At 38.5% G+C, this 144,179-nt stretch overlaps 3 protein-coding genes across 4 annotated transcripts; 2 read left to right on the forward strand and 1 right to left on the reverse strand.

Moving 5' to 3' along the window:
- Positions 1 to 2,558: 2,558 nt before the first annotated feature.
- On the forward strand, positions 2,559 to 46,696 carry LOC306872632 (dorsal-ventral patterning tolloid-like protein 1). Its single transcript, XM_079421282.1, has 22 exons — positions 2,559 to 2,769; positions 3,926 to 4,335; positions 16,202 to 16,312; positions 21,000 to 21,080; positions 25,814 to 25,984; positions 26,062 to 26,179; positions 29,013 to 29,191; positions 29,765 to 29,870; positions 29,973 to 30,097; positions 31,952 to 32,067; positions 32,248 to 32,350; positions 32,499 to 32,615; positions 33,011 to 33,156; positions 33,754 to 33,949; positions 34,047 to 34,172; positions 34,927 to 35,087; positions 35,214 to 35,394; positions 38,206 to 38,331; positions 41,116 to 41,243; positions 42,957 to 43,170; positions 43,568 to 43,818; positions 43,962 to 46,696. The coding sequence occupies exons 2-22, from the start codon at positions 4,158 to 4,160 to the stop codon at positions 44,094 to 44,096; spliced, it is 3,069 nt and encodes a 1,022-aa protein (XP_079277408.1). The 5' UTR covers positions 2,559 to 2,769; positions 3,926 to 4,157; the 3' UTR covers positions 44,097 to 46,696.
- Positions 46,697 to 57,657: 10,961 nt separating this feature from the next.
- LOC306873287 (testican-3-like) lies at positions 57,658 to 104,526 on the reverse strand (the record flags this gene model as incomplete). 2 transcript variants are annotated; one of them, XM_079422474.1, is made up of 11 exons in its annotated part: positions 57,658 to 59,431; positions 65,322 to 65,459; positions 67,569 to 67,631; positions 70,951 to 71,172; positions 71,307 to 71,420; positions 80,130 to 80,229; positions 80,406 to 80,511; positions 82,241 to 82,349; positions 87,515 to 87,554; positions 104,091 to 104,207; positions 104,292 to 104,526. In XM_079422474.1, 10 exons carry the CDS (start codon positions 104,205 to 104,207, stop codon positions 59,286 to 59,288), a joined length of 1,155 nt encoding a protein of 384 aa, XP_079278600.1. In that variant the 3' UTR covers positions 57,658 to 59,285. The 2 variants fall into 2 exon arrangements, with proteins under 2 accessions (XP_079278600.1, XP_079278599.1); XM_079422473.1 differs by lacking the exon at positions 104,292 to 104,526 and having other exon boundaries at positions 104,091 to 104,213.
- Positions 104,527 to 122,265: 17,739 nt separating this feature from the next.
- Positions 122,266 to 143,074, forward strand: LOC306872398 (2-hydroxyacylsphingosine 1-beta-galactosyltransferase-like). The gene is made up of 6 exons (XM_079420927.1): positions 122,266 to 122,561; positions 127,761 to 128,587; positions 132,604 to 132,746; positions 137,102 to 137,178; positions 138,790 to 139,009; positions 140,505 to 143,074. The coding sequence occupies exons 2-6, from the start codon at positions 127,763 to 127,765 to the stop codon at positions 140,863 to 140,865; spliced, it is 1,626 nt and encodes a 541-aa protein (XP_079277053.1). The 5' UTR covers positions 122,266 to 122,561; positions 127,761 to 127,762; the 3' UTR covers positions 140,866 to 143,074.
- The last annotated feature ends 1,105 nt before the right edge of the window (positions 143,075 to 144,179 follow it).

The following is a 144,179-nucleotide window of genomic DNA, read 5'->3' on the forward strand; positions in this document are numbered from 1 at the left end:
AAAATATTCACATATTGGAATGCTCATAGGATAGCCAGTCAGTGTGATCTCTTACACAACGGTTCTGATGCTGATACAACATACTTAATTGGCTGAAAAGCTGCCAACGGTGATCTGACTAGTTCCACTGGTGCAGAACACACAGCAAAATCTGGACCAACAGATGCCCATTGACAGCCTGACATTGGCTGACAGTTAACCATCAGTTTGGCCTGTCATGGCTTTTACATCTCTATGTTCTATGAAAACATGTTTGACATTTGTGCCAAAAGTTATGGTACATCACATTTATGGAAAAAAGTATTACAAATATAGAGACTTTATTCAAAAATGTATTTAAATTTGGGCCTTTATTACATTAAGAACCAAAAAGAACCAATATATTTGTTACTTCACATTGTAAGTCCATTCTAGGGCTCAGCCAGACTCAAAGTCAAGTCAAACTGCAGTCTATGTCAGTTATCTGGTAGCTCCATGCTAATCACCTCTTTATTTAATTCATTTTCTCACTTACACCTCCATCTCAATGAACAATAGCTGCTGAGGTTACTGTGGCTCAGATGTCATCCATTAAAGTCCTGGAATAGACCTCTAATTAGTGTTGGAGTACTGGCAGTGTAAGACCTGCACTGAGATTCCAGTAGACTAATTCAAACACTTTAGGTTTAAGAGCTCATAGCCTACTCTTCTACCAGTAGTATGTACAGGGAGCAGTGGAATCTTCAGATCAATTAATATACTCAATTTGCTGCACCTTACCTGGTCACATATGATATATAATAAGTGGTTTATTTAGACTAGTGAGGTGCGGTGATTTTTTAAGGACTCATGATAGTTATTTAAAAGTCTTTAAAAGAGTTGATCGCTCACTTTTAATTAGGTTATTAATTTCAATGGAAACTCTCATCAAATGCAGTGTTCAGCTTCTGGCATGCACTGGGCTGAAAAATGATTGAGTGTGATTATTAAATAACTACATTAAATGCATACTTTGTTTCACTTTTATTAGAGGGACAGCTCATAGACACAATGTTTATAGCAGAGGATATTTGTTAAAGCTAACATAATCTCACCCCCAAATATAATGTTGATTTAAAAGAAGATATTTTTTTTGTGGCCGATTTCAAATAATGAAGCCCACCTCAGCTGATGTTATAAGACGTTTTCAACATGTTTCACCATTTATAAGAACATTTTCAAGTTGGCCCTCACAAGCTAAACACACAGACATCTTTGTGGGGACTCTCCTTAGGCATAAGGTTTTTATACTGTACAAAATGTATTTTTATTGCCCTACACCTAAACAGAAAACATTGAGCATTTTTACATTCTCAAAAAAAAAAAAAAAAAAAAAAACATTCTGTATGATTTATAAGCTTGTTTACCCATGTGGGACCTCAAGTCCCCATGAGTTTGTGTGTATATTCAGGTTTAAGTCCCCACCGGGATATATAAACAGGTACACACACACACACACACACATGTTGGTTTTTGTGGTTTATGGGGACTCTCCATAGGCGTAATGGTTTTTATACTGTGTATCTATCTATCTATCTATCTATCTATCTATCTATCTATCTATCTATCTATCTATCTATCTTGATCTGTTGTGTGTGTATGTGTGTGTGTGTACAATATTGTTTTAAAAAAATAAATATCTTATCCTCTTCATTGTCTCACGATCCTACAGAAATGTAATATCCTAAATAAGAAACATTGATTTTCAGTGATATCAATGTCAAAATGTTATTTTTTAGGAAATTGTGATACAAATTTGGGCTAAGTAAAAAAGTACTTTTATTCATCAAGGACACATTGACTTGATCAAAAGTGACAGTAAAGACATTTATAATGTTACAAAAGATTTATTTTGAGCTTTCTGATCATCAAAGAATCTTGCAAAAATGCATCACGGTTTTCACACAAAATATTAAGCAGCAAAAACTGTTCTCAACATAATAAGAACCATTATTGATAATTGAGCACCTATAATAATTTAGCACCAAATCAGCAAGAATGATTTCTGAAGGATCATGTACCTGATAATTCAGCTTTGCCATCACTGGAATACATTAGGCTACATTTTAAATTGTAGTACAGTATATGTCACAATACTACTGTTTTGTAATCAAACAAAAGATACTATGAATAATGGAAAATAAATACATGAAAAATAAATAATATGTTCTATTGTTTGTTAAAATGTAGGCAAAACGTACTCACACACACAGCCTACTTTACTTAAAAGTATCTTCCCTGTTCCACCCAACCAAGGAGATTCCCCTCTTGACAAGACCATCTTTGCACTGAATTGCTTAGCCACTACCTCCTCCCTCTGACTTCTGTCAGGATGTTAGCGGCCATTCATGCATGCACATAAAGCACGTCTACAAACATTGTAGTGCTTTTGTCGTGGAGTGCATGAATGTGTGCATGAGTTTTGCAAAGTGAGACATAGCTTGATGGATTGATGGCGTGACGTCAACACACAGTTACCTTGCCGTGAGGGAGGGGGGGATTAATCTGTGTGTATGTGTGTGTCAGGAGAGAGAGAGAGAGGGAGAGACGCGTTAATCTCCAGGGAAATGGGCACGTTTGGAATAAACGGTACCAGTCAGCAAGCGCACTCCAATATTCCAGTGGCTGTGGAAGAAGTGTTTCCAGAGAGAGAGAGAGGGAGGGAGAGAGAGAGGGAATATGAGGGCAGTACTCAAGATGAGCCTGCGCTTTGAGGCTGTAAAACATTAGACCCTGAGGGCATTCTCTGAGGTAAGCTCCGTCTCTCTCGTATTTTAACGAGATTTGACGCCACGGTGTTAAACTACGGCGCGTCTATTCTTTATGTTTGTAAAGTAGCGCGCGATAAAGGTTCGAGTCTCCTCGCGCTTACTAAGTAGACGCGGCGCGCTCTGTTCTGTCAGATGTGACGGCTTCTCAGTAAACTCTCCTGAGGTAAATAGGCGTTAAAGGACCGGGCCCCGGGGTTATGGCCGGTAAATTGTATTAGTCAGGACCTGAGAGTGGATAAGCGAGCTCAAAGCTGCCTTCATGAAGTCCGTTCGGCGTTTTGACTGTCACTTCACTCAAGTCAGAGAAGTTTGTATATTTTGAGATGTGTTGAATGGAACAAATGTATAAATCAGCAATAGCCTGCTTTTTTCTAGTGTTTCTTAGCTTCCTTGTTCCAGCAGGCTGCAGCTATTTTGAGGTCCACACTGTCCAAATTAAAGCAGCCTCACGCAGCAAATTACACACCGAGAAACTGCTTTTAGTTCAGAGACGTGTGTGACAGAGAGAGAGAGAGAGAGAGAGAGAGAGAGAATGAGACAGACCTACTTTACGAGGGGAGTTAAACAGGTTTGTTAAATGTCACACCACAGCCGCTTTTACTGTCACCTCCTAATAAAGCAACTATTGCATTTATAACAGTTTTTAAATACGATCTCACCTACATGGAACTTGCGTTACATCCTGAAGTTTTGTATAGGCGACGGGGAAAACGGGATTATTGCTCAAATTTTAGCGAACGTGTGACTTTTACAGCTACCGGCTCGTTTTGGGTGAACTCGGTTGGTATTGTTATAGTAAATCATATAGTTTCCTGTCTTTATAATGCACGAAAGATGTATGTTTGTTGCTCTGAAAAAGTAAGTAGTTTGTGTTCATAGGAAAGTATGTCTATCTATCTATCTATCTATCTATCTATCTATCTATCTATCTATCTATCTATCTATCTATCTATCTATCTATCTATCTATCTATCGAGGATTTGAGCTTCTGTAAAACCCTGCTCTGAGTCATTTAAATATGTTAAACATCTTCATTTAAATATTAATTTAAATGTACATCAAGCCTCACCCCTGCCACCAGTGTCTTTACTTGTTTCGTTTAAAGACTGGCTTTCATTGCAGCTCTGCCTCTTTAGGAAATCTGACTGTGCAAGAGAAAAGAGAAGTGAGCTGGTATCTGCCGGTTAATATCGATGCATTGGCGTCCAGCTGAGATGCCGCGACGCTGACTGTCCTGCCCCGTCTGTAGAACCGGACCAATGATGATAATGAAGATGATGATGTCCACACTGCGCGTGTAGCGCTAAATCACCTCTACCGGACCCTTACGAGACACTCCACTCTAATCCGCGCTCATTCAAACTTCAGATGGACTGCCTTCACTCTGCACTGACCAGTAAAATGAATTGGATCACACTCCTGCTGGCCGGCTTGACTTTTTGGGGCAAAGTGTCCTTGCACAGCTGCTTAGATTATGATGACAGTTATGATTATTATGAAGAGGAGAAAACAGAAACGATAGACTACAAGGATCCCTGCAAAGCTGGTAAGGCGCTTTTGTGCGTTTTTTCTTGCTTTTGATCTGTAAACACTTTCTATGAGGTGATCAAAGGAGAAAACATAAACATCTAACACGGTGCTGTTATAGGCTAAACGTATGGAGGAGTGAGTTGTTGCGCTTTTTATCCCCAAACTTTGGTGCATTTTCTTTACGCGGAGACTCGCACGGGTCACGCATTGAGTCCTCTGGTGCGCGAGCATCAGCGACGCCTCTTTTTTATAATCTTTTTTTTTTTTTTGACGTAGAAATATCCCTTGCAAGCCTCGCACGACCCCTCCTCCCCCGCTGAAATGATCTAGCCCGCTTTAATTCGGTTTCTCCCGGGATGATCCCGCGGCTCGCGGGGCCACGTGCGCTCCGCTGTCATAAACCCGTGCTTTCCGCGCGCACGTTTGTCTTACCTGCACGATTTAAAGTGTAATTATTATATAAATCTAACGAAGTTGAAACTGAGTTCACTCCGTGCATGTGAACCACTATTTCATCTGCTGACAGCTGGCATGCAAAATTATTAACAAATGTTATTAATTAATATTACGTATAAGGAACAAGTAATTACAAATAATCCGTGGCTTTCATATACGTTTACATTGTGCATAATTGTATTTGTATTTTACGTTTAGGTAGTGTAATGATTATAGATGTAGTGGATTAGACATATATATAGACATTTTTTCATGTAATATGGGGGGTTAAACTGTAAAGATGACAGAAAAACTCAAGGGGCCATGTGTATATGTTTGCATATAGTCAGTTTTAGTTGTGGCATGTTTATGTGTTTGCATCTCTATGTTGACACATCTTCATACAGAAGGCCAATAATAAGATTTATTTTTCACTCGGTCCTCTTTTGGATGTGTAAGTAAACTCCACCTAAGGCAGAACAGATATTTAAATGCATCATCTGCTGTTACATTTTGAAAAATTGTTCTGTCCCTCCCTCTCTCGTATGCCAACACACAGATTTACTCACATAATCTCCCTCTCCACATTCTCTCTCTCGTTTTCCTTTGTGTATGTATCATGTTTACTCAGGAACTATAAATCTGAGCATTTGTTTCTCTGCTGCAATGTGTTGGCATTGTTTCCAGGCTTTCATGAGACAGATGTATGTACACATGCAGAGGGCATGCATACTGTACACACAAGCAATATGGATTACTGATGAGAATGGAAAAAAAACATTTAAGTGGCTTGTATGAGTGTTTTGTATGTGTGCAGTGTGCAAGTATGTTTGGATTAGTGTGTCTATGGTTGGGTGTATGCATGTAGGAGTATGACTGTTTGGCAGTTATAGGGAGGACCTCTGTTTTTCCAAACTGTGAAACATTTAGCCTAGAAATTTGACAGGCTTGTTGATAGCAGTACTACAGGGAAAGGGTGGACAACATCTTCACACAAACTTTAAGCACATGCATAAATAAATAGACATAGAAAATACTTTTAATCTTTATTACACACATTTCTGTCAGATATCTATCACATATTCCAAGGTGGCCCTAATTCATACTGTTAGTACTGGAAGTGTAAAACGCTAGTAAACAGCCTGTGCCATGTATATGAACATGTACCCAACTCCCTTATAAATACCAGTGTACACCCAAGATGATTGAATGTCCTATACTCAGGATTATATTTCAGATACGGTTAATCTGCCATCACACTAAACTTGCATGCAATTCATGTAATTCATAAACCACAACTTTATATGTAGTATGCTACAATGATATGCATTGGTGGAGTTTGCGTTACAATGCTTGAAGATCTTTGCATCATACCAGGTAAAATGCTGACTGTCCAAAAACTGTCCAGGTCATTGAGCGTGTTCGATCCAGTTCTCTGTAATGCTAACGTTAGCCACTCTCTTAGCTGATGGAGCATTTTACCGGCGCGTCTGCAGTGTAGCCTTGCATTAGCATATCTGCGCTGTGTTGATGTTTTAGCAGAAATAGCCATGCTAATTAAATGCAAGGTGTCAATGGGGGGAGCTGCTGTGCCTTTCATATGAATGGCCCTAAATTTAGTTTAATTGTTTACAGGCGTACAGTATTAAACCTAGCCTTAAAGGGATAGTTCACATTAATTACTCACCCTCACATCATCCCAAACCTGTAAGACCTTTGATGATCTTCGGAACACAAATTAAGATATTTTTGATAAAATCCGAGAGCTCTCTGACCCTCCCATAGACAGCAAGGGTCCTTCCTAACACGAACAAGGTCCAGAAACGTAGCAAAGGACATTGGTAAAACAGTCCATGGTCCAGTCCACCATTGTGGAGAATATCAAGACGCATGCCTCTGCTTCTGCATCATGTAAACAACGCATGGTGCCGCTGCTTACATTGAACACGAGCATTCGTTGTTTACGGATTCGGAAGCAGACGCATGTGTCGTGATATTCTCCACAATGGTGGCACACCACAGCATACAGAATGAGGAGGAGAAGAATTGTTGAATAAAGTCGTTATTTTTGTTTTCTTTGCACAAAAAGTATTCTTGTAGCTTCCTAATATTACGGTTGAACCCCTGATGTTACATGGACAATTTTACCGATGTCCTTGCTACATTTTTGGACCTTGATCGTGTTAGGACCCTATGGGAGGGTCACAGAGCTCTCGGATTTTATCAAAAATATCTTAATTTGTGTTCCGAAGATGAATGAAGGTCTTACGTGTTTGGAACGACATGAGGGTGAGTAATTAAGGACAGAATTTTTGGGTGAACTAACCCTTTAAGCATTTGACATAACACACACACACACACACACACATTGGGTTTTCATGTTTTTCTATAGACATAATGTTTTTATACTGTATAACCTGTATATTCTACCCTCTAACCCTGCCCCTTTTCCTAAACACAACCCTCACAGAAAACAAAAAATCTGATTTATGGTCCCCGCAATTTTACTTTTACCTGGACCACACAGCACATATTTTTGCTGAAATATCTGTTTCTCCTTTACACGTATTGTACACTAATTGTAATTACTAAACTCTAGACTTATCCATACTTTTAAAATACATATTTTGGCATTTGTGGATATATAGCAAGACATTATTGACTCCCTATATTAACTATATGTAAGGCTTTTGGTGTAGCAACTTGGTTTGGTTAAGTCTTGCAGTTGTTTTGTACATTTGTAGAAACTTCACCCCAAGGGTCGCAAAACCTGAAATGCGTGCACATTTACTTCTGTATGATCAAGGTGTACCACTTTCATGAGATCATATTAATGGTTTGTTTTGGTTGACATAGCAGAAGGCTATTAGCTCCATTAATGAGGTAAATGCATTGTTTAGGACTTCTGCTCTTGTTTACAGAAACCAAGCGCTCTATTGGTTTCAATGGGTCACTAAAGGGCTAGTTACATTATACAGTCATTAGGTGATGTTATCTGTTTCTGTTATCTTAAGACATTGTAAACCTAATGGCACTGTTGCTACAGAATAACCAATCTTTTCTGATTATGCAAATTTAGCCCACCCCTCCTTGTTTAGGCAAGAGAAACATAAACAAACCTGAGGGAGTTTACCGGGGGTGTATGCGGACACTTAGGGGCAAACACACAGAAAAGAAAGTTTTATACTTCTCTCAGAATAAGATTCAACATCTTTACTGGCATGATTGTCAGCATTTAGTGTTTACACAGTACTTGCAATAATGCAATATACAATATAGAAAATAAATGAAGCCACATAAAGAAAGTAATATAGGAAGTAAAGAGAAATCTAAAAGAAAAGGACAAGTTAAAAAAAGGACAGTAAAAATAGAATAAAACAACATAGAATATGTTAGTGGTGAATTAATGGTATATACATAAATTCACACCCACTAAATATAACACTATACTATTACTTTCTTCTTCCCCTTTGCATTGTTCATTCATAGCGTTTGCAGTTCCTGCCAGATACTTTCTGCACTTCATTCCTCACTCTTTCTTCATTGCCTAAACATTTTTTTCCATTAGTTTTATAGAGGGCAGTGGTTGATTTGATGAAATTGTAGTTTATAGTCCTCTAGTTTATAGTAGTCTGCGTCTAGTAAACAAGGACAGCTTAATGGCAGAGAAGTACTCCTAGAGATGCTGTCTTCGCACAAAGGGTCCAAAATTAACTTTTTGCTATGCATAACAATGGTGAGTAATTCATGAAAATTTAATGAACAAAGCCAATTTTACTTGTTTAAGTGTTAATTTTCCTATATATTACAGTGGCATGCAAAAGTTTGGGAACCCCTTGCAGAATCTGTGAAAATGTGAATAATTTTACCAAAATAAGAGAGATCATACAAAATGCATGTTATTTTTTATTTAGTACTGTCCTGAGTAAGATATTTTACATAAAAGATGTTTACATATATTCCACAAGATAAACAAACAGCTGAAATTATTAAAATAACCCCCTTCAAAAGTTTGGGAACCCTTGGTTCTTAATACTGTGTGTGGTTACCTGGATGATCTACGGCTGTGTTTTTGTTTTGTGATGGTTGTGTTTGAGTCCCTTGTTTGTTCTGAACAGTTAAACTGAGCATTGTTCTTCAGAAAAATCCTCCATGTCCTGCAGATTCCTCAGTTTTCCAGCATCTTTTGCATATTTGAACCCTTTCCAGCAGTAACTGTATGATTTTGAGATCCATCTTTTCACACTGAGGACGATTGAGGGACTCAAACACAACAATTAAAAAAGGTTCAAACATTCACTGATGCTCCAGAAGGAAACACGATGCCGGGGGTGAAAACTCAAATTTTTCTTATTTTGTAGAAATATATATTTTTTTCCATTTAGTACTGCCTTTCGGAAGCAACAGAAGCTACTTGCATGTTTCCTGGAAGACAAATTAAGTACAATTTACCTTGATCTTCAAATTCAAAAAGTTTTCACCCCCGGCTCGTAATGCATCGTGTTTCCTTCTGGAGCATCAGTGAATGTTTGAACCTTTTTTAATTGTTGTGTTTGAGTCCCTCAATCGTCCTCAGTGTGAAAAGGTGGATCTCAAAATCATACAGTCACTGCTGGAAAGGGTTCAAATATGCAAAAGATGCTGGAAAACTGAGGAATCTGCAGGACCTGGAGGATTTTTCTGAAGAACAATGCTCAGTTTAACTGTTCAGAACAAACAAGGGACTCATGAACAACCATCACAAAACAAAAACACAGTTGTAGATCATCCAGGTAACCACACACAGTATTAAGAACCAAGGGTTCCCAAACTTTTGAAGGGGGTTATTTTAATAATTTCAGCTGTTTGTTTATCTTGTGGACTATATGTAAACATATTTTATGTAAAATATCTTACTCAGGACAGTACTAAATAAAAAATAACATGCATTTTGTATGATCTCTCTTATTTTGGTAAAATTATTCACATTTTCACAGATTCTGCAAGGGGTTCCCAAACTTTTGCATGCCACTGTATTAATAAACAGCACCATTGTCAAGTCATTGCTTTACGTAAGATAAGCTAGTCTTACTCTCTTTGAGAAACTGGACCTGTCACAAAAATGTGAAGAGTACACATAATTTTATTCTGAATGTAATAGATTTGGGGGCTTAGTGCAAGGAGGAAAATAGGCATACTATATTTTTTAACTGAGGTAAAAGTTGTTAAAAGACAGACAAATTGCTACAGATTTTCTTATCTCTGCATAGGTACACATATACTATATAGCAAATCTCAACTGCTTTTATCATCACAAAATGACATGAAGATATAACAAACATTAACAACATATTTTCTGTAAAGCTGCTTTGAAACAATGAAACATTTGGAATGACACGATCAAGTCAGAATCATCATACCATTTTTACAAATCATCTTAAAATTACAGATCACTTAAAAAACAAACAAAAAAACCCTGTTTTAATTACTCACCAAAGTCATTTTTAGGCATATTTGGTGCTTAGCGTTCATTTTGGACACTGAACATAGACATTTTACTATTGGAACTGCTGGTCAGATTAATGTGCAGGAGGGTCTCATGTCAGTCTGACAGTAGTCTGGTCTTTTATTTCATCTTTGAGTTTGTGTAACTGTGTTTATGCTATATTATGTGTTGCAGCTGGGTGTCAATTTCACCTCTACATACGTGTCAGATTCATATCCATCTGTTTACATATTGCTTATGACCTTGTATGTGTGTGTATGTACAGTTGAAATGAATCTGTGTGGTTGATCATCTTGCTTCTGTTGTTTTTGGGAAAACAGAATGTGAATATTTGGCCGTGTGCTTATCTCATGCCATTAGAGTGCACTAAACACATTTCCATCTCTTTGTACGCTGATTTCCCTCACTGTGTGTGTATGTTCGCGTGTGTGTGACGAATATGGGAGCCCACTTCATTCAGGCACTTATCTCTTCCTGGTAGCCTGCATCCTGCCACTTAGCTTGAGAAGAATCTCTCTCCCACTCACACACACACACACACACACACACACACACACACATGCCTTCATTCATGCCTGGTACAAAAGAGGGTTTTTGTCATAAAACTGTGCACACAGCAAAACGGAGAGTGTGAGTGAGTGAAAAGGGAAAAAACTTTCACTTGCAATTGTATTGTTTGAGTGTCTGCAATGTGCATGTGTTGTATTCAAATACACAGAATGAAATTTTTCTTGAATGTAAAACACATGACATCAGCCTGTCTTCACAAGTCTAGACACACTCGCATTAAAATTCAAAGCTTTCAAGACCTCATCAGACGGCTGTTGGCTCTTTGACTGCACTTACTTAAACTTTTCTCTGAAGTCAGCTTGTCATAATCAGAGTAGTTGAGTTGTTGTATGTGTGTGAGATGGAGATGGTCAGTTTAATAAAAGAGGATTTTCCAGGAGCACTCTGGCCTGATAGCCAGCTTCCGAAAATTCCCAAAAATTCCAGCGTCAGCACTGTGCTCCGCCATGGACTGTTTGTTTTGGAGCAGGGAAACATGAGTCAGCGATCCGCACACTTCCTCCTAGAATGCATTTCGCTAATTAAACAATTACGGCTTTACACATCCTGACGTGTGAAAAGGTACTTTGATGATCCGACAATGGCACTGACTGAAGTCTTTCTGTCTGTCTCTCATGCACATTTGCTGAGAGTGTGATGACAGTGATTGCTGCTCTCTCTCAGACCAGTTTTAACATTTGTTTCGGACGATCCCAAGTAGTCAGTGATAAATACAGATTTAAATGGACTTCAAAACATTTTGTGATCCATCTACTGTATGTGACTATACGTATTTGTAGTGTAAACTCTTTATCTCGGACAACAGTGAAGCCAGTTTGACCTGTCAATCACCCATTGAGCTAAAACAAAGTTTGCCAATTGATCTTATGAAAGATAAATGACTGACAGCCCAAATAGCCAATCAAATCACCGCGTTTTTAAGTCTTGTTATTATCCACCATGTTGCCCATCCAACTTACTTAACTGTAAAAACTGTAAAATGTAATTCAGAGAGAGGCCAGTGAATGGAGTTTTGTTTGTTCCATTGACACTACTAAACTTGCAAATTTATAATAATGCATTTCTACATTTTAATGCATTTCTACATTTACACAAAGGAAAGCAATGACTAGGACTAGATGCAAAAGACTAAATGGAACTTGGCATCTTTAAATTAACCCCCTTTAAAGCACCATTGCTGCAGCAATATACATGCAAATGTAATGTCTTTGGCTGTTGCACTGCACACTGTTTTTGTATAAATATATATTTGGAAGCAAGTACGTGGACTTTTTGTGCTTTTTTGCAACTAATACACTTGCAGTAACACACTGATGTTGTGAGCGATGTACAGTATGCAGTTTCAAAATCAGAGACCCTTCCCTCCAATCACAAGTGGTCACAGGAGACACATTTGAGATGCATGTTACTACAAGGTGTAAACAGCAATGTGTCTCAGCTGACTACTTGTGATCTCATCACGGAATCACAGAGACAGATCTTAAAAGCAGGTGTAAATGGGCCCTTGATGCTCATAGTTTAGTCTGACTCTCTTGAGCAATGGGATACAAATGCATTTACAAAGAATTTTAATCTCAGGACCAATGGAAACCTTTTTAAAATATTGCTTTTTCAGTTGGCCAGGTGTCATGTGTAGGCACAGAAATGTTATTGCTCTGGTTATTGTTCTGATTGTCTGCTGTCCAAAAAACAAGACGTCAGATTTTAGCAGTGACAGGATGCAAGGTGACATCAAGCAGTTATTGGAATTGCGTTTGGATGCATATGTGTTTTTGTTTGAGTGTGTCTGTCCCTGATTCTTCCTGTGATCAAGCTTGCAGGAATGTTTTTTGGGCTGTCACCCAAAATGCTTTGCGTCATGTCTTTCTGAAATCTGGCGCAGATGTCTTTAGTTACGCGTGTCACTGACAAACAGAAACACCCCACTCATCCTTCAGCTCCCATGATACTCATTCATCAGACTCAGCTGCATGTTTCTGTGGGTTTAATGAGGAAGGGATTCTCGGTATTAAACTGATATCACAGTAATGAAGCGTCAACATATGGTCAGACTTTCTAAACCCGTAGTGTGTGTTGATCAGTGCCTCCCTCCAGAATTCTCCAAAACATCTGCTGTCTCTGTGTATATAAAAACAGTCTGTCAGTCAAACAGAAGGTCTACTAGAGAAGATGATCAGTGGTCATTCTTCATTCAAATATACAGTCTTCAGCTCTGTTCCAAAGCCTAATGAGCTGTCTTGCTATCACAGACAGTTGCTTTTTGAGGAGCCATCCACACAGAATAGGTTTTTGCATTTAAAAACTTACAACTGATCACAAAAATATTATGTGAAATAAAACATTTTTAATTCAACTGAATTATATTAATTAACAGTTCACTTGGATTGATAATTATGCTGCCTACCATTGTGTCAAGAGCACTGCTTATAATGCCTGAAAATGCTGTTTAGGGTAGGCAACTCACAAGGTTTTGGAACAGAGCTTTTATCAGAGAACCTAGATTCTGATGCGATTAACTGACTTTTTTATTACTTTGGTGAGATTTGCAATGCAAAATGTACTTCTCAAATGCTCTATGTACTTGCTGAGACAAGGTTACTCAAATTGAATGCACAGTTAGTTACAGAAATGCTCTCCTCCAACTCTTAAATCATTCAAAGGAAACAGTAATGACTTGGATGTTTCCAGGATAACCTGGAGAGTCTCATTTAGAACTGTAGTGTGACCCTCCAGGATAATCTCCTATTTTAATACACATTTTGATCTGCACCCAGATTAAAACACACCTCCTGCCGCGCTTCAATAACCTTGGAACTGAGATTATAATTTCACATTTGCCAAAACATTTTATTCCCCTCCAGATGACACATTCTGCAGAGGTCTCTATGTTCCCATCTGAGCAGATGTAAAGCTGTTAAACTATCATTTTAATTTCTCAATGAAAGAGACATCATACAATTAACAATCCCATGCCACTGTGATGGTCACATGTTAGACACAACATATCTGATTTCCCTCCTACAGTTCATAATCGATTCGTAAGTACAGCCTCTGCTCTGTGTTTATCGATCATCACAGCTGAAGTTATTGACTGGTGCTAAGTTAAGATGTGCAGTCAAAGACTCATTGATGTTAAGCAAATGATTGCTGAGGCATTACTGGGCTTCACTCCCAGACTTCACAAATCAATGTACAAATTCAACACAAAGCCTTTTCCTCTGCGGTCGAGTCTGAGCACTTTGTCTTGTTCATCTGGACACATATTTCAGTCTTGTCTCATTGTCAAGGCTGTTATGAAAAGTGCAGAGAGACCTCATGTCAGCTATTTAGTATAATATTATTTAGCCGAAACTGAAATATACATAGCAGTCTGTGGGCAAGATTTGCGTATTTAACGCTGATATGTAATCTCATGCCTTTTTAAGTATGTGGAAGAAACAATTTGAGACCACATCGTGATTTACTGTAAACATTTAAATTTGTAATTGCATCTTTAAATTATAAATATGCTTTTCTTGGAATTTTCTGTATAATTATAACAACTGTATAGGTTCCAGCAATTTTTGCACATTTTCTTTGTAAGTAAAATATAGCATTTGATGAAATAGGATTGCATTTAAATGTGTGAAAAATTTACTGTAAATCATATTTTTAAAATGTATTTAAAATCTAAAAATATTTAAAAAAATATGTATTCTAAATTATAATCTACACTGTAAAAAATGACTGTGAATCTAATGGTAAAATGCTGTAAAAAAATGCTACAGTAAAAACCTGTTAAATGGTTAAGGGTAAGTTCCCCTACTGTATACGATGAAAAACTGTAATGGATATTACATGTAATTTTATGGTAGTATACCGTTTTTGGAAGTGGAAAAAGAATGTATAATTTACAGTGAATAACCATAAATTGAAATTCCCAGAATTCCCTGCATTGCATTTCAGATTTGATGTTTTTTGTTGTTGTTGTTGTTGTTGTTGTTGAAATAACTGTTTCTTATTTTTTCTTATCAGTTTTGTACATTAGGGTTGTATGTTACATCTAATGTTGTTAAATTAATATTTATTGCATTATTTCAGTATCATGTGCTACCATGATCGTGTTTATTGTTTGTGGGAATGACACTGTACACCTTCTATATGTTAGTATTTAAAAGCTGCTTGTGATGGGCTCTGGTTCATCATGTGACTTCCTCATCACCACCTAAATTTGGTGGTTATCAGTGTATTACAAAGGTACAAAACAGATTTCAGTACTTCAATATGTTGCTATAGTAACATTATATCAGTTAATGAAATTACGGTATTAAAATGTCAATTTAATTTAAAACCGTAAAACCTAAAATGTTGCTGCTTTATTTTTTTACGGTAAAATTCTGGCAACCACAGCTGCCGTTTTTTTTACCGTGAATTTTTTTTTACAGTGTAAAATATCTAAAAAAAATGTTAAACAAAGTAATCTAAATATAACAATTAAAAATTTTAAATCCATTAAAAATAGACTTTTTGTGATGGGAAAGTGACATTTTTAATGCTCGGTTTGTTTTAGATTGTACCAGAGAGTCCCACTGATAAGTGGAGTGGGGTTAGATCATCGCTAATATTAGTCCTCTATGAAGGGTGTGATCCACAGGAGACTCCAGCTTTATATGAATGTGAAACAGATCACAATCACGGATTAAATCTGAACATTGTCAGAGGAGTTGATGGGGGAGGGAAGGATACTTGTATACACACGTGCGCATACACCCAAACAATGCATAAGAAACAATAGTGGTGGCCTAAAGCTCCAGTTCACTGGTACGTGTACATACACATAAACACACTCGCACACACATGCATGCACAAGGGCAGAGTTTATTCCAATATGGAACAATCAAGATAGTTTAAAGCATAATCTTCATTGTTTATTGTTTTATATCAAGGTTGAGGAGTGAATTCTCAGCCAAAAGTACTCGCACACACAAATGGCGTAGTTCCCAATATTATCTCTTTTCATGGCCATCTCTAAGACCTCCTTGGCTGGATTGGCATAATTTAATGATGTCATGACTGTAGCTGAACGTTACGTATGTTGGGACAAGTGCGATACGGACATTATGTGACCAGGGTTGGTAAGATTGCAACAGGATGTATATAAATGTTCCCTGACATCCGCTTATTAATTTGTAATCAGTATCTGAGGGTGTGAGAGCAAAGGGCAAGTTGACAACCTAAGATGTTTCCTCTCATGTTAACTTGTCAATCGATCGCATATCCAGCAAACCTTAAATTAGCATCAGTCAATAGCTCAGGCCACGCTGGTCTGCCAGCACGTAGACCATCAATCTATGGTGCTGCCAAAGATTGTGTGCTTGTGTCCTCTAATATCCTTCTCTGTTTCTTTTTTCAGCTGTATTTTGGGGAGATATTGCCTTGGATGAAGAGGACTTGAAAATGTTTCAGATTGATGGAACGATAGAGCTTTCACAGCAGTCACATGGGAGACAGGGACACACGTCGGGTAAGAAACACATTAGATATCACAGCGCTCCAGACTGCAGTTGTCGAAAATCATTGAAAATTGACCGATTTGCGAACAAATGACTCTTATGAAGTAGTACTTTTTAGGATTTGTGAAAGAGCCTCAAACTCACTTGTGATTTAGTTGTTTGAATCAGACTTACTTCGTCAGTAAATCGTCTGAGCGGCTACTAAGTGAACAGCTGACTGAGACTTAAATCTATATGCTTTTTAAATATTCTCAACAGAATTTTACGAACATATTATAGAGCATTGCTTCTGAACAGTCAGCTTTGTTTTGTATTTTGGCATCTAAAAAGTTATATGGCTGCTAAATGTTTAATGTTAGTTCTAGTCATTTGATCTGTTTTTTTCTGTCTAGAACCCTACATCAGACATTAGACATTATAAATCTGTCACATAATCTGGATTTAAAAAATGAAAGGTCCTTAGTTTAGTTTGAGGTTTTAATGCACATGTTTTTTCAGCTGAGTTCAGTAGCAGATGTGCAGCAGACGAGGTTAAAGCTGCAGTCAGCAGCTGCTGAGGGTTGAGGGTTGTTTCTGGTGCAGAACAACAACAATGACTCTTTCTACAGTAACGTTCAAGGTTTGAGCTTCTGCTTTACTCAGTCCTTGAAGCTGGCCATGTGCTTTTTTTCGTCCCGATGTCATGTTTGAAGTCAGACCTTCCTCCAGGCGTTAAATGCTCTGATCTAGCGCTGGCCTCTGTGCAGTTTCGACTGCAGGGTGTGACACAGAAACACACACACACACACAGTAGCCTCTGTGGATTTTGTATTTAAGATAATGTCTTGATCAGTCTGAGATGCTGAGTTGTCGTAACGATGGAATGAATGTCCATGATTGTGTTGTGAGCTGTGGATGATTTAAATTTATTAAAGTAGTATTGAAGTTGAAGAATGTGTGGGGATATTGGGAGTTTATAGCTTCAGGTGATTAGACTTGATAAATGCTCCTGACTCAACTCCACTGCACCATCAGCAAACAACTGTGTGTGTGTGTGTTTGCATAGCAAGGTCTTGTACTCCTTATGCAATGGGAAAAGTGCAGAAGCGTATGTGTGTGTGCAAATGTTTGTTTCTTTGTGAGTTAGAATAAACATTGTTAACAAAATCCTTCCTTGCTGATACCTAAACTGACCGAAGTCAAAATGTGCGTGCATGTGTCTTTCCCAGTCTCACATTGTTAAGGTAAATTCTCAGTGTCTAAAACAGGATACAATCACTGGTATGAGTAATGACTACTCACAGACTAGCAGCTAACTAAGAGAACTTTACCTTGTTGGGTAGCGGCATTGTCAGCAATATCACCTTTATCATTGTCTGAGTCCTTGGCAGCGTAAAGATAGAAGTGAGGCCAAAAAGACGATAAGGATTCAGCTTTGTGTTTCCGTTCTGACTGGGGTTGTTACAGCATGTGCCATCGGGGCAGAAGGGCAAACTGCATCAGGACCAGGAATAGCTGAACTGATGCATGTTCAAACCAGTCAGGACAGGTCTTTCATGGATATTTCCAGATTCATCGGGATGCTGTCATGGAGTCACACACTTGTATACCTGCCAGTGTTATGTGCATGAGATGAGTGTTTGTTCGCACATTAATCCCAAAGCTCAGACTTTTCCTGTGTCTTGGATTCAGAGTATTGTTTGTTCCTCACTTTCCTGTCCCCATCAAAGAAATTCCAGAGAAAGAGAGAGACAGAGTATATGCAAAAGTAAGATAGAAGAGGAACTGACATGTGTGAATAGAGATGTTCAGTGAGAACCCTGGGAGTGAAAGACAAGTGTAGGTGAGATGTTGGATGAGGGTAAAGAGGCTGGTGAATGGGGGCATGAGGAGAGGTGAGGACAGATAAAATAGGTGTGATAATGGCAGAGAGCTGGTGATGGAAATTTCTCGGCTCACTGACTGTGTTCTTGTAACTTTATAATGGCACCAGTTAAACTTGATTTAAGGGATAGTTCACTCGAGAATGAAAATTCTGACATTACCGTGTTGACCCAAATATAAGACGACCCCCCTTTTTCCAGATGTACCTTTTGGAAAAAGGCTGTGTGAAAACCAAATCATGTGTTTTACTGAGAATTAAAAATATATATATTTTCATAATTGCGTATTTTCCTATTTTAATTTTTGTTTTGAAAGTATGGTAAATGCTGGTAGAATGTACGAACAATCACATTTAAAAATATACACTTTTTGATATACCATAAAAATAACAGGTAGCCCATCTGAATTATATAACAGTTAGTCTATCCATCTCATAGTAGCCTACCAAAATTTGATTAACAGTAGAAGTGAAATCTTATTTTAGTCTTCAAATCTGGGTACTGTCTTACGTTTTAAAATCACTTACAGAGGAAGTTTGGTCCCATCAGGCTAACATGACAGTCACAACTCATGCCACTCTAAGCTTTTCTTTTTCTTTTGTTTTCACTCGCGATCTTCTAACATTATTACAACACAAATTATATTATGCATTTCATGGCACACTCGTTTTACGTGTATTTGGCGCTACCTATTGTTGTGGGTGTTTTATTGACATGTCAAAGTCTAGACCCTAAATCAGGGCTATTAAATTAACTTAATTTGAGGGCCAGATTATCAAATTGAACATTTGAAGGGGGCCAAGGGGGTGGAAGGCCGTTGCCGATCTTTTTCTGGGGGGACCTTTAAAATTGGAAATTAAATGTAAATGCATATTCAGCAGTAAAATTAACTAATATTACCAACAGTGACATCTATAAAAGGTTAACATTATTAGTGCTGTCTGCCATTCAATTATTTTTTTTTTACATTCTATATTTTTTCTGTAATTAATTTAAAAAAATGTGACTAAACGCATATTAATATATTTGTGTTGTCTCATTTTCACACTGAACTTCCAAATTAATATAGAAACAACATAAAGATGGTATATTTTAAATATGTGTTTAATGGCATCTTTTTACTAGCCTATTATTAATGAAGAAGTATCGTTGATACAAATAATGTTACTGTTGTCTCTATTAAAGCCATTTGTTCCCTTTAATTTTAGCCATTAATTATAGCCATTTAATATTACAGTATAATTGAAATGTTATACTATTTTTAACATTTAACAGGCTTTGAAAAATATAACAACTTTTTATAAGTGAACTTACAACAATCTTCACATAAACTATAAATTGTATGCATAAGCTATATTGATTATTCTTTATTCAAGCTACAAAAGTTAATCAGCAAGCAGAGAAGTCAAGCGATTTCTCTTTGTCTTTAGTTCTTTGATTTACATCAATCACAGACTGCAGCAGGTTTCACTTTAAAAGCAGCGCTGTTTCTTTAATAAAACCTGACGCACATGATGTGACACATATCCAATTTTCTCCCAACTCTTTACTATCATTTAGGATTTTATAACTGATTTAAGACTGTGTTTATGAGGTAACTCACCAAAACCACATATTTTTTACATCATTGTGTGTGGTTTTGTCCGTTGAAGCGCTGGCGCGCTTGTCTGAAGCAGCTCAGCTTATGAGTATAGCCAAACGCGCAGATTTTCAAACTATTCCTGCTTTGATAAAAATCTTTGTCCAGTGTTGCTGCTATTTCTCGCCAGAAGTTATGACAGATAACACTGTCTTTAAACTTGTTTAAACTAACGTTAGAATTGTGGATATCTTATAACTCCCTCATATAAGTGCTTGTCAACGCTGCCATCTATTGATGTTGCGGTCTCCAGTAGATTGTTGTTATTGCGTCTCTCCCTTTTATTTTTGACTGGCCCGGCCCGGGCCAGTGTTGCCACCTTGTGGACAAACTAATTAGTGCAAGAACAATTCAAGGCAAATGCGCAACCTGCGTACTATTCCTCGGGCCTGATGAAGATGATTGGCAGGCCGGATTGGGCCCGCGGGCCGCCAATTGAATAGCCCTGCCCTAAATATCAGACAACCGTGTTTTTTCAGATGTATTTCCAAGAAAAAAACATTGTCTTATATTCGTATACAGTAATTACTCACCGTCATGTCGTTTCAAACTCGTAAGACCTTTGTTAAACTTCAGAACAAAAATTACAATATTTTTGGAAAATATGAGATCTCTCTGACCCTGTATGGACAGCAATGTAACTGAAGAGCATCAACAAAACAGTCCATGTGAAATCAGTGGTTCAACCACAATTTTACCAAGCTACAAGAATACTTTTTGTTCACAAAGAAAGCAAAAATAATGACTTTATTCAACAATTCTTCTCCATGATGCAGCAACACCACTTGCATGCATGGTACTCTCCATAATAGTGGAGGAGGAGAAGAACTGTTGAATAAAGTCGTTATTTTTGCTTTCTTGATGTCACCTCTGATGTCACATTGACTGTTTTACTGATGTCCTTACTACGTTTCTGGGAACATTTCAGTTACATTGCTGTCTATGCAGGGTCAGAAAGCTCTTGGATTTCATCAAATGTATCTTAATTTGTGTTCCGAAGATGAACAAAGGTCTTATGGGTTTGGAACAACATGATGGTGAGTAGTTAATGGTAATTTGTTTTTTACCATTAACTGTACCTTTAAGGAAAGTTTACTCAAAGCGTAACAAAAACACCCACACAATGTTCTCATAAAATTAAAATATCACTTTCACAGCATTCTCAAAATAACTCCCTTGTATGTTTTTTTCTCTCAGGTGGTCTAGGAGAGCATAATCCCAGTAAGAAGAGAGGTTCGTTATATCTGTTGCTGGACAGAATACGACGGCTAGGTTTTGGTAAGTTTAAAACACTGGATTGTGTCTCAGCTTTTTTTCTTACTTACCCCACAGCACCATTAGGAAAGCCTCAAGAACGTCTTCATCAGCATTTAGAATTAGCATTAAAATTAGCATTGTTCACCCTATTTTATTCATTCATCTTGATCAATTAATCATTTATATTATTGTGAATGATTCCTCCATGCTTATGTTTATTTTTTTGTATTTTTTTAGAGCTCAGAATTGTATAACTCGTAACTCAATAATTTGGTGAAACGACAATGTAGGACTGTATGAATGTAGGATTCTCCAAAAGCATCAAACCCCATCCCTAAAAATTCAATACAAGTACAATTTGTAACAGTTCTGATAGCAATTATGTATAATCCTTCTCCAAGAAAGTCCTAGCAGCAAATTTATTTAATGTGAACAAATGTAAAATGATTTACAGCTTTTGTATGACTGATTTTAATTATAATGAAACCTCAATAATTATGAAATGCCCCAACAAGACTCACTAAAATTTGCACAAATGTAAGATTTACTCTACTAAATATTGGGAAGATGTTGTGTTATTTAATGAAGGCAGATTTATATGGTGTTTGTGGCCATGAATTTTAATGCAGTTTGAGTAATACAGAATGTCTCGGTTACGTACGTAATCCTCGTTCCCTGATGGAGGGAACGGAGACGTTATGTCGTGACGACATTAGGGGATTCACCTGGGAGCCCCAATCACCTCTGATAAGAGAAAATGCCAGTCAAATTGGCTAGTGGATTTTGCATACCTGAGCCACTCCCCGTGCATACGGGTATAAAAGGGCGACAGGTGCATCCACTCGTCAGGTTTTCCGCTGAGGAGCTGAGAATGTGTCCCTGGCAACCAGCGATGATTCAAGATTGTGGCATGGGGACATAACGTCTCCGTTCCCTCCATCAGGGAACGAGGGTTACGTACGTAACCGAGACGTTCCCTACCCGTCGGTCACTACGAGTTATGTCGTGACGACATTAGGGGTCTATGGAAAGCGCCACAACCTGAACCCCGTCACAACCTTGTGGCATGCAGATGTTGACAAGCTAGCGCGTGCCAGACAAATGCCATGCAAAAGGTCACAACCTTCCCCTTGGTACCCGCAGGGACCACAGGTAAGTACATCGCCGCTGGAGATAGCCAAGCCGCTGTTCCTTTCCCCAAGAATTTTTGAAGGGATTTCGACCTTCAAGAAAGAATGCTTCAAGTCTTTCCTATTTGTTGTTACAGCTTGGCAGTAACATCAGGGAAGCGAGCCTTCCAGAGAAGGGCGCTATGGAGGTCACATCCTGCCCGAAGGGAGGTAACATGTGGAGACACTGATATGGACTGACCCAGCTTGGGGCAGTACTACATACGACTGGACTCTGGGGCAGATCCTACATAGGCGTAGGGAGGAGGGCTGCCAGCAGAGCCTGACAGAGTACTCTGTCAAAGGGAAGACACGGGTTTACCGTGAGGGAAACCTTACCGTGGAAGAATACACATATGGGATTACCCGAAGGGAATTAAGCCATACGGACACCTAGCCCAGTACAAGGGCTGACCGGAGACCCGGGCAAGTTAACACCAGTACTGGGCCTGGCGTCAGACTGCTCCGCCCAGTGCTGGAGGAACTCCACCAGTGTTCACCGTCTGGGAACTTACTAGAGGAGGAAAAAGGCGCTCACATCCCCAGGTGAGGGGGAATGGCGCAGCAAGCATGACACTGGCCAGCTCTTCCCGCCACTTACCTGTTACCCAACACACAGGAAGAAACTGGCTCGTAAACTGGCTTGTAAAATCTTGCAAAGGCGTTCGGTGTCGCCCAGCCCGCAGCTCTACAGATGTCTGCCAAAGAGGTGCCGTGTGCCAACGCATAGGAGGAGGCAACACTCCGTGTGGAGTGAGCCCTCACCCCAAGGGGGCACGGCTCGCATTTGGATTGGTACGCCAAGGTGACGGCATCCACTATCCAGTGGGCCAACCTCTGCTTGGAGACAGCCTTCCCTTTCTGCTGACAAAGAGCTGCTCAGAGCTTCTGAAGCTCCAGGTGTGGTCCACGTATATGCGCAGCGCTCTTACGGGACACAGCAACGCCAAGGCTGGGTCTGCCTCCTCTGTGGGCAGTGCTTGCAGGTTCACCACCTGATCGTGGAAGGGCGTGGTGGGAATCTTAGGCACGTATCCAGGCCGGGGTCTCAGGACAATGTGAGAGTAGGCCGGCCCGAACACAAGGCACTCTTCATTACTGAAAATGCTTGGAGGTCCCCGACCCTCTTGATGGAAGTGAGCGCAGTCAGGAGCGCTGTCTTAGCAGACAGGAACTTCAGCTCGACCGAGTCCAGCGGCTCAAAGGGACCCCTCTGTAGTCCAGCGAGGACAAGTCGCGAACAGACTCCACTTCAGTGCATAGGCTTGCATCGTTGAGGGAGCTCTAGCCTGAGTGATGGTGTCTACCACAGCCTGTGGCAGGCCACTCAAGTCTGCTGCGTCCCGTCCAGGAGCCACACATGGAGGTTCCAAAGACCTGGATGCGGGTGCCATATGGTGCCGGAAACCAGGTCCGGGTGGGCCAATACGGCGCAACCAACAGGACCTGCTCCTCATCTTCCCTGACCTTGCACAGTGTCTGTGCGATCAGGCTCACTGGGGGAAACGCATACTTGCGTAAAGCCCGAGGCCAGCTGTGAGCCAGTGCGTCCGTGCCGAGGGGGGCCTCGGTCAGGGAGTAGTACAACTGGCAGTGGGAGGACTCGCGGGAAGCGAACAGGTCTATCTGAGCTTCCCCGAATCGACTCCAAATCAGCCGGATCATCTCGGGATGGAGTCGCCACTCTCCGGGGAACGTGAGCTGTCGTGAGAACGCGTCGGCTGCACGATTGAGCTCCCCCTGTAATGTGGATAGTGCGCAGCGACTTGAGCTGTTTCTGACTCCAGAGGAGGAGATGGCGGGCGAGCTGTGACATGCGACGTGATCGTAGACCTCCCTGCCTGTTGATGTAAGAAACAGCTGCAGTGTTGTCCGTACGGACCAAGACGTGCTTGCCTAACAGCAGTGGCCGGAACTGCCTCAAGGCTAGGTGCAGTGCCAGCAGCTCTAGGCAGTTGATGTGCCAAAGCAGTCGAGGCCCCGTCCAGAGGAACGGTCTGTGTCGAGGAAGGATCGAGACATGAAAATAAGCGTCCTTTAGGTCGATCGCTGCAAACCAATCCCGGGGCTGGATGCATTTTATAATGCGCTTCTGCGTCAACATCTTGAATGGAAGCTTGTGCAGGGCCCGATTCAAGACTCGCAGATCCAGGATTGGTTGAAGGCCACCGCCTTTCTTGGGTACGATGAAATAGGGGCTGTAAAACCCCTGCCTCACCTCGGCTGGAGGGACCAACTTGATTGCATCATTAGCCAGGAGGACAGCAATCTCCTCGCGCAAGACAGGTGCGTCTCGGACTGCCACTGAAGTCTCGAGAACGACACTGAACCTGGGAGGTCGCCTGGTGAATTGAATCGCGTAGCCGAGTCGAATTGTGCGAATGAGCCAGCGAGACGGGTTGGGCAGCGCAAGCCACGCCCCCAGAGACTGTGCAAGTGGCACCAAAGGAACAATTGACGTACCCGCAGTGGTGCAGCGAAGGGGAGCAAAGCAGGATGGTACAGAAGGCTCTGCGTTCTGACTCATCCTCGCCAAACTCCCTGAGTCCCTGGTGGGACTGGCTAGAGGTGCGTGGGGAGGCACTGCGTCCCCCAACTGCACTCTCTTGGCCACTGGCAAAATGGGCTGTGGGCGAGAGTGAGGAGGCAGCGCGTCGCACACTGTCAGCCCACGAACCCAAGAACCCGGAGGATAAGGAAATTGCTCTTTCTTTGAGAAGGTGGGTATCGCGGTGGAACAGAAACAAAAGAAACACAGGATTCTGGCGGCAGAGGGTGCCAGTCTTTTCAGAAAAGAAAGGCGAGATCACAGCGCCGTCATGTTCATACGCCCACAACAGGCGCATGAATCATCCACGAACGCATCTTCAGCGTGTTGGATGCCCAGACACTGAAGACAACGATCGTGTCCGCCATCCACGGACAGGTAACGACCGCAACCAAGAAGACACGGATGGAACGGCATCTTGAAAAAGACGCGAGCCGTCCGTGATTTTGCTCTTTTAGAATTTGCTCTTTCAGTTGAAGTGCCCAGGGGATTCGCTGCTGCGAGGGACTCCGCTGATTGCACCGTAATGCCAACCGGGAACAAAATAAAGAGGTGGAAAGGCTTTGCGGAGATCAGCACTCTTCTCATTCACTCGGCTCCAAAGCAAAAGCCTGATGAGTGGATGGACCTGTCGCCCTTTTATACCCGTATGCACGGGGAGTGGCTCAGGTATGCAAAATCCACTAGCCAATTTCATTGGCGTTTTCTCTTATCAGAGGTGATTGGGGCTCCCAGGTGAATCCCCTAATGTCATCACGACATAACTCATAGTGACCGAGAGATAGGGAACCTGTGTTTGTAAATATCTAATAAATAAATATCATAACAATAGTGCTGTCATGTGTTGGCAGGATGGATTTCATTGCAGTAAGAGGTTGTGCATATGTATGTTTAATCTTTAGAGAATAACTCTCAAAAAAGGCTCTCAAGAAAAGTACAAATTAAATGGAAGAATGCAAAAATGCATTCATGTAACTTTAAATGTCACCTACTGTAAGATGTTTTCTATCATTCTGCCTTCTCTGTTTATGGTGTAGAGTCGTGGCCGGTGAACAGCAGTAAAGATGTGTCGAGCTCCAAAGCTGGAGGGAAGAGTGTAAACAGTGGCAGAGGTGTGAAGTCTCGAGTGCCACGTGCTGCCACATCCCGAGCTGAGAAGATCTGGCCCGGAGGCGTCATACCTTATGTCATAGGAGGCAACTTCACTGGTAAGTGTGTCTGTGTGTTTAATATCAGTATATGAATGTGTGTGATTTACACAATGATTTCTGTATGTGTTCTTCAGGAAGTCAGAGGGCCATGTTAAAGCAAGCAATGAGACACTGGGAGAAACAGACATGTGTGACCTTCATCGAGAAAACTGATGAGGAGAGCTACATCGTCTTCACCTACAGACCCTGCGGGTTTGTGTTTGTGTGTTCTCTATAATTATATAACTTTTTAGAATAGTAATGCACACATTGATACTGTGCCATCCATCACAACACTTGTGCTTCTGACACCAAGCTACTCAGTAATGGTGCTTAATGTTGGCGTTGGTGTTTACATCCCAAGTAATTTAACTTAGTATCTTCTTGACTCCACTATCTACATTTGGTTTATTGATCAGAAGTTATAATGAATCAGTTCACATTTACGATATTTGAAAATGGAATCATTGAAATGAATTCATCCTATCTATTTTCTAAATGCATATTATAGATCTTATTGTGAATGATTATTCGCTGCATGTTTCATTTAAAATGCATGAAACACTTCAAGGTTGGCTACCTGTTCCACTTTGCAGGGGTATAAAACACTTTGTTGGGGTACTATCTAAATTATAGATTCTTTACCTCTGGGCTCCATTAGTATTTTATATGTATTGGATGTAAGAAATGTTGAATGAAACACTGTGGTCATTAAGGAACACACTCAGATACTCCGCTTTCATTGTTATGAGTGTATCCTGTAAAGTGTGTTTATAACAAAGGTATGTGTGTGTTTGCGAGAGCGAGGGAGCGAGAGTCGACTGAGATAACTGCAGTCGGCCTGGCTTTCCTTCCTTCCCTGTTACCACGGTGAGCAAACCACCCATTGTTCTTAGGAATGGAATCCTAACAGTGTGTTAACAAGGAAGAGAGAGGGAGAAGGGAAGCCAGAAATCGCATAAGTCTAGATAAACATTGTTGGTGATTGTTCGTATCTGAAAACCTGGCTTTTAATTGATTTTTTGATCGCATATAATATTGTTTAATATGACACCTGATAAGAAGGTTTTTAACAGCTAATAGAAGTGTTATCAGTCTATGAATGTTGTGGAACTGGAATGAAGAGGAAAATGAGGATGTTAAACATGTCTGTGGGAATGATGCTGAGGGAAGGTGAGGTGAAATAATGAGGCAGATCCAAACAGATTACAGAGAAATAGGCAGAATGACCATTGACAGAAGGACAAGGCTAGGTTAGAGTGGCGAGGTAGCGAGAGTATTACATAATATTATCCATCTCAGTGCGGTCATATCTGTTGTAATCAGCAGACGTCATTCAGATATAAACCTGCTTACAGACCCACACAAGCACTGAGTGTTGACCTTCTGCTCGACTCTATGTGCTTTTTAAGCATTCGGCGCATGGGCCCATGTGTGTATGTTTGTATTATGAGAAAGTGTTGACAGGCTTGATGTCTGATTCTTTTGCACAAATATGCATTAAGTATAAGGATGTCTGTCACTAGTTAAAAAGTTCAATTCATTTCAGTTCAACTCAACTGAATTTATAATTTTTTATAATACAAATGGTTCCAAAGCAACATTATAGAAAATAGGTAAATTTTTGTTTTGATTAAATATTATTCTCTCTTTTATGATGTAGTTTTGTGAATGTTTTATTTTGAGTGTTTCCTTGTATTTGTTTGAATATCTCTCTGTGTTCATGTGTGTCTACTCCACACTATCAATGTCTATGAAATGAGGGATTAAGGTGTTCTAATCCAAGTTATAAATAGTGAGCGAGTGGAATCGAGATTACTGCTTTGTTTGTGGGTGTGTTTGAGTGTCTGAGACATGCTTAATGGTGGACTATTGAGATTCCATCTGGATTCCTCAAACTCTGACTTCACAGATTTGACCTTACTTTGGCCCTGGTTCCACCTTGTATTAAGATTGTGTTCGGATTTCACCAAGGCTCTACCCTCCCCATCCCTTAAGCACTGACTGCTTGTAATGGAATCACACAAATGCATCTTAATATCAGTTGGAAACAGGAACTTTGGGCCAACATAAATCTTTGAAATCACAAAATCCTCAACCACTGCACACTGAAACACTAAACTGTTCTTTGGTTGGACAGCTAATTCCTTACAGTGCAAGTACCAACATGCTATTGTTATTCAGAAAAACAATGGAGAGAATCAAAATTAACAGCACATCAAATAGAGTAACTGATCTGCATATGGAAACATAGCTGACCACAGCACAAACTTTAGAGTCAGCAGATTTGTGAGGCTGCTGGCAATATTTCTGTTAATAATAATCGGATTTGCGGGCTTGTACAAACACCAGCTAGTGAAACAATTCACATTAATATGCCAAATATTCTCACCTGCTTAATGCAACACACACAATACAGAGCAATTTGAATAGCACTTTGCTGGCACAATCGATTATCCATATATTGTAATTCTTTTTCTCACAATATTGCATCAATACTTCAGACAAGTGGTTCTTAACTGGTGAGTCATGTTCTGAGGGTCATGGACAGCAAGGGAAAAAACTACAATTTTGACATGGAAGTGGCCACTAGATGCCCAAATTATAATCTGGGTTTTTAAGCAAAACCATTGCTTTAGACAGTCTTTTGGCACTTATTTTGGGACCCACCTGTTTCTTTCTCTTTCCTCTTTGTCTCTCTCCTGCGATTAATTGCACTGGCACTCAGTCAGAGGTGAACATTGTGTGCTTATTTGTCGTTAAGGAAACAACACAGCAAGAATCTGAAAGCTAACCCCAAGTCACCCTAATTACTGTTAATCAGCTCTCATCATTTCACACTATCCCTGTTCACCCCACACTAAACTACATTACCCCAAACAACTAAGCATTAGTTCAGCTCACCTCCCATCACCCCCGTCATTACAAACATTGACACTTTTGTGACATAATCAGAAACTGAGTTATTCAAGAGTGGGGTGAGCCAACAAAATGCTGACATTTCAATAATTACAGACTTTTAACGTTTTATTTATTGGTTCTCAAGGTGTTGCTCTTACGTCGGCCGACGTGGCAACGGTCCCCAGGCAATATCCATTGGGAAGAACTGTGACAAGTTTGGCATTGTCGTTCACGAACTTGGACATGTAATTGGCTTTTGGCATGAGCACACACGACCTGACCGTGATGATCATGTAACCATCATTCGGGACAACATCCAGCCAGGTACTGCATGACCCATGACTCAAATCTTTGCACCCCACTAGGTAACTGCTCAAGTTCAATATGACTGCATTCACACAGCTGCAGAATATGGATTCAGTCTTTGTTCATAAATACAACACTTTGACAAACATTTTTTAATAAACAACATTGATAACCAATAAGCAAAATGATTTCCCTAAATTTTCATGACTTAAGAAAAGACAGAAATGATAAAGTTGTAGATATTTTTAATATTCACTCATAATTTTTCTCCACCCATTAAAAGTACATTTATTTTGTATTTTTTTATTAAGAGCTTTGTACTAGTATTTAACTTACATTGTCTCAGTTATATTAAGAATTTTCTGTGTTATTGAAATCACCACCTTTGGTACTTAATTTAGTCATTGGTGCGGTGGTATTAATCATGGCTATCACAAGAATAGAAAAGACTTAACTCCAGTTATTTGTTCATGCAAACAATATACATGCTGGACAATTCGAGAGTCACACCTATTAGTAAATCAATTCTAAATGCTGGCTTTGTAAAAGTAGCCTATTTGTTTTAATATGAGTGTATCTGTGCACACTTAGGTCAAGAGTATAACTTTATTAAGATGGAACCAGGGGATGTCAACTCTCTTGGTGAGCCGTATGATTTTGACAGCATCATGCATTATGCCAGAAACACTTTCTCCAGGTAAGACTTCTGTGACACACTAGGAATTTCACACCCATTCATTTAATTCAGAACTTTCTATACAAATATATATGTTCTCCTTTTTGTCTTTCTCTTCTGTAGAGGAATGTTTTTGGACACGATTCTTCCCTCTCGTGATGAGAATGGCGTCAGGCCTGCTATCGGTCAGAGAACTAGACTCAGCAAAGGAGATATATCCCAAGCCAAGAAGCTATACAGATGTCCAGGTAGGACTACAGTGTGTGTGAGTGTGTATGAGAGAGAGAGTGAAATTTTGAATGAAGGAAACCAAGGGTGTTAACTGCAGGAAGATGACCTCACTTTATGTGCAGATAATTGTTTCTAGCCAATATAGTGTCAGCCTGCATGAGATCATTTGTTTTTCTCAGTTTTATGATGCACATGAGCTTCTTACAGTGGCTCAGTGGGTAGAACTTGTCACCTTACAGCAAGAAGATTCCTGGTTTAAGTCCCAGCTAAGCTAGAAGACCTTCCTGTGTGTAGTTTGCATGTTCTCCATGTTGGCGTGGGTTCCCCTGGATGTTATGGTTTCTCCCACAATCCAAAGAAATTTGGAGTAGGTGCATTGGAGACACTAAATTGCAACCCTACATAGGACAAGTGGGTCAGTGGATGGATGGATGTGCTTTTCACTCAGGAAAGAAAAGAGGGCCACCCTGACATTTTAGGGACAAAGTGCATGATAAGACCCACTCGCTCTACTGCCTATGTATGTGTGTGTGTGTCCATGTGAGTGGCATGTAAGTGTGTTATTTTACTGCTGTATTGTTTTGAGTTCATGCACTACTAGTGAGGGTGTGTGTTTGTAAATACGTGACGCATGGCCTACTTCACATACAAAGACAAAGCTCTCTCTCTTCCACAATATTCACTGTCTGTGACAAAATTTGTAGACTGAAAGCCCACTTTTATTAGACAGTTTGCCAAAAAGGAGTAGTGTACCCAGCCTTTCTACACTCCAGCCATTTTTTGTGAAACACAAAGGTTTTTTCCCTTCAAGGTAGGTGGAGGGAAAATTATCCAAGAAAGACATAAAGACAAGAGGATAATAGTTTTATAAAAAGTAGCCCAAATTACTTATTTGGTCATTTTTGGTTCCTGACTATATAAGTCACCATTTACTTTCTTTGTATGGAAAATGCAGCTTGGACATTATGCCCAGCATCTGCTTTTATGTTTTGGGTAAAAAATAATAATTAATTGACATGGGTGACATGATAAATTATGTAAATAATAATAAAGTAAATGACATAATTTTCAGTGTAAGTTTTCAGTGTACTGTTGTAAGTCCAAAGTTCCTGTCTCTGCTGTTACGTACAGGTTGTGAGTCAAAGTTTAGTCTGAAATAGGGGTGACTGTCTCCACCCAAGCCAAAGATAACATCTTATCTGCCGCACAACTCTGCATCGGATTGTTGTGTGACTTGTGACTACATCTTTATATTTCCTTGAAATTGACACCCAAAAGCACCTCCATACGCAATCACTGTCCAATGAGCTGTGATGAAAAACAGAGGCCCCTAAGACAAATGTTTGGCCAACCACTACATCGCTAATTGGGAGGAAAATTTGGCAAATGTTAGCAGATGATTTGGCTTCTCTTGAACAGAGAATCTGCTCTTCTATCCTGAACTGTTTGGCTCCTGAGATCTCATTAGAATAGTCAATAGGTCTTTGTTACTTCAGTGTGTGTGTGTGTATCTGTTTTCTGCACTGCTATTTAGCGGTGGCCACTGCTGACTATACAGAGCTACGATACAAGAATTTTTGGCCAAGTTGTGAACATCTCTCTATCGTGTTGTCTTCCCGGCTGCATGAAAAAACAAACATATTGCACTTCCAGTGTAGTCCAATTCATGAGCGAGTGACTGTTGAGTTGGTTCTTTCAAGGAACTGGTCAAATAATCAGTTTTAATCAGTCTAACGAATCATACGCTGAATCTTTCAAAGAGGTTACTAACTTAACATCTAAATAAAGTTATACACTCAAGTTTTTGTTATAATAAATGGAATTTTTCACATATACTCATTAATTATTTTATTGTGTTGGTCTCTATCCAGCATGTGGTGAAACACTGCAGGACTCAGTGGGGAATTTTTCATCTCCAGGATATCCTAATGGATACCCATCATATACACACTGTGTATGGAGAATCTCCGTCACACCTGGGGAGAAGGTAAGACACTTCTGTGTGTAACTTTACAAAGGTGAACTGTTCCACATTTATCTGTATCTGCAATTTTTTATCCATTTCTTCCTGTAATTGTCTTGACTATGAGGTTGTAGATAAAGAAACGCTGAGCTAATGTGTGAAGTTTGATGCATATGACAGCTGCATGTGTGCTGCCCATTTCAGATAGTATTAAACTTCACCACTATGGACCTCTACAAGAGCAGCCTGTGCTGGTATGACTACATTGAGGTTCGTGACGGATACTGGAGGAAAGCGCCATTGCTGGGTACATACTTGCTGGTGGACTCACTAGGAATAATATGGAATATATTAAGCGATAATATGTATTACCAATGCAATGCATGCTTATAGGGCACTTTTATTTATTTTGTGTGTGTGTGTGTGTGTGTGTGTGTGTGTGTGTGTGTGTGCAGGTCGGTTCTGTGGTGATAAAATTCCAGAAGTGTTGGTCTCTACCGACAGTCGGATGTGGATTGAATTCCGCAGTAGCAGCAACTGGGTTGGAAAGGGATTCGCAGCAGTCTATGAAGGTGTGTGTGTTAGGGCTGTCTCAATATTAGATTTTCACTACACATTTATCGTGCCCAAAAGATAACAAAAGATAACAAAATTATTATGATGTCCATAGAAAGTTTGGAGAGAAAAAAAGAGCTTTGTGTTTTTTTTGGCCAATGAATCACACTCAGAATACAAGTGTAGGCATGTGGAGAAAGTTTGTACCATAACACCTGGTCTTTTTTGCAGAATCCAAAAAAATCTTTTCTGATTTATGATGGCTCTAAACCAGCATTAAGTAGTACAATATGGTTTTAATAAAGAAAATTAAAATATTATTTTATTGAATAGTATGGTTTTAGGCATAAATATTTCTGATGACAAAGTAAAAGTCTTAATTCTCTCTCTTTCTTTACTATGTGTCTGGCAGCAATATGTGGAGGGGAGATCAGTAAGGACTCTGGACAGATTCAGTCTCCAAACTATCCAGATGACTACCGTCCATCTAAGGAATGTGTGTGGAGGATCACAGTGTCCGAGGGCTACAGCGTGGGCTTGAGCTTTCAGGTCTTTGAGGTGAGGTTGTCTCCTCTCTTTTGGCTGTATTCCCTTTATTTATTTGCAGTTAAGTTCTGTTTTCACTTTAGCCTTCCTCTTTTTCTACTTTTCCCTTGTCTTTTCATTCTGAGGATAGTTGTTGCTATTTACATGTATGCTTTTTAAAGTTAAACATATGTTAATGTTTATGATATACATGCACAAATAGACACACATCTTTGTCAAGTTGAATTTCCTACAAGACTGCAGGTATGTGAGTCCAAAAGACAGGCATGTTTCATTATTTACCTTAAAACGTCAGAATGTTGTTACAAGTCATACCGTAAGTATGTATGCAGACCATTGTATGTGTCAGTAGGTCAAAGGTGTCGAATTGTTCAGAGGGAATGAAAACACACTCTCTGCCTTTGCATACACATATTCACACTTTCTTTTGCACGCATGCAGTCTATAAAGAGCAGGACGTGTACCAGACCTGAGAGCCTGGCATATAATATACACAGAGACGCCTGAGATCCTGTTTTTATTGAATTGTTTCCTATGCACTAACACCTAAGGTGCCATAGACATACTAATGCCATTAACACATACTGTATTGTGCCTGTGTTTCTGCAGATCGAGAGGCATGACAGCTGTGCATATGACTACCTAGAAGTTAGAGATGGACTAACTGAGAACAGCCCTCTGATTGGTCGATTCTGTGGCTATGATAAACCTGAAGATATCCGTTCCAACTCTAACACCCTCTGGATGAAATTTGTCTCTGATGGGACAGTTAATAAAGCAGGCTTTGCTGCAAACTTCTTCAAAGGTACACACACATGTAACAAAATAGTGCTATAAGATGCCGATGACTTGGCTCTTGTCCATTCATCAGATGTTACTCTGTGTCCGTGTTATTAAATCAGAGGAAGACGAGTGTCTGAAGCCAGATAATGGGGGCTGCGAACAGAGATGTGTTAACACATTAGGAAGCTTCAAATGTGCCTGTGATCCTGGATATGAACTGGCCCCTGACAAGAAGAGCTGTGAAGGTAAGAGAATGTTTGTGTGTGAATACACTGCACACAGGTGCTTCCGTCTGCCTGACTCAAACATGCTCAGCGGATACTCAAGCCAAACTGAATGGTTCAGGAAAACATCCGCAGTCAACAGGAAAACAACAAGAACAAACAGCACTTAGTCGACACTCACTCTGCCCAGAAACCACATGATTTCAGTCATTAATAAGTATACGATGTGTTGTGGTTATGCTAAAATATAACACAAAAACCATCAAAAACTGTGCTATATTGCCTATTTATTTTAATGCTTGTTAGTCTGTATACTTCCAGAGAAACTTTCACTGTTGTGTTTTTAAAAGCTTTGTTCTCACAAGGGTTATTATAGTAAACTAAAATTTAAATCATAAAAAAACAAAAAAATTTTGATCAATCATTACCTAAAATAAAATGTCTTAACTGAAATAAAATAAAATATAAAAAAGCTAGTTACCAAGGCACCATTTCTTATTTTCATTTAGTTTATTTTGATGTGCTAAAATAACTAAAACTAAAACATAATTCAAAATGGTTAAACACTATACAGTATAGATACATAACCAAAATAAGTAAAATAAAAACACATAAAAACAAAAACTAATAAAATGACAAAAACACCAAAATTTACTAAAAATGTAACTAAAATTAAAATGAAAAGAGAAAATATAAAAATAAATCTGATTCAAAATATGAATAAAAACTTTAATAGCATCAGTGATACTAAAATAACACTCTTTTTCTCTTTCAGCTGCATGTGGTGGCTTGCTGACTAAGTTGAATGGCACAATAACTACCCCAGGTTGGCCTAAGGAATACCCTCCCAATAAGAACTGTGTGTGGCAAGTGGTGGCTCCCACTCAGTACCGCATATCCATGCAGTTTGAAACCTTTGAACTAGAGGGAAATGAGGTAAGAATCTCTAACTGTGTGTGTGTGTGCATATATGGGTGTGGGAGAGTGTGTTATTGTTTGTGTAGGTAGATACACAAACGGACAGACAGAAAGATGGTTGTTTATCGTATTTTATTTGTGCAGGTGTGCAAGTATGACTATGTTGAAGTGCGGAGCGGTTTGTCATCTGACTCAAAGCTTCATGGGAAATACTGCGGTACGGAGGTTCCTGAGGTTATCACCTCCCAGTACAACAACATGCGAATCGAGTTCAAATCTGACAACACAGTCTCCAAGAAAGGCTTCAAAGCTAATTTCTTCTCCGGTAAGACCACCGTGCAAGCGTTTTTCATTTGAAATGGAGATTTGGAGGTCTTTAGCTATGTTTTCACACCTCCACCCAAGCTCGCTTCATATTTTCAAATTTTCATAATGCAAATTTGAGTTTTGCAAACATTTACCGAGGTGAAACACCCCCTCACTTTCTCACACGACTATATGATGAGAAGTTCTGTGGGTTTGGTTAGAATCATTCAGGATGTACAAAAGCATTAATCCAAACACTGGAATCTGGATTTAAACACAGTTATGATTTTAATCTGTTTGGCTGCGTTATTGTCACTTGTAAATGTGAAATATAGATGTTTTGGGGTAAATAACATCTGGAAGTGTTTGTAAACTCATTGACTATGTAATCTGTAAAATGAAAAGTGCACTGAAACTTTAAATGTGTGTGAATCAGGGCGTTCTCTTCCACAGACAGGCCCACTCACTGCAAAGAGTGCCTCTTTATATTTTTGTCCTGCCAGGACGTTGATTTGATTGGCCAGCAGGTCATGTCAAGGCATGTTTCAGGTACAGCCTACTCTCCCCTGACTGATTTTTTGCAATGGATTTGCCCTCACATCTGAGGTGCCTTTAAGAATCCATTCATCATTTTGGGAACTGGGCTCTGTCTCTGTGGCAACAAATGTCCCATTTGTTGAACTTGCATGATAATAAGATTGCATAACTTTCTTGAAAATGGTTAAATATTATTTGCAACCATTTTTATCATACACTTAACATGTTTCAGTTTTTTGTCTACAGAGCTCACAAACTAGTAATAAGCAAAACATAAGTAATATATGTAGAAGGTTCATATGACAGTATTATAATGTCATAATACTCATGAGCACTATAGAATCTACAAGAGAAAGGAAAATAAAAATATATATTAGTTTGTGTATAAATATGTTTTTAATATCTGCTGATAATAGATCAGAAGTAAATAGTCCAGTTAATTTTATGAAACACATCAGTTGTGAACATTTCCTCCCCCGTGCAGTGAATCCCTGTTTTTATTATTATTTCATAATTTCACACCCATGAGATCCAGAAGATATGAGAAGATTAAAATTGGTTGGCAAAGGTACAAAGAGAAAAATAATTTTTCTGATTCCAGAAGATGAACCAGATAAACAACATAATTGTGATTAAAACTAGATCATCTCTTCGATAAGGGGATGGCAACATTTATTATTTTGAATTATAGTAGGATTAATATCACATTGTAAATACAAAGGTGCTTTTGCCCTCATGACCACACAACCTCTTTCCAAAACCCCATGTTTCAAAGATATGTCAGTTAATCTAATAACCGTAAACCGGAAGGCAAACAAATTTTCCCAAATGGCTAGTTTTTTTGATAGAAAAATCACATAACGTATTGTGCTTAAGCGGAAGCACAAGCAGGATCTGCAGTTTTATGATTCATCTGTTTATATTTGGATCATCTGGATGTATTTGTACTGCACAAATGAACATTTAACAGACGCACATGGTGAATGAGTGACACTGTATCTGGGTGAGAGAAAGAATTAGCTCAACTCTCAATGAGTTATAATAGCGTCACTCTCATTGTCTGGAAGTCCCTGAGGTTGGATTTTTGCTGGCCCAGTGCCGGCAGACTTAGGGAGGTCCCCAGAGCTCTCCCACACACTCCTAATCTGTATGAGTGTGTACTGAGCCGAATGAGAGTCCTGAACTGGAAACACTGACAGAGCTGATTCATTTCTTCTATATGCACAGTAAAGAATGCAAGATTTTGATGCGCTGGACTTTTAAAATGATTTTTCTGGAGTAGGGTTGATTTTTATGAGGCACACTTATCTCCTCAGCTGTGACATTTTATTATCAAACATTCTTTTTTTTTAGGAAATATAAGAATAGGGTGCTCTTCACGGTATCATCTGCACACTAACATAGTGGGAAATGGTTAAAGACATGCTTTGAAAACAGCATTAATTATGAAAAATGTGTGGTGACCCACAAAGACTTGGGTCTCTCCATCTGTCATTCATTGGGTTTGTATGATAAATATACTGGTGGTTTTGAGCAGTGGTTGAAGTGTGATAATTAGCTAAACCCTGAGACTTTCATGGAAATAACAGCTTTCATGAGGCTTCTGACTCATGGGACACTGGGGGCGTAGAGATGCGCAATGGGGAAAAATAACAACTTTCAGCCATTAAGTGACACATTTAATTTACACTTATCAAGCACATAGACTAAATATTCTATCACTTTTTTTTAATCACTTAGCGCTTCCCCAACAACATCCCCAACTGTTTGACATTCATTGTTTTAAAAGGGGAAAAGGGGGCAGTTGTGCCCAATGATCTCTTGGTTTATTTGGAAGAGTGTTGTTTTTGTCCCAATTAACTGCAGGAATTATGCAAATCAGATAATGGTACATCTATAATAAATGCATCTATAATGAACCTAATTTACATAAAATGAAGGTGTGCTAGAAAAACAGCTTTATTTAAATTTGGTATTTCTCCGTTTCAATTCATTTAGCATGTGGTTAAATGGATTGTGGCTGGTTACAGAAGAAGATGCAGGGTTTTATGGTGAAATATCAGACATTTTTTCACTGTCCTTCTCTTTTGGCTAATGAACTGATACAGGCATGTGACCTCAATCACTTGCTGTAATTGCTCTTAACAGAAAAATAAATAACAAAATCAGACTCCAGATGTCAGAATTTATCATGCAGATTCCGAAATGTCTCAAAGGATTTGGATGGATCTCATATCTTCCTTCTGTTTCAGATGAACTAACAATTCATCATTCTCTTCTCTTTTTGTTACAGATAAAGATGAATGTTCAAAGGATAATGGTGGATGCCAGCATGAGTGTATCAACACTATTGGCAGCTATGTGTGCCAGTGCCGCAATGGCTTTATTCTTCATGAGAACAAACATGACTGCAAGGAAGGTATGTACAGGCACTCGCAAAAGAATAATAGTGGCTAGAAAAGGATAAGTGAGGGTAGTCATCTGGTGGTGGGGCTTCTAGCATGTGTAAGCATGTTGATTTTATACTACATTCTGCTGAGGAACAGCAAAACCCACAAACAACAACAACAAAAAAAACAACTAATGCACCTTTCTTCTCAGCATTTAAGATGCAGAGTAATGTCATTTGTGTGCTGGCCTTCTGGCAGGTTTTCTCTTTTTGTCTCTATTTTGGCTTTTAAAGCTCAGTTACAATTAAGATTTAACTATAGAATTTTTTTTTTTTTTTCAATTTCAATCGGACCTTAACATTTCAATGTGAACCTGTCACAATATAATGCAGGCTTTGAAGAAATTTTGTTATGAAGAATGGAGCTGTTATTGTATAAATAAAACTACATTGGAGCCGATAACAAACCTATAGTGCTCAAAAAAGCTCATCCGAAGAGGCCGTTTACACGGGGGTCTTAAAGGCATAGAAGCAAAAAAACAACCCCATTTATAGAGTCAGAGTGAGGTCAGATAAAATGAAAACAGACCAAACTTTTAATCTAATAATTTTATGATAAAACTGTGTTTGTGGTATTAGTTAGAGCTGCATTATAAATACAGTGAATGAGGTGACTGAACTTAAAGCGTTAAAGTAAACTGTAAAACAGTTGTCCTCCAGATATTCGCACATGTTGAGGCATTTAGATGGTCTGTTACAGTTAAACAGTGTCCCCCACTAAACCTTGCCTTTCATACAAGCACTGTCAACCTCCAGTGTAGCTCTGCCCTGCAGGCCTTTTAACATTTTTGTAGGCTTTGGAAAGTTTAAAGCAGTATGTGTGTGTTTCTCTTTGAAAAGAAAAACAGCTCGACCTAAGGAGATGAGGATAGAGACATTACCCTTTAAGCTCCAGAGTCAGGGTCAAGAATTTAATGTGTGTGTGTGTGTGTGTGCGCAAGTCAGTAGTAACAATAGATCAGTTTTACTAGTTGCCTGTACAAGTATTACTAGTGAATTTACACAGGAATATCAGGAGTCAAGAGCTGTCTGGAGTATTGTGCTGTAAAATAAATGATGTAACACTTAGAGGATATACGACCTAGAAACACACAAATAACGCTTTTCAAGTCACCATAAGTATTCACATTCAAACACATACAAACCAATAGCATTCGAAGCAGCCAAGCATGTGTGCATGTGTGAGTGTGAACACCAGAGGCAGAACACTGAAAATACATTTGATCATTAATGCACACTGACCTGATTTTGAGAGGGAAGAATAGAGGCTTAACCAGACTTAGTGCTCGTGTGTTTGTGTGTGTGTGTGTGTGTGTGTATTGTGATAGTGGTAATACTGTACCTGATACAGTGGGGTCCAAAAGTCTGATACCACATTGTAAAAATTCAACCTGGAAACAAATACAAAGTTTTAAAATGTAATAATAAAATAAAATAAGTTATGATAGTAAAATAATAAAATATAGTATGATGAAGTCAAGAAACATCATTTAGAGTTCAGAACATCTAGGTCACTAATCAAATAACCAAATTTGTGTCATTGACCATATGGACTCTTTTGTACAAAAGGTCAAACGCTTCCATTAAAAGCACAATGATCGTGGAACATTCTCAATCATGCTGGATAATCATGAGTTCATATAGTTTAAGTTGTACTGTCATTAAAACATAAGGCAAGGAAAGTTTACTTAAAAAAAATCATAAAAAGGTTCATAAAATTAAAAACCTATACAATAAAAAGCTTATAAAAATAAAGAATTAATTAATTGAAATTAAAATGGCATAAATTAAATGAATATGAGTGACATAAAAACAAAATGTTTAAAGACAAGTGTGATCCGTACAGTGCAGAAACAGTGCTCAATCAAATAAAGTCATGTACATTAATCAATTCAACTTTTCACAATTTATAATGTGTAATGCAAAATACAAGCACTTTCACTAGTGGTCTCAGGCTTTGGTCTCTTCTGTATGTGGAGATGGAGAAAGCAACAGCAGGTCAGATTGTTCTCAGTCATTCACACTTAGCAAGAGAGTTGCACACCCATTCTAACACTCATATATACAGCAGGGTTTTGGACTTTTGGTGAAAATGTTTTTCTGACCTGGTTCCTCAGGGTCACAGCAGGTTTACTGACAGCGTGGATCTAGCTGTAATCACTTGTCCTTATGCACACGCACACACACACACACACACACACACACAGTAATCACACCTGCCATTTTTGGCCAAAAATTCCAAAATAATATTTTGAACATTTTCTAGTAGGATGAGTGAGGATAAGTTAAAGAAAGCTAGTCTCTTGTAAAAGAGATCTACTCTAGCTTATTGGAAAGCTGAGACTCAGGTAAACCTATGAGCCCAGGTAAACATAGTAAAGGTTAAGCATTCTGTACTGGTGTTTCTGTGATGTTCACACCTCACAACCAGGGCAAAGCTCAAAGTATGAGTTGCTACTCTTCATTTGGACAAAGGCTTCTGTGACATAAGTGTGTTGACCTACAGTGGACCCTTTTCACAGATTGTGATGACATGTTTCCACAGTTATTAACATCATACATCTAGCTAGTTTATTTATTTTGATTTTTTTTTCTAACACTATACTTTGTAAACGCAAATGCAAAAAAGGGAAAATTTTCCTGGATGCACTCATGGGTTATTGTTATCTAAACTATATCACTCACGTGTTATTATTGTGCTGCATCACTATTTCTAATGATCTTTACTCTCTTCACCCCATACTTGTTTATCAGCTGAGTGTGAGCACAAGATTCACAGCACAAGTGGAACCATCAGCAGTCCGAACTGGCCTGACAAATACCCCAGCAGGAAGGAGTGCACATGGGACATCACTGCAACCCCAGGCCACCGGGTCAAGATTGTGAGTCTTTATATAATTTTGTGCTATAAGTTTAAACAATGCAATTTAATTTACATTAAACACAAACATCTTAAACTTTTCACTCGGTACAAACAAGCAGCACACGAGCAGAGACACAAACACACATGTAATCCTACTCTCATGTTCAAAGGCAGATAATCTCACATCACACATAAACACACAAATAATCTCCTCTCAAGCAAACAAACACACCACCATGCAAAGATTTACACATGCATACAAACCCCTACAAAGTCTCACAAACATGCAGAAGATACAAGAAAAGCAAGACATTGAGTAAAGTGCATTAATAAAGCTTTAGCAGTGCCTGTTTGCTCATATTTCAGTTCACAGGTTTGAACATATTAACAAAAATGTTAGCAGACAGCTATGGCAGGGGTTTAGAGGTTGACCTCAGTGTCTCCCACTGTTCTTTGGATCTGACTTCTGAGTCGTCTGTTTAGACCTAAAGCGATTCTAAATGGCCCTTGTCAGAAAGTAAGTGAAGTAACAAAAAGGAGAATTTTATTGTTTGTTTGGATGAGGTAGAAGTGTTTTGGGGAATGATTCCATTAGAATTAATATATCATTTTGGCATTAACGTTTGAAGTACTCATTATTCATTTGTAGAGTAACTTTATCACCACGCTCATGCTTTTATTGCTCTCTCTCTGTGTAGCCATAACAGCTGGCTTTTTACATAATGATAATGTTGTAAACACTAAAGGTACAACTTTAAAACATGTAATTCAAACTCATGCGGTGGTTCAGGGATTTGCAGATGCTCCAACACAACACAGTTTTGTAAAGGCAAGCCAGTTCACTCAGTGGCTATCTTGGCAACGCCCTTAAGCAGCGGTTTTCGGTTTAGTCCCACAAGGAACCTATTCCCACAGAAAGCTTTACAGATGTATGCAGAATTCACAAGTCGACCTTTGTTTATTAAATATTTTTCCAAATTTGATAAGTGCATTTGTGTTGCTTAATATTTTTTGTGGAAACAGTGATGCATTTTTCAAGATTCTTTGATGAATAGAAAGTTCACAAGACCCATTTTTGTAACAATACAAGCCTTTTCTGTCACTTTTGATCAGTTTATTTGCATCCTTGCTGAATAAAAGTATTAATAATTTTTTTTTTTAATTGAATGACCATAAACTTTTGAACAGCAGTGTATCATTTTAATAATGTTTCAGTATTGTATTGCATTTAAAACATTTATTCAGTTTATTTACATTTACGCATTTAGCAGACGCTTTAATCCAAAGCGACTTACATTGCATTCAAGTTACAGTTTTTACATTTTATCAGCTCTTGCTTTCCCTGGGAATCGAACCCATGACCTTGGCGTTGCTAGCGCCATGCTCTACTATTTGAGCTACAGGAAAGCCTAAACTTAAATTTAAACTTAGCTGCTTTTTATTTAGTCTTGCTAATGTACATGAAACAAACAAAGCCTCTATAAACATTTAATTGAAACTTGAGATTTTAATTCCTATAGCCGCTGCAATGAATATTGGCTTGTCCTAGTCACAGCCAAACATGTTTATCTGCTCCTTAAATATGTCAGATGTGTCCGACTTCTAGCTGAGGAGGTCAAAGAAGAGAGATCTCCTTTTTTTTACAGTTGATTGGCTTGAATTAATGTCCGTGACTGCTGCAAAATAATTTTCTCCTAATATTTTTTCCTCTGTTTTGTCTTTGTATCTCTAGTCTTTTAATGAGTTTGAGATTGAGCAGCACCAAGAATGTGCATATGATCACCTGGAGGCCTTTGACGGCGATTCGGACAAGACGCCTATCCTGAGCCGTCTGTGTGGCAGTAAGATTCCAGAACCGCTCATTTCCACAGGCAACAAGATGTACCTACGCTTCATCTCCGATGCCTCAGTGCAAAGGAAAGGCTTTCAGGCCACTCATTCCACTGGTAACTACCCTGTCTTTTAAGTATATTTTAATTATTTGCATGTATTAGATCAGATGTGATTCAAGTGTTCATACAAGCAATTCTCATGTCATGCTGACAGTTTAACAGACCCCTCTAGTGGATCATTACTGCACTGCATGTTGACTAATGTCCCTGAAGTGTTGCCTTTTCTCATTTGACTTGTCGCTAAGTTCCGCCCACCCGGGCTATTGTTGCTCATTATATCATTTGATCATTTATATCAACTGAGAAGAGAAGAGATTTATTTGCCAGTTATTACTACTGGTAATATTAGTTTAAGTGAACAGAACTGTTTCTAATAGGATGAAGGGTTAACAGATTTTTAGTAAATCAGTGATGATCAACAGACAGTATATGTGTGTTTCTTTGTGTATAGAATGTGGCGGTAGGCTGAAAGCAGAAGCACGGCAGAAGAACCTGTATTCTCATGCTCAGTTTGGGGATAATAACTACCCCGGCCACAGCGATTGCGAGTGGCTCATAACGGCAGAGTCAGGTTACGGCATCGAGCTCACCTTCACCACCTTTGAGGTAGAGGAGGAGGCCGACTGCGGGTACGATTACATCGAACTTTACGATGGCTACGACACTGGAGCGCACAAACTCGGACGCTTTTGTGGATCTGGGGTATGAGCAGTGTGTGCATGTGTAATACTGTTGAGTTTACGAATTTATACTGTTGTGTGATACGGTGGAGTTTAGTTTTTACTGCTGTCTTATATCATAAAGCTTCCTGTATGTCTTCAACTGACCGCTCTCTCTCTGTTTAGCCTCGTGAGGAGCTTTACTCTGCTGGCGATGCCGTGTTCATTCATTTCCACTCTGATGACACAATCAGTAAGAAAGGCTTCCATATCCGCTACACTAGCACAAAGTTTCAGGAGGCGCTACACACACGCAAGTAACATCTCCCCGAGAGGGAAAAGAGACTCCAGAGAGACAAAATGTTACAAGGACAAACAGACTCCAGAAAACTATTAAGGTTGATTTATATCAATCAGAAACCCTGCCGTGATGTGTTTCCTGCATTGGATTTGCCTCTTTTTGTTCAGCCACTGTGGACGTGCTGCCATATTGACCCTAAACACAAATCAGCTGCTCTTATGTGTAGGATAGCTCTGCCCACTGGAGTGGTATCCTGCAGTCACTGACTGGACCAGTGTCGTAAATCAACCCCTGGAAAAAAAAAAAGACGCTCATACACAAAAACTTTTGTTGGCTCTCCATTCTTCAGATAAGCCAGTTATATATAGAGTTGCACACTGAAACTAAGAGACAATGACAATAAGACAACAAGGAACTGCTATTGTGTGTGTGTGCATATTGCTCTGGACAGCATGGACAGTTTGGCTGCTGATGCCACACCACACTGTACCTCAACTAAACTATGTGTGTATGTGGATGTGTGTGTTTGAGAGAGAGAGAGGCCTTCAAATACCAGCCTGAACTCATTCAAATGTTTTTAAATTTATGTGGTTGTAATTTTACAATTATTCTTTTAGCTTTATGGCAAAACCCATTTTCAGAAGTGCAAAAGTAAATATGTAGCCCTATTTAACAATAAGCTTCCTTAAATACATGTAGCCCATTGTTTACGCTGTGACAAACATAATTTGACTCAAGTGGTTAGAACTACATGACAATGGGTCTTATTCACAAAGTGTGCATGAAATATGCGCAAACATCATGATTCAACAATAACTTTCACACTAAGATTTATTGTGCGGAAATCACATGCTCTGGGTGGCCTTATAATCGTGTTAGGATGAAATGTTATGAATAGCTGTTTAATCTTTAATAGATTTCATCATATACCGTGAAAAGCAGCATTATAGCTGAGTTTTCTTTGTATGACAATGCAGATACATGTATGTACAGCTGAGTGTCGATTACGTTTGAAATGGTTTTGAGGATGGCACACTTGGCATTGCTCTAGGATCTTTCTGCACATGCTTTTAGGTGACAAAAGACGGCAAAGAAAAGGCTGTGCAAATTAATTATTTATGCAAATAACCTCACCACACTCATTTAAAAATACTCAGTTATGAACAAATTCATGTGCTTACATAAATTAGGTGGAAACAATCATGAGAAGTTTTCCTTTTCTTACAAATACAAAATAATCCCAGCAGTTTTAAGTGAATGAGACCCAGTGTCTTGTACTTTGTTCGTGAGCAGGCCCACAAGGAATCTGCATTCCTGTTACATTTACTCTACAAAGTTGCTCCATACCTTGTGTGTTCACACTTTGCATTATTTGGTAATGCTTTCAGCCATCAATAGAGTGTTCCATTTCACACAATACATACTTTTTTTTTCTTAAAATGTGAAAAAGTCTGCAGATTCTATCTGGGCCTTCTTATGAGTTGCAGAAACCATGTAAAGTTGTTTGAATTGTTTTGCGTGTGTGTGAGAGATGGAACTGATAGAATATTCTCTGCTGAAGAAACCAGAGATTTTCTCACTCTTCCTGTAACTCCTCCTGAAGAAGTGAACAATGAACATGATGTGAACTGGAAATGATGTTATAAAGCCGTGCATAAGATGTCTGTTACAGCTGTGACAACTGACTACAACCACCTTAACCCTGTGCGCTTTATATGCACTTAACACAGAAAGACTGTATGGAACTGTGTTCTCCAATCATGGAAATGAACCCGTGAGCAGTACCAATGAAGCTGAAAAAACTCACAGAGCAAGGGAATGTTCTCTGTTGCTATATTCCCAATGACAAGTTTTCCCTGCTTGACAAAAAAAGCAAAGTCGCTGTTGAAGGGAATTCCTACGGTGCTATTCAGTGTCTCAAAAACACGACAGGTCCCACGAGGCAATGCTCCAGCCATTCAGTGAATGTGCTGGTGCAATGGAGAGGCAGCGTTGAAATAATGTTGCTCATCAACACAGAAAGAACATTGACAAAATACTCACAGCATTGACAGCACTAGTGTTGTGGAGGAACAATTATTGCCTTAGAACCAAAATGTACATTGTTGCACATGATGTTTCTGTAGATAATTGTTTTTATTTTTTTTTTCAAATTATTATATTTTATTTGATATTAAGTTTAATGAACTTGAACCTTTATGTTAAGAAAGAAATTTAAATGGACTGACCTGAAGCCGTCCCCTTCTGTCCACAAACACCCACCCACATACACACACACACACACACACTTGTCTGCATATATGCTTATACATGATCATGTGCACACACACACAAACTAATGTTACAATAATCTTAATGCTTTAAAGTCAGCAGTAAGACTGTGTTAACTGTGACGTATGTGTGCATCTATTGGTCTGTGTGTTACACAGCACAGGTCATGTGACTGTTCTGACTTGTGTGAGTATTTCTGTATGTGCCAAGTTCCTGTTGACTCTAGATGATCTATGAGAACTATGACGTATGACAATGTGAAACATGATTTATTCACCCGTTATATCAGCCTAATGATGAAGAAGGACTCTTCACTCTCAACAGTGATTAAACTCATGTCAGGTCAATTAAATGTATGGTCTCATTTGTTCTTACTTCCTCTCTTTTTGTACAGTAGACACATTACTTGTGTGATCCCTGCACTTCTTGTAAGCGAAGTTTTTTTGAAAGTCATAATATTTGTTTATGAAGATAGAAAAGTCAAAACTGTCATATATTTGAGCTTCTTCAAAATTGAAAACTGCCTCAGCCAACTTCAGGAGATACCTTGTCATGCTTTTTAAACACTACTAAAGCAATATTGTCATAGATGTTTTCGGTTGTTTTTCCTGATTCAAATAATTTATTATACTGTACATACATACACACATAGATAAATAAAGAAACATTTACATGCAGTAGTTAAAATTCAGTTTTAATATGTAATGTACTCATATTAAAATTAAATATTTGAAAAGTGAAAATATCCAAGGCTGTCCAAATTGGAAATGAAAACCCCTCAAAACACAAGGAGGTGCCAACACTTATGTTAGTGGTCCATAACGTCTACACTTCAAATGCCATAATGGCTGATTCGGTAGCTAATTTTTCTTGATGTGTTTTTATAGGCACATCGAAAAGTATAGGCTGTCTATATTTAGTTTTATTAAGCTTTTATGCATCTTGAAAAAGGTGGTTGCTACAAGTGGACTAAATTGGACTGCGTTGTAAAATATTGAATTATCATATTTAAGTAAAAACTATAAAAGATGCCTTTATGGATGTCTCAAATAAAGCAAATTGACAATTAGAAAAAAATTAGGTAATTGTATTAAACTAACTGATATTACAACTACTTGAGTATCAAAAAAAGTAGGTAGGCCTGCAGGTAGGTTTTTATAAATATGGCACAGCTGCCTATTGTTGCTGGACTCTATTTAGAGCAAATTACTCATAGGATTAATCTTAATGTTAATTTATAGATATACTTTTCTTCAGTATTATATGTTTGTTCTTAATGATGCTAAATAATTGTCTTTTATTAATATAAAACGCATTGTTGGCATGAAGTACAGTAATACAGAAATACCCAGCTAAACTTTTCATTAGGAGCATAAATATAAACAAAAGACTTGTTCTGAGTAAATAGCCTGTTGGAGGTTTATTTGGTGTGCTTCTGAAGAGTCAGATTCAGATTCAGCTTCATGACTGGCTAAAATGAATCATTTGGACCTCTTTGCCAAAGGGTGGCCAACTTTTGGTCCTGGAGAGCCACAGACCTTCAGAGTTTTAGTCCAACCGTGGCAAAATTGGCAATCCTTGATCTTTGTGAACCGCTTTGACCAAACTGATCAATTGATCTTCAAGTTTTTTTGTTTTTGTTTTTTTTCCCTGCAGATTGTCCAAAATTCATAAAAAGTTGTCTTCATTTGTGAAGATTATAGCTTATTGATGAACAGCTTTGTGTGTGTGTGTGTGCAAAAAAAAAAAAAAATAATAAAATAATCCAAAAGCCAGTTGAACAAATCCTACAAAAAAACAGCATTCCTTTAGCTAAATAGACCCTTATGCAATAAATGTAATTTTTGAAATCATATGTGTGTATGAATCAGGTTTTACACTGTGGGGATCAAATGACTTATTGAACGATCATAAACAATGTTAAACTATTATCATTTTTTTAATTTTCAAAATAACATGAATTATATTATAATTTTATTTTGTTAAATTATATATTATCAGTGTCAGAGTTTTGATGAAGCCTAAATTAATAGTTCAAATGTCTGCTAATAGGTGTCTGTAATATCAGAAAACTACCACCAGATGGCAGCACGCTTTCTAACATCAATACGAGGCCACACGGACTCTAGAACAGATGGAGTTTCACAAACATTCCCTGAGTGTAGCTATCCACCCTATCTGCCCTAAATAGTATTGAAAATTACTAATATCACATAGAATTTAGGATCAATAGTATGTACATTGGGACTCAGGCAGTGTCTAATTTTGTATTTGTGCCTTAAAAAAATCAGGTAAGTGCAGTCTGGGGTGGAATCTGAATTCTGAGCATATAATCACACTAGAGATCTCAGTTCAAGTGTATATCATCAAACTTTCTAGCTTTTTTCTCTCTGTGTGTGTTTGTTTAGCTTAGTTTTTTACCTGCATCCATTGGATTGTGTTTGTTCTGTTGTCGTATAGGGTTGAGGATTCTTCCTTCTTCTCTTTCAGCCTCATTCTTTCTGGGTCTCTGCTTAGAGATGACATTGTGATTTTAATTGGATTTTCCCTCTGCACTAATCTCTTTTGATAGCTAGATTGGAGCCAGACCATTTTATAAAAGAGTCACATTTGTTTTTTTGTCTGGTTTTCCACCAACATACAACACCCCTGTACAGTGCATCCGGAAAGTACCTACATTTCACTGCTGGTTATACCCTGTATAATTGTGTATGTGACAAATAAAAACTCTTGAATCTTGAAAGTATTCACAGCGCTTCACTTTTTCCACATTTTGTTATGTTACAAACTTGTTCCAAAATGGATTAAATTATTTTCCACAAAATTCTAAAAACAATACCCCATAATGACAATGTGAAATAAGTTTAAATCTTTGCTAATTTATTAAAAATAAATAACAAAAGAAATCACATGTACATAAGTATTCACAGCCTTTGCCATGCCACTCAAATTGAACTCAGGTGCATCCTGTTTCCACTGATCATCCTTGAGATGTTTCTACCACTTGACTGGAGTCCACCTGTGGTACATTGAGTTATTGATGATTTGGAAAGGCAAACACCTGTCTATAAGGTCCCACAGGTAACCGTGTATGTCAGAGCACAAACCAAGCCATAAAGTCCAAGGAATTGTCTGTAGACCTCGCTGAGAGGATTGTATCGAGGCACAGATCTGGGGAAGGGTACAGAAACAATTCTGCAGCATTGAAGGGTCACAGAAGCATGTAGTCTCTGTTAACCTTAATGGAAGAAGTTTGAAACAACCAGGACTCTTCCTAGAGCTGGCCTCCTGGCCAAACTGAGAAACTGATGGAGAAGGGTCTTGGTTAGACAGGTGACCAAGAACCTGATCATCCTCCACCTCCATGATCATACGTGGAGATAGGAGAAACCTACAGAAGGACAATCATCACTGCAACACTCCACCAATCTGGGCTTTATGACAATGTGACAAGACTCAATCCTCTCCTCAGTGGAGACACATGAAAACACACTTGGGATTTGCTAAAAAAAAAAAAAAAAGCACCTAAAGAACCCTCAGACTACCTCAGGCAAGATTTTCTGGTCTGATAAACCTCAATTTTAAGCATCATGTTTGAAGGAAACCAGCTCTGCTCATCACCTGCAAAGTACTATCCCAAAAGTAAAGTGTGCTGGTGGCAGCCTCATGCTGTGGGGGTATTTTGCAGCGGCAGGGACTAAGGGACTCATCAGAGTAGAAAAAAAGCTCAGTGCACCAAAATATTGAGATGGCATTAATGAATTGATTGAGAAAGCATTAATGATAATGATTCAGAATCTCAGACTGGGAAGAAGGTTCATCTTCCAAAAGGACAACAATCCTAAGCACACAGCAATTTTAACAAAGGAGTGGCTGCGGGAGAACTCTGTGAATGTCCTTGAGTGGCCCAGCCAGAGCCCAGACTTGAACCTGACTGAACAACTCTGGAGAGATCTGAAAACCGACGCTCCCCATCCAACCTGATGGAGCTTGAGAGGTCTTGCAAAGGAGAATAGGAGAAACCGTCCTAAAATAGATGTGCCAAGCTTGTAGCATCATACTCAAAAAGACAAAAAGGCTGTAATTGTTACCAGAGGTGCTTCAACAAAGTATCGAGCCAAGGCTGTGAATTCTTCTGTACATGTGTTTTTATTTTTAATAAATTTGCAAAGATTTCAAACAAACTTCGTTCACGTTATCACGTTGGGGTATCGTTTGTAGAATTTACTTAACACTGAGATGTGAAAATCTAGGCAGAACACACACAAACATAGCTTTAACATGGACATCATTACCACATTCAACATATGCATGTGGTATAAGATTATTGATCAAATATAATAATTCATTTAAATTACTGGATAACTTGAGAACAAAGTGTTAAAAACACAACCCCATCACAATCTCAAATAAATAACGGGGTTGAGTGTGATGGGGTTGTGATTTTTTGCTCAAAACAGTCCCTGCCCTAAATGTAGTGAATAACAGGAGAGCACATGTATGCATGACATTAAGAAATCATGTATATTGTTAAAATAACAGATCATTTTCTATCTTTATTTGATGTAACAGGGTTGAGTCGTTAAGCCTGACAATCACAATATCACAATATTAATAATGTTATAGTTATAAAAGAAGGTGGTAACTTGCCTATGTCTGCTCACAATTTTGTTCAGAAGAGTTATATGATGTCACTTCCTATTATTGATGTCACATAAGGATCAGTTCATTACTTTTTATGGGGGGATAATGATTTGTGTAACGGGGGTTGAGGGGTTACTGAGGTACGGGAACTAAATAATATGATTTTAATGAATAATCATGAATTTACTTAGAAAAAAAACATTACCAGCAAAAAAGCACAGATAGATATTTATGAGAATAGCAAAATGTATGGACTTTTTTCTAATTTTATTATTCATATCCCAAGTACACTTTCATAGAAGACCCATGAGGGACATGACAAAATAGGTGGTGTCAACAGAAAAAAAAACAAGATAATTTCTAATATATAGATAAAATGTATGTCATGTTTTTAAACCTTATTAAAGGAGACATTTCAATTAATACAAAAAGATTTTAAAAACAGATTTTGGTGACCCAATAGATAAAATACACTTAAAAAGGTCAGAGGGACTCAAATCATACCGGTTTCATGACTCCACTACTGATTGCATCTCTCTCTTTGGTTGTGTTTTCCAGTGATTTTCTGTAGGTGATATTGTTATGCCAAGTAGGTGGTGTCAAGTGACATTGAATCACTCACACTTACCTCTAGCTTGCTCAGTTTGGGACACTTGATTTCTAGCGATTATCGTCAATTTGATTTCACAGATACTATTTAAACTGAACTGAGCTAGACAATGACATCACTGAATTCAATAATGAAATGCCTTTAACTGAAAATTGAGTGTTTAATCTTATTATTATACATTACTGACACTCTATCCTCCAATTCCATACTGTTAAGTGCTTTGACACAATCTGTATCGTTAAAAGCGCTATATAAATAAAGGTGACTTGACTTACAATCATGCTGTTGGTCTGAATATCAACAGGATTCTGAATTACAATAGCAACTGTGATATTGCTGTATATGACAATTACAGTTGTGCTTATGACCTTAAACGCTCATTTGGTGGCATGAGATTGCTACATGTTATTGTAACAGTAATTCCTTTTCTTCATTCTGTCTGGCTTTCTTTCTCATTTTCATTTTATCCCCCATCTCTCTATTTGTGTCTGTCTGTGTCTGGTTGTTTCATTAGTTTGTATTGATGAATGGATCAGGAGATTTAAGTGGATGAGTTACATTGATCTGTGCAACACACACACACACACACACACACACACACACACACACACACACGTTGGTTTTTGTGGTCTATGGGGACTCTCCATAGGCGTAATGGTTTCTATACTGAACAAACTGTGTGTGCTATTGCCCTACACCAACCCTACACCTAAACTTAGCCCTCACAGGAGACTTTGTGCATTTTTAGATTTTCAAAAAAACACCATTTAGTATGTTTTTTAAGCCTTTTGAATTACGGAGACATAGGCAGTGTCCTCATAAACCACCTTCATATTGTAATACCTCTGTCATACCCATGTCATTATACAAATTTGTGTCCTCATAAACCACATAAACACGCACACACACACACACACACACACACACACACACACACACACACACACACACACACAGTCACCTCTATAAACAACAGTTTCAGATGAAAACAGCATCTCTGCTTTCCTCTCTTCTCCTCCTTTCCCATCTCCCTCTCTGAGCATTCCTTCCTCTTTTTAATCACGATGGTTACACTCGTTTTGTCTGCCAGTAAAAGCCTTTTATCACCCACCTCTCAGATAACTGGAAAGACCCATTATTCCCACACAAGCACACACAGTAATTCCAGGAAACACACACTGATTCTCTGCACACACCTGTTGTGGTAGGTTTAGTTCTTTTGTTGCTACGTCGCATACCTAATTATTTTTTTTACACAGTCAATTAATGGATTAACCTGCCTGACCCTTGACAGACATGGAAAACCAGACAATGTTAAACAAATTAGAACAAATTTCCTGAGCCTTTTTTTTTCAAATGTAATTTGATATGATTATGATATGGGTTGCAGTTTTGTTGAGCACAATCTTGAATTTAGCAATTGACTCTTTTTCAATTCATGAGAGAGAACTGAACTAAATTGAATTGACTAGGATGTTAAATTGAAATCAGAATAACAAGAAAAGAAAAATATAATAAAAAAAAATTCACAGAACAGAGGAGTTTCATTAGTCATCAGGTTTGGTAAGAAAATAATTAATAAAAATAATTAATTTTATTTTTTTCTGTAGGTGGAATTTTAATACTCTAATGTAATCTAATGTTTCTGGATATACTGAAAAACGTCATACGTTGTGTTTAACATGTCTGGGTAATTCATCTGAAAAATGAAATATTTTACTAAAACTACGCTTACAGTTATTATATAGGTTTAGTCATATTTTCATTCCTTAAATTCAACTTTTAGCAACAATTCTGCATCCTGTTTGTTGCCTCAATTCAGTTTCAGCAATATAGATTAAATTATGAATGGTGCCCAGCCTTGATGGCCTGGTGGATATTTTTTAATGAAACCCATTTAACATCTAACCAATTGTAAATGCAAATATTGTTTACTTTCTTCCAGTGGCTCATGTGGTCTTTGCGATGTGCGTCCAATACAAAAAGGTTTTGTAAAAAACTAAAACATTTGATTCATTTGGCAACCCAGGAAGTATCAGTGTGTCTGTCTCTTTAAAGACTCAGAATTGGACAAAATGGCATTTGCTTTAAGTGTGCCATCAAGTAGTTACAAACTATAACTCTCCCCAGTCTTCTATTTGCTCTGGTTGCTAAGCAATGCTGGAAATAGTTTATTACCCAATGCAATTCCACCTCCATCAGTTTTCTACTGGGAACACACACACACACACACACACACACACACACACACACACACACAGACACAGACACAGACACACACACACACACACACACACACACACACACACACACACACACACACACACACACACACACACGAATAGATCAATATGACCCCTAGGGAAGGTTAGGGCCAGTATTTAGCATTTACTGTAAAATCTGTGCTTGGGTAAAAACCCTTTTAAAACCGTTCTGCTAAAAACTGCACAGGGCAATAATAACAGAAACTATGAATCGATGAGCAGTGGAGAAGAGTTGTGTTGACCACGTGACCACTTCATTTTTAATGGGCTTCTTAAATGCTGAAATTGGCAGAAAAAATCCGCCAGCTTGCTCCACACAAGATAAGGGAGGTCGAACAGTCATTGATCGAAGCTAATGATTTTCACATTAAATTGGAGGAAAGGACAGAGACAAAGAGTCAGAGTGAGCGAGGAAGGGGGAAATGTTTTTTCCTCTTCTAATCCTGCTGTAGAAATGACACATCAAGATAGAACTTCCAGCAGCAGTGTTCAACAGTGTTCAGTTAGTTAGCCACCAACTCAGGCCTAGGTAAAACCAATTACTTTACATTGATTTTGATGTGCATATACAATAAATAGTTCAAATCTGCAGTTATTACCTTAAGGACCTATTTCAGCCTGTCTGCACCTGTGAAAATAACTGCTTGGTTTAACAACAAAAGTGGTGTCAAAAGTATTCACATTCATTACTCAAGTAGAAGTATAGATACTAGGGTTTAAAAAGACTTCTGTAGAAGTTGAAGTATCAACTCAAGTTTTTTACTCAAGTAAAAGTGTAAAAGTACTGGTTTCAAAACTACTTAAAGTATAAAAGTAAAAGTAATGGAAGGAAAAAAAATGCCATTAAGGACAAAAGCTTAGGCCGCGGCACAGGGGCCTATTGTGCACTACCCCACCTCCTCAAAAAAACATTTTTCTAAAGGCCATAATGACTATAATGTTATATTAAAATGTTAATGTTGAAAAATGTGGGATGCACTAGGCTACCTGTTTCAGCCGGATATGTGCCCACTGAAAATGAACGCATTTTAGTACAATGCAAATACATTAAAAAACCATATATGTGTACTGAGCACTAACGTGTTGCATGGAGCGGAAGATATGATGACTAGTTGTCTGTAAGTATTGTAATGGTGCAAAAAGTCAAACTTCAGAGGCATGTCATCAATAACCTTTATTGGAATGTAAATGTACATCCAAGCTTAGCTGCAGGAATCTGTGAGGGCAACGGACGAAGAGAAAGCACCCGTTTGATAAATGAGCCAGTAGTGGAGAAATAATAACTTTTAAGAAATAATCTTTTTTGAGTGTGATGTGATTTGTGTCATGTGCAGGTGCGATGGATCGCGTACAAACCAATAGGGTGTCGGAATGGTATAGGTTTATATTCTCATCCAACCACAATTCACTCTATCCGGATGGCGCGATTTATCTGGATAGGTTTTTTTTTTTTTTTGAGCGATGACCAAGGGCGATGCTAGGATTTTCATTTTAGGGGGGCTCAGCCCCCAATGATGGTATAATAATAAAAAATAAATATTTACAAAAAAAATTATTAATAGGGTAGGATGGTATACTAAACTTATTGCAGTATTCCACTGTATTGCATAGATGGGTATAACATCCGAGTACAAGCCAAATACAAGTCTACCTGATCTCACACACACACACACCTGTTTACTGTACAAACCAAAAATGTTACTGTTTGCATTACTAGTACAAATCTTTTTCTATGCTCAAGTACAAACAGAAAATTGTAAACATAAAACATCATATCACTTTAAACTTACACTGACTATCCATATTAGCAATATAAACAACACAGCTATAAGGCTGGACAATGGATTAAACTATGTGGGTGCTGTGATTAACTTTTAAAAGTAAAAAAATAAAAAAACCCCCGCAAAACTGAAGCAGTCTGTGAGAAGGACACACAATGTTTCAATCTCTGTCAATCACTCTGATATGCAATTAAAATGAGTGCACTGACTGAGTGCTGTCTGTCACTGTCTTTAATCACTTCTATGCATAACTGTATGGTAGTTAATGCCACATGCACTGTAATATTAAGTTCTATATTGAAAGCTAAATTTTCAAATGAAAATAGCAATAACGTGATCGTTTTATAAAGTATGCGTATAATGTGTTAAGGGCTTTCGCTGAAGGAAACAGCTGTGGTGTGATGAGTGGTGAATGCAGCGAAAACTTTACAGAAGATTGGAAACCGATTGCTCTCCCATGACTTTTTGTAAACTGTATTTAAGACAAAGAACTGCACAGATGTAGATATTATAACAATCTATCGATAAACACACACCTTGTCCTCTCCTCTGCGCCACCGCAGTCTGTGGATTGAAGAACGCGCAGAAAGATGGGGAGGAGCCGAAGTCTGCTGCCGTTTCACATTAAAGGGGAAGAATCGCAAGATTTTTAGGGGGGCTGAGCAGAAATTTAGGGGTGCTAAAGCCCCCCTAAAAAGGACCTAGCAACGCCCATGACGATGACAAGCCGGAATGAAAACGAGCCGAAATGAAATAGGAGTAACAAGGCTATTTTTAAAATGTAAGGAGTAGAAAGTACAGATAATTGCGTGAAAATGTAAGCTAGTAGAAGTAAAAAGTCGGCTGAAAAATAATTACTCCAGTAAAGTATAGATACCCAAAATTTCTACTTAAGTAAAGTAACGAAGTATTTGTACTTCGTTACTTGACACCTCTGAACAACAAACCATTTGTAACAGTCTTAAAGGAATAGTTCACCCAAATTTTCTTTTCTTTTTTAAAAATTTTTTTAGATATTGCTTTTTTTATGTGAAACACAAAAGTAGCCTAAAAAATTACAGAAACAGCTTTTGCTATCCAGTGAAGCTCTCAAGTTCCAAAAGGGACAAAAAACAAAAGTAGTTTCATATTTTGTGACGCAAGTCTTCTGAAGCTATTCGATATTTTGATCGAAGGACAGCATGTATACAATAATCTTCACTTCTAACAAAGCTTACGTCTAACACCTGTCTGTGTAGATTCCATTAAGAATCTTATAATGTTGCACATGCCAAATAGAGAAATTGTCTAGCCATTTTTGTAGTTTTTAATAAAAGCTTGCTTAACTGTAAGATGCCACATAAACCATGTAAATGGATTAACATTGTTTAATGTATTATATGTAATTTTACTGTAAAATACTGTCAAAGATTTTAGCAAATGCAAACTATGGATTACCGTATAATTTACAGTTAACAAAAACAGTAAAATGACATTTCCATTTCTAGTCCCTAGGTGACATTATATTTAATTATATTTTTTTGTAAATAGTTTTATGTATACATTAGTCATGTTTTATGAACTGATTTTTCACATTCCATTCTGTTGTACCACCTGTATTATTATGGTGGCTATCAGTGCATTTTAAAGTAGAAAGCAGATTTTGATAGACTCTCTATCTATCTATCTATCTATCTATCTATCTATCTTAACCTTTTGAAATAACACGAGGGTGAGTAAACACAAGAGCGCGTAGACAGATTTATCCATTTTGCATTCAAACCTAGCTACATTTGCATTCTGGATCCTTTGTGTTTGTGTGTGTGAGACTTCAATCCAAAGCCAGCAGTAGTGTGATTTTCTGACAGGAAGAGGTAAAGCTGCTGAATGAAAACACTTTCTGTTTATCCAGTTGGTTCCTTTTAGAGAGCTGTGGACAGACAAACTAATGCACACAGTCACACAGCCTTACTTTACACACATGCATAGTACTATTTAGTATGTGTTCTAGTAGTTTCCAAGCCATTAGTTTCTCTTTGCATCATATTTTAATTGAATTTTGAAGAGATTAAATGACAAAAATACATCAGAACTACAGTGTAATCTAGATCCAGAGACACACATACACACATTAGTTGACAGGCACATGCTTGTTTTAATGATTAAACAAGTGTTCAACCTCACAGATGCCCCAGTTTACTTGTGTGTGTGTGTGTGTGTGTGTGTGTGTTTAAGTCTCTGTGTGTACAGATGAGAAATTGTGGTATATAAAATATTAAAATTGCATTTATTCATAATGCAGCACTAACCAGACCAGACACACAGGATTTTTCTTTCTCCTTCTCTGACACACTCTCACATACACAGAATTACTGTACAAAAACACTGTTTTGGTCTGTGTAACTTTATTTGAGCAAATTATACTGTATGTATACTGTAAAAAACAAACAAACCAAAATGTGTTATCTCTATGACAACAACTGGACAACACTGATAAAGGTGGTTCCTTTAACCTCTGAAACGGATTATCATAAACTCATTCGACCAAATAACTTTTACTTTTTTTTTCTTTTTCAGAAAACACCACAATGTCCATAGAAGGAAATTTATATTTTCATATGCACATCATGAAAACAAATCTGACAGAAAATGCAAAAGCACTGAGAGGGACGAGGAGAGTAAGTGACAGCAGCAGCATCTATCATATGATTTGTCGTCTACAGTAACATATGCAAACTAACTAATCATTTTCACTTTCCCCTACAGACCAAAACAACAGAGAACGTGACGCAAAAACCTCATATGGCAGTCAAGTTCTACATTCTAACTAAATATCATCTTCTCTCTTTATCCCCAGACCTCTTTTCCACCACTCCTCCATGTTGCGTCAAAGGCACCTCATGCCCAAGGACTGCCAAAGTGTTTACAAGATAAGCGTGTGTGTGCATGTGTGTTTAAGCCTCTGTAAATAGCATGACTCTGTCCTCTTCTAACATCGACTGCAGTCACATCTATTTTATTGTGTGGTCACTCCAGGCCGGGTCTTAACAATTTCAAACAAGTTTGCTCTAGGATGTCCACCTTTACATATCAAACACTGATACATTTTGATAGTTTATCTGTAATTTTAAGTATTCATTCTGCTGATGAAATCAAAAGTCAATGTATGTGATTTATGGTGAACCGTTATGAGACGTGTGAATATGGATGTTAACTCCTCATGGCATGGCTGTAAAATCACATCCTATCAGGTGCAAAGAGTTCCAGAGCGAATTGCTCTTGAAATCATGACGTCAGGTGTGTTGGCATGTATTCATATGTGTATTTGTGTGCATGTTTATAAGTGCAAACATTTAACCCTCAATAATCTCTCATCAAACCCGCTTATGAATTCCTGAACTTCTAGGTCTGTCAATATATGTATTCACTTTGGACGAATATAAGAAAAGTAATAAAAATGAAACGTGGCTATTGAGTATTGATATTAATTTTGTACAAATATTATACGGCACAGGGGTAGATGAACCCTTTAGTAATGTTAGTACTGCACTCTGCCGAGATCACCTAGAAACGTGCTTGAAGACCAAATGAAAGTCTGTTATTTATTTGGTTCCTTGTATTCAATGTTTTAAAATAATAAAAAAGACAGCGGAAAATGGATTATGACAGGTACCCATACTCATCATCAATTTGTTCATATTCATCATCATCATCTCCCATCTCCTCTTCATCATTTACAATATCACCATCTTCATCATCTGAGGGCAGAGAATCACCGCTGCCAAAATCTCCGGAAGACTCCACGGCTGTAAGGAAAAACAGTAGCTGTTTTCATTTCTTGACTTCTAGCTGTTAAAATTAATGCATTTTGTTGCTGTTTTGGAATGAGTAAGATTAAAAAAAATAAATGAAATTGAAACTTCAAAAGATTTCTATTTTAAATGTTGTTCTTTTGCACTTTCTATACATCAAAGAGTCCTGAAAAATATGTAGCACATGTATCATGTATCCTGTTTCCACACAAATATTAAGAAGCATAACTGATTTCAACACTGATAATAATAAAATGATTAATTGAGCACCAAATCAGAATATGTGACCCTGTACCACAAAACCAGTCATAAGGGTCATTTTTTTAATTGAAATTTATACGTCATTTGAAAGCTTTGTTAGGATATGACTATATTTGGATGAGATGCAACTATTTGAAAATAAATCTAAATATTGAGAAAATCACCTTTAAAGTTGTCCAAATGAAGTCTTAGCAATGCATATTACGAATCAAAAATGAAGTTTTGATATATTTATGGGAGGAAATTTACAAAATATCTTCATGGAACATGATCATCATCTTTACTTAATATCCTAATCTTTTTTGGCAAAAAAGAAAAATCGACAATTTTGACAGATACAATGTATTTCTGGCTATTGCTACAAATATACCCCAGCGACTTGAGACTGGTTTTGTGCATGATGTCACATATTAGAATGATTTCTGAAGGATCATGTGACACTGAGGAATGGAGTAATGGCTGCAAAACTCAGATTTATCATCACAGAAAAAAAAAAAAAATCATTACAATTTTAAACCATTATTTTCACAATATTACGGTTTTACTGGATAGTGAGCATAAGAGACTTCATTCATAAACATTGTAAAAATCTTACTAACCCCAAACTTTTGAATGGTGGTATAGTGCTAAAGACAAATGGTTTAATAGTAATTTAACCAATAATTTGTTACAGTATATTTGGTTGCATATTTTCTTTTGAACTTTTATAGAATGTACACATAAGACCCTTCCAGACTCATGCATCAAAGCATGTTCTCATACACAGTGTACTGTAGATTATTTTTAAGCATCATGCATTGTGTTTGGGCTCATTTTATTCAAAAGGACACCTTCACACAAGACACTTTTTTCATTTCATCATCTTTCGCTGTTGTGCCACATTTCCCAGTTCCCTCCCAGGAACTCGAGCTGCGTCGAAAACGCTAGGGTAACGTCTTCAGTGTGACCGCGCTCTGAATACATGTGTAATCTGTCCAATGGAAGGGCGAGACGTCAGGTGCGGGAGACGTAATCGACCAAGAAGCATAAAAGCAAGTGCGGTGGAACCGGCATCAGCTTTTTGTCATTCAGCAGCCGCTACTCTGTGTGTGTGTCTGTCAATCTGTGTTGTGAGTCTTATTTAGTGTTGTTTGTCCCTACACAATCACTTGAAATAAGCTCCACAATGTGTGCAAGCACTTGGGCGAGAGCAGATCACATTACAGGCTGTATGTTCCTCCCTGCAAACGTTCATCACTGCTGGGGATACACACAGTCCGTGTGTGGTCTGCTTGAGAGCAGAGCACGCAGAGTCAGTTCTCGAGGGAGCTGACTGCCCGCTTTGTGAGCGTTTGTCACTGCGTATGCTTGCTCTCGGAAGGCTCTCTTTGAGGAGTGAGCTTTCACTAGCGTTCCTCGCGGTGCCGGTCCCGCTTCTGCCGAAGAAAAAGAAAAAAAGGCGGAGCGGCGGTTGCGCTCGTGGGAAGTGCAGATGGATCAGGTGGAGGGAATGAAGACGGGCGAGCCCCTATCTTCTTCCTTTCCCATCAGATCCAGCGCCCGCTCCCTGGGATCGGAAGCCCGCCCCGTGGTTTCTTCCCCCCAGAGAGAGGGCTCGACGCTCCGCCTGTCTTCCTCCGAGGAGGTGGACGTGAAGGACGTCGATGAGCTTTGTAAAGCTGCAGTGTTTGCACAAGCATATTATGAATGACGACATCATTATATTCGCGCCGTCAGCTCTAAGTAATGGGGCTGATTGTGCTTCTCCCCGCTGTACGATCTCGCGGGCCCGGCGAGTGAGATCGCGGGGATCGCAACATGGATCTGGCGGATGGGTTGGAGATGGGTTCGACCTATCACCCCTGCATTCCCCAGATCTAGCGCTCTCGCTCGAGGCTGGAAGCCAGCGGGGCGGTTCTTCCCCCTTTGAGTGAGAGCTCGCTGTTGCAGCGCGCGTTGCCAAGGTGACGTGTGCATTACGTCATTCTCATTCATATCAGAAGCAATGCCCCAGGTGGAACAGACACTCGCGAGCTATCTGTCCCCTGGCGCAGCGTCGTCTCTGAAGGCTCCGACCTCGCCCACCAAGACGCTGCACACAACTTCAGCGCTGGTGGGCAAGGGGTACGCGACTGCAGGTCAGGCTGGTGCGTGTCTGCACACCATGGCAGTGTTACAGGCGTACCAAGTCGACGTACCTGCTTAAAGAGCTAGATGAGGGGTAGAAGCTCAAATCTGCTATTTCTGAGCTCCGTAGAATCGCTGGCCTCTGTGGTTTACCCTATTTGACATGGAGACGCCCCGCTTGCACCTTCTGGCCTGTTCGGCGACGCCGTCAATTCCGTCGTCGACAGGTACCACGAGGCACATATAGAAGCGGCGGCGTTCCAGCGGTTCCTCCCTCGCCCATCTCTAGCTCTGGGGGCTGCTGGGCGGGAGAAGCCCTTGCCGTGTGCCAGCTCCTCATACAGAGAGGCACAAAACAGAGCGTTGCTACTCGTGCACCCCTGCGGCGGGGCCGAGGTGGCAAACACTCTGGGTCAGGGACCTCTAGGACTAAGCCGGATCTGCGGACCGTACTTTAGTCTAAGAGGTCTTCGGCCAAGAAGCCCTGACAAGCGTGGCCCAGGGCTTACGAGGGCAGGCCCCTCTGGGGAAGAGCGGGTTACACCTCATTACACGGTGTCCGTCTCTCCTCAGTGCCCCAAGAGATCAGTCTGCCAACCCTGCCAGAGTTCCAGGGTGCAGCTGGCTCCAGCGAGCGCTTCTCTCAGTCACGTCCGCCCGGCCATTGAGGTGGTCCCTCCTCACGAAAGAGAGTCCGGTACTTCATTGTTCCAAAGAAGGATGGAGGGTTGCGTCCCATTTTAGATCTGCATCAGTTGAACTGCTCAGTCATGCGACTGAAGTTCAGGATGCTCACTCTTAATCAGGTCGTGTCTCAGATCAAGTCCGAGGACTGGTTTCTCACGATAGATCTAAAAGACGCATTCTTCCACATCTCTATCCTTTCCTCTCACAGGAAGTTCCTGAGGTTAGCTTTAGGGGGCAAAGCATACCAATATCGGGTCCTTCGTTTCGGCCTTTCACTCTCACCCCGCACTTTTACGAAGTGTGTGGATGCTGCTCTGGCTCCCTTGTGACTCCAGGGAATCCGCATACTCAACTATATCGACAATTGGTTGATCCTAGCTCAATCAGAGCAAGTGGCGATTCGACATCGAGATGTCGTTCTCACGCACATGAAAGTGTTGGGGTTGAGACTGAACGCCAAGAAAAGTGTGCTGTCTCCAGTAGAGAGAACCACTTATCTAGGCGTGGTGTGGGATCCGACCACGATGCAGGCACGCATGTCCCCTGCTCGGTTTGAGTCGATCCTCACGTCAGTCAAAAGAGTGAGAGAAGACCAGTCACTCACTGTCAAGCAGTTTCAAAAACTGCTGGGTCTGATTGCAGCTGCGTCCAACGTGATATCTATTGGCCTGCTGTACATGAGACCCCTACAGTGGTGTCTCAGAACCAAGGGGTTCTCCCCGAGGGGAAACCCACTTCGCATTCAAGGTCACGCGGCGAAGCCTACGTGCCTTAGACATGTGGAGACTTTCTTGGTTCTCGCCTCAGGGCCCGGTGCTGGGAGCTCCTGGTCACAGCATAATGCTAGCGACGGACGCATCCCTCACCGGTTGGGGAGCGGTCATGAGTGGCCACCCTGCCCGCGGTCTGTGGAGCGGTCACCATCTCACATGGCACATCAACTGCCTGGAGATGCTGGCTGTGCTTCGAGCACTCAAACACTTTCTCCCAGACCTAAGAGATCACCATGTGTTGGTGCGCACCGACAACACAGCGGTGGTCTCTTACATCAACCATCAGGGAGGTCTGCATTCGCGCCCCTTGTACAAGCTGGCACACAAGATCCTTGTGTGGTCCCAGGGCATATCCCTAGGTATCTTCACCCCGAGGTGGTGAAGCAGATATGGAGAGTGTTTGGCCAGGCACAGGTGGACCTCTTTGCAACACACATTGCAATGTCCCCTCTGGTTCTCTCTGACTCATCCAGCTCCACTGGGGCTGGATGCTATGGTACAAACTTGGCCGAGGCTTCGTCTGTATGCCTTTCCCCGATCGGTTTGTTCCTGGGAGTTCTGGCGAGAGTGCGCCAGGACAAGGTCAGCCTACTTTTGGTAGCACCGTTCTGGCCGGGCTGAGTTTGGTTCTCGGACCTGATTTCTCTCCTCGACGGCTCTCCGTGGGAGATTCCCGTCAGGAGAGATCTCCTCTCACATGCAGGGGTCTTTCACCCCGCTCGGAGTTATGGAAGCTGTGGGTGTGGCCTTTGAGGAGGCACAGCTCATAGCTTCCGGTCTCTCAACCGAGGTTGCTGAGACCATCCTCCAATCCAGAGCTGTACGCTCTGTACGCTCTGAAGTGGAAACTTTTCCCTTCATGGTGCGGAGACTGCCACCTCGACCCAGTTAACTGCCCGATTGGTACAGTTCTGGAGTTCCTGCAGGCCCGTTTCTCTGCAGGGGTAACCCACTCCACCCTGAAGGTTTACGTGGCGGCTTTATCGGCCTACCGCGCCCTTCTCGGTGGCCTCTCAGTGGGTAGGCACCCCCTAGTACATGTTTCCTCCAGAGGCTGAGGCCTCCGGCCAGAGAACTTATGCTATGTGGTGGATCAGGATGCTATTCTATAGCCTCGAGTCCTCTGCTCTCCCCCTTCTTGAGGATCAAGACTCACTTCTCAGAAGTTGGCCATTTGGACGCAGACCCAACAACTTTAGCCACTCGTGGCCCTTTTTCTCTCGCCCTCGCTGTGCTCCTGAGGTATACACACAGGGCAGGTACTTGGAAGTCTGGTGGCGTGGGCATCTCGTTCCCCTAACGTTTTCGACGCAGCTCGAGTTCCTGGAAGGGAACGTCTCAGGTTACGTATGTAACCCTGGTTCCCAGAAGGGAACGAGACGCTGCGTCTCTAGGCCATATTTCCAGCATCCCTGCCGGCGGTTGCTTCATTCCTAGAAGCTGATGCCAGTTCCACCACACGTGCTTTTATGCTTCCTGGTCGATTACGTCACCCGCCCGTGACATCTCGCCCTTCCATTGGACAGATTACACATGTATTCAGAGCGCGGTTACGCTGAAGGCGTTCCCCTTGAGTTTTTGATGCAGCGTCTCGTTCCCTTCAGGGAACCAGGGTTACATACGTAACCTGAGATGTTTTTTTTTCTTTCAGCGTCTCACGCCATGAAACCACTTAAAAAAATGTGTCATGTTAAAAACAGTGAGATGTGGCAGTTTTTTATTGGACACAATAATTAACTGAAGTGATTTCACAAATACTTGCTATAGCCTGATGGTCAAAATACCTGCAGTACTTTAAATATACACTACTTATATTAAATTCCAGATTGTATGATATATATATTTTTTAATTGAGATCTATTTTGTATGAACTTTATGATTTATTAGCTAAATAACTAGCCATTCCAGTTGGAAGGATTAAAATGCGAAATTAAAATGATCAGTTATCACATAAGCCTAGAAGTCACTGAATCTCTACATTGTACAGATTAAAAGCATTACTTATTTTACTTTTTTCCCAAAATATCTGAGGTGTCAAATGATGCACCCCCACTTACCACAGTCAACAGGGCCATGGGTACGAGACCCAGCAATCTCGTTTCCATAGTGGTCCACACACCAGCACTGACCACTGCTGCCATGACACTGGTGAGGCCTATAGAAGCCATCCTCATCACAGGAGGGGATGTAAGGACCTACACACACACACACATCAGCATCAGTCCTAATGTCAGGAAACATTACATCACAGGCAAGATTATACACAGCCACCGAGTGTGTCTCACAGCTACACTCACACAGATAGGGAGATGATATATTCAATGTCAAAGAACATAACTGTCACCACCGAGAGCTCTCTCTCTCTCCATGTCTCTCACGCACATTCATTGAATTTCAATTTTACAGATTCTTTCTACAGAATCACCATAGTCAAGGTTTTTTTTTTTACATCTTTCTCTTTTTTTGTCTTTTTATAATTCAGTGCCGGAAGCCACAGAGCCGTCACTGTGCGTTCCACTCAGGGGAGAAACAGCAGTTAAAAATATCCTTCTTTTCATGTCCAATTTCCCCTCATCTCATTCCCCTGCTCAAATTAAACACGCGACCTTCAGAGAGAGGGAAAGAAACTCAGTGATTTCTTGCTTTAATAGAATTAATGTTGGCTTCCCTCTGTTTGACACCTTGGTTGTACTGTAACTGTGTTTAGGTTGTGATGACATTGAGATGGTTATTAAATGCTAGTGCTTTCTATATGAACATGGTGTAAAATGCTGGGGGAAAATACTGGTAACATTGCAAAAACTGGTGTTTATAGCTGAGGCTCACAAAGTATTATGATTTAGGATGTTTGAGTAACAACAGATTTTTTTAGTTTGTAATGTTACTGCATTTTGTTTGTCAATAAGGTATATTAGATTGTGTAGTCTAGTTAGGTGTAAATGACAATGATACAATTTATAGAGATGCAATGCATCATGTAATCACTATTTCAGCAGAATGTAATGACAATCAGCAGTCAGGACTGCTAAGAGGATTGTCGGTGCCCCTCTACCCAACCTCCAAGATCTTCACATCTCCAGAGTGAGGAAAAGGGCTAAGAAAATCACTTTGGACCAGAACAGCCAGGCACAAGAAGCTTTTTCCCGCAGGCTGTATTCAGCCTGAACAATTAACACTTCAATAACTACACACTGTCCATTATAACTGACATAGAATTCGAAATTTGAACATTTGTAAACTGCACACTTGTAAATAACATTTATTTAAAAAAGAATTCCATACTTCTACTTCTGTATAAAGTGCATTATTTAATTTTCTTATATTTGTGTTATATTCCATCTCTACTGTGATATTCCTATGTATGTCTGCACTATGTCCATATTTTCTTCTGCACTGGAAGCTCCAGCTGTCAAGTCAAATTCCTTGTGTGTGTGTGTGTGTGTGTGTAAACGTGTGTAAAGCTCTTTCTTCTTTCTATTTGGTTCATTTTTAAAAAAAAATTATGTTTCAAGCATATTTTAAAGAATATGCTGTAGGTAACTAACTTGATTTTTAATGAAATACTGTAGCTCTTTTTTTGTTGTTGATTGCATTAAATTAGCTCATATAGATAAATTCCTGCATATAAATAGGACTACTTAACATACATTCATTTCCTTTCAGGTAACATTTTTTAATGTTTTTGAAAGAAGTCTTTTATGCTCACCAAGGCTGTATTTATTTAATCAAAATACAGTAAAAACAGTAACATTGTTAAATATTTTTACAGTTTAAAACCATTTTCTATTTGAATACATTTTAAAATTAAATGTATTCCTATGATGACAAACCCATTACTCCAGGATTCAGTGTTATACTGTATGATTCTTCAGAAATCATTCTAATATGCTGATTTGGTGCTTAAGTAACATTTCTTATAAATGTTAAAATCAGTTGTGCAGCTTATTTTTGTGGAAATGAAGTTTGAAAGAACAGCATTTATGTAAAATAGAAAATGTTAGAAATGTTTTTTTTTTTCTTTTTACAGTCACTTATGATCAATTTAATGCATCCTTGCTAAATAAAAGTATAGATTTCTTTAAAAAAAAAAGTCTTATTGAACCCAAAAATTTGAACAAGTGTTAAGTGTATATTTAAAAGAATTGTACTTAAGATGGGTTTACTTAGATTTAAGATGGCTGTTAGCAGATTTTGGAACTGGGACAAGGATAACTCCATTAAACATGATCTTGCATTACAAACAAGGACCACTTGTCCATGAGAAAATTACATGTATAAACAAAACACAGAGAGAATGAACTTACCCAGTAATTTCTTCCCAGCTTGCTGTTTGTGGATGATGGTGATCTCTGACTGGCAGGGAGCCTCTGAAACACATTGATTTCAGATCAGCAGTGAGAAAGATACCTAAAATTATTCCTCTGGTAGAGAGATTTTAACTGCATTTAACTGTCATTTAGTATATAAATATCTCAGAACTAGATTATCTTACAATGCTGCATAATTTCTAGAATGTCTTTCTGTTGTAACTGCTAATGATGTTCTGTGTTAATGTCCTAATTTTCTTTCTCAGATGAACTTACACACCAGGCTGTATGTGCTTTATACAGTGCACGATAACACTTTACAATAAATTAACATTAAGAAGCTTTTGCCATAAAAACATACTGGTACATCTTTCATGTTTGTTCACATCAAGGTCCTGATCTCGCTGTCAGGGTTTATTAAGCTTTATGCAACTGTTTTTGTAACTTTCATGTATTTAGTCCTATTAGTTAGTGCGCTTGTGTGAAGGTTTCTTAGCTAGTACTACAGTATATGAATACACATTTGAGTTTGGTTGAGAGAAAGTAGTTCTTTGTCTTGAATTTCTTGAGAGCATGTAGAATAGTATGTGTAAATCCCTGTTCGGACAGTAATAGATAATAAGGTCAATAAGGTATTTCTGTGTTTCCAAATAACAAACCGTGGGTAACCAAAGAGCTTAAAAATATTCTCAATATGAAGAAAAGAGTATTTTTATCAGGGTCCAATGAGGAGAAAAGAATGATCAATAAGGAGGTTAAAAGAACAATCAGATGTGCTAAACTAAATTACAAAAATAAAATAGAAAATAAATTTGTTCAAGGTGATATGAGGGCTGTCTGGCATGGGATTAAGAACATGGCGGATATCGGTATACCTAAGCAAGGAACAGTGTTAAATACGGACGCTGATGGTAACTTATTGGCTAATGACTTGAATTTGTTTTTTACACGTTTTGAGAAGCATGACACAAGTGCTGTTCTTGATGATTTTAAGCAAAAATTAAGTCCTTTCAACACTTTGAATCTGCATCCTTTTAATGTTATGAAACAGCTGAAAGCTACACCTGTTAATAAAGCGCCTGGTCCAGATGGTATCTGTGGGAGAACACTTAAATACTGTGCGGAGCAGCTCAGTGTTGTGTTTCACTCTCTGTTTCAGGCATCCCTGGATCAGGCTGTAGTTCCTTGCTTATGGAAAACGTCTAATATAATACCTATTCCTAAGCGAGAAAAGTCACATTCTTTGAATGATTTTAGGCCCATTGCATTAACTTCTTTAGCCATGAAAGCCTTAGAGAGGGAAGTTAAGTCACAACTTATTACAGTTACGGGTCATAAGTTAGATTCTTTGCAGTTTGCATATCGCACTAAAAGAGGTGTGGATGATGCAAAGCTCTTCCTCCTAAATACCATACATCAACATTTAGAGAATGGAGGCACATTTGCTAGAATGTTGTTTGTTGATTTCTCCTCTGCGTTCAACACAATGAATCCTATCATTTTAGCAAAGAAACTTGTTTGTGAATTTGATGTGAGTCACGGTTTGGTTTTATGGATTTTAGATTTTTTGACATGTAGGCAGCAAAGAGTCATGTTGAATGGAGTGCTGTCAGATACGCTTGTTACGTCAATTGGATCTCCTCAGGGATGTGTACTCTCTTCAATCTTTTTTATACTTTATACAAATGAATGTCGCAGCACCAAGGATAAATGTCATGTAGTTAAATATGCGGATGACACAGTTTTTCTATCCTTGTTAACTAGTGCAGAATGTGATGACAGTAATGATCACAATGAGTTCTTTGAGTGGTGTAAAAAAGTAGAATTACAACTGAATATTACTAAAACGAAAGAGATGGTAATTGATTTTAGGAAAAATGCTTTAAAGGTGAAACCTGTGTACTTTTATGGAGAAGAAGTTGAAAGGGTACAGGAGTATAAGTATCTTGGAACGATCTTTGATACTACTCTAAAGTTCCAGCAGAATACAGAGGCTATTATTAAGAAGGTGAATCAAAGAATGTATGTTCTTAGGAAATTGAATTCTTTCTGTGTACAAAAAAACATTCTGAGAACTTTTTATGCTACCTTTATTGAGAGTATCTTGAGCTTTTCTTTTTTATGCTGGTATTCATCACTCTCTCTTAGGAACAAGAATCGTTTGCAGACCTTAGTTAGGACTTGCTCAAAAATTATTGGTGTACCTCTGCGGAGTCTAGCAGAATTCTACGAGCAACAAATGTTCAGGAAAACTCGTAGTATCACGGGAGATGACTCTCATCCCTTGAAGGTTTACTTTGAAGTACTGCCCTCTGGAAGAAGATTTAGAAGCATTAAATGTTTATCTAATAGATATAAATTTACCTTTGTTCCAGAGGCTATTCGTTTTTGTAATTTAAAGTCTTAAGGTGTTTTTTGTTTTTATTTGTATTATTATTATTATTATTATTTTTTTTCAAGAAGAATTGAATTATGAAGCATGTCGGTTTTTTTTTTTTTTTTTTTTTTTCTTTCTATTTATTTTTTTGTATCTTCTATGTGATGTCTTGTGTTTGCTGTGTGATTCTGCTACCCTACTTGAATTGCCCCTTGTGGGATTAATAAAGTTGTTAACTTAACTTAAACTTAATTGTTTCTCGTGGGGATGAAAGGTATTTTCAGTATTTGCAGGGCCTAGTCTGTGATTTTACTGCCGTCCGAATCCACACCATCTACGTAACAATTCCCAGCCGAATTACCTACTGTTTTTGATAAACACCAAGGTCGTGCAGTAATTTAATTGTTGTCTGAATCCACATCTCTGAATTTACAAGAGGGGATCAATTCAAACGTCATTATGTAAATACTTTTTTGAAGCACTGTACAGTAATTCCTCTTTGTGGTAATTTGCATGCATTTTAAAGACAATCTTCATTACTGAAATGCTGGAAAGTATTTACAAGAACAATATTTTATCTAATCATTTGAAATGGGCCATTGTTATGGCAGCAACATGTATGCAAGATAACTTTAGAATACGTATTATATACAATTATATACGTTAAAAATATAAACCAAGTAGTGGAGACAAATGTTTACCTTACGTTAAAGGATGCATTAACTTTTTTCCGCTAATTTCCACATTAAAAAAACAAAAATCCCTCCTTTTGAGATAAAAAATGTTACCGAAAACCATTTTCCTATTATTAAATTAAATATTAATTTAATAATTGTCCAACCAATGTAACTGACCATGTAAGGAACACAAACTCACACCTCTACCATGAATTTATCTTCATCTGAACGCATTAATTTTATCACTGAGGAGCCATGCAGATTTATTTTTTACATATGTCAGCCTGAGAAACAATTACTGTGTGAATTGGGCTGAAGTTTATACCTTGATATCTCTGAAAGCACGAACACCACTCCTGGCTGGAAACAAGCCTGTCTTTGTCTGGGTCACATGACCTGAGGAAGGCTTTAGTGCACACATCACTCTTCTCTGAGCTCAGGCTGGACAGCTCTGATTGGTCGAGTTGAAGGTCAAAGTTTGTGTCCAGTCTGGAGAACATCCAGCCCAGAGAGTCCTTACAGAGGGGCATCTTACTCATGTCGACCTCTACAAAAACATACAGAGAGGTCGCAGAAAGATCTTTAATTTGACATTGATTTCATTATCATGGTTATAAGGTTAGCACTAATTTTAGAAGTTCAGATATGTGTGTGTGTGTGTGTGTGTGTGTGTGTGCTCACTCTTTTCTGGCTTCTGGAACTTGTATTTCTTGCTGGGATTGCCACTCTCATGAAGAACTGTGATCCACTCTCGTAATCTGCTGACCACTTCAATCATCTCGCCATTACCACATTCTACACAGAAAAACACACAGAACATCCAACAGATAAATTAAGCAATCAGACATAGCACTACGGGTTCAAAATTTAAACTCTCATTCTTTTATTTTTTTCCAAAGAGAAATCTTTTTTTGGAATACTGTTTAGGGGCTGTGAGGTTATGCAATGATATGTGCTCCTGTAGCAGTCACTAATCAGTGCGATTTCATTTTTAAAAGACTGTTTAGTTGCAGAATTTCCTGTGAAAGACTACTCTAACCATAATCTTGAAAAAAAAAAAAAAAAACTTCAAATCAGAATGCATCCTGTAAACATGGAAATGGGAATTTTGCCTAAAAAAGCTATGCACTGACTTCCCACTACCATATTTTGAATGAACTAATAAGTAGTCAAACTACTTATATATATGGTCTTGGAAGTTTGCTGAGGCCCCCTGGTTTAGAACCACTGTACTAAATTTAGGTTTTAAATTTATAGCCTTAATCTGTACATATTTTAATATTCTGCAATAAACTTAAATATAAACTAAGCAACAACAAAATAATACAAATAAATGTCCTCTCATTTTCAACTGCTTTTATTTCCAGCAAATTTCTAACATTTTTAAATATTTGTATTAACATAAAAAGTTAAACAACCAGACATTTGACAAACAGAAATGGAATAATGAGTCCCTGAACAAAGAGTCAAAATCTAAAGTGACAGTGAGCACCCGTCACCAGCAGCTGATTTAAGTACAACAGTGCATCTCATCCTCATGTGCTGCACCAGATTTGCTAGTTTATTTGCCACTGCAAGGAAGATCAGCTGTCTTTCTGTCTTCATAGTACTGTCTGAGGTATCTTACATTATGGATATTGCAGTTAATTGTTTTGGCCACATCTGCAATCCTCATGCCTCCCTGCCTCAGGACTATGACCTGTTCACACAGGTGATCAGGACGTTCTTCTGCTGGTTATTAAATCTGTGACATTCATTGTCTACTGCTTGTAAACCGTAAGAGTCTTAAGGACTGTTCCACAGGTGCCTGTGCAATAATTGTTGTTCAAATGGTTCACTGAGCAAGCATGAAAAAAAACATCTTAGGTTACGTATGTAACCCCAGTTCCTCGAAGGAATGAGACGCTGCGTCAGGAGACGCTTTGGGAGAACGCCTACAGCGTAACCGGCTCTGAATACCAATGAAATCTGTCCAATGGATGGGAGGGACGTCACGGGTGAGGTGACGTAATGACCAGCTGGTATAAAAGCACGTGCGGTGAAACCGGTGTCAGCTTCTAGAATGAAGCAAGCGCTGGCAGGGATGCCGGAAGATGACGCAGCGTCTCGTTCCTTCGAGGAACTGGGGTTACATACGTAACCTAAGACGTTCCTCTTCAGGAACTCGAGCTGCATCAGGAGACGCTTTGGGGAACGAGACACCCACGGCACCAGACTTCCAAGTCCCTGCCCTGTGTGTATCCAACGGAGCACATCTAGGGCGAGAGAATGGAAAACCTGGAGTGGCTCGTATGTCTAGGCCATAAAACCTGACAAGGTCAGGGGCGTAGACCATCCCGCAGCGTTGCAGATGTCTTGGATAGGGACACCTGTGAGAAAGGCCTTGGAGGCCGCCACACTCCTCATGGAATGAGCTCTGACTGGGAGGTCAGAAGACTCATAGGCCATCTGAGTGGCATCCTCGAACCGACTGCCTCAATGCACCACAGAGGAAACTGTAACGAGATTGCCGCCACATAGACCTTCAAGGTGGAGTGGGCTAACCCTGCGAAGAGTCGAGCCTGCAGGAACTCCAGCACTGTACATTTACATTTATGAATTTAGCAGACGCTTTTATCCAAAGCGACTTACATTACATTCAAGTTACAGTTTTTACATTTTATCAGCTCTTGCTTTCCATGGGAATTGAACCCATGCCCTTGGCGTTGCTAGCGCCATGCTCTACTATTTGAGCTACAGGAAACCTACGGTACTGTACCAACCGGGCAGTTAACTGGGCCGAGCTGGTGATCTCTGCACCATGAAGTGAAGAGTCTCCACTTCAGGGCGTACAGTCTCCTCGTAGAGGGAGCTCTGGATTGGAGAATGGTCTCAACAACCTCGGTTGAGAGACCGGAAGCTATGAGCTGTGCCCCTTCAGGGGCCACACCCACAGCTTCCACAACTCCGGGCGGGGGTGCACAAGGGTGCCTCCTGCCTGTGAGAGGAGATCCCTCCTGACTGGAATCTCCCATGGAAAGCCGTCGAGGAGGGAAATCAGGTCCGAGAACCATACTCGGAAATCGCGGGAAAGGCATACAGACGAAGCCTCGGCCACATCTGTACCATGGCATCCAGCCCCTCGGAGCTGGATGACGTAGAGAGTACAAGAGGGGACATTGCGCTGTCTGAGTGGTGAAGAGGTCCACCTGAGCCTGGCCAAGCACTCTCCAGATCTGTTTCAACACCTCGGTGTGAAGCATCCATTCCCCGGATAACAGCCCCTGCCTCCACAGGGTGTCTGCTCCCACATGCTAACCCAGATGCTCAGAAGGGAACAGCATGCTCATAGGCGACCCTCTAAAGTGAGGGGAGCAATGCTAGCTCTACCAAGGCAGAGCTCTGGAGAGCCGAGCACTTAACTCTGAGCATGATGAGGGAACTCAGACGCTCAGAAGGGAGCGGCATGCTCAAGGTGACCCTCAAAGTTGAGGGGAGCAATGCCAGCTCGACCAACCAGGAGAGCTCAGCTTCATAGCCCACACAGGGATCTGGTGCGCCAGCCTGTACAGGGGGCGCGAACCGCAGACCTCCTTGGTGGTTGCTATAAGAGACCACCGATGTGTTGTCGGTGCAAACTAACACATGGCAACCTCTTCGGTCTGGGAGAAAGTATTTCAGAGCCTGAAACACGGCCAGCATCTCGTTGACCAAGTGAGATGATGACCCCTCCACAGACCGTGGGCAGGGTGGCCACTCATGACCGCTCCCCGACCGGTGAAGGATAGCGTACGCGGCGACACGGAGCTCCCAACACCAGGCCCAGGGACAAGAACCAAGGTAGTCTCCACATGTCCAAGGCACGTAGGCACCGCTGCGTGACCTTGAGCATGCGAAGCGGGTTCCCCCCTCGGGGAGAACCCCTTGGTCTTGCGCCACTACTGTAGGGGTCTCATGTACAGCAGGCCAATAGGTAACACGTTGAACGCAGCTGCCATCAGACCCAGCAAGTCTCTGAAACTGCTTGACAGTGAGTGACTGGCCCGAAGAGAAGTACCCGGTACTGGTAAGCTTCGCCCCCGAAAGCAAACCTCAGGAACTTCCTGTGAGAGGGAAGGATGGAGACGTGGGAGTATGCGTCTTTTAGATCGATTGCGACAAACCAGTCCTCGGACCTGATTTGAGACGCGACCTGTGAGCGTGAGCATCTTGAACTTCAGTCTGCTGACTGAGCGGTTCAGAGATGCTGCAGATCTAAAATGGGATGCAACTCTCCATCCTTCTTTGGAACTATGAAGTACCGGCTGTAGAACCCGGACTCTCTCGCGAGGAGGAATCACCTCGATGGCCTCCTTCCTTAAGAGAGTATGTACCTCCTGTTCCATTACCAGAGCCTGCTCGGGGCCCACTAACGTGGAATTCACCCCGTTGAATTGAGGCGGACGAGAATCAAACTGGATTCTGTAGCCTCTCTCTACAGTGTGCAGGACCCATCGAGACACATTTGGCAGTAGTTTCCACGCTGCGAAATAGTCTACTAAGGGAACCAGTCTCTCAAGACTGGCCTCTGGTGTAACCGGAGCGGCTAGTTCGGTGTCCTGAAGTGGCGCACCGGCAGGGAACGACCGAACCAGCTGCTCTAGAGACCCCCGAAGGGGTGGCAAGCATCTCAGCTCCGCTACGATACCGGGCGGGAGAGACTGAGATGTACGCTCGCTGGAGACCGCTGCGCCCTGAAGCACCATAGGTGGCAGGGTTGGCAGAACGATCTCCTGAGGGCACTGGGGGAAGACGAGCACCTAACGCTGCGGTGAAACGTGCTCTACCCCAGTGGGGCTACCCTTCATAAGCCCTGATCCCACTCACATCAGGGCTTCTTGGCCGAAGACCTCTTCGCCTGCTTGGCTGGGAGGTCCTTGACCTTGCACCCTTCTTACCGCTCCAGCGGGGGCGAGCTTGCCTATACGAGGAGCCAGCACGCGGCAGGGGCTGCTCTAGCCTAGCAGCCCCGTGAGCAAGAGAGCGGTGAGGGAGAAACCCCCACCCTCATCCAACTCCTTGAGCAGGTCAGCCTGGCATGCCCGCAACACCACCATGGCGTGCAGACATAAGCCAGCCCGTCCTGCTGCCGCGTACCCCATGCCTTCAGAGACAGGGGACAGATAGCTCGCAAGCGTCTGTTCCACACGCGGCATCGCTCTGTGACCGCACTCACTCGTCCCCATCACATTACCGTAGTAATCAAAAGAGGGGACGAAGAGGCGGCCCAAATTGTTTTCCCTACGACCGCGACACCTCAGTGTGGAGGTCGGGGGGGAAAAGGCAGGCTCGGATGTGGAGGCGAGTCTGAAACCGCAGAAAACCCTCTCTGCGGTTCGAAAAGCCACTCCACAAGCTCCTCATACTGGGGTGACAGAGTGGGTGCAACATGCTCGACGCTTCCCATGTCAACCTCCTCGGCGGAAGACACGAGAAACGCCGACGCCGCTGCCCGAGGCGAAGTAACCGCGAGGCGGGCTTCCGAACTCGAGGAGCGGTTATGGGATCTGACAGATGAGGATGGAGATAGAGACTCGCTCGTCTCCGATCCCTCCATCAGACCCCGCCGCGAACCCCACGAAGCGGGCAGCGCCGTGGGGAAGGCCAACACACACAAGCTGTGTGTATCCCCCGCATACAGCTCGTATTGTGCTTCTCTCATATTCCAAGCCTTAAACGGGCTCTTCTTAGCCATAGCTAAAGACAGACAACAGTAAATAAGACTGACAGAAACACAGAGTGCTTGCTGAATGACAGAAAGCTGATGCCGCTTTCACCGCACGTGCTTTTATACCAGCTGGTCATTACGTCACCTCGCCCGTGACGTCCCTCCCATCCACTGGACAGATTTCATTGGTATTCAGAGCCGGTTACGCTGTAGGCGTTCCCCCAAAGCGTCTCCTGACGCAGCTCGAGTTCCTGAAGAGGAACATTTTTCAAGCCCTTTCTGATAAGGATCTGTAAAACTTATTTGGATTTTAGATTATAGCATATTATACAGCATCCTGAAAAAGGAATGAGTATTTTTTATGATTATACTGACTTAATATCGAATTATCTATAAATGTATAGTGCCCTCAAAACAGTGTCTTTGATTGCATAATAATGGCAATTCATGTCACAGTCAGTCATGCCCATTTGGCAGCTGTGAAGCATGTTTATCACATTTAACTTGGTCCAGGTTTCTTTTTTAAGGGTTATTGGTTCAGTGCACCTTTATAGCTTCACTGATTGATTGCCAATAAAGGTTAGTACACAACAAAACAAATAGAACATAGTTTAGAGGTTTTAGATTGTAAATATATAATCTTGTTTATTCTGTGTTCTGAATTCACCCATTTTGTTTAATAAAATTCTGAAAGTGTCCAAAATGCCAAGGGCATTTCCAAACTTTTAGAGGTCATTTTATATTTTATCATAATTTCTGACCTGTTCAAGTCATTTGCATCGCTTCATGGCTTGAGTAGAATTTAAGCAGGCAGTTTTGTACCCTTTTTTGTAATTCATATGCTGTTTAGCTTTGAATCAAAGGAAATGTGATTCATCTTGGAGCTTGCTGATTTGACTCAAGGCTTAGAACTCTTTAGTGAAGAGCCTTTTTTTTAAAAAAAATGCCTGTGGAATACCAGACATTTATTTAATCTATTTAAGAAAAAGTTGGGCGATCATTGTTGGGTTCTTCTGACTTTCAAGTATACACTATTCTAGCTTTACTGATAACAGCTAAACTTGATTAGCGTTTAGGAATAAATAAAATACCCAGGTTCATTGCTGGTTTTTAATGAAGTGGAGAGCGACTATGTTCACCTACCAGTTCACCTTTGTGCCTTTAAGGAATGTACTTAAGTCCAGGTAACCCACAGTGCGAGGAGAGCAATCCCTGCTATTATTGTCCTGTAGCAAGTACATCCTGCCTGGTGATGCTCCAGGCTATAAAACCCATAATATTGGATAACATCAGCAATAACTGTGCCTTCTGGGGAAATTTGTACTTATCCAGTGTATAAATAATTTCCAATTTACTTGATTGTTTTTTCTGCATTCAGTGTGTTTTGTTTTGATATGTTCAGTAGATTTAACAGTCTGTGTATATTGTTTGGGGATGGTTTGGGGCATTTGATGAATCTAGTTTTGTTGTAAGTAATTAATGAGCGTAACTGATTAAATTCTTGTAGCTAATGCATCATACATCTGTGCTGATTGTTGATAAGATGCAGTACTGGAAGGAAGGAAGGGTCGGGGCTTTGCATTCAGAAGCAGCTGCGAGGGCTTATATATTCATGTGCTCTAATTTTGGATTTGTTCTTTTTCAATTCTTATGTGCAATGATGAAATGTTTCTAGAATTCAGCAGAGACACACTGTTTTCTCTGACATTTAGTATCTGTTGTTACATTTATTACAGTGACTTTACAACAAGTTACAGGTGTTCTGATAAAAGGCACAAAGTCTTTTAACTATGGTAAAATCACTGTAACGCATAGCCTTTAGTGGCTTACTTCTTTTAGTAAGTCTGCAATAGAAATATGATAAGAGGAAAACTTCCAATAAATTTATTGCAATAAACTTTAATATTAATAAAAGGAATACTGACCTCAAACTTTTGAACAGTAGTGTCTATATGAAAAGCTTTGATTTTGCTAATATTTGGCAACTGGAAAAACAACATTCATGCTTTTCATCCCTTCAAAAACCTATTGTGACTTCAGTTCCACGATCTTAAGTTTAGTTTGTGTTGCTTTCAGCTCTAAGTTGTCACTGTCAATCTTTTGATGGTGAATGTGAGTGAATTTCCTCTATAGACCTGAAGCCAAGCAGTTGAAGACAGGACTTATGTTCATTGGGATAATGATGAAAACAAACATTACCGCGCTGTCTTTCTCACACGTACACGCATACACACATTGACACTACCAATCTGGAACAGCAAACATTTAATAAGTTCCTAAGGGATTCAGTAGCTTTGAGATTCTACACAAAATAAGACTAGTTTGGTGTATTGAAATCTCTTTGCTGCTCTCGTTGCAGATGAAAACATGCCAAGTACCCACCCTAAAGGGTACATATCCCTTCCCACAGCTACAGAGATGAAAGATTGGTTTCAGATATAGAATAATTAGTTGGTTCATCAAATAATGACATAAGATATTCATCATTACCATTTATGAGGGCTCAAGGCATAGCATATAGCCATAGTACTATAATATATGTACTTTATATTGTGTGCAGTGTACACAAAACACAGTATATATGTGCAAGACAATTTTGTGTACATAGAATACCTACTAAATTTGCCTAAATACGCAGTATACAACAGAAGTGTGATTTTTGTAACCTGCTTGACTGCTTTTTTTTTTTTTTGACTACACTGGTGAGACCCAAGACATGTTTTCAGAAAAACAAAAAAACTAAATGGATTTACAAGCTGATAACTAAGCAGTATATGTTAATCACAATGTTCGGATCTATTTAAAATGCAATTCATGCATACAAGGACTTGAATACACCTCATCTATGATGTTTTTGATTTCTAAGATTAAATATTTAGATTTTTTAATTTTACAATTTCTGGGGCCATAAAGTGTAAAATGTAATAGTGACATAACTGTCCTAATATAAAAATTAATAAAAGCAAGTTTAATAATAATGAGTTTTTTATGACAAGGCAAGCTTTGCTTAGGTTGTAAAATATTGTTTGGTGTGACTCCTTAAAAACATAAGTGTTTGTAGATGAATAATTTGTGAAATTTGTGATGAACGAATGCTTTTTCCCTTGACAGTAAGAGATTGTTTCTGCAAGAAATCTCTTATGATAAGCAAGGCTGCATTTATTTGATAAAAAAAAAAATAGTAAAAATATATTATTATTATTAATAATATGTTATAAAGTGTAATTTATTCCTATGATGCCAAAGCTAAATTTTCAGCAGCCACCAGTCTTCAGTGTCACATGATCTTTCAGAAATCAATCTAATATACAGATTTTCAGAGAACATTTTTTATTATTATTAATTTTGAAAACAGTTGTGCTGCCTAATATTTTTGTTTAAACAGAAATATTTTTTTCAGGTGTTTTGATGAATAGAATGTTCAAAAGAACATGATTTATTTAAAATAATACTATATAAATATATATAAAAATAAATAATATATTATTTTTCCTATTTATTAAAATTAGGGAAGATGGGGGAATCGTAAGAATCTTACATCACCTGACATTTTAGAGTTATTTCATTTAAAACGTTCCTAAAAATGGGCATAAATGGTTTTCGAAACCATTTGAAACCAACATGCCTATCAAGTATATTTCACATTTGTTTTAAAGTAGAATTTTAAAGCATTTTAATTTTCTTTATTGTGGACAGACTTATTTGTCAGTGACCCATATTTTTTATCACATTCATAATGCATGTTCAGTGTATACAGTATGCAGGGCGCATATTCCTTTCAAAACAAAGGCATTGTTTGTGTGCAAGTCCTTATGTACCTGTCTTCTCTGCTGGATTTCCTGAAGGGCAGGGACACTGTCCTGGACACTTCACAGAAATCTGCTTCCCAGAGATGCAAGCTTGATATTCTAGTTTACACTACAAAACACACACACAAAGCTGAGATTAGATAAGTAAAGTACATTGTCGATCGAGGATTAATCTCTTGGTTGAATACCTCTGTGACACAGCTTTACCAAAAGCAATTCAGACAATATACACATATAGAAACACACACAGTGGCAGTTTTTACAAACAAGTAGTGTGTGTGTTACCTTGGTGGAGTAAGTGTGTTCATCTGTTCCACAAACAGGTGAAGGGTGCACAACTGGACATCTTTTGCATTTCAGAAGTGGTGAGTTCATATTCATGTCCTTAAAACTGCACACACAAAGTGAGATTGCCCTTTTAACACAAATAAAGAACCGAACAAAATTGATCTGCAGAAATGCAGCTTTTTTTAAATCTGTGCTATTCCTATGATCACTGCATGTTAGGAACCTGTAGGCATATGAGTCTTTAGGTTGACAAACTGATTTGTTTTTCAAATCACTTTTCTATTCGATTCCAAATCAATATTTGCCAATCCAGAATTACTGAATGCAATTTGATTCATTACACAGTTTGATTTAACAACAATTTTTGATTCAGCACTAAATGCTTTTATAGCATACTTTGATGTGTCTAAATTCTTCCAAGTAAATTTGCATCAAATAGTTTCATTGGTCTCTAACACAGATGGTATTGTTAACAAGGGGGCCGTGGCCCACTTAAAATGATTTAAATGTAAAATTCGTTCATAGATAATTTTGAAAGTGTGTTTTCCAGACCTTTGCTTTGAATATTATTCTGGACCATAGAGAACCTTGGAGGCAAAAAAGTTGAGAGCCAATGCTCTAATATAACTTTTGACATTATATAAAGTGTTTTCTTTCTTTAAAAGGTCGATAAACATTTTGTTTTATTGTTTAACCATAAACATTTATATTATAAGCTGCATTTTTATATTTTTCCCTTATGTTCACAACCATGTATAACAGACTTGTGACCCCTTTTTGCATTGCGTACCATCAGTTGAGAATGTAATGTTGTTTTCCCCCCATATTTCTGTTATTTATACTTCTCTTTTTCTGTACTTCCCTTCAATATACCTCTTTGTTTGCATTTCATTGGGCCATTTACAAAAACCCCAGAAACATTTGTAATATGCCATCACCCCCAATTTTTAATTAAAAACCACCCCCAATTCACCACCTGATTAGTTTCATAACAACAATCACTGTTGACAACTGTAGCTTGCAAAATCCAGGTCAGTGTGTGCCTTATTTTCACCTCGGTCACAAACACACACTCTTTCTCTCTATCTCTCAGAAGAACTAATTTCCCAGATTTGGCAGGCAAGTATGCCTAGTTAGTTCCAGCATAGGCTGACTGGGTAAGAACATAGAACAGCCCTTGTTTCCTCTCAAAAACTTTTTCGCCATCCTTAACATCAAACATGTTCAGGAAAATGTACCATGTTAAATCAATGTTAAAATAAAATAAAAAAATGCTACAGCAAGTCCATAACTGGTGAAAATGTTTACCTATTTACATACTCCGTAACAAAATCAATTAATATTAGCACATTTCTTTTGGAAAACATCTAAATAAAACATCTTTTGGTATCCACATATGTATTTGTTTAGTTTGCAGTGGACTTGGCTTGGAGAAAATATGGAATTATTACAAACAGAAAACTGGACCAGCTGTTAATTTAATATTTGGTAGCACAGCCATTGGAGAGTTCCAAAGCCTCCAATGGCATTCAATATTTTACTCAAACTGCTGTTTTCAGACTTCTCCAGTGGTATTCAGTAGAAATTAGATCTGGACACACTGCTTTCCACTTAGTGTTTTGTTTTCAACCATTCCTGTGTGTTTTGTGAAGTGTTCTAGATCACTGACCCATGATGTACGAGCGAGACATAGCTGTCTCCAAAATGTTTGTAACTCAAGACGTCATGCACAGATTCAAAGCAGAAAGTTTGGCCACACCTGTATGCTGTTTTTACTAATGTTAAAGTAATGAGCAGAGACTCAAGAGTCAGATAGAGTGGAGGAAGTTTACCTCATTCTACGTTGACTAACACAGGTGGGTGTTTGATAATCTTCAGCCACACACACTTTATGGCGGCCACATTTTATCTTGAGGCACGGATCTTTGGCAGGGTCCAGAGCTGAAACACATATAAAAATAAACTTGTATAGTCTATGTGTACAAACAATGAAAACAGATAAACACACAGCAAATACGGAATGTGTGAATAGTGTTATATTTAGGTCACATGGTGGGAATTCAACAAGAACTGTGCACACTGATAGTGTTGTTTATTGCACACAGTCTGTGTTGTTTAAGCACCAGATTTACTGGAAATTAACTTGGTTTTGTGAATGTACAAAATCTATAATAAGACTAATCTAAATACTATGCTGCACACCGGAATTGAAGCGCAGTGGCATGGCTCAACTAGGACATCTCACAGGTATCTCCCACAGTACACAAGGAGACAATTCATCTAATCCCCAAACAGGCATTTAAGAATGTACAAGGTGGCATTGATGAGTTCGAAGGTCTATGCTTAAAAAAACAGAGCAAACAGAAAGAAAAAGTGTGATCTGTATATTCTTATAGCTCTCCAGTCTATATGAATCATACAAACTTTATTCAAGCCAGAGAAAGACAAACATTTTGCTAGAAAAATGCAAAGTATCTGATCTTCCAGCCTGGGATGAAGTTATGTACATTAACAATAATTTATGACAAATATTATGTAATTTAATGGAAAACTATGTAAATGGTGCTCTGTGGCACAGTGCGATGAGAGTCCTGATTCAAAGCTGAATGCCGAAGACAGTCACTGAGTGTGCGTACACTCATAGAAAATAATGTGTTTGAATTTTAAAGACATGGCACGCCATGGCACACTGCTGCGCTTCTCGTCCAGTGTGTGACCACCTTGACAACTGGGTTAATTTACCCAAAAATGATACATCAATTATTCTCATGTCATTCCAAACGCATAAGACTTTTGTCCATCTTCAAAACTCTAATAAAGCTCTTGTGTTTAAAGCAAGTATGGTTGGGCTTCTGTTTACCATATTCGATGTGCTCTGCAGTAAGTATATGCACTGATCAATGTTGAACCGGTCAATTCATATGGATTACTTTTACAATGTCTTTATAAACTTTTTGAAGTGCCAAAGTTTTTTTGGCGTGGACTTTCAATGGAGGGCCAGAAACCTCTCAGTGAATTCACCAAATGAACAGCCAATGTAAACTCCTTTACTAAGAAACACTTAACTCCAAGAATTATGTTTCCAGGGCTCTCAAGTTACAGCGGAAGTTTGGAGTGAGATTAGGGGAGGGGCCACGCAAAGGTGAGGAGCAACTCAAATATTTACAGCACCCAAGTTTACAGCACCCAATTTTACCTATTGTTCATAATTGACCAGCACAAATAGAAATGATAACTTCTGGTAAATTATGATGAAAGACAAATTCATTCTAATAAAATAAAAATATTTATGTTTTTAAAAATACAAACGTATCAAAAATAAAAAAACTTTACCCCAAACGTGCCAACTGAACAGCAGTAGGCCTACTCAATGTACGCGAATATCCGCCAAAGTTCAGATTTTTCAATTTGCGCTATTCGCTCGAATCACGCATTACGCGCGTCAAACGCCCAAAACGCTCAATTCGCGCCGCCTCATTCGCGCGAATCGTGCCGCAGGATGTCTATTCGCGTCTTTGCATTGACTTAACATGTAAATCACTTGTGCTTAACGCTTCATTCGTGTCTGGTGTGAACGCACCATGAGGCAGAATCGTGTAATTTAAACGGAAACAACAACATCCTAATTTCTGATTGGCTGGTAGGTGGCATTTAACTGGTGGGTGGGTGGTGATGGCGCAGTGGATAAGACACATGCCTTTGGTGTGAGAGACCCGGGTTCGAATCCACTGTGAGACACCAATGTGTCCCTGAGCAAGACACTTAACCCCTAGTTGCTCCAGAGGGGTGCGACCTCTGACATATATATAGCAATTGTAAGTCGCTTTGGATAAAAGCGTCAGCTAAATGAATAAATGTAAATGTAAATGTTAACTCCGTATAACTCGAGAGAGCTATGAACTCGGCAGAGAACTTCCCTCCGTTTTCCCTGGTCTATTAATTGTACGTATAGCGGGACAAGTTATCCCTTTCTCAGCGTGAGAAATACAAGGTGTGGCGTGAGAGCGTGTGAACTGGTTGAAATGTGTGAGTCTCACGGTGAATGCGTGAGACTTGAGAGCCCTGTGTTTCTCAGGTGCACGTTTCAACAAAAATACATGAAAGACACATACAGCTGCAGTCATATATATGGTATGATCTGTCTGATTGTGTGTGCGAAAATAAGGATTCTATTTCTGTTATAGCCTGAAATGGGGCAGTAGCTAATGCTCTGTGACGAAAAGTAAGCGAGAAGGAAGAATAGAGAAGAATAGAGAGAAAGAAAGAATAACAGTCCTAATGCCATTAAGTGCTTTTATAGTCTTAAGAGGCTCACGCACATGCACAGAGGAAGAAAGACAATATAACATACTCATCCTTTACCTTCCCCTTGTCAAAGTACAAACACACACACACAGCCACACTTTGAATGCTCTCTGACCTCACATGGTAAGAGCCTTAGTCAAATCCTGCACAGGCTTTAGGGCTTATCCAATCCCAATCTCCTCAGCACCCTCTGAGTCCATTGTCCGTGTGTGCATGTATGTGTGTATGTGTATGTATGTGTGTGTGTGTGTGTGTGACAAAATTTGTGATTGATTTGTGCATCATCATCTTTGAGTGTGATCAGAATCCATTTTAAACTGCTCTACTTGCTCTTTTTGACTCACTCAATGCTCTATCAATAGTGATTTGCATAAATATCAAACTCGTGATGAATATTCAACAGGCTTCTAATGACTTTCGAATATGCATAATCTCGTAAGATTTACTGCACACTGAGAGCTTGATGTGATAGAGAGTCTTAAAAAGCAGTTTTCTCATTTCTCCGCCGGATGTAGCGTGATGATACGGGTATTAGGCCACAGCATGTGACTGTGAATTAGCACAACAGCTGAGTTCTCATATATGCCTGATTAACATCCACTCAACACTGATAACCGACAAGATGCAAAGGAGCAGAGATTCAGATCTTTCCATTTCCAATGACCTCAATAAAATGAATAGGTTATAATATAAAACTTTTTTTTTTATCACAAAGGCAAATCTTCTGCTACTTCTGTTACAAATAGAATTGCAAGTTCCTTTTCCCATCTAATCCTTGGGAAAGTTGCTAATATTGGCTTATTATGTTCTTACTGCCTATAAGCACAAATCCTGTACGTGAAGTATACAGTATCACAATCCTTTGTTGTGATTGTTTGACTGACATTTCAGGATGTTGAATACCTTTCTATAACTGCACGTCTATAATGTAGTTATAGTATTGGTGCAGTCACTATTGCTTTGTGAAATTTCGCAAACAAAATTTGTGCAATTTGGAGTTCCATGCAGCTTTTCGTGCATGTATCTTGAAATGCAAATGAGCTGCTGTTCCATGCACCCTTTTCCAGAATACAGCTCATGCCTCAGATACTCTGCCAAAAAAAACCATCTGCTTAGTTTTGATTATCATGTCTATTGTGCTGAAAACTTATTTGCATGCATTTTAAAGCCATATCGATTTAAACTTCTTATATAGTTTTCTGAGCGCACACATCTGAAGCACGCGCGGAGAAAGCTGCTTCACACGGCATGTGACTACTGAACTAAGTGCTCTTTCATGTCCTATTGCACTTAAACTGTCAAATACACACACGGTTATGTCAAAAACACATGTAATTTGCATAAATACAGTCACCTGTGTCTATGAACAGATCTGTGTATTAAGTGACAGCAGTGAAATATACAGTACCTATACTGCCGTCTATGCTGGTAATGACCCAAACAACAAAATAAAAACAGAAAATCACTCACTGCTCTTGACTGAATAACTTCTGTAGCTTTAATAAGAAGACATTTCTTACTAGAATGCGGCTTTTAAATGCTCTAGTGTGAAGATAAACGTAGCGGAATGCATAGGGTGGGATCTATACTAATATGGCAGTGTCCATCAATAGTCGTGGGCGGGGCCTGTACAAAGTGACGTCACATTGTACAGATTCTACGAACGGCTTGTTCAGCGACACTGCTTATGATTTATGGGGATTTAAAAAAAAGAATTGGGTGGATTTTTATCATTATAGGTTGGTTGTGTGCAACACATTTATATTCAAACACCATTTAAAAGTGAATTTTGCATAATAGGTCCTCTTTAAACAAATTAACTGGTGAAGCAGTGCAGCATAAGATGCTATGCTGTGTTGCTTCTCAAGTAGTAAATGTATCTTGTATTAAGGATTTGGGGAAAGTAACTTTTAAAAGTAATGCATTACAATATTGCGTTAACGCTCTAAAAAAGTAACTAATTACGTTACTAAAAGCCCTTTCACAACAAAAGTGAAAAGTTTGCATTTGATTGTTTTTATTCATTTAAAGAATACTGTATCTGTTTTTTGCAGGTGAGATGAGTAAATACATGTTCATATTTAGTCTAGAACTAGAGTAACATCATGTTTACACAGCGCACACAATGCCTCTGCACTTACTCCCGATTTCTGTCAACATGGCAACACAAGAGCTGTCAGTCAAGACATGGGAAACAAAGTAACTGGCGTTATTTATTTTGGTTACATGACCTAAAAACAACAAATACCAATGTCAGCTTATGTCGTTATTGGACATCAAATTAACAATGACATCGACATTTAATTTTGGTCACCCAATGTCACAACCAAAATTGAACCACATTGTGTTCCTGCTGGGTGGGCATAAGCAGGTCATCACAAATATCTCTCTCTACACACACACACACACCATACAGAACCGTTACTACAAAAACTACTTAGAAACAGCAAAGGGTTTGCGTGAGGCCTTCAAACTAGCAATGGCATCTTGGGCTGCATAACAAGTGATGTTAAAAAAGAAGTTGTGCATGCAAGAGCGTTTTAAGAACAAAAACTTTCAAATATGTATTTTGTAATGTATAACTGACTCTAAACCGTTACATTTTTGAAAATAATTACTAATGAACACTCCACTGATCCTCAAATGGAAACAAACAAATAGTCCCGCCTCAAACTCACACCATTGTTTAAGCAGTTGTTGCGGAGTCTGGTTGGTCAGGAGAAAGAAATATTTATTTGATTTTTCAACTTTGAACACATCAAAAATGCAATGACATTCCTGCCCTTGGCTGACAGCCCTACCTTGATCGAAAGGTTTTCCTGGGCTCCATGTTCCTGGTTCCTAAAACAGAAAACAAGATTTGATAAACAGAAGAGTTGATCAGCCGTCTTTGTTTCATTTTTCTGAGCTTCTGTTTGTTACAGTATATAAAGTAATCAGTTTTGCAGTTTGAACTATGTATTTTTACACTGCTTTCTCGTAGTTATGCTTACAAGCAATTACACTCAATGCAGACTGCATTATAATATTATCATGCAGCTACAGCAGTATTAAGGACACATAACGTAAACTTGGAAGAATTTCCCGTCAAACAAACAATCAGATTAGAAAGAGTCTGTTTCAATGGAAAAACAAATGCACAATCATACAAACCTCCACCTCCTGATTGTAGAGGAAGCATTGTGGAGAAAACAAATAAACATTAGACAGAACATTAAACACACATCACTTCAACAATACAACACAAAATGGACCACAACAAGATATGCCATAATCAAAGAAATAATAATCAAATGCGCGCATATATATATATATATTTATAGCTTGGCATTGTGCCTGTTTATACTGGGCTATTTGTTAACTGTCAAGTTCAATAATTGGTCTGCTCTTGTCTTCATGCTTAATTAACTAAGACAGTTAATATGTCAGTTTCCATCAAATGTCCATCAAAGTTTGATAGCACCATATGGTGACACACACACACACACACACACAGATATGGATATGATATAGCAACAGTCGGGGTCCTCTTGCAGTTACACATTTTGATGACTGCCATTTCTCTCTCCTTCCTCTGAGTGTATGGCAAGCTGTTTTAACATTTAAAACTTTGTTTTGACCATCCATAAATATAATTTCGGATAGTCACAATTGTAATTCGGAGAGTCATAATTATAATTTGACTAGTCACAATGACAATTAGAGATATCTGCAATTATAATTGCACTAGTAAGAAATCGGATTAGAGATATCTCTAAATACTTTGACTAGTCAAAACTCCATTTAAGATATCTGTAATTACTTTATAGATATCTTCAATAGCATACATCAGCAAATATAACTAGTCACAATTATAGTTTAAGATATCTGAATTACAATTGCTCCTAGTCGAATTGCTATTGTGTGATGTGAGAATAAATTTACTCAGCTCCTCCCAGAGCACCTCCCAGCCTACTGCTAACAACATAATAAAAGTCTGCTTTTGTTGTCACGGAGAAAAAAGCCACCGGATGAAGTGCTTCATGGATTATTAAATAAATCTGGATGCAACCTTATGGGGTATATAGCGCTCTGATTTATATTGAATCATGTTGCAAAATGGACCAAATGCAGTGTAATGTTCAATAAAGGCATGAATTTATTTATTAAATATTTAGACATAATGAAAAACAATGGAATTATACCAAAAAAACTAACAAACACACACACATGAAAAATTGTACAAATAAATGCATGACGGACAAGAACAATGCCTCATAATCAGATGCAGTCAAAAAAGGTGAAGGCTGATCTTAAAAAGATTACAATTTAGTGAAAGTTTAACTGGCATTGATGACATTTATTAGTAGGTTACATTACGTTGTGTATGAATTCAGGTTCACTTGTGTCATTATGGTAGCTTGTTTCCTCCATGGAATGAAAAACAAAGGTAATTTGCAGCTTTTTATCTTGCCATTCACTCAGAATTTTTCTCAGAATTGTGAGATATAAACAATGCAAGTTATATATTTTATAATTGTGATAAAAAGTTGCTATTTATTTATTTCTTTATTAATTAATTATTTTTTTATTTCTTTATTTAGTGGCAGAAAAGAACTTCCATAGGAAATTGCCCACAAGGTGGGAGTATTGTATTGCAAGAGATCCATGATGATGATATTCTGCTTTGTTCAGTGCAAATAACACTAAGTTCAACTAACAGCGATATTTCTTAGCGATATATGCTATTTACACTAAATGCAAATAGCAATGGGAAGTCGTGGCCTAATGGTTAGAGAGTTGGACTCGTGATCCAAAGGTTGCGGGTTCGAGTCTCCGGCCGGCAGGAATTGTAGGTGGGGGGAGTAAATGTCCAGCGCTCTCTCCACCCTCAGTACCACGACTGAGGTGCCCTTGAGCAAGGCACCGAACCCCCAACTGCTCCCCGGGCGCTGCAGCATAAAATGGCTGCCCACTGCTCCGGGTGTATGTTCACGGTGTGTGTGTGCTCACTGCTGTGTGTGTACACGTTGGATGGGTTAAATGCAGAGCACGAATTCCGAGTATGGGTCACCATACTTGGCTGAATGTCACTTCACTTCACTTCACTTCACTTCAATGGATTCTATTTACACTGAGTGAAAATAGCAGTATTTTTAACGATATGCTAAGTGCACACTAATTTGCACACTAAGTGCAAATAGCTATAGATTCTATTTACACTATGTTAAAAAAGCAAGATTTTCTGCAATTTATACTACTTATTTGAAATAGTGGCAATTATCAGCACCGCGTCAAACAGAATCAGAATCAGAATCAGAATCAGAATGAGCTTTATTGGCCAAGTATGTTTACACATACAAGGAATTTGTTGTAGTGACAGAAGCTCCACAGTGCAACAGAAAGACAGTAACAGGACAGGACACAGGTAATGAAACAAAATAACAGGAAATAGCCAATAACCAATGTACAAAGCAGCAAAAAAAATAAAAAATACACAATATATAATATATAATATAGGCGACTATGTATGTACAGGTGAAGTATGTGCAAATTAGAAATGAGAAAATAAAATAAGTGAGTGTGGTGAATGGATAATGTATTAGTTGTGTGTTCTACGTTTATTTATTGAGTGTTCATGAGATGTATTGACTGAGGGAAGAAACTGTTCCTGTGTCTGGTCGTTCTGGTGCTCAGAGCTCTGTAGCGTCGACCAGATGGTAACAGTTCAAAGAGGTTGTGTGCTGGATGTGAGGGGTCCAGAGTGATTTTACCAGCCCTTTTGCTCACTCTGGATAAGTACAGTTCTTGGAGAGTGGGGAGGGTTGTACCAATGATTCGCTCAGCAGTCCGGACTACCCTCCGTAGTCTTCTGAGGTCAGATTTGGTAGCTGAGCTGAACCAGACAGTTATTGAGGTGCAGAGGATGGATTCAATGATGGCAGAGTAGAACTGTTTCAGTAAGTCCTGTGGCAGGTTGAACTTCCTCAGCTGGCGAAGAAAGTACAGCCTCTGCTGGGCCTTCCTGACAATGGAGTCAATGTGAATATCCCACTTTAGGTCCTGAGAGATGGTGGTGCCCAGGAATCTGAATGACTCCACTGCAGTCACGGTGCTGTTCATGATGGTAAGTGGGGGGAGAGCAGGGGGGTTTCTCCTGAAGTCCACGATCATCTCCACAGTTTTGAGCGTGTTAAGCTCCAGGTTGTTGAGACTGCACCAGACAGCCAGCTCCTTAACCTCCTGTCTGTAAGCAGACTCGTCACCGTCCTGGATGAGGCCGATCAGTGTGGTGTCGTCTGCAAACTTCAGGAGCTTGACAGAGGGGTCTTTAGATGTGCAGTCGTTGGTGTAGAGGGAGAAGAGCAGTGGGGAGAGTACGCAGCCCTGAGGAGCTCCAGTGCTGATGGTTCGAGTGCTGGATGAGAATTTGCCAAGCTTTACTAACTGCTGTCTGTCTGTCAGGAAGCTGTTGATCCACTGGCAGACGGAGGTGGGGACGGAGAGCTGGGTTAGTTTATTTTGAAGGGTTTCCGGGATAATGGTGTTAAAAGCAGAGCTGAAGTCTACAAACAGGATCCTCACATAAGTCCCTGGTCTGTCCAGATGCTGCAGGATGAAGTGCAGTCCCATGTTGACTGCATCATCCACAGACCTGTTTGCTCTGTAGGCAAACTGCAGGGGGTCCAGTAAGGGTCCAGTGATGTCCTTCAGATGAGCCAGAACCAGTCTTTCGAATGATTTCATGGCTACAGACGTTAGGGCCACAGGTCTGTAGTCATTAAGTCCAGTAATTTTGTGTTTCTTTGGGACGGGGATGATGGTGGAGCGTTTGAAGCATGAGGGGACTTCACACAGCTCCAGTGATCTATTGAAGATCTGTGTGAAGATGGGGGCCAGCTGCTCAGCACAGATTTTTAGGCAGGCTGGTGACACACCATCTGGACCAGGTGCTTTCCTTCTTTTGTTTTTCCTGAAGACCTGGCACACCTCGTCTTCGCTGATTTGAATTGTAGGTGTGGGGGAGAGAGGGGTTGCTGGAGGTGTGAATGGTTGTGTGGAGGGGTGTTCTGGGCGGGTGTGGGGTGATCGTTCAAAACGACAAAAGAACTCGTTTAAGTCGTCTGCCAGGTGTTGATTCTCCAGAGTGCTGGGGGGTGGTGTTTTGTAGCTGGTGATGTCCTTTAATCCAAGCCACACTGAAGCCGGATCGCTGGAAGAGAATTTGTTCCTGAGCTTGTCAGAATAATTCCTCTTTGCCACTCTGATCTCCTTTTCCAGTGTGTATTTGGCCTGTTTGTACAAGACTTTATCCCCCTTTCTGTGAGCATCTTCTTTGGCCTGACGGAGCTGTCTGAGTTTGGCAGTGAACCATGGTTTGTCATTGTTGTAGAATAGATGAGTCCTGGTAGGAATGCACATGTCCTCACAGAAACTGGTATATGATGTTACAGTCTCTGTGAGCTCGTCCAGGTCATTTGCTGCAGCTTCAAAAACAGACCAATCAGTCAGGTCGAAACAGGCTTGTAGATCCCGCTCTGTTTCGTTAGTCCATCTTTTAACAGATCTTAATACAGGCTTCGCAGACTTAAGTTTCTGCCTGTAGGATGGAATAAGATGAACCAAACAGTGATCAGAGAGTCCTAAAGCTGCTCGTGGAACCGAGTGATATGCGTCCTTTATTGTTGTGTAACAGTGATCCAATATATTACTGTCTCTGGTGGGACATGTAACATGCTGTCTGTATTTTGGCAGTTCACGGGAGAGATTTGCTTTATTAAAGTCCCCGAGAATGATTAAAACAGAGTCCGGGTGTTGTTGTTCACTCTCTGTGATCAGATCAGCGAGTTTCTGTAGAGCTGTGCTCACGTGCGCTTGCGGTGGAATGTAAACACTCACGAGAATGAACGAGCAGAACTCCCGCGGCGAATAGAACGGCTTGCAGTTAATGAAGAGCGTTTCTAGATCTGAGCAGCACATCTTCTTTAAAACAGTTACATCTGTACACCACCTCTCATTGATGTAAAAGCATGTCCCGCCGCCGCGCGATTTCCCCGTTGATTCTGTGTCCCGATCTGCTCTTATCAGCTGGTAATTAGGCAGATGGATCGCGCTGTCCGGTATGTCGCCATTCAACCAGGTTTCCGTGAAACATAGAGCAGCAGAGTTAGAAAAGTCCTTGTTTGTCCGGGAGAGCAGAAGGAGTTCGTCCGTTTTGTTGGGTAGAGAGCGGAGATTCGCCAGATGGATGCTAGGCAACGCCGTTCTAAATCCGCGCTGACGAAGTTTCACGAGCGCGCCGGCTCTCTTTCCCCGTCTGCGCCTCCTGAAGCGTTTGACCAGAGCTACAGCTCCGCCAACTACAATGTCCAGCAAAACGTCCGAAAAATCAAAAACCGGTAGAAGATTTTGTGGTGTGTTCTGCCGAATGTTCAGTAGATCATCCCTGGTAAAGCTGATCTTATTTGAAAAACAAAAAACAGGAAAAACAAACAAAAACAATACAAACACCGAGGAGCAACGCACAATAGCTGCCATCAGCGGCGCCATTTTGTTTGGTCTAACAGAATGCACTCTAACCTCTACTCCACTGAAACTAATGCTGAATGCATCTCGTCATTGTTGACTATCTGAATCACACGTTGGTAGGTGGATACCACTTAGTGTAAATAGACACTCCGATTCTTTTAACATTATATCAAATGTTGCAATGGCTGCCATGAGGCTTATACATGTGTTCGTTTGTAAATAAAGGCTAACACAATTTAATCCACAGAACGCACATCTCAACATTATGATATAAAACAGGACAAAAGCCTATTTAAGCCCTCTCTGTATAGCCTACCACTTTTACACATGCTCCAGCAACATTTTTATTTCCATACTTTTGAATTACTTCTGTATAAAACAGTTTAAAATCACCCAAAGATGCAGGACCTTTATTATACAAATCTTAGACAAAATGGCGGATGACAACAGTTTCCAAGCTAGGATTGGTTAAATAAAATGTTTAAAGGCGGGGCTCAACAAAGGTGTATTTGCATGCACATTTTAGATATCAAGAAAGGAATTTTGACTAGTCAAATTGTTAATTCCAGATATCTACATTGCAATTATGCCTAGTCACAAAGTTTAATGCAGATATCTTCAAAAAAGTTCTTCCTAGTCAAAAATCTGATTGGGATATCCATAATTAAATTGCAGATATCTTTAAATGGGTTTTGACTAGTTATCCCAATTCAAGATATCTTTAAATATGATTTGCCTAGTCAAAATTCCAATTCAAGATATCTACAACTATAATTTGACTAGTCATAAACGAATTGCAGATATCTACAAATGTATTTCAGATATCTTTAAAAAAAAATTGAATTTAAAGATATCTCCAATTGTATTTTGACTAGTCAAATCATATTTAAAGATATCTTGAATTGGAATTATGACTAGTCAAAACTAATTTGAAGATATCTTAAAATATATTTTCAGTGGAAGTCAATGGAAGATTATGACTAGTCGTAATAGTATTGTAGATATCTTAATTCCAATTACGACGAGCCATAATTGCAATATAGATATCTGGAATTACAATTGTGGCTATCCAAAATTATATTTATGGATAGTCAAAACAAAGTTTTAAATGTTAAAACGGCTTGCCATACTGAGTGTGTTTGCGTGTATGGCATGCATGCAAATGCATTTAGGGATAAGCAACAGCACATGAAATCCATTACAGCGTCTCCGTTGGTCATCCATAATATCCCTTCCATTCTTTCCCACTCACAAAGAACTTTATCTTTCTCAGCTTCACTGCGTGTAAACACTGTCATTGTTCTTTTTCTCCTGATTGTGCCTCCATTTCAGCAGCTAAACACAGCTGCCACCCAATCTACACCTAGATCGCTCTTGATTTTGAGCATTTGTTTTTCTGTCTCACTTTATGTTGTTATGTACAGATTATTGTTTTCATCTAAGACCTACACAAAGGGAGCAGGATAGAAATAGAATAGTTTCCACTGTGTAGCAAGCATCCTTTTTATGAAAGTCATGCGATAACATGGGTTTCAGAGTAAATGGATGGGTCAACTGCTGTCTTGCTTGTTGCTGATGTTTTAAACACGTACATTCACCAGAAGGTAAGGTGACACTTGGTATGGCCAGGAAAAAAATGTGAAAGTACCTCTTTATTTTGAGACTCACAATAATCAGAAAAAATTTACTAAACACATCAAATTCGAAAATTATTTTTTAAAAAGGGCTAGGTAAAAGTGCGAACAAAAATTGTCCATAATTATTCAATTATCAATTTTATTTATTCATTTATTTCATTGATTGATTGTGTTTAAATAAAGTAATTACTTGATGCTCAGTATGAAACCATATACTGACTTTCAACAAAACATTTATTGACTGTAATAGGCTAGTTCATTTAACAGCATTTGGACTGTTTACATGTTTTGCTTTTTTCCTGGCTTAGGTAAGGGTCTCATTCTCTTCTGGTGAATGTGTACGTGCACGCTTATGCTGCATGCTCCATTAAGCCATCGAACCTCTCTACAGCTCTTATATTGAGAGTAATCTGTGCTCCTCCATTGTCTGCTGCTTCACATCTCACACAATCAAGAACAGGAACAGCCTCCAAACCATAGTAAACATCTGCTCTAAAATCACTGGAGTGGGTTTACGAAGTCTAGACACTATGAAAAGCAGACCAGGAGAAGATGCCCGAAACATTATGAGTGCCATTAAAGATGATAGCTCTGAGCTGTTACTAGAGGTTCCCTTATAACACCAGACTATTTCTTAGCTGCTAATGATTTAACTATTTAAGCAAGATTCAGATAACAGATATTATTATAGATTTATAGCACATTCATTTGCATTTTTATTCTATTATACTATGTTGTATTGTATATTCCATAATATTTTTTGATGTATACTCTTTTTTTTGTTTATGGTTGTTATCCCATATACATTTTTGTATACTTTCTATATTGCACTTCATTGTGAATAACAACACCTAGGGAGCAATGGACTACTAAGTGTGTTATGTAACTATGATAAAGCAAGGGTAATTGTTTTCTGTTACGGTTACATTTAAAGGGGTCATCGGATGCCCATTTTCCACAAATTTATATGATTCTTTAGAAAAATTAAGTCTTTTTTAATGAAAAGTCTATAACATACTTCCGGTACAATTTCTCAATGGTAGTGTAAAACAACTTTACCCTGTCAAAATCAGCTCTGTTTTCATCAAGCCGTTTTTAGTCCATGTTGCTTTAAATGCTCATGAGCTCTGCTCGCCCCACCTCTCTCTTCCGCGGGATGACGAGCAGTACCGTTTACTTTAGCTGCAAACATGGCTAACTAGCACATATAAGGAAAGGCGATTTGCAAAGATTCATAAAAAAGCCCCCCGTTATAATCACTTCTTCTGTAGATGAAGCTAGATCACGAATGATCCGCGCGAACGTAGACACATTTAGGCAGATCGGGATCGGCACATTGACTTCAAAGCGAAAGTAACGTTAATCCTCTGTGTCTTCAGTGGCTCAGATGTTGGGAGTAAATGATGACTGCTATATTCATTATTACATCCAACAACAAAACACCTCAGTCGCTTAATCGGAGACATTTTGTCTTCCCCTTCACCGGAGGCGGACAGCTCTCAGCTCTCTCAGGGCGGGTCTAAGGTAAGATGGTCTTGTCAATCAACTATCGTGGACTACGTCATTCTGACAGGGCTCTCAGAACAGCCTGATTTGAGAAAGGGGATTTTAAAATAGGGATTTATCATTATAGGATGGATGTGTACGCACACTTCCAACACATTTATGTTCAAACAACTTGAAAAGTGAATTTTGCATCCGATGACCCCTTTAAAAAGCAGCAATTACCAGTAACTCTCCGTTTTACATAATAAGCACAGTGAAAATAATTTGCACTGATAGTGTACTTAAAATCTTAAAAGCACATTTTAAAAACTGTTGATATAACATTAATGAAATAAAAGGCCACTTAAGTATATAGAGAGGTGGTATCCTAACACATTTAAGTACACGTTTAAAAAGTAACCATGTTTCAATAATCTTTTGTCGTGATTTAAATAAGTACAAAAATTCAAATATATGTAAAGTACTCAACTATCATTTTAACTGTAATGTGTTATTCAATAATACATTTGATGTAATACATTTAAATAAATATATTAAACTGCAACTTAACTACAAATATTTAATGACACACAATTCAATAGAAATGACATTAAAATTTGAGCATTTAGTTTACCATAAATGCTTGTCAGTACATTTCGCAGGACATTTTAACCATATTTAAAAAAAAATAGAAGTAATTATGTAATTTAATAAATATATACTTAAGTCCTACTTAAAAGGGTAAACTACAGTTCAGCTACATGCATTCTAATACATTTTCATTTAACTGCAATTAACATGCAGTTAGGTGTCCAAAACCAGGACCATTCAATTTACACTTAAATACAGTATATTATTTTGGTAAAAAGTGCTCTTTAAAAGTAAGCAAAAGTGTACTTCTTCAAACAAGTGAATCTTGCTCTTAATATAAAAAAATATAATACTACCACCACTGGATCTTGACAAGTTAAACTTGGCACATTTTAATAAACAAATATCATCTGGTACTGGAAGACATTTTAAAGTAACGCTCCCATCTCAACTTATTAAATTTCCATGTCTTCACCTGTAGCTCAGCGTGTATTTTTCTGATCCTTCCACGGCAAAAAATAAATTGCTTCTCAGGGATTTATAAAGTCAGATTATATTGTATTGTAATGCATCTAAATCTACAGTAAGTAATTAAAGTGTGCAATACGGATCATTTTGTTTAATTTAAATATACTCTCTATCACTACAGTTCCCATACTTCAGACACACATACACAAACAGATTAGCATAGTCTGAGCACAATAAATCATGATTATTTCCACTGTAATCACTTTAAGGGCATTTCTCAGTATACAGAGGGATTTTCTTGGGTATTATTAGAAGGCTTTCAAGCATATGTTGAATGAATAACCAATAAAGAAACAGAGCAACATTAATCTGTTAATACTAATACTAAGAGAAGTACAACATTAAACCAGTGATGCAGTGGATAGCGTGGACAGAAAAATCCCATTCTTATCATCACCATGTACATTTAGCATATTGAGGAACAGGTCAGTGTGTGTGTGTGAGAGAGAGAGAGAGAGAGAGAGAGAGAGGAGAGGGAGAGAGAGAGAGAGAGAGAGAGAGAGAGAGAGAGAGAGAGAGAGAGAGGGAGAGAGAAAGAGAGAGAGAGAGAGAGAGAGAGAGAGAGAGAGAGAGAGAGAGAGAGAGAGAGAGAGAGAGAGAGAGAGAGAGAGGTGGCCAGCATGACAGCAAGGCGGCTGTTCTCTCATGCAGAAAGTGCCGGAAGTGTCTCACCCTTCTGACATCATTCATTCTTTATGACTCTCTCCCTCTCTCTCTCTGTCCAGTCTTTAACCACATACGCATTCACAAGGGCACCACAAACGGGAACGTGCAATCTTGCAGAAACTACATAGAATCAGAACTGATTTAGTCCATGCCACTCTAACACCAGATGCTACGTATACAGTGATTTACAGTGACAAAGTCATTCATTTTTAAAGACAGTTGACAATTTCCTGCAAAATGAGTGACAGCCACTCTTGGCAATGCTTTATGCTAATGAGAACCGATTTGATGAGGTTACTCCCATTGGGACTGCAGACTATGATCAGTGCTCAGTAGACTCTAATTTGAAACTGAAGTTTTTAAGTTTAGTCATCTCCTATTTAGACTATAGTCAAGCTGCTCTTTTCAAAAAGTAATTAGCTAAACCACAAGCTAACAAAAAATGCTACTACACTAAAGCTATAGAACAGTTGTTTTTGAAACTTCTTATTTTATTCAGTTATTTAATATATTGTCACTTCTGTTTTCCAGAATTATCAGGGTGCCTTGAATTCACGAAGGTTGAGAACCACCGCACTAGATCATTTAAATATATGACTTTCCAAATTTAACCAAAATTGCACTGCACATTGCAATAACTGCACAACTCTGTACATTAAACATCAAATTCCTTTGGACTTCCTGTGATTTTGTCACAACACACCACAGCTTTGGTTTGTAAGGCAAAGTTAGGTTCAATTAGCTTCATGATTAGTATCAGCTGCGTTAGATTTTGGTGAGGGAAAATTAATATATTAACAGCATTTATATACATAACTCTGCCTGTGTTTTTGTGTCCATGTGGACTGTCCTAAGGGTTATTTTAATAATAATAATAATAATAATTAATTGCATTTATATAGCGCTTTTCTGCTTTTGTAAGCACTCAAAGCGCTCTACATTGTGAGGGGTGGTGTCTCCTCGTTATTTTCATAAACATGGCAAAATTTCTCCTCTCTCTCCATTAGCTCAAGGCCTGGAGCAGACTGCCAACCTCCATTCCATTAAGAGGACAAAGAAAAGAGGGTGAATGAGAGAACAGAGCGATAGACACAGAGACAAAGCTGTAAGGATGAAAGAGAAAAAGGTAGATACAGCGTACAAAGTATGAATTAGTTATCTTCAGTTAATATATATTCTTTAACACGATCTCTCAATATGCTAGTACAGGAGTTTATGAAACAAAATTCAGAGTAAGAAACACTACCCAATGGATGAAAAAAAGTCAAAATGTCCCCAAACCAGTCATTTAACCTTAGTACAAAATCTGGAAATCACATTTTCATTCTCAGTGGTATTGTATTGTCTCAATAATATTGGTAATGTCTTTGTGGGGAAGCTCTAATAGTGATTTCCCAGGGGGACATTTTTATTGCACCACTCAAAATTAATCAACAGTCTTACAAATGAATAAACAGGAATGTTTGTTGCTTTAAAGCTGTGGTTCTCGAACATTTTCACTCGAAGGCCCTCCATTTAAAAAAAATTCTGTCATCTCACCATTGTTGTTGCAAAGTCATTTGCTCTTATTTTTCAAGTGGAACACAATACTTTTTGGAACATTTAGTGCTTGACAGGATTGGCCACTATGCAATGTTGTTATATAGAAATATGTAACTACTTCAAAGATTTTGCTTTTGTGTTTCACACAGAAAAAGGGCATATTACAATATGTAAAATTGAATAAATATGTCAAATTGAATTGAAGTAAACTTCAAATCTTGGTTAACTGACAATTTTATTGATAAACTTTGTCAACTGAAGTAACTTGGGCTTTTATTTTTAGATTTTATCAGCTATATTAAATGCTACCAAATAATCCATTAGTAATCAGACTGATGCCTCAGTCGGACTGAAAAGCCTTCGTATAAACACCTCAAAAGATCTGACTGCGCTCAAGCTAAATAAAATTTTGATTTGACTAGATTAGTTGGAGTAGACCTGCAATAATCCTAGCAAGAGGAAAAAATAAGCATGTAAATGTCTGAATCTGAATATTTTGTCAATCAGATCGAAAAATACCTAACATACATGCGCAGTGCCATGTGTACAGTATGTTTACCTACGTTTGACAGCCTTCAAATTTATGTCTTACGAACTGGTCAGTGGAGGAGGACTGAATATTTACAAAATATTTGGTAAAAATGCTTCTTTTTATTTGTTTTTTTTACATATATTAGCTTTTATTTTTAGATACACTCTAAAAAATGGTGCTATATAGCACTAAAAGTGGTTCTTTGGCTCATAATCATAGGGGAACCACTTTTGGTGGTTCTTTGGCATGACTGAGGTGCTATATAGCACCGCTACCATAAACAGAAACTGCTGTTGAAACAGAAGCTCCTGTGTGGTTCTTCAGCGGTTCTTTGGGGTGATTACGGTGCTATATAGCACCACTGCCGTACAAAGAACCTGATAAGCCCCTTTAAAGGTTCTACGAGCCAAAGAACCACTGTTGGTGCTGTTTAGCACCATTTTTGTTGAAGAAATACAATGCAATATGGCACCTCTTATGGTTCTACAGAGCACCATTTGACAAAGGTGCTGTATAGTAACTTTAAAGATATGGTGCTATATAGCACCAAAAGTAGTTCCCCTATGATTACGAGACAAGAACCACTTTTGTGATATACAGCACCATTTTTTTTTTTTTGAGTGTATGTCATCAAGGCAAAAATTACAATTATACTCACTGTAGCTTAAGTGATATTATCACAGTGGTTTTCTCCAGTTCTGAACGTGGAATACATCTAATGAACATGTAAATGCATATATGAATCAGACTGCAAATTTTAGGGTGTAAATAAAGACTACTTTCGGAATTTGAAATCGGATTGGATTCCATCGGACTGATGAAATTTAGTGAATTTAAACCTACCTACAAGCCATTTTAGTACTGCAAAAGCACTGCAGCTTTTCCTTTTTGTGAGATAAAGTCTTTCCTGTCACTAGGATGTTTTCCAGACGTGTCCTTTACACCAAAGTCAAACACATGCTCGTAGATTGGCTGTGTTTCTCATTCAAGCCTCTCACAAAGTCATACCATACTTTTCATACCTCCTCTGGCGACATTAGCCTGAAGTTGATAGAGCGTTAAAAATGTCACTATAGCACAGCTGACAGTGAAGTCAAGAGTGTGTGTATGTGTGTGTGAGAGACACAGAAGATGTTTGACACTGCAGGGGGATCACTGATGGCCATTTTCAGCCTGTCAATCACACAAACCCACACACATACACACACTTCACCAAACAAAAGCTTGACAGCCTGTGCTTCCCGTACATGTGCAGTGTCTCAGAACTTAAATATGATTGGGGGTCTGTGATTTTAGGGCTCAGAGTCTTTCAGTAATTGCTTTGCTGTGAGGGCCAGTTGATTACGGGAAAAAAGCTTGTTGAGCCGTGTTTGCTGAACAACTAATCTGCATAAATCACTTTCTCTTTGCTGATGGCCTAAAGTGTCACATAGAAAGTAATCTTTGATGTGCCTTTAGCTGCGAAGCTGGAAAAAAAGAAGCACGAGAAGATGATTGAGAGAGTTTTCATGTGTGCATGCACCATAAAATAAAAAGGGAATTATGTTTTATCAAGCCTATGTGATTTTTGAGTTGCAGATTAAGAAATGTGAACCACTTCAACTTCTAAAACACAAAATTCCCTCTAAACTTGCCTAATAGAGTTGCCCAAACTGTTTATTATTGAGCAATGCTGGGTTTGTGAGTTCCCAGCATGCATTGCATAATGAAATTATTATATGGTTATTGTTACAGAATTATTGTTGTAATGTTTATTCTTTCTTGTTCTTAAAGGTACAGTTCATCCAAAAAGAAAAATTCTGTCATCATTTACTTGTATTTTGCCAAACCTGTGGACATTTCCTTGTGCAGAACACAAAAGAAGATATTTCTTTTGACAGAATTTTTGGGTGAACTAACCTTTGACTAGTTATTTGTTTTATGGTCATGTTAATGCAGTCAATATTTTTTTCCTAATGTTTGTTGAATGTTTGTTTGTCATGAAACATTTATGATAATTGTTGAGGCCACTGTTAACTACTGCACATACAGTAATATCTTTGCTTTGCAAAATTGCTTCTTTTGGGACAAATATAAAATGAAAGCAAATACACATCTCAAAATGTGGCTGATTTACAATTTGATGAACAAGAAGCCTTTAGTTGTTCTGACAAGAACATATTGGCTGAACGAGAGCAATAAAATTCAAATTATCTGAATGAAAGTAGTATTATTACGAACCTCAGGTATTAAAATGTCAATGTATCATGCCTTTCTTGATATTTAAATAAACCTCAATGTCATTGGTGTTCTGTTTCTTGTTCTACCAGTTTAAACGTGTTATGTTTTTACTGGCGCTCCCATAACGTACACTTGAATAACTGACTGAAATTAGAGTGTGTATACAGTAAAAGAGAGGGGGAGAGAGACAGAATAATCAACTAGTGAAACGGTAATTTGTCATACCCTGTGTTTGAGACCTACGCCACCCATGTGACTGTCTTAACTACATCCCTTACATAAACAACATTACCGCAAATAGGCACACAGGAGGAAATGGAAGTCCTCTGGTCCAGATGATATCATTACACTGAGTGTTCACTGTCAATTAACATCATGTTTATAAAGAACCTTGTTATGTAACTCGACACATCTTGATTGTTGTTTTGATGTTGATGTGCATTCAGACAAGCGATCAGGGCTTGTCACTTTTGGTTTGCCAGGTACTGTGTGCAGGTATAAAACATATTGTTCTATGCATGTTATTTTTGAGTATTTTGGTCTAACACAGTGTTTCTCAGTATTTCTTTGTCTTGCATTTTAATCAACACGAAACCAGAAATTAGTTCCTCCTACATCATACAATGGTTAGGTCCGTTGCATGAAATTAATTGGCTGAACTGCATTTTAAGAGCTGTATTTTTTTTTTTTTAAGAGTGATTACAAAACGCTTTGAGTGGGGAGCGAAAAATCACAAACTATTCCAGACTGGCTTTCGACATGCACACGCTTGATGCTTTTGCCTTGTTTTGGAACTATTTCGTTTATAAATAAGAAACATACAAACTAACTTGCTTATTTTGCCCATAATGTTGCTCAATATCTTCTACTTTATTAATGGTTGTGTAAATTCAATATTACACTCACAACCATGTCATTGTTCTGACTATCAGCATATGTGCAGCATATTCATTTTAAAATGAATCAATTTGACGGTCCTAATATTTTTAGAATTTAATAAGTCATTTTCTGTTTTATAGATTTAATGAAGAAAATATTTCCTAGACCCAGGTACTAGAAATATCTCTTAGGGTAAGTGTAGCAAGGCTGAAAACCACTGCACTAAGACATGCACGCACGCACGCGCACGCGTCAAGCATCGCAACATCCGCAGGTGAAAGAAATACTTGTTATTGTTTGTAAAATGCTCTCATTTCTGGTCTTTGTATCTAACAAACCAAGTGCTCAGGCTGACAGACACAAAGCTAATATAGTTCAGACCTCGTCTTACTGTATTAGCTCGTGGATGGTTAAAACAGCCGCTTCAAAGCCCACTTAGCGGCACAGAAGTGACGCACTGAGTCCAATTGATTGGTGACTGTCTTCCGTAAAAATACTGAATTAATACAAATCGGAAATCTAAATAGAGATTTACTGAAGGCGTACTTTGGTCTTTATACAGACCAAATGAAATCCCATGCTGCTTCTTACTAAACATTCAGCGTTTTACCGTAAATATACATGACACACGCTCTCAAACAACACATACAGACCCAAATTACAGAAACCGAGTAAGCTGCCTATAGTCAACATAAATTCAAACGCGCTTTCGATGGCCAAAAACGCGGTCTAGGTAGACAACTCTCTAGATTAAGGGAATTAGCAACTATTAAGGAGAGCAGCACTCACATCTCTGAATTTGTCCCATCTCCCGGTCAACCATTTGTCGTCCAAAAAATTGCCTTTGTCCTTGCGGGCAGAAGCTCCGGCGATCAGCAGCGCGCACACACCGACCAGCACAAGCATCTGCATCGAGACAGAGAGAGAAATCAACACCCTGATAAACAGCGGCATGAAACGCCGAATAACCAGTAATCCCTTATGCGTCACCTTCAAGAGGAGGATGTGAGCGCTGTCATTGACTGAAGAGCTCCGTGCAAAGACTCAACTGATCTTCACCAACCTCTCTCTCTCTCTCTCTCTCTCTCTCTCTCTCTCTCTCTCTCTCTCTCTCTCTCTCTCTCTCTCTCTCTCTCTCTAGATAAAACGTATGCTAGATAAGCGGACGTGGGCGCGTGCGCCGTCTTTCCATTTAACATCGAGTCTCAAATTATTTTCTCTCTATATGGGTTATATACATACATCTGAATGAGAACTTTCACAAATGTAAATGATCAAATAAATAAATATTCAACTTTAACATATTAAACTTGTACAGACGTGCCTACACTTCTCGCAAATCAGACTCTTATAAGGGCTGTGGGACGAAAGAAATTATATTCGATTAATAAAAATATTTTTAAAAAAAATAATCAAATCAATGTAAATGCAAAAATAAAACAAATAAATCAAACAAAAATATAAATTAGAAATAATAATATGCTGTGGGAATATTATTTAAAAACAATCACATTCACTTATATTTTGTAGTTACATTTCAATGCAAAAAAATGTGGGTGAAAAAGAAAAAAAAAGATACATTAGAAATTAAGATATTTCATTTTTGAAAGTCAGTTCACAGGCTGCTGTTTAAACACATACTTTAGAAGTCTTTATGTCCTAAGAAAGGCTACAAAAATGGCTATTGACCCTAAACACCTTTATTAGCAAGGACAAAAAAAGAAAAAGAATACAGTTCAGTTGATTTTGTGTTATCTTGGATATTTTGGATTATTTGGTCTATTACAGCAGCTCATGAACTGAAAGGGGGCGAATTCTTAAAATCAGACATTTTCATCTTTTAAGCTTTCCAGATATGCTTTACTATATGTAGACAGTTTAATATATATATATATATTTTATTTTACAAATTGAAGGATGAGCACTAAAATTATTGTCTGTGGTAATCCTCAGCATGCCACAGATGCTGTCGATTAGTCGATTACCACAGACAATAATAGTAGCTTAAGCTGTTTTAAACCCAAAATTCCTTTAATGGCTTGGAGCACAACTGAGCTCAAAGTATTGGCACCCCAACCACAAACAGTAGCAGGGATCACATGAGCTCATGAAAAAAATTCGCTTTAGATGAACGTGATTGCAAGATGCATATATAAATGTTTCCCTGTTAGAGTCAATATCTTGTGCCATTGTTTTTATGCTCTCGCATCTTGGGTTGCTCATCCTGAGGTATATTAGCTCCAGATCCACCCCTGGCATTGTTCACTTCCACACCTGTGCCCTGTCTGCCATTACAGAGTCTCACTCAGCACTTGCAAAAACCAAATTCTTACTTAGGCCTACTCTGTGTGTTTTTGGAGCGACATTTTAAAGCTGTACATTTTCTTCAGATATACCTAATCCCTTAAAGATATATAATCCTGTAAAGAATTTTTGTAAAGAAAATTTACCCTTGATTGGTATCTGTTTAGAACTCCTCTTTTTAGACCTACAGACCTTCACACAGCATACAGTTCAATATTTCCATAAATCAGCGTACAAGTTTTATTATTACAATAAGCTTTAAGTCATAAATCTGACTATACACACATTCACACCCGTGAAACACAATTTTCCTTTATCTCTTGTCAGTTTCAGTGCTTAGGCTTGTTCCACACATACAGCGTCTGTCGTGTGACCAACGCATGTTAATTTCATCAGCCATATTAACAGGTTACAGCATTCCTACTGTCCGCGTGAGCAGCGTTGCTCCTCAGAACAGAAGCCTGCCTGGCATGCCACTGAACACAGACTTTCTTGCTGAGCCTATTTTTGCTGTGTGTCACAGTGAACTCAGCGCTGAACTTGCACTTTAAAGCTATTTATTAACACATTCTTTTGCAATATAGGCTTTTATGAAGAAACATAAAATAATAGCACAAACTACTTGCCCACTGTATGAAAAAAGGCTGGTTTTAAGCCGTTTTTTAAAACCTCGTTGGGTTCCATTTTGTTCAATAATTATCATTTGAGTGTAAATGTGATTTTGAAGTTTTTTCCTACAAATATCTCTAAATGGACAACTCTTGATCTTTTATATATATATATAATTGAACATATAGGCCTATTAACAGAAATTGCAACCCACACTGTAAGAAAAACAAATGTAGAAAAACAGATAATGTCCTGGCAAAAGAACTAGTACAACAAGTTTACATACATTTTCCTCAACCCTAAAACACAACACAAACAATGCAGTGTGTAATTTAAAATATGAGTAAAACACCTGTGAAAAATCAACAAGGCAAATTCCTTCATATTCACAAACCATGGCTAAAATTAGAAATCTTTTTTTTTCTGTTATGCCACTTTTTCTTTGTGTTTACTCTCTTTGTGTTTGTATTGTGACACAGAGGAATAGTTCACACAAAAGTGAAAATTTTGGATTAGTGTGATGTTTTTATCAGCTGCTTGAACTATCATTCAGACGGCACCCATTCGCTGTAGAGGATCCATTGGTGAGGAAGTGATGTAAAGAAAAGAAAAGAAATATCTAAATCTTAATCTACATCTATATTTCACCTGAGAGTGATTCAATTTTCAACTAATTTTCCTTTTTTTTTTTTGGGTGAACTATTCATTTAAAGGCAAACCTAAAAAATGTATTTCACTCACCCTTGTGTCATTCTAAACCTAACATTCTTTATTCAGTGGAACACAAAAGAAGATTTTAAAGAATGTTGGTTTTGGTTACCATTGACTTCCATCGACCATGGACAAATAAACACAGAGGCATTTCTCAAAATATCTTCTTTTATGTTCCACAGCAGAAAGAAAGTATTTCCTCAGAATCTGTTGTCAGGACTTGAGGTGAATTTATTGGGCTAGTAAAAAATTAATAAGTAATGGTGGACAAAGAAAGTACTGCAGCACGTAAGAAATTAAGGAGTCTGGGGCACATCTAACTAAGACCAATAAAATATTTAAAGCAGGAAAAAATGGTCTAAGAGCTAGTGGGTCACCTGAATCCATTAGGGAGAATGATATGGGAATACGCTTTAAATGTGTGACGGAACTGTATTTCTTCGAGAAGGAAAAACAAAGGCTTGGTTTAGCACCCTCTGCTGTTTGAAAGAGAAGTCAAAAACTCTAGATAATGACTTAGCATGTTTTTATTATTATTATTATTTTTTTTTATTGAGTGACAGAGGTATAATGGGACAATAAAGAATTGTGTAATATTTGTGTGCCAAATACTTGCAGAAAAACAAAGTAATTCTGGATAAAAACAAAACAATTACATTAATGTGCATTGCTGTTTTGCACAAACACATACACACTCTGGACAAAAGACCAGCGTTCTGGTCATAGTGTGTTCTGTATTAATTAAAGCATGATTAAAAATGCAGTACTGGGCTTGAGATGTAGCAAAGAGTGATTTTCTTCTGCTCACACGCACGCACGCACGCACGCATGCACAAACAATCAAAAACAACACCTCTGCTTTCAGTCTCTCTTACCACCTATACAGTGTGCTGGCAGGTGGGAAAAGGGAGGTACATTTTCTCAGGTTTTTTTTTTTTTTAGAGAAGTTTTCAGGGGAAGTGACTGATTTCATATCAGTTTTTTTTTTTTTGCAGAATTTGACCTTTTTCGCTTGCCTTTAAAAATAAAAATAAAAACGTGTAAATGTATATTTTCTATATTTTCTTTAAAAAGGGATCTGAAAGTGTCAACAGATGGCTCAGCAGACGAATCAAAAAAGGAAGTCTGCAAACACACCTAACAAACAGGCCCACAAAACTTATACTTTCACTCAACAATGAAAATTTGCTAAAATTTACTCACCCTCAAGATGAAGATGAGTTTGCTTCTTCATTGGACCATAATTCGGAGAGATTTAGCATTACATCACTTGCTCAACAATGGATTGCAGTAAATGGATGCCATATAATGAGAATGGAAAAAACTGATAAAAGTCTCACAATAATTCACAAGTAATACACAAGACTCCAGTCCATCAATTAACGTCTTTTGAGTGAAATCCATCATTAAGGCATTTCAAATTTTAACCATTGGCTGAAATATGAGACCATATTCCATTATAACGCTTTCTCCAGTATAATAGCCATCTCCCGTTGACCTCTCTTATCAAAATACACCAATATTTGTTTAGAATTATTTTGGACTGTTTTCAGTTGTAAACGGTGCTTGATCTGGGCATATTTTGGATTCCTTTCACTGCAGAAAGCAACATAATGGATAAAAGACTCTATTTTAGCCTGTAGCAAAAATCATCTTTAATTTGTTTATAACAAACACACAGCTTTTCGCTTCACAAGATGTTAACTGATGGACAGCAGTCGTGTGGATTACTTTTGGATTATTGAGATACTTTTATTAGCTGATGACTCTTTTTGGACTCATTCTGACGGCACCCATTCACTGTAGAGGATTGATTGGAGAGCAAGCGATTTAATACTAAATTTCTCCAAATCTGTTTTGATGAAAAAACAAACCCATCTACATGATGGCCTGAGGATAAGTACATTTTCATTTTGGGGGAATTATTCCTTTAAAATTACCAAATTTTGACTTTGGTATGTAAATTTGCCAATATATGTCATCAAGTAATTATTACAACATTCACATTATTGAAATACAAAACTATAAAATGCAATTGCACAAATAACATTCAATAACTTGTACTGTGTACAAAGTGGAGAGTGTCTTTGTAGCTTGAGTCTGAATGTGATCTTCAAATCATTGGTTAATCACAATGTTGTTCCAGGGTCAACATAGATGTTGATCCAGGAACATGTCACACTTGGTAAAATCAGGATCTGCGTCTGATTTACCTCCGTGGGTGAAGGAAAAAATTAACATTTACAGTGATGGCAAAATCCCTCTTTCAGTTCTCACATGCTAGGTGTCTTTCAATTCATTGTTAATTGAAAAGCATTTTTGTTTTAGCATTTCTGCAGCCAGCAGCTATAGTTGTTGTTATGGCAACTATTTACAAGCTAATTTGCTGAGAGATGTTTTAGAATGAAAGTATCAGCAACTTGCAATGGCAAAGAAATAACGTCCTTCCCCTTCTATTGAGAACCACAAACATCACCAGAGATAGTAGCTAGAAGGGCACTGAGGATTTTAGCCAACACCTGGGACTGGGACATATGAATATCTATATTGCTATCTACTTAGCATTTCATTTACAATGTACATATCGTAAAAGACACAAAAACACACATAAAAAATGGGGACATCTAAATGAACTGGTTTTATTCAAGTCAAAAATATTATTTAGCCTATTATTCCAAGCTGTTATTTTAATTTTTTTGCCCAAAACACAAAAACAACAATTTAAGGCTTAAACATTTTTTTTCCCATTCAGTCATCTAAATCATTCATGATGCTCATTATGCAAATATATGTAGCACTTTCAGTTTGTCTCAGGTTCAAGAGCGTCAGACCTGCACCATAGGTGTCATACTTCATTTCATGTCTGCTACATAGAGTAATGATTTGCATGAATGATTTGATTTGAAGGTGAAAATGAGTGCAAGGTTATCATATGTCCTTAGAAGATAGCTTGCGAGTCTGGAAAAACCTGAGAGTTCCTATATTTCTAACAGCAGTCTCAGCAACATCAAGGTTGTGGATTTGATTCTCAGGAAATGCATGAACTGCTAAAAAATGTAAAATGTACTGTGAAATGTAAGTCGCATTGAGGAAAACTGCCCACTAAATGCACAAATGTATAAGTAAGAGTGAGTAAATAATTGCATGATCTTTCTGTTAAAATTGGAAAGAAAGAAAAATACAGATGCAAAAGAGAATAAGAGATTTGCAGACAGAATGAGAGACAAAGGGAAAATGGAGAGCAAGTGTATAGCCACCAGGCTCAACAGAAAGAGAAATGCATGATGGGTTATTTCAACGCAGAGGGCTTTTTACGCATGACAAGTTTGTCCTTGTGCACCTGCCCACAGAGAGGAAGAGAAATAGAAAGTAAATGAATAAATCTTTAATTAAATCGAGCTTTCAGTGGACATGTTGTGCTTTAGGCTCAACTGAGTTTTACCTGATATGTAACGATTTCACACTTACAGGTTACAAGTGTATGTGTGTGTGTGTGTGTGTGTGTGTGTGTAATTGTAAAATGGTTGCGTTAGAAGCTATCAAAAAACAAATACGTGTGTACACAGAAACAGGAAGGTGAGAGATCAGATTAATGAGAGTAAAAGCACAGGACGCCCATGTCTTTCTGTATGTGAACAACATGAAAGGAAAAGAGAATCTTTTAGCAACTCTGCACTTTGGTTAACAAGTTATTATCAACACTCATTGTTCTCTAAATGTGTGTGAGTGTGTGTTTGTGTACGAGTGAACGGTTGTTCTCACGCAAAAGAGATTATGGTCATTCCTTGCTGAAAGGCAGGCATGATATTTTTTTAGCAGTTTCTTGATGTGAGGCCTGAGAAATGTATTTAAAATGTGTTAACACAGGATTGCAAATGTAGTGTATAATATCACTCAGTAAACTCTTGCTAATTTGAGATCAAAGTTCAGTTTGGAATTGTTGCAAAATATACTACCATCCAAAGATTTTTATTTTTAAAGAAATTAATACTTTTATTTATAAATAAAAGCTGTTCTTTTGAACTTTGAATCTATCTATCTATCCACATTAAACAACACAATAATTTTCAGTGTTGATAATAATTAATAATGTCACCAAATCAGCATATAAGAATGTTTTATGAAGGATCATGTGACATTGAATACTGGAGTAATGGCGACTGAAAATTTAGCTTTACCATGACAGAAATAGATTTCATAAATAAATGTATATAAATATTCATTGTGTAAATAAATAAATAAATAAATAAATAAATCAAAGAAAATATTGAAGCACAGTTATTCAGATGAAACATACTAAGCATTACATCCAACAATGAAATACTCAGCTTGGGAAAATAAACTGCTTACTTAAATCTTTATGGATATGTCTCCCTCTGCTGGTTTGTCTTGGACAATTCAGCGCAGTGAAGTTTTAAAATTTACCTCTGGATGACAGTATTGTATAGTAACTAAATAAAGCTCACCTAGCTTCATTAGCGTGATATATATTTATCAATGCAACGCTGCATAAATATATATTCTTAAACAAATTCACTTTTTCCACATTATGTCTGAGCTCAGTGAAAACAGACCCTCAGTAGCCTTATTATTTATGTAGGAGCTGTAACTAGTGGAAGGACATTCAAGTCTCGCACTTTCCAAATGCAATTTTAAAACATTCAGATACCCTCATTTGTCTGGGCTTTATTTTATGTTAAATCAAACGCAACCAGAAAATTCCTCCATTAGACTGAAATTCTCAGTACCCTTCTCAAATCTGATACTAAAATGGTTCATTATAAAATAATTTCAAAATGTATAGTATATTATTATCTGCCAAATAATAATATAGGCAGTGGGCAGGTCTAACGGACCTGTATGGGAGAGTAAGACGACCCTGCCCTACCACAAGTCATAGGGGCTCTCCATGGGCAAGTGACAGTACTCCTCTATGCCTCCCAACTATGGGTCAAATAGTAGATGTCAACTCGGCAGCAGGAGTTGGCAGCTGTTGTAGAGCATTGGAACGTTTCCTGGTTGGTCTACCACAGCTTCCTCGGTGGGCGGATGATCCTTTGCAGGACAACGGTTAGCGAGTATCAGGCCAAGTTAGTAGGCTACTGCGGGGCGATCCTGCTTTGCTCTTGACTGTCGTGCTTTGCACTCTGTCAGATCTAGTGGTGCAGGACCCAGAGGAAGGCGGCTGTCCTGGGCAAACATTCGTCTTTTGCACTTTGCCCCGGCACTCGGTGCTATAGCATGCATGGAAAGTAATATATATATTCAGCGACTGGCAAATCAGGAGCCCTTGCACTCAAGGGCTGTCGTTGCTCGGCAGGACACGCGTGTAAGGCAGGCGCGGTCAGGTCGACATTCTGCGACTACCTCCTCTTCTTCTTCTTTGACATTGGCAGGCTGGAACATCAGAAGTCTTGGAGTGCACTCTGATCTCAACAGTGTTCCTCGGAAATCAGCCATCATTGACTGCAAACTATCTCGCCTCAGAGTGGATATTGCTGCTATAAGCGAGACTTGGCTGCTGGGTAGAGGTTCGGTGCGCGAGAGGAACTACACCATTTTCTGGTGTGGTTACCCAGACGACCATCATCCAATGCATGGAGTCGGCTTTGCGGTAAGAAACACCCTGCTATCCACAGTCTCTCAACCAACTGCTTGCTCTCCACGTCTAATTTCCCTGCGGATGTCACACTCAGCTGGCTTTCTCACTCTCCTCTCTGCCTATGCACCCACTCTTGACGCATCTCCTGAGGACAAGGACACCTTTTATGCCCACGTTAGCGAGGTCATTCACTCCGTCCTGGCTGGGGACGATCTAGCTCTGCTTGGGGACTTCAATGCCAGAGTTGGATGGGATGTCATTGCCTGGAGGCCGGTCTTGGGTCATAGCATCAATGACAACGGCCAACGTCTCCTTGAGTTGTGCCCTGCTCATGACCTGTGCTTACCGTGTTCCATTTCATCTGGACCTATTAGATCCAAGGTTACCTGGATACACCCCCGGTCCAAACATTGGCACCAACTTGATTACATTATTGTCAGGAGGCGCCAACTCAACGCTGCCAAGAGGTACAGGAGCATGCACTCTGCGGACTGTGACACCGAACATGTCCTTGTCTGCTGCATTTTAAAACTCACCCCAAAGAAGATTCAGAGTGCCACTCCAAAGCCCACTCCAAAGCTAAACACTGAGCTGATGCGGAAACATGAATACATGGCAAGATTCTGTGCATGTATGGAGGGCCTTCACTTCAGAGTTGATGACACTCCTGAAAACATCTGGGCCGAGCTAAGAGGTTCCAAGACGGAGGCTGCATCTGAGGTCTTCGGCCTTTGTAGTAGGAAACAGCCGGATTGGTTCCTTGCAAACTCTGCTACTATGCTCCCGGCCCTTGCTGACAAGCGTGCTGCCTGTCTCAGTGTTCTCCAAGATAGAAACGACTCCACCATCGCTCACTATCGTAAGGCCAGGAATGACGTTAAGCGTATTACACGCCAGGCCCACGAGCAGTACTGGCAGGACCTTAGTGGGAGGGTAGAACGGTGTGCAAGTATTGGGGACATACGCGGCATGTACAGCGGCATCAATGAGGCACTGGGACCTACAGTGAAAAAAACAGCACCTTTGAGAGCCACTGATGGCACCATTGTCAACGACCTTCCAGGCAAGCTTGGTAGAGGGGTTGAGCATTACAGCTTGCTATATGGCACTCCTGTGGACGCCGATTTGTACGCTGTTTCTGTTGCTGTACCACAACTACCTGTCTTTAAGCTGAGCTGGATGCGGAGATCTCAACAATGGAAATCGAGTGTGCGATTGCAGCTATTAAGGATAACAAGTCACCGGGCAGCAATGGAATTCCAGCGGAGCTGCTGAAGTGTGGCGGGGCAGTGTTGGTCAGGCGCCTTCACTGCTTGTTTTGATGCTGTTGGCAGAATAAATGCATCCCTAGCGAACTCAAATATGCCAACATCATCACTCTTTATAAAAACAATAGTGACAGGCAGGACTGCAACAACTATCGAGGCATCTCGCTCCTTAGCCTTCCAGGAAAATGCATTGCCCGTGTAATCCTCCCAAGACTGCAGCGTGTTGCTGACCAGGTTCTGCCGGAGAGTCAGTGCGGCTTCCGTGCTGGTCGCTCGACCTTGGACATGGTTTTCTCGGTACGCCAGCTTCAGGAAAAGTGTGTGGAACAGCAACGCCCATTGTACGTGGTGTTTGTGGATCTGACTAAGGCTTTCGATTATGTGAGTCGCTCTGGTCTCTTCCACGTTCTCCGCTCTTCCAGGCTCACCTTAAGCCTCAGTAAGACAGTGGTGATGGCTAAGAACGTTCCTCACCCCTCCCGTCACCATCAACGGCACAGTGCTGTCGGTTGTCGAGAAATTTGTCTATCTCAGCTCAACTCTGACAGCAAACAACAGCCTTGATGCTGAACTGAATACCAGGATCGGTCGTGCCTGAACAACCTTTGGGCAGCTTCAGTCTCGTGTCTGGAACAACAGCCACCTTTCTCTCAAAGTAAAGGCGCACGTATATGAATCCTGTGTGCTCTCTGTTCTACTATATGAAAGCGAAACGTGGCCTACATACCGGCGGGAGGAGCACAAGTTTAATGCTTTTCACTTCCGTTGGCTACGACAGATCTTTGGCCTGTCATGGCAGGATCGGGTCCCGAACACCACCGTGCTGAAGCTCACTAACAGTAGTGACATGTACACCTCGATCCGGAGGAGACATCTTAGATGGATCGGCCATGTGCGTCGTAAGCCTGATGAACGTATTCCAAAGTCCATCTTCCATGGCGAGTTAGCTGTTGGACACCGCCCTCGTGGCCGACCCAAGCTCCGCTTTAAGGATGTCGTCAAGCGGGACATGAATGTCTTTAACATCAACCCTGACCGATGGCATCATATTGCAGAAGACAGGGCAGCTTGGCGGTCTGCGCTGACAGAGGGCATGACTCTATCATGCCAAGCTTACATCAGCTTTTGCACAGAAAGACAGCATGTTAGACATCGTTTAGATCGGCGCTTGCGCTGCAAAAGGCCTTGAAATACAACTATAAGACATGAAGATATTATAGACATTAGCTTCATGATTTTCATGCTGTTGTACTGAAGGTGTGTTCACAGCATGTCATAATTACTGTAAATTTTCGATGACAACCCAGACATTGTACTTGGCAACATTATTGATGCCAAATATGTTTAATTCATAGTCAACCACAATAAAAATAATAGTCATTATGCAAATGCTTTATTAACTTTATTAATAAACTTTAGTTATTAATTTAAAAATGTTTATGTATCTCGCAGAACATTAGTTTAATTACAAGTTGTAATTACAAGCTCTACGAGGACATGCTTTTTACAAGAGAAATCTCATAATTATGGTAATTCTGACATTGCACCAAAATGTAACAGATAAATTTATATCCCCCTCTCTGGACCTCAAACTAGACTTTGTACAAGGCTGCCTCTAAACGTGATAATAGGGAAACATTATATTCCGTGGTGGCTGTGAATGATTAAGCAGTTTGTGTAAACCACTCTCTCTCTCTATTTCTCTCTCAATTTTTCTGTCCCCGCCATTTAGGTCTTACATTAACCTTTTTTTAACAGTTTCTGATCAGACTTTTTTATACACTAATGTGATAATATTTTCCCTCCCTCTGTTCTTCTTCTTCCTGCATTATACACTGCACTCTGCCAGCCAGCCACCCCTCCTCTCTCTATCTCTCAGTATCAGTTGGTGATTAAGTATTGATATCAGTCTCAAGTGTCTCATATGATACTAGCCAAGCGGCAGTATCCCCCCCCCGCCACACACATACACAGTCATACACACAAATACAATACTACCCTAAAATTACAAGTACATTTTATATTGTGATCAAATGCTAAAGGTCCTAAATCAGATCTTTTGATTTTTAATTTTGCTACAAGCATGAGATTACAGATATAATTGCGTGGATTTACATTATTCTTGTTGTTATTTGTAAATGTGATCAATAAATAATTCTGTGTATGTAAGTAAGTTGCCTTCAAGTTCACACAGGTGCTCTAGTAGAGTGACTACAGGAGTCGGTCATCACATTTAACTATTAGACATGTTCCACAACATGGATGACGTAGCTCATTCTGCTCCCTACTTCCCTATACTATATGACTTTATATGAAAAAAAAGAAAGTTCATAAAGTTTTGAAAGTTTGACGTCAGTTTTATTAAAGTTTGATGTCAGTCAAATCAAACATGACTACACATTGTTACAGAAAATTATATATCAAATAAATGCTGTTCTCTTAAACTTAATCAAAAAATCCCCAAACAAGTACCTAGATTTCCACAAAATATTAGGCAACACAGCTTTTTCCAACACTGATGATAAATGTTTCCTGAGCACCAATTAACTATATTAGCACGGTTTTTCAAAGATAACAAGTAAGCATGTGTTCTGTCCAATATTTACCCAGCTCTGAGATGTATATAACCCACCAATTTTTAGAGTGTATTATTTAAAATTGTAATAATATTTCACAGTATTATGGTTTTTATTTCAATAAAATAAATTGTTATAGTGTGTTAAGGCAGGAAGGCGCTGGAGACAACAGGAGGTTTCGTGAGAAGCAACATTTAATAGAAAACTCAGGATATCTGAAAATACACATGTAAACATAACTAAGATCGGACAAAGACTGCAACGAAACTGAGTGCTTATAAAGATCAGGAAACAAAAGGAGTAAACGAGATGATTAATACAAAACAGGGGAATGGAATAAACAATGATTAACAAATGACAGGAACCGGAACAAAACCAAATAAGGATAAACAGGAAACTAGACAGGCACACGTAACATAAATTAAATGGTGAGTATAAGAGACTTTTTTTTGTAATATTGGTATTGTCCATTTAAGATTATTCAAATTAATAAAATTACAAACACAAAAAATACAAATGGATGCATTTTTAATCTTCTAACAACTCAAGACAAAATGTGGAAGAATTGTGTCCTCTTACTGTAGGCTATATTAAAGAAATAGTTCACCATTCAAAATGAACTTTCAAGATGAGTTTGTTTCTTTATCAACATCAGTAGATTTGAAGAAATTTAGCATTACATCACTGGCTCACCAATGGATCCTCTGTAGTGAATAGTGTCGAGTTATTTTGGATTCCACACGTCAATTCTGTCTCTAACTCGAAAAAGAGCTCAGTCAATCACGGACACAGGGATCAACTCAAGATGGCTTTTCTTTCTTCAATAAACTTCAATAAACTTGTTACAGTCTTGACTGACTTGTACTGTGTTGATTTGAATTCCATTCACATCCATTCACAGAACAGGTTTCCAATAGATGAACTTCAATTAGTTTGAATAAAGTTAGATGATGGACCAGAGTCAATGGTTTAAGAAGTTGTTCAACAGAGTTTCAATCAGTCATTTAGCAGCAAAGTTCAGTTTAGGATCAATTAGGTTAGGTTGATAACCTTTAAAGAAAACAGAATGAAATACCTAATTACAATCAAATCATTCACATCTTATGCGTTAACATAAAAATACACAATATGCACATTTCATTGTAAATACAATTAATAGCACAATTGAATTGAACTGTATACACTCTAATACACCACCATCATAGATAATAGCGTTAGCAAACACATCTTTAACAAAGTTAGCAAGCATATCTTACAGTTCAAATAATCTCATTAATACATAAGATGGCATTAAAACTTGATTAAAAGCACTTTCATCCTACCAGTAGTGTCCCAAGTTGACTAATCATTGACATGTTTTCCAATTCATGATCTCCATTACCCCACCTCCTTACCCCACATCCCTAAACCTAACCATTGCATATCATATGTGTCACGAATCCCGGCCATGAACCTCCATTTGTTCACCACCAGAGGTCACCCGCTCACTACATGGACTTTCACACTACACAGCACATTGGACTCCATTTCCCATCATCCATTGCACTGACGACACACACACACACACAGCTGATTACACTAATCATAAGCCTTGGACTTCCTCTCTGTCACAGCCGAGTATTGTTTAGCATTTGTCACAGTCTCTGTCGATAGCTACTCAACCAAGCCATTCCAAGTCTTGCCTAGCCTGTTTTCCTGTGTTTTGATTCCTGCCCACGTCTCCTGGATTAACCCCTTTGCCTTGCCGTTTGGACTCTGTTTGCCCCTCGTTTGGATCTTTGCTTGTGTACCTGGATTATCTCTCTGCCTCGCCCTATTGGATATTGTTCACCAATCGTCGACCCATGCTTGCCCTAGGATTACTCTGTGTCTTGCCCATGCCATACCTGTCTGCCGTCGTTTGACCCTGCCTGTGAATTGACTATGTTTATAAATAAAAGTTTGCATATGGATCCGCACGTCTCACGTCTTGTTTGCCCCGTAACAATATGCCCCCCAAAGTAAATTTCTGCGTATAAATAGTACGCTAAATATAAACAGAAAATAGTGACATTGAAACGCACTATCATGAGATCGGATTAGAATGAGAGTCCAAACAGCTGACAAAAGCATCACAATAATCAAGAAATAATCCACACGACTCCAGTCCATCAATTAACATTGTGTGAAGCAAAACGCTATATGTTTGTAAGAAACAAATCCATTATTAAGGTGTTTTAACTTGACCGTCGCCATAATTGGACACCCATTCATCTCATGTACATCTCAGATGGCTTGAGTACATTTTAAACAAATTTTCATTTTAGTGAGAACTGTTTTTTAAGGCTGAAAGACCATAGAAAAATACATTTTTAGACAGAGAATTGAGATACAGACTTTATACATTTGTGCTCCTTAGCATTAATGCAATGAGTGGTAAAATAATACATTTCAAATGAGTATTAAAGTAATATAATGCATTGAAGTATAGGGTTGAGGAATGAGGGTCATTCCTCCCTCCCAACAACACACAATATAGCAGTGAAGAAAGAAAAGGAAAGCTAAATATGCAAACTGAACACTGACACTATTTATACTAACAAACTGGACATGGAAAACAGGTGAGCATAATGAAACATGGGTGAATTCCAATTTGCATGATGTCGATACTACAATATGCCAGAAAAATGAATTCCAAGACATGAAAACTCATGTCTCATGCATGCACTGAAGCTGTGCCTATAATGACAAATTTAATTCTTGACTAAAACTAAGATATAAATCATATCTTATCACCAAGCAAGGTGTAAACAAAAGTGCACCTTTAGGTAACCTAAAAGGAAACAAAAGACATCAAACTGGCTGGAGGATCTCTCAGTCATCAAGTCTCTACCCATTATTTTAGTCAATACCTCACTTATACACACAGATCTATATCTAGTAATACCAGTTTCGTAAAACACTCAATCTAAAATAATAATTTTAACCTATTTACTGTACGGACAACAAATAGCTGGGATAGAACTAAAGAGAACAGTCACAACTTTCAAACAACTTAATGTCAGCAATTAAATGTTATATTTCTCCAAAAATTACAAATTTTGTCATTATTTAAACAACCTGATGTCATTTCAGATCCATATGACTTTCATCCTGCTATGGAAAGCAGGTGTTAAGCAGGATGTTCTCATTGATTTTTTCCATATAGCCTATATAGGGAATGGTGGCCTGGGGCTGCTCAAGAAATGACATATACGCAGCATGAAAATATAATCTAAGAAGCTGTGACTTGTATATTTCAAGTCTTCTGAAGTCATACAATAGCTTTGTGTAAGGAACAGACAGGAAATATTTGGAATGGTGATTTTTGTCAGATTTGGAGCTTGGAGGAAGAAATCTGTATAACTTGATGATCTCAAACATTTCTTGTTAAATTATCAATGTAGAAAACGATTGTGCTACATTTTCATATTTCATATATATTTGTCAGTGTTCTTTAAAAGAGAATTCAAAAGATCAGCAAATCTTTTGTAACATTTTAAATGTCAAAGCCGACATTTTTGATCAATTAAATGCATCCTTAATTGCTGAATAAATTATTTATATTTATACAAAAGTTCTTTCTGGTCCTTGAATTTGATTTGCTGATAAGAGTGTGCTATTCTAGTGATAATAGAACTCCAACTGTTTCACGTTTGTTTTACTCCGCTTGCAGTATTTCTCACAGCATCATGGCGGACGCCAACAATAACTGATCTCTCTCTGTATTTCAGTCTGGTTTCAGTTCACTTCTGTCTTTCTTATTTTCTACTCTTTTATTCTTAGGCTTTAATATTTTATTCTTATTCTTAGTGTTGAAAAAATATGTTTGTTTAACATGTTTGAGGAAAATATAGTGTTTGGACAGATCCAGAAGAAGAATGTTTACAAGTGGACATAATGGTTACAACCAGTGATTATCGTTGGATGGACAAATATTACAACGCTTTGCTTTCTAGGTGTTGGCGAGACAATCCCAGGAAACCTTGACCAACTTTGGATGTAACTGTCTGTAAATGACTGTCCCTAGTAGTTATATTGCAACCAAGGAAAGGTTATTGTCTATAATAACATTTAGTGAAACTTGTAAAGTCTTGTAAAGTCATAATGTGATGGTCAGCACAGGAAATGCTTATATGTCACACTTAACAAACAACCCATATTTACCCTAAAAAAAAGCAAATAGCATAATGTTATAAATATATACTATACCTGACTAATCTTGCTAATCTAACTTTGGTGGAAACAGAGCATATACTGTAAGTAGGGCAAAAAGGGTTTGGACCAATTAATGATGACTCTGAGTAATGGCATTCAAGGTAATTTAGATAAAAGACAGAAACAAATGGTTAGGATTTTGCATTAGCCAGTTGGCATTAGCCAGTTATCCCTGGTGGACAGATGCCATTCTAGGAGTAACTTAATCATTCAAAAGTAGCCATGTATGATGAAATTGTGTCATCTCATGACATCAAGATAATTGCCACTGAGATGAATGGAGATGCTAACGGACTTTGTTATTATAGATGTCTACAAACCTATCAAATACCACACCCTCATACAAAGAAAGAACACTGGCAATTCCAGTCTGCATTTAGTGTAACAGGTCAGAGAACTTAATTCTGAGTTAAAGACTTAATTATTAAAGTGTATTAATAAGCTGTGACAGGGAATTTTGATACCACGTGAATCAGTGAGTAGCTTCATTTTAGCTACATATTCAACAACACTTGCCTTGAGATTACGAATGGAGATATCTGACAACTACAGCTCACTGCAGTGTCTACAGAGGCATTAAACCCATAATTAGGAGCCGCACTGGGCTCAACTGTCACTACAGTTGAGCCCTTCAGTTTTCTAGGAATCATTATTTCTCAGAAGCTCAGATGCAAAGTGACGTTGTCTTTATAACTAAAACGGCATAACAAAGGTTGTACTTCCTGGCATATCTCAAGAAGTTCATCATCAAATTATTCCTAACTGTCTGGTATACAGTAGGTCAGTCACAGCATCTGACTCCAGCACATTGTACACTCAGCGAAGGAAATAATTGGCTCTACCCATTTGGACCACGATTCAGAAAGCGGGCAGTCAAGATCACCAGCAACCCCTTGCATAATCATATTCTTCAGCGGGTGCTCATTTTAAATGTCTGGGGCACTTTTTTTTATCATTTAAGTCACTTTTTTGACCCTTGTATGCATGTCTAAAGGTTTGAGGTTCTAAACTGTGTAACACCCACAGAAGCACTGCACAGAAATATGAGCTGCACCAACTGAAGAGAATCATCAATGATTCAAACACAATCCTCATGTTCTATTTCTCTCTCTCTTTCTCACTAACACACACAAACATCACAGACACAATGACTTCATTGTCCCGTGCCCATCTTCATCTAAGAACTATGAAGTTTTGGTGGAAAGTTATTGTTTATTTAAAAAGTTCTCATTTTTGTGCTTTGCCTATTTTAGAGACTACATTTAGTGGGTTACTTCAGTTACTTCAGTTATTAACTAGTGATAATTAACTTTTAGTTGGCTAAGTATTGTGAACGGCATCTTTATTATTAGAAAAGAACAATTTATTTTCCAAATGATTTATTTTTCGAACTTTAAACCACTATTACGCACTCAAACAGGTTTATTAGCCTATTGTTCATGCGTGTTTAATTAACGTTAAAGGGGGAACGATGTTATTATCTTAAGAAGTTGTCTCAATGATCTCCGTCAGTCTTTATCGTCATATTTATAGCACAGCTCTGCCTAAATAGTAGAGCCGCGATGACGCACCTCAAATGCAAATAGACCTGTGTTGAAAGAGCAAACAACGCACCTGACGCTTCCCAGGGGATTTGAGGGAAGGCCGAGGACTGTCTATTGTTCTAGCGTTTATACACTGCTATGGCTGGACCACTCCCTGCAGTGACTGTGAATTGAGGTTTCGCATATCCCGCCCTCCCTGGAGTTCTAACACACAACACCCATCTCTTAGCCATTGGGAAAACCACCTCGCCTGTTGTGGGAAAACCACCTCGCCTGTTGTGGCATACACGCAGTTTTAACCGGCCAACACCATTTGTGGATTTATGTAAAAGTGTCAGAAGCTCAGGAGAGCGAGGGGACGTAAATTTCACAATCGTTCGGACACCGGTCTACCTGGTTCACCTGTACAGGTAAGCGGCGAAGGGCGGCGTCTCGGTTTAGAAACAGGTGTTACGCGCATCATTGAGTGCGGACTTCTCTACTTACAGGTAGCCTAGGTGTGTTATTTTGCGGAGATGGCTGACATTTAAAGTTTTCACACTGCTGCATGTGACATGTTTTGAAGTCTCAGTGGCCATTTGAAACTGCTCGCTTTCGTGGTAAGGTTTTTATGTAATAGCCTACTGTATCATGATGCGATCCAGTATCTGTCAAATTATGTTTTAAAATAGTTTCCTGAAGAAACAAATGAGCGTTTGGGACGTGATCGAAATATTTATGGTTTGACTGACTTGGCCTGTGACAGGTGTGATGAAGCTATATTTACTTAATGAAAAAAGTTTTAAAACTCTAAATTGAAATACGTGTCAAGTCCTTATATAGGCCTACCTATAGCCTATACTGTATAGTTATACAATTTATAGACCTAGTCCTTAAAGCTGTCTAGTCATTTAACCAGTGAAAATTACTAAAACAAATGTATCCTGGATACACAAAACTGTACACTTAGTTTTTTTTTTTAAATAGAAGTATATATTTTTTAGATTTAAAATAGGGTTTTCTTAGTGTTGCTCCATTTGACGCATTAAAATGCATAAAAAAAAAACTTTAATGACCTTAATGGGAGTTTAAAGGGTTCTCTCTGTTTTATGGATTTCTTGTCACATGACAACAAAATGGCTACCTGCATGCATGGTTATGCTACACTAATTATTCAGACAAAACGTTTAAAAAAATTAATAATATTAATACTATATTTAAAATAAAGGTTATGCCAGACTACTTATGCCAACATTTAACTTAGTGAATCCTGGCCAAAGAATAAGCATGGTCAACCTAGATGAATGCAATAATAATATTGCTAATATTCATTTAGAGATTTTCCCTCAAAATCAGTATCATATGTGAAGTACATCCTCCAGTCCCCACTTCAGTGCTGGATGAGTGTCCTGTTTAATGTAATGCAAATAAAATAAGAATAAAAAATAATATTAACAACTCCCACCAGTTATCATACAGCTCTCATTCATTTTTATCAATCTAGTCAAGCATTATGGATTTAAAGGGTATTTAGTAAATGTGTTATGTGCGCAGTGGGGGAAGGGAAGATCCTGTTAGGCCAGTTTGAAGTCTATTCCTCCATGATCGCATGTTGTTTGGAGCCCACCTTACAATCTGCTGACATGATACCTGTGTGTATTTATTGTGGAATATTTCTAAATAGAACTAGGATTAATCAGAAAAGGTGTAATTGCAGAAGTCCAATGGCTGGGTCTATGATTTTGTATATATTTTTTATGGACAGATTATTCCTTAACTCTTTGTGTGAGATATTATTGTCATACACACCAATCCTATCTGTTTTCCATGACATTAGGATTAGTACTGTAAGTTATGACCAGCTGTTTTGTTCTCTTGTGAATAGAGGACATCTTTTCCTTGAAAAGAATGTGGCCTACTGGGTTTTGCATTTCTTTGCATATTGAAAGTGCATTTGAGTTCGCTGACCACACGCAAAGCATCCATTAGCCAATCACTTATTCTCACTACGTCGTTTTTTCCAGGTATGTAGTGTCTTCAGTGGGGTTCTTAGGTGGGGGCTTGTTCATTAAGCTCTGAACTGAGTTGTTAAAAAGCACAGTCTTTTTACAACGGAAGGTCCAAGAATGAGTTTGCTACTGGATGTCTAGTATTTCATTTGTGCAGCCATAGTGAAACATTAGAGATTTAGATCAAGTTCATTTGTTGCCTAATTTAGCAGAAAAATGTCTGTGACGGTCAGTTCACCACTGTTGATTTTATTAAATATGTAACTTTTATTCAGTCTTAAAGTATCAAAAATAAAACAAAAGGCACATAATCGCCTTGTTTAGCTTCTTTTCATGAGCAGGGAAATCCCCAATTTTGGTTAGAGAAACCCAGATACCTCTAACACACATTCACCCTGATCACACCATGTGAGTTTTGTTCTTAGATTGTCTAGGTATTCATTATCTCTTATCAGCTATCACAATCATAATAATGTGTCACGTGACCGTAGAGCACGTGTGTTAATGTAACAATGTCTTGAAGGCATGTAAACTGCCATGCTGATAACATCAAGTTATGTCTTCTTGTATAGATAACCTCTCCCTCACTCCTAGAAAATTCCTGTTTAGTTGATATAGTCTGACACATGCACTTTTAAATATAAAATTCAGTGTTTCTCTTAAAAATATGTTACTGTAAGATGAGAATAGGGCTAAATCACAAATGCCTTTAAATAAAATAATGTTTTCATAAAATTATTCCTATTAGTCGAACCTTTTGGCTACAACAACCAAACATGGGTGCTTGTTCACTTGTTATTAAGGAAAAATTGAATGCCATTTTTAGATAGACTGATTGTCTAATAAACTAATTAGACTAATAAACTGAATTGATGTTTTATTTGTCTCTATATATTCACTTTTTTATTTCTAATATTAAATTTTGTTGTACCATTTAGATCACACAACCTATAATGACAACAATATTTATCAGTATTTGTATTTTACAAAGTGTGATCATATAGTTATTATTGTCAAAAAGCAATTTCGTATCATCATAAAAAAGAACAATGGCTGATTTTGAATGCGGAGCAATGCGTTATAAAATAAGTTTATAAAGTAGTCTGGAAAATAATCGGTAGCTTAATCAAGAGAATAAATTTTTATCAGGTGTTTTTTTGTGTGGCAGCCTAAACAACGTGATCACATTATCGGCTTTATTGTTCATCTCAGCGTTTTCCATGTGTTTAATAGCGAATGATTCTCCTTTCTGATGGGCAGGAAACCTGAACCACCCATTAGTAACACAAGCTATGACGTTGCTAGGGTACAGCTTGACTCTTGCAGGGTTGCCATGGCAACCGTCAACAGTCTGGTGTAAAAAAGTTGTAATAGTGATAGCCCACCTGAAACTGAGAGAGCCAAATGGTAGAAGGGTCACGTTAGAAACAACAGCCGTCATTTAAAAGCAAGGGAAACGGGAAATTTACCTCAACAGCTGGCTTATATGGCCTGGGAAACATACCTTCTTAGGTCTCCTTGTTCTCCTCACTGAAGATTCACTGTGTCTGAATACCACTAAATACCTGTTTGTTATTTACAGGTAGGGGTTTCATAGATTTATTTAATCACACTTGACATTTTAAGGACAGTCATTCTAATTTGGGGAGCGTTTTGTAAATCTTAAATACAGCAGCAACATTCATAGCTTCCATTTTTCCTGACAGGGACATTGATTTTGTTTCTAGGGAGGGTTTTTCCGTGCAGCATTGTTGTTTTAGCAATCTGAGGGAGGAGAAATGTGGCAAACCTCATTTGAATGAATGCCCAAATGAAGATACAATTGTTTGTCAATTTATAAAGGCAGACCAGACAGGGTCCTGTCTGCCTTAGAGAGAATGTAGAGAATAAAGAGCCCCCTTTCCTTTGCCTTTTTGTTCTTTATGTGCATCTTTGTCTTTCTCCCCTCACACAATGACAGACACCTGTTTATTGGATCCCCAGACACATGGCCTGTTGTAGGTTATGTTCTTTAATTAAGGTGTGAAACTAAAGAGATGCTTAAAGATGAAAGTCGAGAACACCAAAGCCTTAGGGATTGTTTAAAACATACTATTAATATCTAGGGCTGCTGTATGCAGATGTTTCTAAAAACAGTGCTAAACTGGTCATTTTAATTGATTGATTGTATTTTTAAGGCACTAACAACTATAAATATTTAATTAACATGTAATTAGAATAGTCTTATTACTTACAAGCATGAAATGTTAAAACAGAGATTTAATGATTTAAACTTCAGTAGCTAAAAACAATGTTATATTTGGTAAGAGTCACTTCCATGAATCAGTTCAAACTGTCTCTCAAGATTAATTTGTGTCATTATTTGAAAATGTACATGTTCCAGTGTGTAGGTATATAGGTAAATATTGTTCCTTATTATTGTATTTTGTTAAATTGGTACATACCAATGAAAAATTCTGAAATATAATTCTTTCTTATGTTCAATTGGTTGAAAAGAGTGTGGGAAAACCTGCTTCAATTATTCTAAACAATCCTAAAGAACATATTTGGGAAAACAAATATTGACCCATAAACCCATAAACGTTTCAGTATAGTTGGGAGCACGATGAAGCCATTTTGTGTGAAATTTGTGTGTAAAGGTGAAGTGACTTGAAAGTGTGTGTAAGTGTATGTTTGCAGATTGTGCAGTGAACTTTGCTTGCTTGCTTTAGAGGAAACAATCTACAGTGTCATGGGCCCACACATACTACCTCAGACATGACGCACATTTTCTCAGACACACAGAGAACACAGTGTGTCTTGGACCAGCGGATTGAATCAGTCACTGATTCCAAATGCTATCTCTTTGTATTTGGGTTCAAATGCTTTGTTCCTACAGCTAAAATGAATTATTTAGATTTAAAAGATTTGTACATTTATGACTATGCAAAGGCTTTGTTATGAAGCTGAGGTTCAGGTGAATGGTCAGAGCTCATAAAATTAACAATCACATTTTACAATCATTAACAATAACAGTTATTAACAACTACTATTTTCCAGCTTTAGCTCATGCAACAGTAGCCTACTTAATACGAGTCTAAAGGTTGCTAATTTGACAAATTTGTGTAAATAATCTCTTGGTCATTCTGAGACTGTTAACAGCTAAAAGGTGAACACTACCATTTATTGTTTTGTGAAAACAGTTGCACTACAATGCTAACAAAAGACCAAAATGGACTTTCAGTTTGGGTATATGGTTGTTTAGCATTGTTAATATTGTAACAGACTTCAGTTGTGCTTTCATGGATGCTAAAATGCTAAAATTCTCACTATTAACAAGCCTTTAACTATGACTTTCGCCTCAATAAACAACTAATTTGTTGCTCATTAATAGTTAGTAAGGTAGTTGTTAAGTTTAGGTATTGGGTAGAATTAGGGATGTAGAATATGGTCATGCAGAGTATGTGCTTTATAAGCACTAATTAACAGCCAATATGTTAATAATAGACATGCTAATAAGCAATAGCGAGAACTGGTCCCTAAACTATCGTAAGTTACCGTATTGATTTATATAGTTGCTCAGTACAAGGGTCAGTGAATGATGAAAGTATCACTAATCATTTGTTGTCTTTCTTTCTGCAGTCATGAAGGCTTTTTTCCTGCTTGCCACATTGCTGTGGTGTTTAGCATCGAGTTTCTCATGGGCAGCTAAGATCGTGGTAGTTCCTCCAATTATGTTTGAGAGCCACCTGTATATCTTTAAGACCCTGGCTTCTGCTCTTCACGCCGAGGGCCATGACACAGTCTTCCTGGTCTCCGAAGGTCGCGAGGTCCCGCCTTCCAACCATTATCGTCTCCAGCGCTACCCTGGAATCTTTAACAGCACCTCAGCCGACGACTTCCTCCAATCAAAAGTTCGCAACATCTTCTCAGGGCGTCTCACACCACTGGAGCTTTTTGACATCCTGGACCATTATTCTCAAAACTGTGATGCTGTTGTTGGGAGTGCTTCTGTCATGGAGCAGCTAAAACGTGAACAGTTTGACCTCCTGCTCGTTGATCCCAATGAAATGTGTGGATTTGTCATAGCTCACATTCTGGGTGTCCAGTACGCAGTATTCAGCACAGGACTGTGGTACCCTGCGGAAGTTGGGGCGCCAGCACCCCTATCTTACGTCCCAGAATTTAACTCTCTACTAACGGACCGTATGTCATTGTTCCAACGGGTAGCTAACACAGCAGTGTACCTAGTTTCCAGATTTGGTGTCCAGTACCTGGTTCTACCCAAATATGATCGCATCATGAGGAAATACAACATCCAGCCATCTGTGTCCATGCATGATCTAGTTCAGAACAGTCGACTCTGGATGCTGTGTACTGACATGGCGCTCGAGTTCCCACGACCCACTCTGCCACATGTTGTATATGTAGGTGGCATCCTCACCAAACCCCCCAGCCACTTGCCACAGGTAAAGTGCTATTATATTTAAACATTGTTTTACTACTTTTTATAGCATCACTTTGAGGGATGTGCATGATGTCAGAACCATACTATGATGACAAGAGCAAGCAAGCATAACTTAACAACAACTACATGGAAACAAACTAATGGAAATGCTCCATTTTATAAGTGTACTTAACTACTAAATTCAATGCTAAATTCAACTACTTATTCATCAGTTACTTATTAATGTGTGAACTACCACTTTAATTTGAACGAACTGAGTAATTTTTCTGCCACCTGTAAAGGTGTGATAAATCCAACAAAGGGGTTTGTTGCAGTTTCCAATGATCTAAGAAAATCCAGTTTTTATTGTACCAGTCTTTTTTTATTGACACTTGCACTTAATATATATTTATAACTACAGTTGTCAGTTCGAGTTGACCTTTCTCGGCCCTCTTCATAGTTGCACTAAACAAAATCCAAATTTTCAACATTTGACCTTCCCCTATGAGACAATACACACTGAGCTACCCTATTGCTTGTTAAGACCAGTTTGTGGTGCTCTTTCTCAGCCACTACATAGAGTGTGTTAAAGCTAACATAAGTGCTTCATATTAGAGACAGTGGCCTAACAAAATATAAACATAGAACGGTCTTTTTTTATGAACACTTAAATTTTGCATATAAGCCTATACACACAAAGTCGGCTATTGTGCAGTCAGCCTGTTTTGTGGTGATGTTTCCTAGAAAGCATAGAGGGTTTATTAAATCTAACCCTCTATGCTGTCAGGCTTTATTCTTGAGGCAGTGGTATAATGAAATCCAAAATTTTGAACCGACTGTACCAATCTTTTTTATGGACACTTGAACTGTTAGGCCAAGTGTTAGCTTTAGCTCACCCTCTATGGTGCCTGAGAAATGAGAGTTGTGTTGTGGTTTAATTCCATTGGGTTGTGGCTTAATGTTGTTGAATTATGTTATGATTTTTAAAATAAAATAAAATTAATCTTTAGCAAATGTAATAACATTAATTTGCATACTGTGCATTATAATTTGATTCCTGAATTTAGCATTTAAAATGAATGATTTCAGTTTTTAGTGTTTATTTTTTATTTATTTAGACAAATTAGTACAGAATTTTATTATAACCCATTTAGCAGTTTTTGGCCATAGCATGAAAATAATTTACATATTTTATTGCCTACTAGTTCACATTCTGAATGGAAAGCTAATGAACTAATGAATATTTGGATCAGATTAACAAACAACATGTGTTTGTCTGCTCCACAATCCTCTGTTGGTACTACAGTTGCCATTTCTATTCCAAAGTTCCCTTGTTCTTTCAGTACATGCATTGTGTGCACATGCAGTGCTTTTGACGCTTGTGTTCATGAATGGCAGTAAAATGACATCATTTTCTGATAATGGGGATCGACTGACACAGGAACCTAATTTTTATTTCAAGATTTTCAGGATTGCCAAATATCTCCAGCCTCACACAAAATGGCAAAACTCAAAATACCACAACACACTCCCTCAAACAAGTGACCTAGGTCCACTTTCCAGTTTAAAAATCAATAGGCCGGATGTGGTGAAAATAAACAAGTAGCTATATAAACATATATCCAGAAAATATTATCTCTGTTTTGGCTCATTTAACTGCTAATAATATGAAGTTATGATTTTGCCACCAGGGTGTTATGCTCACAAAGGCTGTTCTTATCAATGCGGGTGATTGCGCAGAGCTGTCCACTGAATAGGAGTGGGGGTTCTGAACCTAAGCTTGCACTTTTGGAATACCAAGCGCCCAAATGGCCTCATTGTATGCTGTGGAGCCATAATGCAAATAGCGTGTTTGTCGGTGCAGGGTGTGTGAGTGTGTGTTTATGTGTGTAAATGTGCCCATTGTCGGGTGTGTATGAAGGACACTGAGACCAGTGTGAGGAGCGGACAGTCAGTGCCAGGCCAATGCAGGCTGTTCAGCTGCAGCTGGACTCTCTCAACCAGCAAAAAAGCAGGTCTTACCCAAAAAAAACCTACTTATTTTGAAGTTATGCTAACTGCAAACACAAAAGTCTTGTTAATACCATTCATTTTTTTTGTGTTAACAATTGAACAATTAAGAACTGAGCTGCTTAGCATTGCTAATATCATAATAGGCCACATTCATGCCTTAATGAATACTAAATGCTGACACAAAGTCTTACTCATCTTAGATTTTTTATCTTGCATTTTTGGAATGTTCTAATATAGTAATTAACAGCCAAATCTCAGAAATATGAACCAACAATGAAACATGAATCAACAATTTAAACTAATTAAAAGTTAAAATGGCAAGCTCATGGTTTTGGTAAAGCATTTATTGCTCACAATAATTTATGTTTATAATTTGAACTATAAATATGTCCTTTTTAAAATAATAGTTTTTGTTGCGTGAATACTTTTCTAGGTGGATGAACTTCTGGTCATGTATTTTTACTCAGTGTATTATAGAAACATTATGTCCCTTTTCTGGTAATTTTGCACATATTGTGTGAAATTGCTGGGTTTAACAAATTTTTTTCGCAACTACTGTAGGTCCATAAAATTGATTGAATGCATCTTGCCACAATCTCTGTAAATATTCACAATAGTCGTATGTAACATCAAAATTTTAAAGTTATAATAATAAAACTCTGTGTGTATTTAATGCTATGTTAAGTAACATGGCTTGCTTTCGCTTCAGTGTAGAATTAAATCAAATGACAAAATATCTTTGGCTGACACAGCTTTCCCAGAGCCATGTAGTTCATGTTCCCACTTTGGAGTTTAATATTAGCCATACAGTACCTCCTTATAATCTTAACTTTGTGTTAATGTTCTGCTTTAAGTGGCTCATTAAAGCTAAGGTCACCTTTTAATACTAAATCCAGTGAAGAGCGGTGAGGGCCTTTTCTTTTTGTTGTCAGTGTTGTTTGGTTAATATTCTGTGATTTTTGTATGTGTACATTAACTACATGTGTATTAACTATGGTAATCTAAGTTCTTTTAGTAAACTTTTTTTATTTACCCCAGTATTAGTTATTCAAGCAGGATAAGATGATTCTGTGCTTTGTAGGCTCCAGATTGCTGTCCATGGATGTACCAAGGTTTTTACATATTTTACACATTTACACTTTTAAAAATCAACTGACACAAGCTGAGGTTTTGTCCAGTCTGGCTCTTGATCTAAAGTGGGTTTGACACACCTGGTCTAAAGTCTTATTTACACCACTTTAAAAAGACATTTGTCAATCCTATTTATTTAATTTTCATGCATTTCAGTTGCCATTGTAGATGGCATTTCTCTGTGGTTGACATAATTGGTAAAAAAGGTTTTGAGAAATCCTAATTATGATTTTTTTTCAGGTTGAAGGATTTTTAAATGTCATTTTAAACATTTGATTTTTTGTCAAAGTTAAAGTAATTTGAGACATGTCCGCACCATAAAAGCATTTTATATTATGAACCAAATGTTTTCACCTTGTTAGAAATAGAAAGTTCAAAGGTGTGAGTAATGTCACTTTAAGCCTTGGACAAACTATGGTGCAATGTGCTGGTGAACACTGATAATAAGTTGCATTCTGCAGTCATTTCATTGCTTGAATACAACAGCAGAACCTCATAAAAAACTTTTCATATTGTGTTGCTAACAAAACTTCTGTTCTCTTCTGTTCAAAGTGCTGATACTATTATTGTAGTTTGATGTGTACTATGGTACTGAATAATTACCAGATTCACATACATTGGTATTTATGTGCAGTTGTTATTTTATGGAGATATTTCTAGCTTATCTGACCCCTTAAATAACTTTTATTGTAACCTAATGTAGTCATTTTAAATTATATTTCAAGTCAAACAAAACCATTTAGTTTAAATGCTACCACATGAACCATGCAATTCTTTGAAATGTTTGGTCTGGCATTTGATTTCCATATAATGTTGAATTGCTTTGTCTTGCGAATATAGTCACCACAAATGTCCTAGATAGTTGAACTGTGTATTTGATTTGCGTGTGTGCAGGAGTTTGAAACCTGGGTGAAGGATACAGATGAACATGGTTTCGTAGTGGTGTCATTTGGTGCAGGAGTAAAGTATCTGTCAGAAGACATTGCTCATAAACTTGCAGGAGCCTTGAGCCGTCTTCCCCAGAGAGTCATCTGGAGGTACTGCCATTCATTTCTTCTTTCATGTGATCAGTGAACCATTTTGCTAACAGATCAAATCACCTGTGTATCTTTCCATTATAGATTTTTTTTCTCTATCACGTAGTATCCATTGGCAACTGGCCTGTGGTGGCAGGTCAATGATAAGTGTGTGGCTACAACTATCTATTTTGTTTTCCATTTCCAAATCAGTAAGCCCTCATTCAAAATTATCTGATGGTTTCGTTAGACTTTCCAATGGTTTCTAAATGCAAAACTTTATGAATTAATTTGGGACTAAAGCATTGTACAGATTCACTTGTTTATTGAGCGTATTGTCAGTAATTATAATGAATCTCAGTATGTTTGTTTTAGATCCCAATAAATCTTCATCCTTTGTTGGCAGTGGAGGGACATTTGATACTTTGAGATGGTGGTACAAGTCATGATCCTCTTAAAATGTTACAAAATAAAAAAAAAAGAAAATGTGATGATTATTCAGATCATCATTTTGTGTTTTGTTGTGTTGTAAGAGTTTAACACTTTCTCTGTAATACACATTTATTACAATAGGCTCAGAGAAAAATACTCTCTAAAATGGTTTAAAAATGGTTTTTGAAACTTATTAAGCAATTATGGGGCCATTCACCCAAAAATGAAATTATTTAAACTGTCATTATTTACACTGCCCTCCAAAAGTTTGGAAACACCCCAACCTTCCTAAACCTTCCAACAAGACAATGACCCCAAGCACACTTCCAAGCTGTGCAAATCCTATTTGGAGAGGAAACAGTCAGCTGGCATCATGTCTGTCATGGAATGGCCTCCCTAATCACCCGACCTCAACCCAATTGAGCTACTATGGGAGGAACTGGACCCTGATATTCGTAAGAAGTGTCCAACCAGTGTGAATCATCTTTGGGCAATCTTTCAGGATGCTTGGAGTAATATACAGTATCAAGTCAATGTTTGAATAAACTGACAGCTCGGTTGCCCAGATTATGTAGAGCTGTAATAGCTGCTAATGGTGTATATTTTGATGAATCGAAAATTAAATTTTTTTCTATGTATAAACTGTTCATCTAATTAAATATGTTTTCGTAGTTTGTGTTGTCCCTTATCAGTGCAAAATTATCACAAATTAAAAAGGATTCATGCAAATATTGTCCAAAACCCCACTTTTCTAGGGTGTTTCCAAACTTTTGGAGGGCAGTGTACTTTGCACTCATGTCATAAAATAGTTTGACTTTATTTCTGTGGAAAACAAAGATAAAAATTGTAGTTTCATTTTACCATACAAATACAATGAATAGAACTACTGTACAAAAAAAGTAGAGCATACAATACAGCTTGTGCTACAATCCAAGTCATCTGAAGCCATATTATAGCTTTGTGCGAGGAATAGACAACAATTTAACTTTACTACAAATGTGGAACCACTTTATTGATAATCATAGTAATTTTGCAATCTTTTAAGCTGGAAAGCCTCAGTCCCCATTCATTTTATGTAAAAGAGCAACCACAGTGAACAAAATAAAGTTAAGTGGGCCTGGAACCACATGAGGGATAATACATAATGGCAATATTTTCATTTTTAAGGGAATGATTTATTTATTTTATTTATATAAAATTTTATATGAAGCAGAATTGCTAACATAATTTAGGATTTGAAAGGTGATCGTCTTAGAAGTTAACCCAACTCAAAAATTTGTCACAAGTGCATGTAAACTTTGAATTTCCCATTGGATTAATTTTGTTTCTTTAAAAATCTTTTGATCATTCTTTCCTCTTTATCTTTTCCTAAGTGAACCTGCATGCTTATAAATAGCAGCACCTGTTGTTGTCATAGGCAGTCATATTGTCATGACTCCTGTAGTCATGCCATATAATCTCAGTTGTGTTCTTGCATTCATGCAAATGTGCCATGGCAAGACTTCACTAATGAGGACACTGTTGGTAGTGGAAATGTCCAGGGAACACACACACACATAAATATACTGTACAGATAATCAGACACCCTCCAATGAGCCACAACAATATACCACTCTTTTTACGTATTCAGACATGAAGTCATGAACATATGGCCTCAACTCTTTTTCTGTCACACTGCGCATAGATGATAGGAATGGTAATTAGAGTCACTGACTGCTGTCAGGTTTCTTAGTAACTGTAGAATGTTTGTCATTAGGTTTGGCACATACTGGCCTTTAGGCTGTGTGTGTTTGCTCACCAGTGACCGAGAACCCCAGCTCTTTACTAAATCTCAAGCCAGACTTCAAGACAATGGCTTCATATAATTTCCACTGGAGAACTTTTGTTGTATTGTAAGTTTAATTAGTTATTTAGCAGATGTCCAAAGACTCTTAAAGGGTTACTCCACCCCAAAATGAAAATGTTGTCATTAATCACTTACCCCCATGTCGTTCCAAACTCGTAAAAGCTTCATTTGTCTTCAGAACACAATTTAAGATATTTTCGATGAAAACCGGGAGGCTTGTGACTGTCCCATTGACTGCCAAGTCGAGGCCCAGAAAAGTATGAAAAGCATCGTCAGGATAGTCCATCTGCCATCAGTGGTTCAATCTGAATTTTATGATGCGACGAGAATACTTTTTGTATGCAAAGAAAATAAAAATAACTTTTCTTCAACAATTCGTCTCCTCTCTGTCTCTCCGTGTCACCGTAGCGCCATTTTGGAGACTATCCACTGAACGCAAATTGTGTATGCTCTTCTGTGTCAGCCGCGACACAAGGATGCACTATTTTCATTTAAATCAAAGCGTAAATACACTTAGAAAATGTATCCTTGTGTTGCGGCTGATACAGAAGAGCATACGCAGTTTGTATTCAGTGGATAAGCTCTAAAATGGCGCTACGGTGACACGGAGAGACACAGAGGAGAGGAATTGTTGAAGAAATCTAATTTAATCGCTTCATAAAATTCAGATTGAACCACTGATGGCAGATGGACTATCCTGACAACATTTTTCATACTTTTCTGGGCCTTGACAGTGGTTATTACTTGTCAGTCAATGGGACAGTCACAAACCTCCTGGTTTTCATCTAAAATATCTTAATTTGTTTTTTCCGAAGACAAACAAAGCTTTTACGGGTTTGGAACAACATGGGGGCAAACTTTTCATTTTGGGGTGGAGTAACCCTTTAAGAGTCTTTGGACATCTTCTGAATAACTAATAAAACTTACAATACAACAAAAGTTCTCCAGTGGAAATTATATGAAGCCATTGTGTTGAAGTCTAGTTTGAGATTTAGTAAAGAGCTGGGGTTTTCTGTCACTGGTTAGCAAACACACACAGCCTAAAGGCCAGTATGTGTAACCCTTTAAAGCCACATGCTAAGTAATATTTCTTATTATCAATGTTAAAAACTGTACTGCTTAACAATTTTTTTTTTTTTTTAGAAAATTCTGATGAATAGAAAGTTGCAAAGAACATCATTTGTTTGAAATAGAAATCTTTTGTAGCAATACAAATGTTTACAACTTTACTTTCAATTAATTAAGTGTTCTTGCTGAATAAAAGTATCAATTTATTTTAAAATAAATCCCCAAACTTTTGAACAGTGGTGTGTGTTCCTGGTGTTTTTACTGATGTATTAGTGCATCTTCTAAACACAAATTGTTTGTTCTCGTAATCTTAATATAATTCTCTTTTCTGCTGATGTCAATTAGTCCATGTGGCCAGGAAAAAATGCTAACCAACTGCATTAGTAGCTTTTTCAGGCATTATTTTAGACTACTGTTGTAGGTAAAGAAGCCTTTCAATAATGTTGCTTGTAGTTACCACAGTAATTTACTTCAACATCCTGGACCCATCCAACATTGATTTTGGTCTTTGAATATTCAGTTTCATTTGGAAATCCATCACTTTACATAGCCAAATGGGTTGCGAATACAGTTTCATGTTGCCTTCAATGCCTTTCTCAAAAGTACAATGGTTGTAGCTCTTCGTGTTTCATCTAAGCTCATGCGTAATGTTTATGTCTATGATAACTATCATGTTTATATGTAATATATTGAATGCATTACTGAAATAACGTCTTTATAAGCTTTACAAGGTAGAAGGAATCTCTCTGATTGCTGGCTGATTGTTTTTTGTCTTTTTCTTTTTATTTGCCTTCTCAGTGTAAGCTTTAGTATTAATCTAATCTATGCATGCAAAATATCTGGTCTCTGTCTCTCTCATATATTTGTTTCCTTTCCAAATCCAAATTCCTGATCTCACTCATATCTATGATGCTTTGAAAAACTAACAAATTCTTCATTCTTGTCAGCTGATGATTGTCTCATACACAACGTTTAAATAGTTTTTTTAGAATGGGATGCCTGTATCTCAATGAGTTTAATATCTCTGCAGGTTCTCTGGAGTTCCTCCCTCCAATCTGGGCAACAATACTAAACTAGTGGAATGGATGCCACAGAATGACCTGTTGGGCAAGTATCATCCTATCTCTCACGAAATACCACTGAGAATTCAGAAATGCATATGAAGTTTGAATGTTCCCCACTGCAAAAAACGAAAAAAAATCCTTCATTAATTTTTATTCAAAACAGAATCCTGAACAAAGTATAATGGCTTTCACAAAAACATGAATAATGTTAATAATATTATTACATTATTAATTAAGAAATGTTTTAAAGCATTGAATCAGCATATTAGAATGAATTAGTTTGAAGACTTTTTATATATTTTTATTGGAAAACTGATGATTTTTTTGCAGCGTGTGAGGGAGAGAAAGCTCATCCTCTTTGCTCTTTTCTGGATCTCTTAGGATAATGTCTCTGTTGTATAGAGGACACAAAGCCTGTGCATGTGTTTCTTTGTGTGAATGAGTTTCTGTTTCACTATGGGTTTGAGGTCACAGAGGGCCTTTCTGTCTCCGTCATTCTTTCTTTTCTTTCTTTCTCTCAATGTCTTTCTGCTGTCCGCAACACTTCCTGTTCTCTGATGACCTAGTTGATGCATTCTGTGCTTTGATCTTAAATCAGTTTGGATTGCTCATCCAACCAAAGATAACCACAAGACAAAAGTCTGATATACAAAGTCAGAAGACAAGATGGACCCAAGGCATTTCTTCTCTGAGAAAAAACAAACACTTACTTGTTTAAAGTTCAGCTGCACTGAACTTCAAGATCAATGACACATGGTCAGCACTGTCATAATAAACATCAGTTGATTTTCCATTTTTAATCAGAATGCAAAATGCACTTACACACACTGTATGTTGCTTTATTCATAAAATGAAAATGTCCTGCCTCATGTCAGTACCAGTAAGGGAGTGATACTATACACACCCCACCCTATCCGTGAGAAACCTCGGACAAATTTACAAAAACGTATGCAAATATCCCTTTGATTTTCCTATGTGCCTTTAAATGTATTTTTAAATAGATATAAGGGTACTAGATGAGCTAATGTACAACTACTGACTCTGAAAGGTCAATAAAACATTTCATTGTTCATTGTGACTCATCCAGAGGAAGAAGTTAGCATGCACAGGGAGGGATGAGTGTAAAGGCCAAGAGTTCACACAGAAGTTCAATCATTAGATCAATATTGTAAACTTTTATTTTTATTATTATTATGATGCTTTTTGTGAGGCACTTATCACTACTGTCTGAATAAAAAATCCCCACTATTAATCTTTGTTCACTCATTTCACTGTTTATTCCATGTACATGAATTGTAACTCTAATCGCTTATCAATGAGAGGTATACCTTTACTATTCTAAGCAATCAGCTCTGCGGATGATAAACTGAAGGAGGGACCCAAGTCATATCTGGAATTGAGAATATCATAGGGGTGGACTCATTTTGGGCCAGTAACCACTCAGAACACAATAGAAAATGTAAAAATCTAGTTTTAATGGTGCTGTATTTCATATCAAATATTATACAGTTTGTATAATAATTCCATGATAAAGAGAAGCCACCATGCCATTCATCCATTAACCCTGTTGTTATTACGGTCTCGCTCGAAGTACCAGTAATTTTTTCAGTAATTGTAGTTTTTCTCTAACACTGTGTCTGTTGTTCACTCACAGGTCAAACAAACACACGGGCTTTCTTAAGCCACGGGGGCTTGAACAGCATCTATGAGGCCATGTATCACGGCGTTCCCGTGGTGGGTGTACCACTGTTTGGAGATCACTATGACACCATGACGCGAGTTCAGGCCAAAGGCATGGGCATAATGCTTGAGTGGAAAAGGATGAGTGAAGAAGACCTTTTTACTGCCATGGTTAATGTCATTACAGACAAAAGGTAATTCAGATGTGTAAAAAATGCCTGTATAAAATTAATAAAGTGCAACACACACACACAGTCATTGTAAAACATCTATTAACAAACGGGTTATATAAATCCAAACCCTCACACACAGAGCCGGGTTAATCTTTAATGATTGTGGAATTGGGGTTACTCAAGTTTAATGATAAACAAGACCTGTTGAAAACCTTGCCATGGTGTCAATATTTGCAGACCCATAGTGTTTTAACAAATCCAAGGAAGCCAAAGAGCAATGTAGCCTAAATAGGTTTTATTCTACAGAATTTAGCTGTATTTCAGTTCATGTTGTTCCAAACCTTACTGACATTCTTCTGGAGTAGAACACACACAAAAAAATATTTAGCAGAATGTCCTAGCTGCTTTTTTCCATAAAATGGTGGATGGTGGATTGAAGGCCATTAATGGTATATTACTCAAAAATGTTTACAATATTTTTTTTATTAATAAAAATGAACATTTTTATTTATTTTGATCAATATATATATTTTTTTAATAATTATTAATATTAACTCATTCTTTTGATTTGCATTTGCAAAAATATGAAGATCAGATCTATCTTTAATGGGATAGTTCACCCATAAATGAACATTTTTGTTGTTCCAAACCTGTAAGACCTTCGTTAATTTTCAGAACACAAATTAAGATATTTTTCATGCATTCCGAGAGCTCTCTGACTCTCCCATAGACAGCAAGGGTCCTACCATGATCAAGGCTCAGAAACGTAGTAAGGACATCGGTAAAATAATCCATGTGACATCAGTGGTTCAATCCTAATTTTACGAAGCTACGAGAATACTTTTTGTGCGCAAAGAAAACAAAAATAAAGACTTTATTCAACAATTCGTCTCCTCTGTGCCACCCGTAGTGACATTTTGGAAAGTAAGTAAACAACGTATGCTATTCTGTGTCAGGTGCACCGTACACGGATACGCTGTTTACATTGTTTACACTTTGATCTGAACGTAAACAACTTATCCCCATACATATGTTGCATATGTTGTTCACATATGTGATACTCTCCAAAATGGTGCTATAGGCTGATGCGTAGGAGATAAATTGTTGAATAAAACCGTTTTTTTTTGTTTTCTTTGTGAACAAAAAGTATTCTCGTAGCTTCGTAAAATTACGGTTGAACCACTGATGTCACATGGATTAATTTAATGATCTCCTTGCTACTTTTCTGCGCCTTGATCGTGTAAGGATTGTTGCTGTCTATGGGAGGGTCAGAGAGCTCTCAGATTTCATTAAAAATATCTTAATTTGTGTTCCGAAGATGAACGAAGGTCTTACGGGTTTGGAACGACATGAGGGTGAGTAATTAATGACAGAATTTTCATTTTTGGGTGAACTATACCTTTAAGTTGGGTTTCATGGAGCTATGGTACAGTGCCATCTTGTGGCCTTTATATCAAGATAAGCATCCTGTTGGTGATGTGCTGTCTCAGATGTTCTTCTCCATCTTTCTATCAAGGTATCGTGAGCGAGCACAGTTGCTGTCTCAGATTCATAAAGATCAGCCTGGTCATCCAGTGAGTCGGGCAGTTTATTGGATAAGCTATATACTCCGTTATCGTGGCGCCGAACACCTCCGTTCTGCAGTCTATGAGATCCCAACCTACCAGTACTTCTTATTGGACGTTGCTGTGGTGATAGGAGTGTGCCTGCTTCTACTTGGCTACTTGCTATACCGAATAGGCAAGTGCATCCAATCACGATTGGGGCGCGGTTCATCTCCAGCGGAGAAGGTGAATGGACACTGTCATAATGGAATTCCAAATGGCAAGCACAAAAGAAATGGCCATGTTAAAAGTATGGACAAGAAACTGAAGTAAAGCACTAGGAGAAATCAACACTAACGCTTCACTAAAGAGAAGAATTAACTACTCTTCACTCAAAGTAGGGCCTATCCAGAAAATAAATACATGGGTCAATAAAGAAACAAACCAACCATTATAACAACGAACTGTAAGTGGGAAGCCAAAGTAAGGAAGAATGTAAGGAATCCAGAAAACATAAATGGAAAGCTCTTGAGGACGTTGTTTTCCCTGTTGAATGGCGTTAATGTTCAGTTGTGGTCCTGAATGTTGAGTTTATCCTTGAGGAAAAAGCAACGGTTTAGAAATGTATGTTTTTAACAGGAAGCTATCGTGCTATTGGGGCATCAGGTTTTACTACATCCAAATACAACAGAGATCTATATCTGTTTATATAAATTTCATACATTTGGTGCACAGAGCACTGTTGACTGTTGCGCACTGAATTTAATTTATCTTCTATATTTATGTTTCACGCACTCCGTCCCTACTTTGTTTTCACTTCTTCAGGAATATTAATTCTCAAAAGTTAGCAAGCTAGCATATTTGCTAGTGTTTATGTTGCCAGCCTTGCCTTAATCTTTAATATGCTTTTCGTTTTGCTAACATTACAACCAGCACTAGCTAATACTGCTAGTTATGCTAGCTATACAAAATGCTAGAGATTTTGTTAGGGATGTTAAACTTGAAATCTTCTATTTACAATAATTTTGGAATGCCAGGAGCCAGTATGCTCGTATACTAAAATTCTTAGAACATCTTAGCCACTATTCTCATTTTGTTTTGTTGTTTTTTCATTTAATGAATTAATAGCAAAACTGTACTCTTCAGACAAGGTGAAACATCCCTTGTGTTGGCAGATATGGGTTCAAATGAGCAAAAGGATACAATTTATTAAGCCATTTTACTCATATTATTGTGTTGCTTCATTGAGGTTTAGGATTTGAAGTTTAAATTCTTTATTGAATGGTTTATTTTATTAAGCAAATCATGCTTAGGAGGAACATTTTTTTAAACGGGGTGGAGGGGGTATACACTAGTTTTTATGTGTGAGTGCCTGTGTGTCTCGAAATGTCCCAAACAAACTACATTTTTATTAGAATGTGCGTCAGATGAGTGTTGTTATCAAAGCAAAAGATTGTTTGCTGACATGTTCCCACAAATCAGTAGGCGTAGAGTGACCTGAAGGAATTTGGTACTGTAATGAATACTTCCCATGGTGCTCTACTGGTTCTTTTAACCTTCAGCCATTTTCATTACCATATTTTGGTAACATGTCATTCTAACATTTAGTTGTGTAACTTTTCACCAGGTATTTTGAGGTGGCAATAAACAGAACCTCTGTAAATTATTTGTGCGTTAAAGTGCATTATCAGCCTCAGAGGTTTTATTTTATTCAAAAAATGCCACTGGACAACCTGTTATAAAATCACATGCTGGTTTTACAACTCAATGTCAGACTGAACTGTTGCCAGTAATACTCTCAGCATGATTGTTTTAAATGTACCACAACACTGTTCATATAAATATTATATTTTCCAGATCACTTAACAGTCAAATCACCTTAAGAACATTAAGAATCAAAACCAAAATGACTTACCGTTATAATAATTTGAAGCTGTTTTACCATGAGGTTTAAAGCATTTCTTCAGCCAAGCACTGTTTTAGATTGTCCGTACTTGAAAATACACTGGCTGCAATAAGGCTGTAAATGCATCGGAGCTATGACTGGTGAAACAGTGACGCACACTCACACACATTGAACGTTATAATTGTTTTCTAGTTGTTTGTTTTGTATGATTTTCAGTATTAATATTATTAGATGGATAACAACAGAGGAAAAAGCTGCAGATGGGCTCTAACCTTAAAGGCTGTGTGTGTGTGTGTGTGTGTGTGTGAGTGGGTTTCTTATATGTGAGGTTTGTATGCATGTACATTTGAATGGGGTTGCTTGAGCCTACTTGTGTCCAGCTTTGGCTTTATATACTGATCATTTAAAACCAATTCTCCAGTTCACTTACAGTACATTGATGCCTTTCTTTGTCTCTCGTAGTCTGTTTCCTGATAAAGTCCTTGTAGAAGTAGTTGTTAAAGGCTGCTTGAAGGAGTTTAGTCAAATTTTTTTTAAGTTTTTTTTCATAATGATTTAATGTGTGTCTGTGTTATGTAAATAAAAAGACAAACAAAAATACTAATGGTAAATAAACATTAAATATTTTGTTTGCTTACTCCTGTCGTCTGATGATTCTCTCTCTATTGTGATGTAAAATAAGAAAAAGATGCTGCCACCTGTAACACCAAAGGACGTTCAGTTAGCTGAAAGTTACAGAGCACGTGTGGCGTCTTACTTCTGTTCTCAAGTTACACTGTCCCGAAGTGGTTTGTCTCGGTTTTTCCCATGACCTCATTGATAACCCTTATTCTGCAAAATGTTCTTGCATGTGCATTAGGTGCTATCAGGTTAATATGGCTTGCTAATTCACTATTGTTATCCTGTGAAAATGGTGAAGAGCTTTGAATACAATTAACAATTTGCAATAAAAAACAGCAGGGTACTTCTAGATTTCTTAGTTAATAAGTGACTGCCGGGGGAGATGAGGGAGTGTAAAACTACACGCCGGTTGGTCGGCAGGTATCAAGTGTTGTCCTCATGTTTTCAGCACTGTCACATTAGATGGGTGTGTATCCTGAAGATGTGTGTGTGTGTGTGTGTTGATTAAGAGATAAACTGACACTTTATCCCTTCTTTCTCTTAATTATTCACTGACAGTTTAGCATGTGATGTGTGTCTTAGTATGCATGTTTGTGTATGAAGACTGTTTAGTGCTAATTAGACTGTTATTCTTGTTTCACAATTAGACAACCCAGGCTCATTGGAAAAACATGCCTGTGGCAATGTTTCTGCAAACTGATTTTATGATACTTCTTGTTTGCGACACTTTTAAAATGTGTATTTAGTGAGCTCATTCATGAACATGAATCTGACAAAGATGAATCTGTTTTATTATGTTGGTTGGTGTACATAAAAAGCAAAAGTTAACAAAAGTAAACAGGAGATAAGTTGTATTTGCTGAAGCAACCATGCTTGTTTCTAAGTCCTTTGAGCTCTTTTATCATGATTTCTTGTTTTACAGGACAAGTACCCACTGCTGTACCAGGTGAGTTACCAAGCAACTTTACCACATTAGAAAAGCCATACAAATGGAGCAGATGATGTGATGCAAATGTCAAAATGTATTAGTTTACAAATCATGCACTATGGTAAAAGTGTTTGGAGATCATAACATAGTCAAGTCAAGTCAAGTCTGCTTTATTGTCAATTCTTCCACATG

This window comes from Barbus barbus (assembly GCF_936440315.1).
Source record: "Barbus barbus genome assembly, chromosome: 7".
NCBI classification, from domain to species: domain Eukaryota; kingdom Metazoa; phylum Chordata; class Actinopteri; order Cypriniformes; family Cyprinidae; genus Barbus; species Barbus barbus.

Excerpts from the sequence above, each read along its gene's own strand:
- LOC306872398 (XM_079420927.1), top strand. The coding sequence starts at position 127,763 with ATGAAGGCTTTTTTCCTGCTTGCCACATTGCTGTGGTGTTTAGCATCG. Across the intron at positions 128,588-132,603 it reads CCCCCAGCCACTTGCCACAG|GAGTTTGAAACCTGGGTGAA; the intron begins GTAAAGTGCTAT and ends GCGTGTGTGCAG. Across the intron at positions 139,010-140,504 it reads AATGTCATTACAGACAAAAG|GTATCGTGAGCGAGCACAGT; the intron begins GTAATTCAGATG and ends CTTTCTATCAAG.
- LOC306872632 (XM_079421282.1), top strand. The coding sequence starts at position 4,158 with ATGGACTGCCTTCACTCTGCACTGACCAGTAAAATGAATTGGATCACA. Across the intron at positions 29,192-29,764 it reads TCGGGACAACATCCAGCCAG|GTCAAGAGTATAACTTTATT; the intron begins GTACTGCATGAC and ends GTGCACACTTAG. Across the intron at positions 32,616-33,010 it reads ATTCGCAGCAGTCTATGAAG|CAATATGTGGAGGGGAGATC; the intron begins GTGTGTGTGTTA and ends TGTGTCTGGCAG.